The 144,179-nt window shown below is 40.9% G+C and overlaps 4 protein-coding genes across 7 annotated transcripts in view; 3 read left to right on the top strand and 1 right to left on the bottom strand.

Annotated features, from left to right (window-relative positions):
* Positions 1–1,688, bottom strand: part of toe1 (target of EGR1, exonuclease) — a 6,552-nt gene extending 4,864 nt beyond the window's left edge. The window contains exon 1 of the mRNA XM_007232113.4: positions 892–1,688. Coding sequence (XP_007232175.2) covers positions 892–1,005 — 114 coding nt within the window. The 5' untranslated portion in view covers positions 1,006–1,688. The remainder of the gene's footprint in view (positions 1–891) is intronic.
* si:ch73-382f3.1 (THAP and Tnp_P_element domain-containing protein) lies at positions 1,618–6,766 on the top strand. Of its 3 annotated transcripts, none has more exons than XM_015600988.3 (5): positions 1,618–1,699; positions 3,085–3,237; positions 3,395–3,548; positions 4,563–4,735; positions 5,610–6,766. In XM_015600988.3, the coding sequence occupies exons 2-5, from the start codon at positions 3,088–3,090 to the stop codon at positions 5,982–5,984; spliced, it is 852 nt and encodes a 283-aa protein (XP_015456474.1). In that variant the 5' UTR covers positions 1,618–1,699; positions 3,085–3,087; the 3' UTR covers positions 5,985–6,766. The 3 variants fall into 3 exon arrangements, with proteins under 3 accessions (XP_015456474.1, XP_007232178.1, XP_022534873.1); XM_022679152.2 differs by lacking the exon at positions 1,618–1,699 and adding an exon at positions 2,611–2,827; XM_007232116.4 differs by lacking the exon at positions 1,618–1,699 and having other exon boundaries at positions 2,609–3,237; positions 4,566–4,735.
* A 3,131-nt stretch (positions 6,767–9,897) lies between these two features.
* On the top strand, positions 9,898–15,909 carry selenop2 (selenoprotein P2). The gene is made up of 5 exons (XM_022679150.2): positions 9,898–10,007; positions 12,196–12,434; positions 13,467–13,679; positions 14,127–14,235; positions 14,664–15,909. Exons 2-5 carry the CDS (start codon positions 12,217–12,219, stop codon positions 14,928–14,930), a joined length of 807 nt encoding a protein of 268 aa, XP_022534871.2. The 5' UTR covers positions 9,898–10,007; positions 12,196–12,216; the 3' UTR covers positions 14,931–15,909.
* Positions 15,910–74,693: 58,784 nt separating this feature from the next.
* Positions 74,694–133,178, top strand: zswim5 (zinc finger, SWIM-type containing 5). Of its 2 annotated transcripts, none has more exons than XM_022679146.2 (14): positions 74,694–75,244; positions 113,507–113,863; positions 116,207–116,355; positions 117,151–117,301; positions 120,089–120,214; positions 120,783–120,959; positions 121,435–121,581; positions 123,193–123,330; positions 125,023–125,280; positions 126,385–126,520; positions 128,178–128,335; positions 128,498–128,661; positions 128,761–128,842; positions 128,955–133,178. In XM_022679146.2, the coding sequence occupies exons 1-14, from the start codon at positions 74,737–74,739 to the stop codon at positions 129,815–129,817; spliced, it is 3,414 nt and encodes a 1,137-aa protein (XP_022534867.2). In that variant the 5' UTR covers positions 74,694–74,736; the 3' UTR covers positions 129,818–133,178. The 2 variants fall into 2 exon arrangements, with proteins under 2 accessions (XP_022534867.2, XP_022534866.2); XM_022679145.2 differs by having other exon boundaries at positions 74,696–75,244; positions 120,089–120,265.
* The last annotated feature ends 11,001 nt before the right edge of the window (positions 133,179–144,179 follow it).

Below are 144,179 nucleotides of genomic sequence, written 5' to 3'. Positions count from 1 at the left end.
CCAGACAAAAGGCTTTGTAAATTGACAGTTTTTAAAATCTATTTTCAAACACCAGTGTATTTTCATTGCTAATTACTTTTTACCATATAGTGACAAAGCCGTCCAAAAGCAGTGTGAAAGACAGCTGGTGGAGAACATGCCAAGATGCATGACAACTGTGATATAAAAGCCTTATTCCACCAAATATTGATTTCTGAACTCTTAAAACATTATGATTATGAACTTGTTTTCTTAGCATTATTTGAGGTCTGAAGGTTTTTTTTTTGATATTTCAATATTTTTATTTGCAATTTGTGAGAAATGTTGTCCTTAGTAGTGATGGGTCTGACGACCCTGAAAATTCGGCACATGCGCCGAGCTGTCAAGGCGAAACCCCGTGTCGGTGCGCGTATCAAGTTAAGGAAAACCACGTGACCGATACACTTCCTGTATCGTTTGGTAGCGATGGGTCTGACGACACTGAAACATCGGCGCATGTACCGAGCAAACAAGGCGAAACCCCGTGTCGGACCGCGTCTCATTTTAAGGAAAACCAAGTGATCGAAGCAGTTCCTCGCACAGTTGCTTGCAATGACTTTTTAAGTCCAGCAGATGTCGCCACTAAGTGATACAGCAACACAGTGTCGATACAGTTTGGGAAATGTGCCATACACCCAATGAGGCTTCATCTGCCCATCACTAGTCCTTAGTGTGTAGAATAAAACAGCAATGTTAATTTTACTCAGACATATACCGATAAATAGCAAAATCAGAGAAACTGATTCAGAAACTTAAATGGCCTTACAAAGTGCTGTAAGAAACTTTACACAGCTTTTAAAGAGTCTATGGCACACACATACATTACTATGGTCTCTTATGGGTTATAACTAGTAAAACAAAGTTAATCCTCACCGTGTCCAAAGCAGTGAAAGTGGCTGTTTTAAAGGCGAGCACCATCGACGGCCACAGCTCCTTAAAATTGTCATTTTGCACGTCTATAACGGGTACAACCATGGACGAGCTCATCCTTACTCTTATCTCTCCTGCTTCAAAATAATTTTAAAAAATCTAATTATCCTACCCTTTCTAACCTGACCTACAGTATTTACTCAGTGTACACATTAAGACTCTGCTATGTTAGTAGTTAACGGCGCTCATAAACAAAGAAATGAGCTGATAGAAGTATAAATACCTATCTACATATACTAAACAGTTAACGTTATACAGAAATGCCGTGTTTTTACACTATTTCTGTTTAAAAATAACTCAAATATCATCCACCTTCCACTTAAACACAAACAGCCAGCCGCCTGATTCTCCATGTGTGAGATTATGAACTTCCTGTGAGAACGCCTGAACAGAAAACTCCCTTATTCTGAGTTTACAAATCGAAATAAACTGTGCAGAAATTCTCAAGCTTGTATTTTAGGCAGATTTGGAGACTTTAAATGTTATAGCTAGTTCTGGTAAGTTTATAATGCGTTTAAACTCATTTATTGCATTATTTAAAAGTATTTATATATCCACACAGGCAGTGCCGCCGCTTCACCACGCTCGCTTATGTAGAGGCCACAGAGCCGGGTTACGGGAGCCCGCCCACTTTCTATTCCCTCGTTATATCAGAAAATAACCTCACCGCTAAAGGGAGCCAGCGAATGATTCCTCAGTGAATGGGTGTGAATGGAGCTAAAACGCTACATGCTCAAATTAACAATAGCAGGTAAGTACTTAACCATGAGATTCCTTAAATTTTAAAAACTATAATGAATATTTCGTTTAATAAAGTAAAGACCAATTACCAGTACATTACCATTTTTCTACAACAAACCTTTTATGCAGTAAAGACGTGAGTATTGCTGCTACTTTGTTCAATTTAGTCGAGTTGCAAACGGTGGATGTCGTATAATCTACTTGTAGTATGACTTCATTCACTAAATAAATAAAACAGAGCTTATTTACCCCTCCACTTAATGCAGTGAATGTATTTTGCTAAAAGTATTGCTACTTTTATGTCATCAGAGAAAGCTAAACTTAAAGTTGTACGCATTAAATGCAATGACATCAACATCCATAAAAGAAATGCTCCAGGGATTCATCTTCTGACTTTCAGAAAGCACATAAACGTTAGGGGGTTTCTTGTAAGAATCTTTATATTCATAGTGAATCTTTTGTCTCATATCATCATAAATAATATTATTACACTACGAGTCAATAAAGGATCGCTTTGCATTCCTTCTTTAAATCTTTATGATAACTAATTTTTTTAAATGGTGCGACATATAAAAGATCTCTGTGACAATCTAAAAAGTCCTTAACAGAAATCATACATTTTTTCATTTCAAAATATTGACTTCTTATTGATTCAAGATTCAATATATTTACTTTGTTATATATATATATATATATATATATATATATATATATATATATATATATATATATATATATATATATATATATAGAGCACGGTTAAAGGCTTATAATTGGAGTTTAGAAGCTTTAAATGTGTGTATGTGGTACTGAAACACTTAGAATTGTTCTGTGCTGAGATCATGACACGTTTTTCAGTATAAAAATATTTAAAAACATTGAATAATTTTCTCAGTTTCTCCATATAAACCAGATTTCCCTATATGATCAATAAGGTATCTGTCTGTCTGATATGAACCCATTCATTTTTTTGAGCGCCCCCTGCTGGTGTGGTAACTCCACCACATGTAGTTAAGTGGGGGTTCTCCGCTCTGGAGATTCTCTGATGGTGTGGAGACAGAGAAGCGCCATTTTGGCTCAAACAACTCGGAGTTGCACTTCTTTTTAAGCTGATTTTTTTAACAGTTTTGAGGAGCTGGTGAGTTACCAGCCTCGCCGGGGTGGATGTTAGATATTGGAAACATTTCTACGTGTTTTTTTATTGGAGCTGAAAGCTGCTGTTAGACCTGCAGCTTGTTTGTTTGTTACTTAGCTTGAAGGCTAGCTAGCGTTAGCTACGTGTCTGCGGTAGCGCCAGGCTACCGTTACTTTGGTAACTAGCTTAGCTAACCATAGCTTGTTAGTTAGCCTAGCTTAGCTAGCGTTAACTAGTTAATAAACTAGTGTGTTTTAAAGGTCATGGGCGGCTGCTCGGCTCCAAACTGCTCCAACTCCACCACCATAGGGAAGCAGCTGTTTCGCTTTCCGAAAGACCCCGTGCGGATGAGAAAGTGGCTGGTAAACTGTCGCCGGGACTTCGCGCCGACCCCCTGCTCCAGACTGTGCCAGGCGAGTGTAGCTCTCGCGCTCCTGCTGTTATGTATCTGATACTATCTGTTAATAAAGAGACTGAAACACAGCTTCACACAGCCCTGCTGCTCTGAGTGTGGAAATACCTCTAGCCCCTGTGTACTAGATTATAAATCTGTGTTTCTATGTCTTGCAGGATCACTTCGAGGAGAGTCAGTTTGAGGAAATCGCCCGCTCGCCAGCAGGGGGAAGAAAACTGAAGCCTAATGCGATTCCCACACTGTTTAATGTACCAGACCCACCCTCACCCATCACTCCTCATGTAGTGCTGCCCCTCAAACCTGAACCAGGTAACCTAGAGTTCTAATGGCATGACATTTCCACGTCCAGTACAATGAGGCATGCGATAGGATAAGTAAAAATATGTACTAGTGCATCATGTACAAAAAAAGTTACTATATTTTAGTAAGTTAATTCAGTTAAAAATATGACACGCTTATATTATATAGCTGTATTTGACACAGAGTGATCTATTTTAAGTGTTTATTTATTTTATTGTTGATGATTATGGCTTACAGCCAATTTTAGGATGGTTTTGTTATTATTTTAATATTTTTTACAATTATTTTTTTATTATGTCATTATTAATGACAGAAAATGTTTAATTACATTTCTCAGTTTGCCAGATAACTTAATCCCACACCAGATTCTTTTTCCCCTGACCTTTCTCTATTACTGGAGATGACTATTTGGTACTTTTGGCACTGTGGGCAGTGTGCCAAGTCCTGCTAGAAAAAGAAATCTGCATCTTCATAAAAGTTGTCAGCAGTGAATTTTACATTACATCACCAGAGTCTGGAGAAAGAGTGGAGAGAGACACACAGTCCTAACTGCTTGAGGTCTAGTGTGAAGTTTTCACAATTAGTGATGGTTTGGAGAGACATTTCATCTGCTGGTGTTGGTCCACTGCATTATATATCAAGTCCAAAGTCAGTGCAGTGTTTTCCCAGAAAATCTTACATCACTTCATGCTTCCCTCTGCTGACAACTTTTATGGAGATGTGAAGGAGGACTTGGCACACTGCCCACACTGTAAAAAGTACCAATTGGTCATCTCCAGTAATAGAGAAAGGTCAGAGGGGGAAAAAAATATGACGTGGGATTAAATTACTTTATAATGCTCTGAAAAATGTAACTACTTTTTTAATAATGACATAATAACAAAATAATAATAAATTAATAACAAAACCATCCTAAGTTAAAGTGAGTCCACAGCAATGTAAGCCCAGGAGCAGAACTGTGAAATCTGGAACTATTTGGGCTAAAAATATATCAATTTTTTTTATTTATTTTTTTTGTTTTAGCAGAGAAGGATTTGAACGTTGGGGACCATGGTTATGCCCGCCGGCAGCCACGAGTGGACCCTGAGGAAGAAGAGCGACAGAGAGCGGAAGAGGAGCAGCCCTGCTCGCTCTGCCAGCACTACAAAAGCCAGCTGGAGCAGCAGCAGCAGCACACAGCCCGGCTCCAGAGAGAGGCCAGTACTTCATCCCCCATTAGAACAAACAGGACAGGGCCGAGTGAACGTAGAAAGAGAGCCAGTGCCAGATTGCGTCTGGGAGTTGGAGCATAATAAAGAGTAAAAATAGAAGTGGCTTAGCTGAGCTCTGTCCCTTTGGTTATTATTTTTGTGTCTCTGTGCTGGCACAGATTCTGTATCGCTTGGAAGGCAGCACATTACCAGAAACTCATCTCAGTTACATTATTTTATGCTTTCCACTTGAGCAGATGTTTCTCTTACAGGATGGTAAATTTGATTTGATTTTATGCCTTAAATTAGGCCTGAAATGAACTATATGTCTTATGTAACCTTGAAGATAAGAAAGTTTGTATTACTGAATTATGTTAAGGTTTAAGGGAAGTATATAATGGATAAATAACCAGTTTTCTTCTGTTATTTAAATAAAAGTGTTATTTAGTGTGCAGTTCTGGTTAATAAATGATTTTAAAAACTTATTATGAATGACAACAGTCTGATTGTGCAGGTTAATTGTGGTATATAATGGACTAAACTAGAGACTTTCTTCATGTTTACATGGAACATGAAATACTTAAAACAAATCTATTTAACAGTGCAATTAATAATATATTTCTACATGTAAATTGTTTGAAATGGATCCATATAAAATAATATTTAGCATCTGTGTCAGAGGGTGCAGCTTAAAGTAGCTGAATGACTTCATCATTAGAAGGAGTGTCTACAAACATTTAGACATGTAGTATATCAGTCTTAAATGTGCAGAACCAAAACGAGAGAAAAGGTTGTTAAACATTCGTGTGCAAGATCATGCTCAGCATATGGTCACTATGCAACTTTGACAATCAATTCTGCTCCTTGTTTTACCGTTCAGGCAGAGGAGATGAAGAAACGTCTGCACAAGCTGAGCAAGATGGAAAAAGGACTGCAAATGTTTCTGTACGAGGACCAAATCCGGGCTCTGACCTTGGCCAAGCGCTCGCGGCGGGCCGTGTGGTCTCACGACACAGTGCTGACCGCCCGCAAGATCCGCTGTGCAGTCGGAGTCAAAGGGTACGAGTTTCTCCGAGAACTGGGCTACCCTCTTCCCTCCTACAGGACGCTGTGTAACCGCCTGGAGCCTAAAATGATGATGACCACCAGCATGCAGGAGGACCTAGCAGATTTAGGCCTGGGTATCATAACAGCATGTAATAGCCCTGAGGGCAATGGCACGGGTGATGAAGGACTGATTGGAATTATGACCTAAGACTGTGTGTGTGTGTGTGTGCGTGTGTGTGTGTGTGTGTGTGTGTGTGTGTGTGTGATAGAGAAAAAGAAAGAAAGAGATGTCTATTTTTGATGAAAAAGAATAATGTAAATTGCCACATTAGCTGAACTCCAAGCAAGGAGCAACTGAGGGATGTCTTAATTTATGTCACACTTATGTCCCATTATATAAACTGGTTAGAGAAAACCAGTCATTTTACTTTAGAATGAAGAAATCCAGTTTTACACTGTTTGCCCCTGATCCCAATTACACTGTGCATCATGCAATGTCAAAATGTTAATCTGTAGCTGTACACTTTGTTGTTGTTTGTCTACATTAGCCATAAAGCTGCAAGACTAAACTAAAAAAGCAGATTTCATACACCAAACATGGCTTGACTGATTAGATCATGTTTGGAACAGAAAGGAATATGTGTACTTTCAAACAAACCATTACTTTAATTATGTTTAAGTATCAAACTTTAGCTTCTGATTTATTCAGATTTAAAGTGGGATTTCGAAATATCTGCATTATGAAAACATTATGATGTTTCATGATTAAACTATAAGGAAATGTAAAAAATGCTTGAATTCCCCTTTAAGCATGATGGTACTCCATGCAGTTGATATTGTTTGTTAAGTATGAGATCAGGCTGTTTGATTAACATTGTTTTTTTTAATGTTCATAGTTTAAGATCATTGACCAAGCAAATAGCACACAAGCTACTCCTGGCAAAGCAAAGGTGTTCTTCAGAACAATAAAACGAGTTTAGGGAAATTGAATCACTTCCTTTTTTTTCCTTTGTATTGACTTTTTGTCTGGTTTTAGGACAGTGAAATCAATGGATAATCTGAAGGTCCTTTAAAGCCTTTTATCATTCACACTTAAACATATTTCTCCCCCAAACACAGATTTTTATATGATCAATAGTATTTGGTTTGTTGCATTCCTCAATGCCCTTTTTAAAAAGTATGAGCTCTCTGAGGCTCTCTGGTTTGAATCACTTGCCATCAGCAGCCCACGTTGCAGTGATGTTGCTAAAACTATATATTGTGCATCCATAGTTATGGATATTTAAAGTGTCCCCTCTGGCATCCTCAAGGTGGCATTCAGAAACATTATTCTCAACCTGTAGCATTGAGTTTTCTCAGAAGGTAACAGAACCGTTTAGAGTTCGTATTGTGAAACTATACATTTTTTCAGTTTGAGTTCTCTGAGGATTGCAGGTTCAAATCCAGGATCCAGGATGCTGTTTGTGAAGTTATTGGCCTTCCTCTCTCTGGATGGGTAGATGGTCAGCACAGGCATTTGTTAGCTGATGTATCAGTGCTGTGTAGCTGCACTTTCCAAGCATGCTGGATACTCAGTAAATCTGCATTAGTGGCAGTTGGAAAAGAGGCTGTGGCTGACTTCACATGTATCGGAAGAGGGAAATTCTAATGAGTGGGTGGGGTAATTGGACTTCTAAATTGGAAAGAAAATTTGATAAAATAAGAAACAAAGAACTCCAGTATGGTAGTCTTAATTAGACTTAATTCTTTCATTTTAATTTCATTTTAGATAAATTGGCCTTAAATAATGCATAAAGGCATGAGAGTGATCGGCTTAAGTATATTCATTTTTTTTCTATCAAAAAATAATGCAGTATTAGTGACACAGTGATTCATTTGCTTCGCTGAAGTAGGCTGCTTTCTCTACATTAGGCCTACTGCCAGGGTGTTCCAGAATCATTGTTTTGTTGAGAGTATAAATAATGCACTCCTGGGCCTTAGAATTAGTGTTGGTTACTGTACAGTTGTTATTGATGTCCATGACGTATTGAACCGTCCACGGGTAAAGGGTTATCACATAGAGTGACGCACTAGTGGTTGTGTTCACATGTCCAGACCTAGCAGTTTATATTTTTGTAAACACAGTTTGACTAAAATATTAAAGTTATTGGGTTCTAATGGCTGTATTAGGTAAATAATATTGAAATGTATAGTTTTATATGTCTCACTCGACTATAAATAGTAATATATACAATAGATTAAAAATTTTGAAATTATATTAAGCTCATCTAATTTTTTGGTGCATCAATTACTAATATCTATACAGGTAGATAGATGTGTATAAAACCCAACACTGCTTTATGGAGCAGAGGAACTTCTACAAAGTGTTGGAGCTTCGTCTTAAATCTCTGGAATAGGTTTGAGGGTCTTTATTGATTTACAACTATATCAGTACGTGAGCTCACTAAAGGTCTCGTGGCAGAATGCCATCAAATCCTCACAGCAGTGTTCCAAAATCTAGCGTTTTTAGTTTTTCGCAGATTAGTAAAGGCCCAAATCTCTTTTTTAAAATGAGAATTTATAACTCTGGAGGAGCAGGTGTTGTCAAACTGTTGGGCATATAATGTAACTGACTAACTCTTCTTTGTTTTCGTACATTCTAGAAATTCTAAAAACTAGGCAGCACAAACAAAAGTTCAATGTGTGATTCTAAAGTTGCCATTTTTTGTCCGTTTTCTAAGTTCTTTGTCTCTCAATATGAAGACCAAAAACATGCATGTTGCTATAGCTTGTAAACCATGAAAATGTCAATCCATCACATGGGATGACTATCTTATAAAGGGTGTTTATTATCAAACTACAAAAAAAACAGGTTTAATCCCAAATTACACACTACTCACTAAGTAGTGTACAAAAAAATGACATTACATATTCTAAGTTTAAGTACTGCATTATATATAAGGAACAGTGCAGTATTTACATTTATCAATGTGTAAAAATTTTTAATTTATTGTACTGTGTATACACATTGTAGTTCCAAGACATGTATAGTTCATTAGATAGATAATAAGGAGGTGTTTGAGATTCAGTCACAAAAACCTGCATGTGTTTGAAAATTATTTTTTTTTAAATGTGCTACTTATTATTATTATTTTTAGTTATGTTTTCAGTGTTGTATGGAGGGGGCAAACAAAGCTTTTCAAAAATATCCTTAAAAAAACCCTTTAAAAAGCTCCATTTTATTGATCAAAAACTGCAATTATGCATCAATAGGAGGCCAAAATGCAAAAAAGAAAACCTAACCTTTGTTTAAAACATCTGGAAATGTGTATTAACAATTTAATTAGCTGTAAAATTTCACTTCAAGGGCCTCACAAAGTATGTCAACAGAGTTGGACAGCTGACACACTGTCTCTAGTAGTGTGTAGGATCAGAATTATCTTGCTTAAAAATTACTTTTGTTTTGTAATTTTCTGTAAATGGTTTCTCAGTAGTGGAAAGCAGGACATTCTCTGTCATTCTTATAGAAACAGTCCCATCGGATTGGAGTCTGTTTTCATGGCCTTCCGTATGTCGTAATTGCCAAATGTTTAGCTCAAACAAACAGCAACAAATGGTCAACAGCCTGTGCCAGCGAGTGGGAAGCTCAAATACGGCTAAGCAAACATTTGAGCCACATTTTTACTTTCATCTGTTTCTCGCATTAGTGCTCATAGGGCCAGTTTACAATACAGAAGGTGGTACACATTAATTTTCATGGATTTATTTTTCATTTGTAAGATCTTGTTACTCATCTGTCTCAATTCTAACCAATATTACGGTTTAGTTTAATATTGTGATTCAGAAATGTGATTTCCATCTGTTTCCCTTTTTTTCTTCTCTATTGTTCTTCCAATTTATTCTCTAATTTTGAGCTCATCAGTTCAGAACATTAGCTGGGAATGGTCTGTGCTTTTGTAATGCACTTTCCATGCTTGACCTACTTGCAGATGATGTCATTCTGCCCTTCCAGCCAGATCAACAGCATGGAGGGTAATGGATTACTGCAAATAGATTTTGAGGTTTGCTTTGGATGAGAAAATCAATTGCTTTGGATGTAGTAGAAGCACAAGGCCCTGAACTCTGCCTGCATTGGTTGTGTGTGTTTGTGCAGGGGGGACGGCCTAGGCTGGACAAGCCTTTAAAAACTGCTGCGTAAACAGACACCACTTGTGTTTTTGGGTTTGTAAACAGGCCAAGCAAGATAACAGAGGTAGGTCCATCAACTGAGCTTCTACTTCTGTTTGTGTTGAGTGTTTTCTGCTAGCAAAAATAACTTATTAATGTTGCCATTTAAGGGATTCTCATAAAGGTGGTTAATTATTGAGATTATACTAGTTTTTAATGGTGTTTGTGTGTGATTTTAGCTTTTTGTGGTGATTAAATATGCTAAGGTGATTAAAACATGAACATTTTGGTATTCTGGGGTGTTTGGCTGCTTCACACTATTAAAACTGCAGGTAGGAAACTGAAAAGTAAAGATTAAATGTTAAAGGACAATGGCATTTGGCCAAAAGTACCCCATTTACCCTAAAATTTAGTCACTCAGCCTAAACACCCTTGCTTTTTTAGTTAATTAGCACTAACCTAGCTATGAGGCTAAAGCAGCTAACCTGATTAACCAAGCTAAGTTCTGACAAAATGGCAGCTTTAAAATGACTGGAACTAATATTTTTAGCTGTGACATACACACTATTACCACTGTCTAATGAAAAACCTGTATTTATGTTAACTTTCAGTGGAAGTCAATGAAAAAACTGTTTATTTCAGGTAATTTTGGATCATTTCTTTTGGTCCATTCATCAAGATATTTTAAGAAAGTGTAAGGGACCGTTTGTGTGTTCACAATATCTAGTAAATGAAAAATATCCAAAAATGGAGATTCTTATGTTTTATTGGTTAGAGCGTTTACCCCTCTTTTGTTGAAACTAATTGTCTCTACTGTCGAGGGAAGGCTTTCTACTGAGTACTGGAACCTTTCTATGAGGATTTGATTGATTTCAGCAACACAAGAGCATTACCCTTACGAAAAAAGTATACTTACAGTTTATTTTTAATAAGTAAACATAAGTAAAGTTGAAGTATATTTCCCAAGTATATGTAGTAAGTATAATAGGATCATTGTACTTGTAGTAGATTTGTAAGTGTACTAGTTCAATACTACTTGGGACTAAATTGGCGACAGAGCTAGCCCTTAGCATGGTTAGCGGCTAATGCTAATACTGCTCCAGCCACGGTGCTGGAGAACGAATAACTCTGTACTTCAGCGGAGTGGCTTTACTGCTTCTTATAAGCTCATTGGTAAAATTTCTGCATATTACAAGGCGCACTGACGATTTTTGGGGAGATTAAAGGGTTTTTAGTGTGCCTTATAGTACAAAAAAATATAACAATGTTTAGTATGTCACTGATATACACAAAAAAGTAAACTGAAAGCATACATGCTTAATTTTAGTTTAAAAGAAGTATGCTAATAGTACACTCGAATAAACTCATTTTTTGTAAGGGTAGTGACGTCACAATGTTGGATAATCACCACCTCATTTCATCCTAAACTCGAGCAAAATCATTCCAGAGAACACAGTTTCACTGCTCCTAAGATGGGTCCTCAATTTGTAGTCACCCTGTGTCTTACCTAAATTCCCAATGTCAGAACTATATGTTTTGGTTCATTATCGCACACTGCAAAAAATCCATTGGCAAAAACTAGATACAATTTATTTAAATTGAGACATAAATGCGTAAATTAAGCAAAAAAAATCTGCCAATGGGGTAAGCTAAATTTTCTTATAAAGTATTCTTAAAATAAGCAATGACAAAGCCTCAAAATGAGTGATGTAAGACTCAAATCAAGCAAAAATATTTTATTTTCTAGCTTAAATTTTGTATCAGAATAACTTGACTGGTGACGTTTTGTGTTTATTTTGAGTTCAAATTACTTAAAATAACGTGAAAAGTGAAAAGTAAGACTGAATAAGATAATTATTTCTAAAATATGTAAAACAATCTTACATTTACAATGCTTAGTATGCCTAAAACTCTTATCAGAGTAAGAAATAACATTTATTGCTTTCAAACTAGATTATTTCACTTGCTAAGATTTAATTTTTTGCAGTGCATTCTGTGGTGAAAAAAATATGTTTAAAATTCTATATGTTCCTCTGAATTATGAGGTTGTTTAAGAGTCATAATACTACTGTGCATTAGTTAGACATCAGTAAAAATCCGTATGTAAACACATGTAGTAATATCTAAATTGTGACTCTTAAATGATCTTGTGATCTCGAGTGATAAGAACAGATATAATAATTTGATATATTTTTCCTTTACTGCATAGCAAGACTTCACAATCCAATCATCAGAATGATGTGGAAATAAAGGTGTATGTATTTTGTATTCAGCTCTAGGTTCGGGTCAGGACGATGCAGGGTCTGCTGGCTCTGTGTTTGTCCGCTCTGCCTGCACTGCTCTGGGCGACCCCGCTGTTCGTGGAGGGGGACAATGATGGGTCACTGATCTGTAAACCTGCCCCACACTGGGACATCAATGGCCAGGTCCCTATGAAGGATCTGCTGGGAAAAGTAGGTGTTGTGGCTCTGCTGAAGGCCAGCTGACAGTTCTGCCTCACGCAGGCCGCCAGGTAAGAATGGGTGATGTAGACAACATATTAGGATGTGGTCACTTCACTGGGAGGACTTGGGTCATTATAAATCAAGTTGATTCATCAAAAAAAATTGAATTTTGACCAATGTTTTTTCCAGTTTTTTAATCATTCATGACAGTGGTATGATGTAGAACATCAGTTGACTGTAACACCAGTGACATACTGGTAAAAAAAAAAAAATAATAATAATTTGTGCACCTACTTAAAATCAATTATACAAAAAATTGTGGCAATATTTTGACATAAATTCAACTATCTAACAATTAAATCAAGTATTAAAAGTATTTTAAAGGTAAAATCCTGAAGTAACCTAAATGACACAACTTGTATTTAAAAATTTTGTTCTATAAATCAGGTCAGAAGTAGTTATATAGAAAGTATACATTTCATTAAATTATCTAAATTGCTAAAATGATCAGAACAAGCCTGTAGAAGCAAATAATATATATTTTTTAATGAGCTAATTTTAACTTCAGAACTAATTCAGCACTCTTACATTTTGTAAATGAGGTAAGATCATCCATCACACTTTCATAAACTGTCCTGTGATGCTCTCAGGTGTTAAGTCACTTGGCTACTTCATGAGATTAAATGACGGAAAGAGTGCTATAAGGAAGTTTCCACAGCTTTTAAAGAGTGACACATGGCCTCTTTTGGGTTAAACCTTTGTTTACTCAAATGATGAAAACTATTTATTTGGTGCCGGATCCATATTATCCATATGTAATGCAGCTATAAAACATGATTTTAAAAAAATACAATTTGAAGAAATATTAAAATAAATGCATCTTTAATTCTAGGTTAGCTGTGTGAATGGGTATACACTAGTATTTTATAAGTGTCTTTTTTAATCCCTGCATCCTTTCTTACATGGTTTCCTCACTCCTAATTGAGAATGACCCACCTACAAAATACACTGTGTTTGTTTTTTTAAAAAAAAGTAGATTTTATTTGAGTGTTGAGTGAGTCTAGGACAAATCTAAAATTCAGTTCTTGTGTTTTGTGCAGGCTGGGTGGACTGCGTGATAAGCTGGCCCGGAGCAACTTGACTGATGTGGGCTTCTTGGTGGTAAACGAGCAGGACGCCCACTCTAGAGCCATGTACTGGGAGCTGAAGAGAAGGACGGCTGAGGGCATCCCAGTCTTTCAGCAGAGTCCACTGCAGCCGGACGTTTGGGAGGCCCTGCGTGGAGACAAGGACGACTTTTTAGTTTACGATCGGTACTTCATTACACAAATACACTATATCATGATGTTTGTGGACAGCCCTTTTTAACAAATGCATTTACCTACTTATTTGTAGTCCTTGTAAAGCAATATTACAAATAGAATAAGCCATTAAGAAGTTCCATTAGGAACCTCTACAGCTCCATGCTGAGATGTCTGTCATGTTGGGTTACATATGTGTTAACACTACTTATGTAGTGTATATATAGCTCAATAAATATAAACAAATGTCGCCTAATCATTTATCATTCCTGGGACCTTTATCTTCCTTCCTAACAACATGGCACACTTTATTGACACTTTCATTTGGGCGCAACTATAACGTTGGTATTATAACTTTTTTTTTTTATCTGTGTATATAAAGCACAGGAAGCTGACATATTAAGCTGTCTTTATCTATTCTGATGACTCTATTTTGTCTCTCTTTCTCTTTTGTGCTAGCTGTGGCCAGCTAACCTTTCACATCGTCCTGCCATACAGTTACCTTCACCACCCCTACGTGGAGGCCGCCATAAGAGCCACGTACCACCGAGACATCTGCAACTGCACAGTGAGCATATATCTCTTAATATCTCTGAAAATGAAGTGTTCAATGCAAAAAAAAATCAAACATCACACCGATATTTGATTGTCTCTCTGCACATGTCAACCTGTGAAAAAACATAGTGCATCCAACAAGACTAAAGTGCCCATCTATCTTTTATACAGTAATAAAAACTTAGCTTGATAGCTTGATAGTGAACATGTTTGCACCAAAACATTTTTGGAGACGCACTTTTACATCAGTAAAAACCCACTTCAACCGTTTTTTTTTTTTTCCTTTCTGCAGCAGAATTTCAGGTGGCTGCTATGTTGTTGCTGGTATTTCAGGTGTTTCCAGCTGTTGTTGCTAGGAAGTTTCTGTGATGGCCAAGTTAGTTGCTGTGGTTTACATTAAAGCACAACCATTATTAATCATGCCTTTGTTTTATGTTTTAGGTGGACTCCAACTCTACTCTTTCAGACGAACAGCAAAACTCCACCACTGGAACCACGGGAACAAGCCCTTCACAAATCTCAGAAGAACCTCCAGCAGACCCTGCAAGACCTGTAAATGTTCATCACCATCATAGCCAAACCCATGGCCACTATCATCCCACCCACAGCCATCCAGTCATCACCAAAGCTGAAGACAGAAACATCGGAGTCAGTCACCATCACACACATGATGAAGGACAGGAGAGCCATGCCATTCACAAACATTAGCATCATCTTCCTAAATATAAATGTTTAGGGCTTTCACACAGTAGGGAAGTCGTAGTGGCACCTTGTTAAGCCTGAAACACATTCTCAAAAAAGTTGGTATGGTAAAACATTTATAAGTTTTTAATGTGCGACGTTTGAACAGACGTTTGAACAGATGTTGAAAAGATGCTTTGGAACTAAAGATACCAGTCAATGAATTTTCAGGTGTCCCATTCCCATTCTTTCTGCAAACGTGCCTTAAAAGAGAACTCCCTAACATTTAAAACGAGGCATTAATAACTTTAAAAGTACACAAGAAGCTTATTAAAACCACTGTTTACAACCCATAGCGTAACCTAATCTCCTGAACCTGTGACTAGTACTGTATATTAATAAATATAAATTAACCATGACCAGACAAAACACTTACTCTCATAACTTTTTCTGATTTGGGGCTGTATTTAAGTGGCTTGACTCATTTGAAGAAGACAGTTGTATAGAAAGCTTCAGTCAACATTAACACACCTGTTTAAGTGAAGTCCAGTTCTGTGAACTTTTGTGTTTGGTTGCTCCCAGGTTTTTCTCATAGCTCTTAATGAAGTGTGCACTTCAAACCTGTCTCAGGTGTGTGCATGCGGATGTGGAGCTGGATCGAAATCATGGGAAGCACCATCACTTATGTTCTGTACTTGGTGAACAGGAATATCCATATTTTATGCTTTCTGTTTATCCACACCTGATCCAGGTAGTGGACGGGTAAACTGCTTCACTGAAACACTGAATACAGTATTAAAATATGAGTACATATTCCTATTTAAAACATTCAATTTAAGTAGTAGGGGGAATCTATTTATGCAACAGTTTTACAAAATTCAGGTACAAGTAGGAATGGCATAATGCTGACTGGAGCAATGTGATGCACAAAGAAATTGAGCAGTAATTAGCTGTGTTTTTGTAAATTAAAATGTTTTCATGTTTAATAAAAAAATAATGAAATGAACATGGTTGTCTTATTCAGTTGACTTCTGATTAGGTTTTGGACAAAAATCATTTTGGACTAACTAAGTTAGCTAAATAAAGCTAAGCTAAGGAAACAAAACTGTAATTTAAAAAAAATAAAAACTTGTTCAAGTCAAAAAAGCGCTGAATGTAAATCTACACAGATTTGTCTCTTGAAAACTGTTTATTTGGGTGATTTAAAGCAATTCTGTTTATTTACAGTAAGCTTAGATGTCCAGATTTCCACTAAGGCTTTGTGCAGCAGCATTAGCATTAGTGGCTAACCAGTAATAAGGCCAGACAGCGCTACACTGATGTCCCACGTAGCTTGTTTTAACATGGAAATCACGCAGGCTACAGGCTGGGGTTAGCAGCAGGATACAGGCCGATAACACTCACCTCTGAACAGCAAACGAGCTAGCACTTTGCAAGGTTAGCAGATAAAGCTAATACTGCTTCAGCCTCGGTGTTGGAGAACTAAACTGAAACTTCTGTATAAGCTGTACTTTAGTGGAGTGGCTTTACTGCTGTTTACAACCTGACTAATTAAATTCATACATAAGGCGCACTGGATTATAAAGGTGCACTAAAGATTTTTGGAAAAATTAAAGGATTATAAGTGCGCCTTATAGTGCCAAAAACACGGTAATTCAGATTAACCCACATTTCAAAAATATTCAGCTGACCTCACTCAGTCTAACCCAACACGAAAGTGTGGAAAATGTGGGCTGGCATGTTTTTCCAATTGAGGCCACTAGGTGGAGTTTTGCACTAAAAATCCACTACAGGACACACACTCCCACACTGTCCACATTATTAGAAACCCCTGCCATGTATGTTCATTTACTGGACATTTTATAAGAACCCCCCCACATTATACCTTTATTATATACACTATATGGACATGTGCAAAAATAGTTTTTAGTGTCCAGGAAGGCCTTCTTCTACATTTCAGAGCACTGGAGGTAAAGATTTTGAAAGATTACCACCACACCTCATTCCCAATGCAAAAACTTATCCCAAAAGTATTGGATTAAGCTCCATCATTCCATAAAACACAGTTAGTTCCACAGCTTAGTGCTTTGGAGGGGCTTTATATCACTTTATAGCCCTCAACTGGAATGAGGTAGGGATAATACAGCTCCTATTTGCACAACACTTAGTTGCACATCTGTTTTAGCAGCAATGGGGGCAAATTAAAGTAGCTGAGTGCATTATTTAGAAAGGTCTCCACAATCCTTTGAACATACTGTATATAGTGTCCCCCATCAGCAAGGCCAAGATGATGTGGCCACCACAGGAGAAGAGGGGCAAGACACACTTTACCATCATCATGATGACCCCTATTGGGAACATCTCTGCTCTCTTCAGATGCACAACCCTCAAACTGATGCAGCTCCCTTTTTAAATTGGATCTCTGGAAATCTATAAGGGTGTAAGAAAATATCAACATAATAATATAAACGCATTTAATTGATCATTTCCATGGAAATATTGGTGGCAGACAATGATTCATGATGGCTCCTTTTTCCACCGCAGGGCTGAACGGATCTGAGCATGGAAGGAAACCGTTCTGGGGGCTTTTTTTTTTACAGATCAGCATGGAGCATTAATTGTTCTTGGGGGCCACTGAACATAGCTCCTGGCTATGTGAACCTTGCTAGCACCACAGTAGACTGATAGTCAGCATGCTGACACCGTGGTAGTGATGTGGAATGAGGCTGGTTGCCAGTGTGCCAACACAGTGGTAGCGATGCTGGTATTAGTAACATTGAGCCAGGGGTATACTGTGTGAAGGAGTGCCTGAAGCATTTTCCACTCGCTGTGTGTATTTAGTGACTTGGATTTTGTCTGCTGGTTAATTAAATATCCAGTATCAGTATGAATTGGTCTAAGCAATCTATAGTACTGGTTTTCTTCTTTCATATTGTATTATAGGTCGTGACGTTAAGAAATTGGCTCTCGAGACTCCAGCTTACACTGTGAGACAAGCGATCAAAATTTATGGCATGTCAGAAATCCCTATTCGTGTCCGACTGCTCATTTGGGCAGTTAATCGGACATCGCATCTCCTCTCACACTGCACGACAAATAACGCACGATGAAGCTAAAATTCGTCCAGATCATGAAAATCAGTCACATCCGACCAAATTTGGCTTAAAATTGAGCTAAAATTGCAGTGTCCACCTGAATTTGGAGGAAGCTGGAAGAAGTTGGAACAGGCCTGTAGCTGTCATGAAAGGTCACAGGTCTTAATTTCATTTTTGTTTAGTTAGTGTAATTACACATCAAGCTAACTTGCTAACTCTATGGAATCAAAGACAAACAAAGACGGAATTTAAGACACATCCGATAACAGCAGCTATCTATTAATTATTATAAGATGTCATGCACTACTTGGTCCTTATTTAGCAAGACAGCAAATGGAAAAAGAAACCCTAATCAATCAATTTACAAAATAAATCACAATTTATCACCTCGCTTACAGTATCACAATATACTGCATTATTTTTATTCGTAACCCTCGCAGCTTGATGCGTATCATATTGCCAGCCTTGATATAATCTGAACAAATGTGTGGCCAGTAGGGCCTCATACTGGGTCTATTGTGGAGGGTGAATATCCTGACTCTGTTAAAACCTTTATCTCTGAACCGTGTCCGTGTGTAGAACACACACACACACTCACACACACTCACAAGTACTGTCACCCCCCTCGCCCCTTCCTCCTTTGCCCATCCCCCTCTGGTCATTAGGGATCCAGTCTGTAACGCTCTACTGATCTGGCCAAATTGAAATAAACCCGAGTGGACTTTACTTATCTAATCTCCCCCCACTGTGACACTTCATTTGTCTTACAACTCACTGGATCAAGACCGTCCAATCCCAGCCGGCCTGAGGGCGTGGCCTTTCCACATCTGTCCCTGCCCCTCTCCCTCGGCCCGCCCACATCACCAGTGCTTTGCAGACACAGCAGTTTGACTGTGAGCCAAGATAATGCAGTAAGAAAGAGGCTCAGTGATGCCAGTCTATTTTTGACTCACTGGCCACTTTATTAGAAACACACACCTACATACCTACCTTGTACTGTACCTCCACTTTCTGGCCACTTTATTAGAAACACACAACTAACTACCTACCTACCCTGTACTGTACCTTTACTTTCTGGCCACTTTATTGGAAACATACATCTACCTACCATGTACTGTACCTCTATTCTCTGGCCACTTTATTAGAAACACACACCTCCCTATCTTGTACGGTACCTTTACTTTCTGTCCACTTTATTAGAAACACACATCTATCTACCTACCTTGTACTGTACCTCCCCTCACTGGCCACTTTATTGGAAACACATACCTATTTACCTACCTTGTACTTTACCTCCACTCTCTGGCCACTTTATTAGAAACACACGCCTCCCTATCTTGCACTGTACCTTTATTTTCTGGCCACTTTATTAGAAACACACACCTACCTACCACGTACTGTACCTCCATTCTCTGGCCACTTTATTAGAAACACACACCTCCCTATCTTATACTGTACCTCCACCCTCTGGTCACTTAATTAGAAACACACTCCTACCTACATACCTTGTACTGTATCTCCACTCTCTGGCCACTTTATTAGAAACACCTACTTACCTACCTTCCTACCTACCTTGTACTGTACCTTTACTCTCTGGCCACTTTATTAGAAACCCAAACCTACCTACCTTGTACTTTACCTCCACTTTCTGGTTACTTTATTGGAAATATATTTTACTTAGACTGGCCACTTTATTAGAAACATTTATAGACCCACCCACTTTGTACTTCCACTCACTGTCCACTTTGTTAAAAACACCTGCCAAGCTTGTGCTTCCACTTGCTAGCCATTTCATTAGAAATATCTTGTACCTATCTTGTATTTCCACTGATTGGCCACTTTATTTGAAACACCTACCTTGCTGGCCACTTCTACAAACCTTGTGCTTCCACTCAAAGGCCACTTTATCAGAAACACAAACCTTGGTCTTTCCACACAAAGCTCTTTTTATAACTGTGTAATTAATCTTTAATCCAAAGCAAATGAATGATAGAGTGTGCTGTTGGTCTCTGTTAGTGTGTGTGTGTGTGTGTGCGCGCTATGTAAAAATAAGGCCAGCTACTTGTTATGTTGAAGAGCACTGCAGCTGTGCTGGAAAAACACACACCTCCACTATATCACCTGAGTGGCATGTGTCACAGCAGTGTTGAGCTCCCTTCCTGGCAGTGGAAGGTAATGGTATGGAATTGGTGTCTGGAGCGGCGCTGCCTGGAGGAAGGAGCTACACTGTGCTGGAACATTCCACACTGCGCTGTTCAGAGAAGTGAGACATTACTGCAAACTGTCCGAAACGACACAGGCTCTAAATGTCAGTGAAGCAGCGGGTGGACATCTGCAATATTGATAGATTCCCTGAAACCGTGTTTTTCCTGCAGTCACTCATTCAAACGGTAGACGTCGTGTATAATTATTAAACCTTAAATGTCAACTTGTTTACTTAATTATGTTTGCTGAGAGCTGCAGTGTTCTGCATTTTATTGATAAGGTAAGAGATGTATTCAAATCAACTGGGCTAGATTGTAAATATACCTCTACACTAGCCTTATTTAAAGGTACAATTAGAGTAAGGTTTTCAATCAATCTATCAATTAATAATTATTCAGTCTAATCAGTCCAGTCTAATGTTTCTAAGAAAAGGAGATTTCTGAGGAGCTCAGAAGAAGAGATGTTGATGTTCATCAGACTGGAAAAGACTACAAAAACATCTCTAAAGGGTTCGTTCTCCACACTCAATCCAGAGTCAAACAGACTGATTACAAATAGAGGCCAATTTATTCAAGACCATTGTTAAGGCCAATTCATGTCTCTACAATCCTATCCGGACAGGATTAGTTTCACAGGGGGTCCTGGGGTCATTTTCTCTTTTATGGGGGTCCTCTGAGATTTTATTCCCCTCTGGAACGACCATGTATGTTTTTTTCTCAGATGTCCTTTGAGAAAATTACAGGCTGAATTACCTACTGTTTTTTTCCGCTGAACTTTGTGGTCCTCTGGTAATTTTATTCCTGCACAGAGGCACATCTCTGATTTTCATCACCTTGTGTTTAATAAAATAGCTATTTGTCCACTGCCACGCACCATAATTGCACTTTGGGTGCACGTTTCCACGGAGATTCACGTAAGAAAAACAGCGAATGGAAATGGAGGAGCTACTGATGTCTTGTGAATGAGAAAGCCAAAAAACTGCAATCTGGATACAAGAGTTTTATCACTGAGTAGTGAAAGTGTGAAATATATTTTACAGACACCCCTCTGAGAAACAAATCTACACCAAAGCTTCCACACATGCCCTAGATGAAGCAGTGTAACCTACAGTTTATCCTGATTGCACACCTTTCCAGAAATTTTAAAATGTGTCACGGCAACGCAGACTGCAGCAGCTGTGATTGGTCCACCGTGTCTCATGTTCTCGTCTTCACGGTGTACCTGCATAGTGAGTTAAACCATTTTTACACAAGTAAAAACATCCACAAATGTTTTGTGGTAGACTTTTACATTGGCTAAATTAATGTTCACAAGTCCACCATCAGAAGAACACAGGCCAACATGGTGTGCATGTCAGGGTTATACTCTGAGTTCGCTCCCCCTCTTTTCTTCTTCTTTGCCCAGTCAAGGGCGTGGGTCAATACTAGCAAAGTGGCAACTGTGGGCCACCATGGGAGACAGGACAGTACCAATATCTGCTAAGATTAAGGAAAATTTACAAGAAAAAGTCTATATAATTGTTGAGTGCTAAGCTAAGCTAGGCAAGGCTATGTTATGCTATGCTATGTCATGCTACATGGCTATTGTGAGCTGTTACAGTGCCATCAACCATCCAAACTGGGAAGAATTCATTTTGGTGGCAGATGGCAGAATTGAATAGATATTTTTAAAAATTGCCTTTATTACATTGTGGTAAACATTCAAGTTCTGTTCTGTGTAAATTTTTCTCCTGTACATCAGTGGATCCTCTGAATTACGAGGTTGTACCAATACGGATTCAGTGGATTAAAGTGTTTGTGTATCAATAAATTTGAATCACAACATATTGACAGAACAATGGCAAAATTCATATTATCTAAAAAAAACAAAAATGATTAAAAAATGCTTCAATGTCTTGTTTTTTTCTGGTGATCATTTCTGGTATACGCCGTTATTTAGTCATGTGTCTCAACAAGCAATGCTGGGGTTTTGTTAATATTTGCATTCAAGCTTGACATCCCTTTTAACTTTTGTGAAGAATTCATGACTTCTGGTTGAATACTGCATAAAGCAGAATATCTGAAAGGCCAGGAGACCTGTGCTGTCTCTCAGTGTAATGAAAGAGACAGAAACCTCTCTCTGTCCTGTCACGCAGCTGACATAATGTGCCTGAGAAGAGTTTTTTTTCTCCACCTGCCTAAATGCGAAGCTCCCACAATGCCGTCAGCGTGGTTTACAATGGGCACTCGCCTGCATGCAGCCCATAGTGCAGTAAATAGCTGACAGTTCTCTGGGTGTGCCTCTAAATGTCACTTTCCTCCAGAGATGCCACATGAAGGCCATTCTTTAATGCTGCTGTCACTTTAAGTGCGAGCAATTCTTTCGGCAGGCACCCTTTGTTGGGGTGGATAGTGAAGGTCCTCCTTGAAGGATGACAAAGAATGTGCTTTCAGAGAAGAACAGCAGACAAGAAACGTCAGCCCACCTCCTTCCCTCCTCTAGACTACACATCCCAAAGTTTGTAGACACCTGCTCACCCAACAACATCTTTCCTGAAATCGAGGGTGTTAATTTAGAGTAGAGTTTAGATTCTCTGCCCGAGCCCGACGCGATGCCCGACCCAAACTCGGGCCGGGGTGGGCCAAGATTTCCCAGCACTTTCCTTGGACCGGGTCGAGTCGGGCTCAAGAAAATTGTCTGTGATGTAGGCGTCTGTTTTTATATTATTTTATGTTATATAAAGCTATGGTGTGATAATCACAATATCACCTCTACTCTTCTAAAAGGCTTTATATTATCCTTTTCCCTCTCTTGCCTTCTTGGGCCTGGTGAATTCAGGCTCATGTGACCAAGGATGCTGTTCCAGGGTGTCCTGTTTGGTTAGCATAGCTTTTCTGTGAATTATAAAGGCTGTGTTTGGTAGCTAAATAGTAAAGTAGCTTAATACACTAATTATAAGGAATGTCTGGATACTATTAGACAGTATATTTTGCCTCCAGAGCGTGTTTATGGCCTCACTATGAAGAGCATCAATAAAGCCGTTAGCATATATAGTTGTACCAATGAAAAGAATGACCCCTGTAAACTTACCTCAACGTGTCATACCTTTATTTGCCCACCATGGGCAATACAGACAGGGGCATTGATTTTTTTGTTCCCTGTGTTTGTTCTCTGTAACATGGAACCACATATTTAAACTGAATTGATGCACTATGAAAGAGAAAGGTTGAGTGTAAATCCCACCCACAGAGAAAAAGACAGACAAATTGGGATTTAAACACTTTACACTGAACATGCTAATATATGTACTTATATACTTAGCACAAGTAGAGACCAATCAGAATGGTCTTTGACACACTCTTGTGCTGCATTTCATTTACCTCGAAATACAGATGTCAAAACTGTCACACAAGATCCAGATAAACATTCCAATAATTGTACACTATTACAGCATTTTCAAATACCAGTTAGCTAAAGATTTTAAAGTTCAGCTGGTTTTAAAATCATTTATTAGTATTTTACTGGTATCATTAGGTTATTAAGATTTTACCAGGTTAGCAAGCATTGGTGGCAATATTAGTTGATAACATTGTGTGGAACTGAAATATTTTACACATCCATATAACATGAAAACATGTCCACAGATAGAAATGGACTGTATTGTGTGTATAAAACCATATGGAATATAGCATTACTATGTGTGTCTCTCTCATCTGTCGCCATTGATCACAAAGTCCCGATTTCCAGGAGGAGGTCCAGGATATTGACTGTGATATGTGGAAATCAGAGAGCTGCTGTGACTATGTGCGGAATTCTGCGAGTTGCTGAAGAGGTGGGATGTCTCATCACATGTAATCCTTAACTCAAATGTAGTTGATCAGTCAAGACAGGTTTGTTTAAAGCTGTCTGTAATTCCGTGTTTTGCTATGCTGATGATATAGGCATGTTTGGACATTACTTGCTAAGCTACATTAGCTTCATAGCTGTAGCTCAGGACTAAAGATGATTCGCTCTATGTGGGTCAAGAGGAGACTGTGTAGATCTAAATTTTTCACCCAACTTTCCCTTTAAACCTGATTGTCATTCATCCACTGCGCAGCGTCACCAGCAGGCTTATCTAAAGCACATCCGCACCCTGGTGATCCACATCAGTTGAAATCCTGGAGTTTCCAGTTATTTCCCCACCTTCCTCTGAGAATCCTCCGTCTGGGCTGTAATTAGTAATCACTCAGAGAGGGTCTGGGCCGCCCCCGCTGCAGCCGGCCAGTAATCACACACACTTGCTGAGTACCACCAGAATGAAGCCCTGATGACGGAATTTTAGGTTAGCTGTGGTTTTCAGACAAAGAGGGTTAACAAGGGGGTTAGGAACCTTGGCCATGATCACACACTTCAGCTTCTGCGCTGAGGAAGCAAGCTGGTGCCGAGGTCACGGGTCAGTCACGTGATGCAGGATGACCGGAGGATGTCGTGTCATGGAGGTGATGCTGCAAACATTTCATTCTGGACAGCAGGAAAATCTGTGGAGGATGGGGTGATGGTGTTAGAAAAACAGCAAAGGAAAGGGTCCCACACAAAAGGACCTATATACACAACACTCAAATGTCTTATAGTGTAGGATTAGTATTAAATATGTAGGCATCTACAGTATATGTAATATTAATAGCCTATATATATTAGCTTATATACTGTATGGAAGCACCTTCATGTAATAATATTATTATGCTATAAATGCAAGTATCTACATATAATAGTCAGATGTCTAGAATGTGTTACATATTTTTCCCCTATATGTTTTAGACTATATATGTAAGTATCTATATCAGGGGTGTCAAACTCATTTTGGCCGAGGGCCACATTGGCATATTGGCTGTCCTCTGAGGGCCAGATGTAACTTATAAATGTAATAAAATGTAACCAAATGTAATATAAAATGAATGTAATTACTCTTTAATGTTAAATAACTCTCAATGGAAAAAAATGTTTGCTTGTTGCTCTATTAACATAAATCCTTTTAATTTGTTATGTTATGAAATCCAAAAACTCCATCAATCAAGAACCAAACTATTCAAGTGAATAGAAATGACATCAAATACAAGTTATATTAACTTTGATCAAAACGTTTGATACTGAAATAAGGCTTAATAAATATAAAATCAAAAATTGTGAGCTGTTAAGAACATGCACTTTACTTTACACTGCATCTATCAGACTTTTCCATATTATACAGCATTCTGCCCCCTGCACTCCCCACTCAACTCATTCCTTACCTGCACTTACTCATAGCTATACTGTGACATACTGACTACTTCCACACTATCCATATCTACATCTGTGCATATCTGTTCTGTGCAATATTTGTCTATAGTGTAAGTTATCATGTTTATTGTAATTAAGTGTATTGTAAATAGTGTTTATACTGTAAGTTATCTGTATGTCCTATTTTTATATATTTTATATTATTTTATTACTCTCTTGTAAATATTATTCTTTGCGCATTGGTGGGAATCTGCACCCAAGTTTTTCACTCACATGTACACCTGTACTCTGTGACGTGACAATAAAAATCTTGAATCTTGAATCTTGAATCATGTGACAGATTTAGCATTTCCTCAGATTTAGCAGTTCCTCATCCAACCACTAGTGGGAGCTGCAGCAGCAGCACCACAAGTCCGCAGTCTTTGCTTAGTCAGAGCTACAGCCCAGCCACGGGCTACAGGGCTCAGCTCAGCCAGTCTGGAGCGTTTTTACAGTTTTTAAAGTTCTTCTGTATAGGAAATAAAGGTTTTAACCCCACTAACCGGATAATACAGCTCATCTTTCAGCCCAAGCAGCTAACAGCAGCAGTTTAGAGCAGCTGTCACGGAGTCACTGCTGGGATTACATTATAAACAGGTCAGTTAGCGCGCTGCTAACCTCAGGATGTTTATAACTACGGAGTTTAGTGGACACACCACGGCTGCAAGGTTAGACTGTTGAAGGCTACTGAAGACTATTAAAGGATATTGGAGGTTATTGAAAGGGTTATTGGGAGCAGAAATCAGTACAGGCTGGTTAGATAAGTGATTCACGTCCTCGTGCCTCTCTGCGGTAGCGCTGTCACAGTGATGTTTATTAACGTCATTAAAACAGATTTTGTCAGCTATTGTCTTATAAATATTTACACATAACTTATATCTATCCTAAAAAGCGTTTATTTTGGTCAGTAACACTCTTCGTAACACAAAAGGCATACCGTTCTTTCGCCTTGAAGCACAGCCGTCCGTCTGCATCAACTTCTCTTTTTCTGGACATTATGGGATAAACATTTATGTCTCAATTCCACCCGCGAAGTTACGCCTTCCCTCCGGCAGGGTTTCCACATCAATGACTACACTGCCATGTAGTGGCAGTAAGCCGTAACTTCGCGGGTAACACAATCGACAAGCATTGTGGGAAATGTAGTTTTTGGTCAAAGAACGCTTCTGACATATTTATTATAGACACTAAGATCTTACAAGCTCTCGCGGGCCACATAAAAGGACGTGGCGGGCCACATTTGGCCCGCGGGCCTTGTGTTTGACACATGTGATCTATATGTAACACACTCCTGATCAAAATCTTAAGACCAGTAAGGCTCAGGTGGGACAGTGGGCTAAGTGCTGCCACTATGATCAGGAGAGCGCCGGTTTGAATCCTGTCATTGTAGAGTAGCTTGCTATCGGCCTGCAGGAGCCCTGGAAGAGCACAATTGGCATTGCTCTCTCTGTGTGACTAGATGGCGCTCTTTCCCCACATAACTCCAAAGGGTGATGTCGATCAGCACAAGGCATCTGTGAGCTGATGTATCAGAACCGAGTCGCTGTGCTTTCCTTCAAGTGTGCTGTGATGCTACTCAGCAATGCTGCATCAGCAGCAGTTCGAAAAGAGGCGGTGGCAGAATTCAAATGTGTCGGAGGAGGCATGTTCTAGTCCTCACCCTCCTGGTGTTGGGGCATCACTGGTGATAGGGAGAATTGGGCAATTTTCTGTGTAACTATGCCATATGGAAAACATCACCTTGTCATGCCAGTAACGTTGGAAGCCATCAGGACCATCAAGGTTAGATTTTTTTACTCGTCAGAGAATAAAACTTTCTTCTACCTTTCAACATCACATGTTGGTGCTTCTTTGCAAAGTCCATACGATAATTTTTGTGGTGTTAAAGAAGACGTGGCCTTTGAAAGATGTTTTTTGTTTGTTGAAGCCCCTCCCTCACAGATGCTGTCTGATGGTTATTGAGCTACAGTCAACAGCAGTATTGGCCTTAATTTGGTTCGAGAATCGTTCAGTGTCTTGATGGGCAGCCAATCAGATCCTGCAGCTCAACGTCGGAGAAATATTTTTTTCTGAATTTTTTAATACATGCAAAATGTCTGTCTTACTGTGTCCAGCCTCAGCAATGATGGAATGATGACTCTGTAAGAGGTCTTGCTTATGCAGCTCAACAATCCTACCACGTTCAAAGCTTTTCTTTGTCATATCGGTAGCTCTTCACAGTACATATACTTGAAAGTAAATGACATGAAATTCAAATCTTTGTGCAGATCTTGGCATTTAAAGATTGTGGTCTTAAACTTTTGATCAGCTTAAAAAAACATGTTTGAATAGAAATGCAGTTGTCAAGAAATTGGCTGCTCAAAACAAAGAAAGGTGGTGGTGGCAGGCTGGAAGATGGCCTAGATGGCAGGCAATTTGTCAAAACGAACATCCATATTCTCCATTTCCAATGATGTGCCCCATCTCAAAGTCTGTCAGCTGGGCAGAATGTCTTCATGTGTGTCATAGAGGCATGTCTAGCAGACCACAGTTTCTCACCAAGAGGTACACTAGCCAAAAATAGCTTCTGAGAGCCTTTTTATGGGGCAATGTAAGACAGATTTGTTTGCCCTCTTGTGGCAATACTCAGCGTCTAATCAGACCTCACCTAAAATGGTTAACCTATCTGCCAGAGAAATAATTGCATGTTCAATTTGCAGCAATCTGGGATGGTATGTATACAGTCAATGTTTTATTATTATTTTTAATATAAATTACATTGCGAATGAATACTGAAGTCATCCAGACTATGAAGGAACACATAAAGAATCATGTAGTAACTTATAAAAGTGTTAAACAAACCAAAATACTCTCTGAAGCATTTAGATGGCTCTTATTTGACATTCTGTTAGGGCTTTGTGAGGCTGGTAACTCTGATGAACTTATCCTGTACAACAAAGGTAAAATCTTCCTTTCCTGGGGTGGTCCTGATGAGTGCCAGTTCCATCTTAATGTTCTGATGGTCTTTGGTCTTTCTTAAAGTGTTATTTTTTTTCTTTACTTAGTTGAGTAGTTCTTGCCATATAATATGGATTAGAACATTATTTAAATAGGGCTATTCACAGTATCTTACCAATTCTAACTCTTCACAACACAACTGATGCTCTCAAACACACCAAGAGGGCAAGAAATTCAAGTATTTCACGTAGTAAGATATGCAAAGCTGTCATCTAAACAAGATGATCTACTTTGAAGAATCTAAAATATAAAACATATTCTGGTTTATTTAACACTTTTTGTTAACTAAATAATTCCATCTGTTTTTTTTCTTCATAGTTTGGATGACTTTAGTATTAATCTACAATACAGAACACTGAATTTAAAATGTGCACAAACTTTTGACTGGCACTGTATGTAATATTAATATAATATAATAATATCTAATAATAGTGTTTATATATAAAAAAGCATATATAACTAACACATTTTTGTTCTTCCTCTCTCTCTCTCTCTCTATCTCTCTTACTCGCTCTCTCTCTCTCTATCTCTACCTCTCTCACTCTCTCTATCTCTATCTCTCTTACTCTCTCTATCTCTCTTACTCTATCTCTACCTCTACCTCTCTCACTCTCTCTCTCTCTCTTTCTTTCTCTCTCCCACACACACACACACACACACACACACACACACACAAACATACATGCTGTCCTGAGTCCCAGCAGGCAACAGTGACTCTGCCTTTTTCATCCAGCAAGACATACTGCAGCAGATATTTCACCTTCAGTGACACCATCTTTATTTATATCTTGTGAGATTTCATGATACTGAATACATTTCCTGAGCCATGCTCTCGAACTGAAACCGAAATCTCCTCAACACCTCACACACCTTGAATAATCAGAAACCCACAAAGATTTGCGATACATCTGCAGTTCTCAAATTTAGCTTTAATAGAACAATATAAATATCTTTGTATATTTACCAAAAAATATAAATACACTTGTTGAAAATACATGAATACATGAATAAAATACACTGAAACAGCACAGTTTGGTCCTCCTTCAGTCAAGCATTCAGAGCGTCATTATTTTCAGTGTGCTGATGGTAAATGAAAGCTCTAGGAGGCCTGCAGGTCTTTTCAGATGTGCTCATTTTGCTCATTGATTATATATCTCACTTGGGACATCTTCAAATGGGGTCGGGGTGGCCTTTTACTTCTGAAAGGGGAAGACCCATCTGTGTGAGGAGACCCCCATTTGAACGCTCAAAAAACAAACTGCTGTCTGCAGCACTGAGAGCTTTCCAATCACCCTGAGAGCTAGCACCTCCAGATTTATGTGTTGGACCAGCCAGTAGAAGAATCATGTGAATAGACAGGCATTTTGTCACGAACATTAGTTTACTCTCTGTGATTTTCCTGTGATGGGTAGCTGCACTACTGTATATGATGCTACCTGTTTAGATTTATATAGAACATCATATAGAACATCTACAGTTAAATTCATCCTCTAAGCCCATTTCTCAAAACATTTCATTTTTCCAAGAAATCATAAAAAAACGTAACATCACTAAATGGTCACAAGCTGTGTGCCAAAGCCTAGGTTGCAGCTGCTAGGTCATAAAAAGGCTATTTGTATACAGATGAGAAATGCAGACAATGTTTGGCGTGATTTGGAGGACGCAGCTGCTGTATCATTCCCAACCTTTGGTTACTCACAATTCTTTTCACATGTCCAACACGATGGAGTGCTCTAACTGCTCTAACTAGCATTTCTGGAGAGATGAATCTTAATGTGGTTGTATCTTAATGTGGTAAAAGTACCCCAATTAATAAGTCAGAGTAGTTCTCTGAATGAATAAGAACTAAAGTTTGACTCTCTGCTGTCCCATCCCCAGCTGAAGTAAAGATTCTGATTGGTTCAGCCTCTAAGCTTGACTCTTTGTTGTCCAATCTCAAGCTCCATCAGAGATTATGATTGGTTTTGCTTCTGTTTTTGATTGTGATTTGTCTCACCTCCTCCAGTGAAACAGAAGTTTTCATTGGTCCCGCTTCCAAATTTGACTCATTGTTGTCCCAACCCCTGCTGCATTAGATATTCTGATTGGTTCTGCTTCTGTTTTTGATTGTGTTTTTGTCTCATCCCCCCCCCCCCCCCCCCCCCCCCACTGAAACAAAAGTTTTCATTGGTTCCGCTTCCAACTGTGACTCTTTTTTGTCCCAATTCCTAGCTCCATCAGAGATTATGATTGGTTTTGCTTCTGTTTTTGATTGTGATTTGTCTCACCTCCTCCAGTGAAACAGAAGTTTTCATTGGTCCCGCTTCCAAATTTGACTCATAGTTGTCCCAACCCCTGCTGCATTAGATATTCTGATTGGTTCTGCTTATATGTTTCACTGTCTTTTGTCTTACCCCACACTGAAACAGAAATTCTGATTGGTTCTGCTTCTATATTTGACTCTTTTTGGTCCCACTCCCTGCTGCATTAGAGATTCTCATTGGTTCTGCTTCAGAATTGGACCCTCTTTTGTCTTAAAACTCATTTCAATAGAGATTCTAATTGGTTTTGCCTCTAAATTTTACTCTTTTTTGTCCCACCCCCTGCTGCATTAGAGATTCTGTTGGTTCTGATTGGTTCTGCCTCAGAGTTTGACCCTCTTTTGCCTTACCTCTCACTCAAATAGAGATTATCATTGGTTTTGCCTCTGAATTTGCCTTTTTTTTGTCCCAACCCACCACTCGTTGGTTTCAAGACTCTGATTGGTTCGTAAAACAAGTAAAAAGTGTATGGAGGCAAAAAACTATTTTTGTTACCTTTAAGAGTTCTTGTGACCTTTTTGTCCTCTGATGAACAGAACTTCCTTTGGCTTCAGTTAACTTGTAGTTCGTGAAGACGCGTGAGTGCTTGAGCGGAGGTTTCACATACAGTTTCACATACATTGCATCAGTGTGGGCTCATTCTGCCAGGCTCATGGCTGTCCCTTGGCCTCCACATCAGGGGATGAAATATCTGTCTGTGCAGTTTTTAGATTCATAGCACGCACCGGCAGGGACCACGCACTAGTTTTCACCAGGCCTACACACAAAGATGTAGTGACCAACAATCCCCACTCCTTGGGTCTCTAGTGGCATCTGCAATCAGTGCATATATCTTTTTACATTGGCTCTACTGCTCCATAGCCCATTAGCAATGGCTCCAATGGTTTTATATTTATCTATATATCTTCAGCTGGACATATTGTAGTGGGACTAGACAAGTTGTGTGTCTGTGTGCATTTGCACATCTGTATCAGCAATAGGTGCTTAACTAAAAGTAGCCAGATGAGTTAAAGGGGAGACCATTAGAGGGGATGTCCACAAACATTTTGGACATACAGTGTATATTATGTGGACAGTGTCTTTGGTGGATAGAAGAACATTTTACAGAGTCTAATATACTTGATCCTTATGTGGCATACAAACCTCAGACCTTAGATTTTACCAACCCCCGTACAGTTTATCGAGAGGTACGCTTATGTTGTTATTTCAACCTCACTGCACCCCAACAATACAGTAGTCTACACTACATATATAGAGTTCTAGCATGTTAGCCCTGGTTCACTGCCTTACCAAGGCCATTAAATCCTTCTATTGGGTGCTATTGTATATGTCGTATTCAACGCAGAGGCAAGGTTGTGTTTGCTTGTGCACTCTGGAGTGGCTTTTCTACACGCTAACCTCTCCGTGCTGGTCCACTTGCCTCTTTGTCCCCTTTCTTTGCATTATTCACCATGAAGTGGCCGAGGCAGAGCGTTCTACTCGCGGCCGCTCCATTCGAAAAACACCTTTCCTCCGTTCTGGACGAGAGCCTCTCCGACGCGCGTCGCAGCCGACTCTCTCCTGACACAAAGACAAAGGGCCTTGAACATGTGTGTATCTCCCAAGTCCCTGACAAGATTAAATATTAATGTTGGAATAATTTCTGAGGCTCCAAAGGAGCCCAGCCGAACAGACCCCCACAGTCATGCGTGAGTTATGTGTTTTTCCCAGTAGCAAGAAGATTGTCAGAATCAATTCTACGCTGGCTGGAGGAACAGCTCTGTGTTTAAGGCTGCGTTTAAGAGCTTATGACTTCATTAATACTGGAGAGGCCTCATATTCTGCCACTGAGTGGCTTATTACTCTCTCTTTCTCTGGCCTTCTGCATATGGAGATATCTTTTCAGCACAGTTCGTCTTCATTGTAAGCTTTGTGCTGGCTAGCTGGCGGTTTTGGTTCTGAGGCCTAAACATGAACTGAATATTTCTGCTTTTCCATGTCAAGGCCGAATGATTCTGAGCATGAAGTGTGAGTGTTCTGGTGGCTTTTCCACACGGATGTGGAATCACAATGTGGAATGGCCAGCGTGCTAATACTGTGGGAGTGATGCTAGATGATAACTCTAGCTGGCATGCTATAGCTGTGGTAGAATAGTTGGAAGAGGCCTGTAGATGTTAGGAAAGCTCATAGTTCTCAATTCTTTCGTTTAGCTATTATGCACAGCAAGTGGAAAAATAAACCAATGCAGGCTTAGTAACCAATTGACCCTGTAGTGGAAAAAAGGTCTTGAAGAATAAGGAGTGGAAGGAGTGTCTAGGCCATGGCCTGACCTATTTGTGTCATGCTTCCATTAGGTGCCTCTACTCTTTAGGAAAAGTCTTCTTCTAGATTTTGGAGCAGGGCCGAATGATTCTGAGCACGGCAGGTAACCATTCCAGTGGCACAGGATGCTTACAAACTGTTCTAATTTTGTGTTTTTAAAGGACAGTCAGTTATCTGTATTTGGGTGCCACAGAACCATTTGATGTGAGGGCTTACTGATAAAGGGGTCTGTTGATTAGATAGCTGCACTTTTCTAATGCAATGGTAAAGATGTTGGATAATGCAGGTTGTGAGGTTGGATGAGGCTGGTAGCCAGCAAGCTAACGCCACAACAGGAATGCAGGATTAAGCTGGTAACCAGCAAACTAGTGCTGTGGTAGTGTTGCTGGGTGACACCTGTAGCTAGCATGCTATCTGACACTGTGATAGTAATGCTGGACGAGGCCTCTAGCTGCCATGAAAGCTCATCACCCTACCTCATTCCAAAAGTATTGGATGGAGCTCCATCATTCCAAAGAACATAGCACCACTGCTCCCCAGACATGCCAATGCACACATAGAGCTGGTCAAGTCCCTGTTAAGAAATATTGTCAATATAATAGGCTTGCGGAATAGATATTGAAGATACTATTGACACCATGCCTAATGCTAGGTATAAGCTAAAGGGGTATACAGCCCCTAGCCTTTAGCTGTGGAACAGTGGAGAAGTGGAGCAGTGGAACTATGGGAAGATGTTCTCTAAAATGATGGTGAGCATGTGTCCCAACACTTTTGTACATATAGTGTATTTACATAGGTGCTGCATGGTATACAAGGGTCACAATGGTCTGACGCCAACTAGAAAACATAAGTTTTCACTTCATAGGCCCAACCACTGTACGACAAAGCCCTCTCAAGCCACTGTGGCTCCTGATTGGCTGCCTGGATCTCCTTTTAGACTGCTGTGTTTTTCATGTTCATCTCAGGCCCGTCCCACGGAGCATGGAGAGCCACTTTAACATCAAAGCCCCGTGCACATGGCTGCCTCGCCCGCATCCCGCAGGAGCATCCCCTTTTGATTCCCTCATTCTCTTTTGCTCTCTCTCGCTCGGCTCTCTCTGCCTGTCCTCGTCCCTGCCCCCGTGTCCCGGGTCACCTGACGCAGAGCAGGGTCTGCAGAGGGCCTCGTTGTGCGGCGTGCTGTGAATTACGGCGCTGTTCCGCGTTATTAGACGTGACACTTCAGCGAGATAATGGAGCCTTTCTTCATCCCCCATTTGAAATCCTAATCGCATTTCTTTGATTAATAGGCACTGATCTGCATATCAAGGGCTCTTGTTAATTTACTCCAGCACAAACCCTCCCCACCCTCGCCACCACCAGCACCCCCCCACCTTCTTTATGATGCGCCTGTAAAAGAGATGAAGGGGAGAATAAGAAAGATATACATATCTATCTTCCCCATCTCCTCCCTCCGCTGCCTCTTCCTCCTCCTCACGCGGCGGCCGTGCAGCTCTGGGCAGACGAGGGAGGTGGAGGAGGATCATGGGAGCAGATTTTCAGTGAAGCTCCGGTTTCTGATGTAGATTCGCTCTTCACTCTGCACCACTGCACCACACACCCTTCACAGTGTTAATGTGTAATAAGGCCTGCTGCACACAGATAACATTCTATATCATACTAAGCACCTTCTCTGAAGACATTTAAAGGAGATGTTGAGGGAAAGATCAAACCTCATTTTCCCAAACGCAGCCAATCAAAGAGAAAATTGTTTGTTAGCTGTCCAAACTTGGCCTCTACAGTTGTATGCCAAAGCTACAAGGTTTTAAGTGGCTAAAATTGTGTTGCTTAGCTACCAGTGACAATAAAAAGCATGGTATTACCTAGAAGGAATCAACCGACAAGAGTGACACTTGGTGGGTATTTGTTCCAGACTGTAATGAAATGAATGGTAGAAGGTCATCTTTAGTCCTGCTTTTGTATGAGTGGAGAAAAACAAAGAATCGATGTGCGGAGATCCAAGAAAACCAGGATACCTCATGGTGTTAATACTGTATATACCTCACAGTTTTGTTATAGTTTTGTTCATTTTTCAGATCATCTTAAGTCTTTATCACAGACACTTTGACGGTTAATTTTTACATCAATAACATTCTGTAAACCACTGGCCTAACCTTATCCAACAGGACAACGCTCGTCCATATACTGCTACCCCATTTAGAGGTTGCTTCCAAGACACAAATACTATGCCATGGCCATCAACATGTCAAGACCTATCCGTCTTTGAAAATGTGTGGGATGCTATTGAACATGCTATCAACACTCCATCCCTCCTACAAAATCTGCTGGGATAAATTATTGCAGGACCCCATTAGGAACCTCTACAACCTCTACATGTTGAGACATCTTGCATATTGTGTTATACTTCAGTATGTGTAGCTCAGTGAATATTTCCCATTTCAGTCTTCCTTTTGAATAGCATAGCAATCCAACACTTCCTTCTGGGTGCAATTATAATATTTAATCTGTATATCTCTATATATATATGACTGGATCTGTTAATGCCTTCAACATTGAATGTGCTGACTTGGTTCAGTTCAGTTCCGTTCTCCTTCCTCTCCTTCCCTGTAGGTGTAGCGCTCTAGTGCACTCCTCATTCCAGAACCAGGCCCTCTAAGTGACCTTTCCAGCTCAGTGGAGCCAGCCAGGCCCCAGGAAACCCACAGCTACTCTCCGGCTCCCCCCACAAGCACAGGCCCTGGTCCCAGGACTGAACACGGCTGAGGAGGGGGCGGCAGGCCTGCCCAGGTTCGATAACAACACTGCAACTATGGAGCACACTGGGTGGTGGTGTCAGAGCTGAGGGAAGTCCTCTCCCCCTTTATTTGCAGTTTCTATGCACTACGCTGATAACATGGCTGGAATGTCCAGCATGATTGGAAGGTCTGACCTTTAGGACAGCCGTCTGCATACCAGTCTGGAGAGATTAGTAGAGATGACCCAATCTGAAATCTGATCTAATATTTGTATTATCATGATCAATACTGCCATCTACAGGGAGATTTTCACCTAAAACCCCTAAAAAGTCATTGTGCAGAATATTGTAGCTCTGTACTATATGTACCAATATCACCAGTGTGATGAATGACTATAGTCAACATGGTCAGTGCAAGTTTCCCAAAAATAAGATCACCACAGTTCCAGTGCCTCTACTGGCTGGTTGCAGTATGACGTGAAGCTCCACCAATCCCCATATTTTGTACGAAGCGAGACCTTCTGGATGAGCTTTTCATGCCCTTTTGGAGTAATTTTGCCATGTGCTCTTCATTGGTGAATAATAGCTCTCTCTATGGTCTGCTGGAGTCCCAAAGCCTTATAAATGATGTAACATTTTCCAAACTGATACATGTCAATGACTTTGTTGCTTTCTTGTTTTAAATTGTTGGATTTCTTCAGATCATAATATGTGTTAGCTGCATAATGTGTTGCTTTTTGGTATATTTTATCCTGTTTTATTTAGTCATACAGGTTCTATTTAAGTGATTTCTTGGTTTTACAGGTCTGGCAATAATCAGGCCTGGGTGTAGCTAGTGAAATTTAACTCAGCTTAAAAAAAAAGTGGTAATCACAGTAAATTCATTTACATACAGTATTTACTCTTGTCATCTTTGTCTTATATTGGGTTTAACAAATAAGCAATAATATAAAAATAATAATATTTATGAGGCAAATACCTTTTCACGGCACTGTGTATTACAGGTGGCTGCTTGGCTTTTTTCATTTTCCTTAAATTATATTTACACATTAACTTCAGACTATCTTCACCGCCGCAAGCTGTGGATGAGGTCTGTTTACATAACCTTTAGTTAAAGGAATGCTTCAGTTAAAAAGACCATTTTCACGATTTTGCACTTAACCCAGATGTTTTTCATCAGTCAAGACATGTTTAAAGACCATTTGTTGTCCTTTTACCTATTTTTAAACCAAATCTTTGAGGCTAACAGCTAATATTGCTAAAAAAAAAAACAGTGGACCAAACTGTTAACCAAAAGTCCTCATTACAGTGGATTGATGTCATTATAGGTACAGAAAAGTCCAAAACGTAAGTGTTTAGCTAAATACTGAGGGAGATGCAAAGTTTTGCTAATTGCTTTTTATAGCTCACAGTAAGTCATACCACAGTTTTATGCCAATTAAAAGGAATACTGAGTTTTTTGCTCGTAGATTTGCAGATATTAATAAATTCTTTGTATTTGTATGTCTTTCATTTCCTATTCACTCACTCCAACCTTGCTAAGCTGTCTACTGTCTCTGTTAGCATCGTAGCTAACCTATGCAAACCTTGCCATGCTTGCTACTGTGTCTCAACATTGTGCATTGTGGTGCATTTTGGCTTCAACCTGCCAAGGCTGACTGTTACCATCATAGCTAACCCACTCTAAACCTTCCAAATCAAGTTGTAGTAACTGTCAGCATCACGGCTCTAACCCTGCTGAGACATGGCTGTTTGCATCATGGCTAACATATGCCAACCTTGCAGAACTGGCTCTTGTACCTGTTAGCATTGTGGCTAATCTGTGCCAAACTTGAGAAGCTGGCTACTGTGTCTGTTAGTATTATGGCTACTCCGCATCACTCTTGCTGAACTGGGTACTAAGTCTATTAGCATGCATTGTAGGTAAGCTTTGTCAGCTTTGCTGAGCTGGGTCCTTTGTCTGTTAGCATCATGGCTAACCTGTGCCATGCTTGCTGAGCTTGTTTCTGTGTCTGTTAGTATCTTGTTTCCAACCCACCAAGACTGATTGCTACCATTACAGCTAACCCTCTACAAACCTTCTAAGCCTATTTGCTGTTTCTGTTAGCATTCTCATTCAGTCTTTTCTCCCCTACATTGTTACATGGAAATTAGTGGTTTTCTGCTATAAAAAATTAAATTGTTGAACTCAATACATTTAATAAAGATCTGAATGCAGTACGATTGAGGTAAAGATATATGTGCTTGTTTGTTTGCAGAAAATACTTGTGTGACTTCTAGCTACATCTGGGGTAAGTGGAATATTTTCACCAAACTGTTTCTTTCAAAATATGCCAATGCCAAGCTTCAGACCACATAAGATTGGAACATGATAGCACAAGTGATTAGCCTGTTTCACGATGCACTATTACGCCTCTCGCTGCTTTAGTGATTCGATCATAAGAAATGCTGTAGTTTTGTTTAGTAGCTGGTGGATGCAGAGCGAGGGAATAATGACCGTGTCATCTCCTGTAGAGCCACAGAGAAGAGCTCTTGAGAGCTTGATGAGCTACATGTGACTGGAGGCACAAAAGATCCAGTTTGTGTTATAACGAGAGGTTTCTGGGTGTTTTACCCTGACACGGGGCCGTCATCACCGCACATTGTCTGCAGTGATAACGGACGAGCAGCGCCACTTTACGGGGCCTTTGTGGAAAAGCCATTGGCTGCGCTGAAGGATGAGCACTTTAGGGAGGGAATGGTTGACTGTGTGTTCGCCTTTGTGGTGAGAGATGGTAATATGCACTTACACACCAAACCACACCCTGCTTATTCTGTGCATTCAGGCTTAACTTTATGCAAATCACGGTCAGTCAGATGGTGAATGGTGATGTAAAAACTGGTAAACACTTGTTTTGTCACTGTCAACCAATCTCTGTAAATAAATGCCCAATTCTTGAAATCACAAATCTACTATACGTCACACATAAGGGATATACATACAGCTCTGGAAAAATATAAGAAACACCTTAATGACTTTTTTTGATTTTACCAAATGAATCAAGAGGAAGATGGATGATCACAAGCCATCAAACCAAGCTGAGCTGCTTGAATTTTTGTACCAGGAGTGGCATAAAGTTATCCAAAAGCAGTGTGTAAGACTGGTGGAGGAGAACATGCCAAAATGCATAAAAAAACTGTGATTAAAAACCAGGGTTATTCCATCCAATATTAATTTCTGAACTCTTAAACAAAGAAAACTCTTGTATTATTTTAAGGTCTGAAAGCTCTAAATTACTTTTTTATTTCAGCCTTTTCTCATTTTCAGTAAATAAATGCTCGAAATGACAATATTTTTATTTGGAACTTCGGAGCAATGTTGTCCGTAGTTTATAGTTTATAAGCAACTATGTTCGTTTAACTTTAAACATATACCTATAAATAGTAAAATCAGAGAAACTGATTCTGAAACTGAAGTGGTCTCTTAATTTTTTCCTGAGCTGTATAAAATTAAACATTCAGTAAAATAGCACAGACAGACCTATTTAAACATTTAGGCCAAAATAGGAACACAGGGAAGCTAATTTTTGAGTTTATAGACTAGTGTAAGCCAATGCCATATTGTGAACCACATAGATTTGTGTGGGCAAAATAAATGAAGATCTGGATGATGATTTTTGAGAAACAATTCTAGGAAAACCTGAGTGATGAGGTTGGTTACACTGTCTCACAAAAGTGAAGCCAACACAGGTCTAGCACCCCTGCTGGATGGTTACAGTATGATATGTAGCTCCATCAAACCCTATGACAAAAGAGCCCATTTTCGATTTATTTATTCCACTTCATCTCTGGTCCTAAAGTTGGGTCTCAGTCTAAAACACTTGGTCTGAGAGAAGGGGCTGATCTACCAGATGAGTCTTTATTGTGCAGACTGGTTGAAAATAGAAAGAATAGAATGGAGGGAAATGTAATGGAACCATAGCTTCTTTGTTTAGTAGCTTTCTAGTATTTTACATCAAATCCAGTCTGAATTATTTCAATAAATCACTAAAACTACCCTTTAATCTGTAATAAAACTCCTATCAGCACATCCACAAATGTAGAACAGGCCTTTAAACCAGAACGACCAAATGTTACTGTAAAGCAAATAACTTTCAATGATCTTTTTGTCTCTCTCTCCGACAGACATGGAGATAATACATGGCTCATAGCCAGAGGCACAGTAAGGTAATTAACCAGCTCATTTCCAGAACACCTCAGAGGAACTTATAAGCCGGCGCTGGCTAATTTATGGGTTAATTAATAAGATGGGGGAAAGGTAAACATCATAAGAATCAATTTACCAGCACCGACAGCGCTGGGGGACCCGGGAGCAGCGCTAGCCTGAAGATGAAGATGCTCCCCAGCAGGCGGAACGAGCAGAACCGCCGATAAAATGGAGGACCGTCTCGGCTGGCAGCAGCCTAGGCAATGCAATCACAGCTTTGTCTGCACATGCAATTAAAATCTTAAATAGGCAGCGCCTTTCAGTCAGGCAAAGTAGTCATCATCTCAGAAAAGAAGGAGAAAAGCTCTTGTCGGGACAGGTGCCAGGGTCCAGGTGTGACAGATTTGCCTTGACAATGCCGGGAGATGCCTGTCTGTCCGAGATTAGACCTTGAAGCCTGCAAAATTAGCTTGGAATTAGGCAACTAAATGTTTGAAATGATAAACAGACAGTCACTGCTGTATCAGAAATTGGGTCTTTGGCCTTTCAAATGGCAGTTACAGTACAATAATGTAAATTCTCTTTTACCCCAGAAGAAGTCAAAAAGTCAAATTATGTTTGGGACCCAAGGTTGCGTTTCTGTTGTAGTTCAGCACTACCTATAAGAAACACACAAAACTGTGTTTTATACCTAAAAATCTCTGTGCTTAAGTGTTTAGTAGAATACTCTGTTTACACCAGGTCACTTAATCTGTATTGAGTATCAGGATTATACCTGGATATGACCAAGCCAACATAAATGCAAGTGTAAACACAACAGAGAGGTATTTATTAAACCAGAAATATGGTCATTTAAATCACAAACCACAAAGCTACAGGTACCAACTTTAAACACTTTGAGCATGACTCACCTGAACTGTATTTGAAGTAAGAAGGAGGAAAAACAGTGTAAATGTAATGTTTGGCTGAATCCTCGCCTTAAGGATATGGAGCCTGGCCTTCCTGAAAAGACACAGAACCAATTTGCCAACAAACTGCAAAGCCCAGAGAATTGTGATTACAATCACACGGGCTAAATCACTTTGCAGTTGGAGAAAATAACCTGCCTACGATAATGAACGGTTGAATCTTCGGCTTGATTGGCACTCCGAGCATAAATAACCTGGAATTATTCGTAATAACCATGGTAACGGAGTGGTAATTGCCAGAAAGTTCTCTTGTCTCTGAGGCTGTGGTTGGAAAGGGGGGGTGGGAGGGTAAAAAGAGGAAGAAATTAGTCCTTGCTCACAGTTAAACCTCCATTAATTGTATGCATTGTGTGCGTTTATTTATGTCACAAAGGACAGCGCTGGCTCCGACTCTCAGGGGTTCTTTCTTTCGCCCGGAATGAAGGCAATTAGCATTTAGGCTCATGAAATGTTTTCCTCTTCTCTGAGAATAAGAGTCAGATCCAGACTAATCCACAGATAAGGGCTGTGGAAATTATGTAAAGTGTCGACATTTAAGCCGTGCCCATATGAAAGCCTCCTCTTTCCACAGAGCAAGAAACTCTTTCCTGGCCCAAAATAGGCGAATTCTAAAAATACCCCTTTTTTCATTGTCAGGAGCTCCTGTAATTTGCCATTTTTAATCAGATGTTGGCCACATAGTTAAAAAAAGAAAATCTCTGACCAAAAGGAAAATCTACAGGGTGGAATTAAAGATTTAGCCTATAAACAAAGACCTGCCGCAACAGGTTTGGTTCACTGTAAACGCAAAATTAGTTTGAACTTAAATAAATTAAATCACATGTTGCATGTAAAACTGGATAAACTGGACTGGACAAACATTACTCAAAACTCTTATAGGCACGTCAGTTCCCTTGGCAGCCATCTTTGCAATGCAGCTGGTTATCACCAGTCATGCAAGACAAGCCTTCCATCTGTTTGAATGGGTCGAGATCAATATACTGGAAACTAAAGGTCAATAATGCACAACAGGATTTTTTGCCCTCTTCTGATCCCTGCAACAAGAGGAGGCTTTCTCACTGTTCTTATCACAACCAGCAATCTTATTAGCTCTTTTTGTTAAAAGGTTGTACTAATCCATAAACAGAGGCTGTATTGAGGATTACAAGAACTCCCAGTCATATTTCAGTAAGCGGCTGGTCTCCTCTCTAATAACATTTCTGACTACTTTGAGTTAGGCTAACATTTGTCTGACACCCACCGTCAGTACGCAGTTATTTCCACCATGCTACCTTAGGTTACTGCAACTTGAAGTGCCTGGTCTTCATGATGTTGTGTCTGATTTGTTGAGTTGTTGACTCTTTTCTTTAGCATCTTCTAATATTTCTTTAAAGAATAAAACTACATTTAAGTTATGGTTCAGTCAGCAACATTCAGATTCTTGTGTTTACTTCTAAATTGCATAAATGTTATTTCTATGAAGATTTCAGATCAGGTTTTTAGATGAATGAATCTTTTTTTTTTCAAAGATCAATCAAGCAATTAATTACTAAAAAAACAAACATATAATTAAGGTATAATACATTTGTTACGTTTTAACTTAACTCATTTGTTTTCAGTACATTACTTAACATTTTTAGGCAAGTGTTTTCCTCAAATATTTGCAGAAACCCAACTCATCCAGGCCTACAGTGTAGTGGGGTAATAAGTTAGCCTTTTAAAGTCTCTAATACAAGGCCTTTTAGATTCAATTTCGATTTCAACTTTGGGAGGACTTCCCCTAAAAGCAGAAAAGTGTGCGCCTTCCCCCGACTGCATGCCGAGCTGGAAGGCCATAATAGAAGGAGGCACAGGAATCTTGTGATTAATAAAGATACTATGCAAATAGGCATTCTCTCTGCTCAGTATGGGCCTCGAGGCACTGGAGAATGGCAGGCACGTGCTGAGTGGGAGAAAAGGAACGATGGAAAGCTAGGTGGGGGGGTGCGACAGAGAGAGAGAGGGAGAGAGAGAGAGAGAGAGAGAGAGTGATTAAGCCTGTGGTGGTGCAAGTGCCGGAGATCTCAGAACCAAAATTCCAGAAAGTTCCTGCTAAGTTTTATGCCGAGTCGAGAGTTACGAATAAGTTTACTGAAATTCCAAAAATATACAGAATAGAGTATAGCACAATATATTGAAGATGAACTGAATAATGAAACACACAATACATGTGACCACCACACCAGTACACCAGTCTAAAGATAATACACCAAATTACACCCAGTACAAAGGGTTGGGTTGCATTTCCATTTGAAAGGAAAATAAAGGTTATAAGGGACAATAAATGCAAAAAATAGGAAATGGGTAATATGATATGGTCAATAATTATTAGGCTTCATATACAGAAGAAGTGTATAACACATATGTAATGCAACATATCTTGCTATTTTGGCATGGAGTTGTAGAGGTTCCTAAAGGTGTCCTGCAATAATCCATCCCAGATTCAGCTCATAGATTTTGTTGTAAGGGTGGACCGTTATGTATTGGATGCTATTGGAAATTGAGTCCAATATAATCCCACATATTTTTAATCAGGGGCAGATTTGTGATGCGGCTGGCTATGGCACCGCCTCTGTTTCTTCGAGTTAAGATCTTGAAATGGCAGCAGGCAGTTTGTGGGTGACTATTTGCCTGTTGAAATAGCACACCAGCTTATGCATTCAGAAAAAGTAGGCAAGTAGGCTGGTTGCAAGAACTTGTTATCATAAGATTGGGCTTTCAAAAGACTGTAATGAAGACCAAAGGCGATCTGGCATCTTGTGAAATTGCCCACCATACCATGACACCAGGCCTTCTGGACATCTTGGCACTCACCACACTACCTTTATATAGATTTGTCTATTGTGATTTAACTTCATAGTGAATTCTCTTTTAATTTTTTCTAAATGTATGCATTTTTGAATGTTAAGAGATAAACAAAGTAATTCAGATTGTTTTAGTGGAAAAGCCAGTCTAGGGTGGGTTTCCCTTAGAACTCAACCAAAGATTTGATCTTGGTCTACCTGGATGCATACCAAAAACATACACACATGCAAACCAATACAAACTACTGCAGTGAACTTTGGGACAGGTTATAAAGTTCCAGGTTTCTCAGGACTCCCACAAGACCATTGGCGTGTCCAATTCTGTAATCTATCCTGCAGTTTGGATAATGCAAACTGTGAATTTTTAAAGAGGTTGCTTGTGATGCAGACTTCGGTTTGGGTGTTACTCTAATTTCAAAGCATAATGCAACATAGAAAACAAAGAAGGTATGTGTACACACGTTACACATTACACATTGAACAGATTTTGGTGTCAAGATCAACCAAGCTGAAGTTAAAACACTTATTAAATGTCCACAGAACCCCGTTCCACAGTTCCGCACATGTTTATGATTGTTGTGGCTGTTAGACAAACTTTTACACTGTAAACTAGGAACACTTATTCAGTGTGAACAGAGGGACTTTTTGTTTCTGGCTGATGTGTTTCTGGCCTCTAAGCTCTAGCATGGCTAATAATCCTGATGTCGTGGATGGTGCTGGAAGCCAGGCCCAAGGGTTGCACTGGGGCACTGAGGCCCCAGCAGGGGCCCAGGCTCTCTCTAGGGGACAGTGCAGGGCTTTGTTCTCCCCTCATGCCTGGCATTCCCTACGCAGCCCAGCCTCTGAGGAAAGCTGGGTTCACGGGGAGGCGCGGCTGCCTTTTCTCCTCAGCCAAATCCAGCCTCTAGGCGAGGCCTATTCAGCGTAGAGCAGGGCCTGCACTCCCTTTAATTAAACACGACCGGTCCGAGACAATGGGAGCAGAGCAAGGTGGCTGTAAGGTGCTACCAGCATTGCTTGGAGGAGGAACCCGGAGATATGTGTTACAGCGAGGGAAGGGGGAAGGACTGTGCAGAGGGCGTGGGGTTCAAGAAGAGCCTCTCAGGCCCATAAATCAGCAGGTTGGGTGGAAAAACAGCCCCCGCAGAGAAATGATCTCGGTAATAAAAACACTGTGTATTGTAAACACTTACATGGGCGGAAAGCTCGGTCGAAGATATTAGTATCAAACTGTGCGAGCTAATATTATTGCTTTCAGGTTATAAAATATTCAGATATGACCAACAGAATGAGGACATCGACAAAGGCTGACTAGAGAAACAACATGGTCCTCAACGTGGCTCTGATGAACCCTTCTGTTGTCTTTGGTCGCTGACTCCAACCAATAGTGGCCTTGCTGCCTTGCTGCGATTGGCCACTTCTGTTTGACTGAGAGGAGAGTGGGGAGCAGCCCCCTCAGGCCCCCTCCTTTACCCCCCATCTGAAAAAATTGGAGCAGACATTTCAGGGATGGATGTGCGCTCCCTGCGGAGGATTTGTTTAATGGAAATTTGGTGTAGGGAACATCCCCCCGAGGGACACAGAGCTGGAGCAAATCACAAGGATGTGTGCAGAAATATGACATTTTACCCGCTGCTGGCACCACTAATCATTCACACCATGATGTAGCAGTGTACTCACACACACACACAGCCTCTCCACCCAAACTGCTTGTGACACAAACCACACACCCCACCCTGCACCATGCAACCCACCCTCGGTCTCCTCTCCCCTTGCCTGGTGTCCATTGTCTGCCCTGTTTGTTGACTTAAAATTAGTCAACCTTGTGTGTTTTCACTAAAAGGCTCTTTTACTGTAACGAGACATTGCTTGACATAGTGTTTGACATAGCTTCAGGTAAGAATGTGGCAAGCCCACATATAGCCTACAGTTGTAAAGGCAGGCATCAACTCTATACCCTGGCTTTCCAGAGGTAATCTAGTCGGGAGGCCTAAAAAAGAGGAGAACTAACATGGCTAGCAGTGACTGAAAGGAATCATCAAAGGAATCATTACCATGATCTCATTTTCATACAGCTATCCAGTTATGAGTGCTAGCTTTCATTCGTCACTGGCGACGCTTGCATTTTCGGGTGAAGCCTTCCTTTCAGCAGGGGAACAAAGCTTCTCCAGGGTGGGAGAGTTAAGAGGGGAGGAGGAGGAGAGGTGGGCGGGCGAACGCGTCCGATGTAGAAGGGAACAAGCTCCGACAGCTCGACTGAGGATGGAGGAAGGAGCTTATTTCATGGCTGATTTGTTTTAATATCTGGAGCAACAGCCGGAGAGTGAGCGTGGGGCCACAAGATGGAGAGGCGAGGGGACGGAAGGTGCAGGAGCCTTCCGGGTTTCCGAGGGCAAGAGAAGGGGCAAGATGAGTAGGGGGGATCACCAAAGAGTGTGAACAACTGAAGGGACAAGATAGCAAGAGGAGGGGGAGGCAAGAGAGTAGAGGAGGGAGGACGGAGGATTGTTGCCAGGTGGTCGAGTGAGACTTGAATCCAAGTGACACAAGGGAAGGAGACCAAGCGGAATGGAAAGGGGGCTTAAAAAGGGGAGAAGAAAGAAGGGACAGTTTTACTTTTAATGTCTTAGTAACGTCATCCTGAAAGAATGAAACACAAAGGCACGGAATTTGACAAAACACATGTCAGGGGCTTCAAAAGCACAGCTCACTTCTCTCTCCTCAAAAGAAGGCACAGCAGAGGAAATCAGATTTGACGGCGGCAGGAAACGTTTGTAGAAGCCTCTGAATGTATTTGAGGTGCTCAGATCCTTGAAGAGCAGGATGGGATCTAAGGTGTACAAAGAAATGATGAAACGGTGACAAGAAAGACCTTCACATACAACAAACTATCTGTCTTCTGCTTCATAAGTAAACTACAGTTTGTTAAGCAATATTTCTCATGTACTCCCATCCATACATACTGTGCATTCAATTGCATAAATATTCTGTCTTTTCCTTAATGGGGTGCACAGCTGTAGATCTTATTTAAATCTGACTTAAAACCTCTTCCAGAGTCCCAAGGTTTTAAGGGCCATTTCCCTTATCGAGGCAGTGCAAGCTCTTCCCTTTGTTTGCAGAGAGGTCCATGACCTACACAGTCTATAATAGAGGAAAACAATCTTCAGCTTGACCTTATACACAGTGCAGAGGAACCTAGATGAACTTACTACATTCACACTATTCGTGCTTGGATAATACAAGTGAGCACAGCCTGGTTTTCTGACGCATTCACAGTGAACATTCCAAATCTCCCACTTCTCAAGTATACATACAGTAGATTTTGAGCATTGTTCAAACCCACCAGACAAGGTTGCATTTGCCTTCATGCATAAGTGAACCTTTTGAAAGCCATTTGCAGAGCTGCAAGTGTCATCTTCCTTTATGTAAAGCTTAGCTGGCTCGAAACTTGGCATAAAGCATGTAGGCACAGAAAGCCAAAGTGTCGTCCTTGTTTGAAAAGAAGTCCTTGAACATACTCTAAAAACAAAGAGTATTTTTTTATCATAAGGCAATCCTTTGTCTGCCGATTCCAAACGCTGCCCATGTCATGGGCCCGCACACAAATTGATGGTGCTATTATCCATGCAGCGATGCCACTTATTTCTCTTGTCACCGTGACAGCTGGTCGTCATGGCACCTGCTGCGCCGCTCTGTGCCAAGTTATTGTTCAGGCTGATCGTGACATCACTCTTTCGGCTCGGCCCTCCGAGAGATACATTCGTGTGTAGTACCCCGCCATTTTATGGCGTCCCTGGTAAATTGCAAACTTACCATACAAGGGTTTCTCTCAAAATTGCTAAATTGGCATAAATACATAAAGTTGTACAAGAAACTGGTATTGTTCATCCATTACAATGGATGCATTCATATATTTTACAGATTCTCTCATCCAGACTGACTTATAAACTGTTTCTGGTCCACTCCAAAAATATTCCTAGCAAGTGTAAATAAGGCTTGAGTCAAAAGAGATACCCTTAAGTTACAAACATTTAAAGAAGTGAAAGATTATTGATCCTAAAACGGGTCTTCAGATGGTGTTTGAAGACAGCGAGGGGCTCAGGTGTTTGGGTACTCACAGCAAGTTCATTCCACCATCTGGGCTCCAGAAAGGAAAAACCTTGATGCCTGAAGGATAAAGGATGGCAGACCTTAAAGGATGACAGGTCAAGCCGAGCTGAGCCATCAGGCAAGGAGGGGCTGGTCCATCTTAGAATAAGCATATTATTCACATGATAGATTTGCCTGCTATCAGGGATCACCTGGACATAAACAGCTGGTGATTGCAATGTTTCAATGACTTGTGCAATGTGGCTTTTCAGACACTGGGTGAGCCACAGGCTCATGGCAGAAGTTGAATCACGAGTTTTGGATAAAAGCATGGAAATAGACTCAGGACAGCAATGAATTCAAAGGTGTCTTAGGCTAAGCACTGCTTAGCAGTGACTGGAGGCCAGTCTTAGAGTCACATTATAAAAGTCTTATGACAATTACGGTACAGTTGCTAGCTCTAGACATGCTGAAATTTCTGCTAGCTCAGGACGGAGGTGGAGATTCTTAGTTGTGCACAGTGGTAGGGTTGCTAATAATAGCTATAGTACACTTGTAGAGCTGCTGGCCATGTAAAGGACCTACTAGCCCAGGACTGTGGTGGATCTACCAGCTTTGGATGGTGTTAGAGTTGATTACTTTTGACAGTGGTGGAGCTCTTTGCTCAGAACAGTGGTAAAGCTGCTAGCTTGGGACAGTGGTGGAGCTCTTTGCTCAGAACAGTGGTGAAGCTGCTAGCTTGAGACAGTGGTGGAGCTGTTAGCAGAGTACAATGGTGGAGCTGCTAGTTTAAAACAATGATAGAGCTGCTACCTCAGGACAGTGTAGGAAATCCCATCTTGAGACAGTAGTGAAGCTTCTAGCATGGAACAATGCAAGATCTGCTACTTTTTGCTACTACCTCCACCTAGTGGTGGTGCTGCTAGCTTAGAACCAATGTGGATCTGCTAGCTCAAATTGTGATAGATAGCTTGGGACAGTAAAGATAGCTTGGGACAGTAAAGAAGCTGCTCTCTCTGGACAGTGGTTTAGCCACTGGCTAAGGACAGTGGTAGACTTTCTTGCTTAGGCTAGTTAAAGAGCTACAACCTCAGAACAAGTGTACAGCTGCTAGCTCAGAACAGTGGTGCAGTTAGTAGCTCTAGACAGTGGTGGTGCTGCTAGCTTGATTTGGCGGAGTTGATAGCCTGGGAGGGTGTTGTAGCTGCAAGCTCAGGACAGTGGTGGTCTGGCTGACTGTAAACAAAAGTCACCAGTATGAGACAGAAGGAGCCAGCGCCTGTTCAGAATGCTAGCCTCGTCCAGTCCCATATCATCATAAGTGACAGCACAAAGACTGCCTGCACAAGCATGTACATGTATGTGTGTGTGTGTGTTTGTGTGTGTGTGTGAGAGAGAGAGATACCACGACAGAGACAGTTTCTTTGTGTGCGTGTGCCTCTGCACTGACCTCAGTTGGTCATGAACTCTGAGTCACTACTGAGCAAAGAGAGAGCTGCTTTGTACCCAAACTATTCCTCTAGTAAAGAGCATGGATATAATTGGCTCCTTTCAATGACGCCTTAAAGACTCAGTCAATAACTTTCCTGTGTTTCCTAAGGCGATGCATTGCGACGGCCCTCCGGATGTGTTGTGAAATGCAGAGTTTCATTTTAAAAAGGTTTTCGGAACCAATTACTGTTAAGCCCAATATATACTTCTGCGTCGAACCTACACTGTAGCCTACACGTATCCAGCGAGAGTGCGCTACGCTGCCGAGTGTGTTAATACTTCTGCTTGCGCATATCATTGGCTCTGTGTTGCTCTGCAGTTTAAACCACTAAGGCGGGAATGTGTGGGTAGGAACACGAGGCCCGATGGACCAATTACAGCTGCGACTGTCGCTGTCTGCATTTCCAGGGATAGGTGCGTCGAGCTATAGCATAGGCTATGGAGTAGGCTACAATGTAGGGTAGGCGGTGACGCGTAGGCTATGGCGTAGGTTCGCCACAGAAGTATAAATTGGGCTTTAGAAAGAAAGTTTTAGGGCACCAAAACTTTAGGGTCCGAAATTAAGGGTATTAGCAAGAGTTTTTCCTGCTTTTGTTAGAGTATCTGTCTCTTCTGCCCATGGAAGGCTTCTTACAAGGTTTTGCAGCGTTGCTGTAAAGATTAAATTGCATTCAGTAATGAGCACTGTCACATGTTTTCAGGATGTTGGATGATCATCACCCCACCTTTTCCCTAACTCCTTCAGCTCAACACTAGTTATTTTATACCACTCTAGCCCACATGTGAAATTAGGCATTCAAGATGGCAAAAATCACTCTGGCTACACAAAGTTACCTTAGCCTAACTCGGGTTTAAATCTAGACCCAATTGTTGCCCAAATTCTGCATGTGCTACAAGTGTCAATACCAAGATTGCTGAGTATAGTATGGTAATTGGCCCGAGCAGTATGTGTCAACACCTTGGTTGTCGAGCATAATATTGGAATCAGCCAAAACGACTTGTTCCAACACCCTGGATGCTGATTATAATATGACATTTGGGCTAATCCACTTGTTCCAACTCTCTAGTTGACTCTGCTCAGTATAAACGATATTCTGCCAAATTTTGCGTGGTACATCAGCCAAGATTGGGCTAATTCTTCATGCTGTCTGGGATGACACTGGTAGGTTAATGTATATCTTGTCCAGAGAGTCCAGTTGTATTCACAGTACATCTCTACATTGACTACACAAGCTTTTTCTGTACACATTTATTTGCACATCTGTGTCAGCATCAATGGGTAAATTTTAAAGTACACAATGCAGCGTCCACAAACATTTGGCCATATAGCGTATACACAGTGCCCATTTGTGTTTGTGGCTGTGTGTGTTGTGTGTTCCTATGTCTCTGAGAGTGTGTCTCAGTCCAGTTTCAGTGTTTGGGCTGCTCCAGTTAGCTAATGGTCCTTGCAGTCTGTTCCCTCCATGGTGTCATTATTCTGCATTCCACATGGCTGGCGCGCTAATAAACACACTGTGAAATGCATTATGAGCTGGAGAGAAATTCACAGGGGCCCAAAGCGTGCCCTCTTTTCTCAAGCAGCCCCCGATTCTTTCATTGTGACTTTTGAGCGGAGAGGGCTTTTTAATTGTCCGTGATTGGAAAGTCAGTGAGGCCAATCGCTTCTCCGCCTGCTTTGTAAACAGATCTGTTCAAAATCTCTTGAAAACCATGAAATGACTGCGGCATCTGTAAGTCCTTCTAAATGAGCGCAGCGCATCCCCACCTCCTGGTTGGAGGGATTGCCAGCCCTGTCTGCATACCCCCAACCACCCCCCCTCTTTCTTCTACTACTGGAGCAGACAGTCATTTCTCAGTCTGGTTTGAGGATTTAAAACTGACTCTGGAAGGCCTAAACCAAAAATGATGGTGTTGTGACATTGTGCCAAAACCAAGACCAGTTGAGATGATGCTCCACTATAGATGCTGTCTTGTGTTTACAACAGAAGCCGGATGTTGAAGCCAGGAATGATGTTACACAATAAAAAATGCATGCACACACATGCTTCCTGCACAAATAAGGAAGTGTCAGGTTGCAATGCTATTGGGAAGGAAGGTAAAGGTTATCGGGTACAATAAATGATTACAAATTTGTGTATCTAAAAAACATACTAGACATCTAGTCATGGAGTTGTAGTGCTTCCTTATGGTATGCTACGATAATCCATCCCATGCAGCTTGAATATTCTCAGGCAGTTCCTGCTGATTTCGCGGTAAGAGTGGAGTGTTGATAGCATGTCCAATAGCATCCCACACTTTTTCAGTCAGAGACAGATCTGATGATACAGCTGGCCATGACATAACATCTGTCTCTCCAAGGCAAGCTCTTGAGATGGCAGCAGTCGCAAGGATAAGAATGTGGATGAGAATTGTCCTGTTGGAATAGCGCACCAGTGTGTGCATTCAGAAAATGTTGCAGGACCTTATACATAATATTAGGCTGTCAAAGTGCCTGTAATGAAGACCCAAGATGATCTGGCTTCATAAGAAATTCAACCTAATACCATGTCACCAGGCCTTCTGAATGTGTGACATGTGAAAACAAACCAAAGATCTTGGAACTGACCACAGTGCCTTCATGTTGGTCTTCCCCACAAAGACAAAAGCAGGATGGCAGCAGGTCATCTTTTGTGATTAGTTCCATTTTGTTTCAGTGGAGGCGACCAAACTTATATAACCAGTCAAATTATTTCATAATTTATTGTTCTGGGTAACTTTTCTGTTCTTTTGAATAGCATTGCAATCTAATCATTATCTTTAACTGCAACTATTTTAGCGTACTATAAGTGTTCGCTCTACATTTTCTGCCCTAGGTTATCGTTGTTAGCATTGTCCAGGTTAGCATTGCTTGTTATGCCAATTAGTAACGAAGCATTTTATGTTCATTACACAATGGAAGCATGTCAACAGATAAAGGTTGGTCAGTGCTGTGTGTACAACTAATTCAAAGACACACAAATTGAAAAACTTGATAATAAACAGTATAATGCTTTCACTATTCTTGATATATGGAGCAGCCATCTTGGATTCTGAACTCTGGGTCTTCCTACTTGCAACTTGGAAAATCCAACATCCCAGTTCCAATGGAACTCAGCAAGACATTCCTTAATGCAAGGATAATTTTGCTACCCATTAGAAGTAGCCTTAACCGCTTCCTTTAGCTAGAATGCTATAAATCTTCACACACTTACTTCAGTCTGTGGTGAGTGGTTAGCTTATCTCAAACAGACTTGCTTACGGTGGTTTCTAACACTGCATGACTCAATGTTATCTATAAACATGACCAAAAATACTGATAAACACAGGCTATAAGATAACCGCTCCTACTGTTTTTAGCTACACTTGAACAGTTGAACAAAACTGAAACAAAGCTGCTCATCATTTTACCATAGTAAAAGGCATACAATCCTGGTTGAATATATGACTGACTAATTTATTGACTGTTACTCAATCAATCTAGTCTAGATTTTAGATCAATTTCATGTTAGTTTGTTTTTAAAAAAGCTTTAAGTCTGTTGAAGGTCTGCCTTTGCTTATTTCATTGCATATTATTAAAGTGCACAAATTTAAAGATATTCACCTCCCGCTTCACGCATGCACATTCCCTTGTCCAACAACTCAGGCCTTCCTGATGCTCCACAGCCATATCATCTAAACCATAACGGATGACCACTTGTTTTTCAAACAGCCACAAATGCAACTTCACTGGGCAGCTGAACATGCTTGGAGGAGAACACAGTAACTGCTCACAGATGCCTGCCCTGGTAAACATCACAATAAGCAATGGGTAGAAAGGCCTGTATGTAGGCCAGTTAAGTTCACTCAGACACCCAGAGAAAAATGGTTGTGGTATCACCAGGGATTGGGCCTCAAGCCTTGCTCTTAGAGACCTAGTTTTACTAGTTTTTAGATGTGAAGAGCCCTGATGAACATGGCTTGTGACTAATGCAGGGGTAGTGATGCTGGGCAAAGCTGGCAGCCGGCATGATTACTATGCTACCATCATGATAGTTATGATGGGCAAGGCTTAAGTTGTAATAGCGATGTTAATACAACAGTAGTGTTGCTTAGTAAGGCTGATGGCCGGCAAGGTAGAGATATTAATGCTGCCGATGCAAATAATGTGGTAGCAATACTAACAGTGTTAGTGCTAGTGTCATGGTAGCAAAGCTGTTGACATGGTAGCAATGCTAACAATGCAGTAGTTACACAGGCCAAGGACAAGATTTTTTTTTTTACTAAGGCAGCACAGTTTAAGAAATGTGTTCATACTGTAACACTTCTATCTTTACACTGCTTCCTTTTACAATAATATTTCAAGTTAAGACGCAAAATCTCATGAAATTAATGATAACAATACCTATTGTCACTTAAGCTCGGACAAATTTATTAATCACTTAGCCAGTACGCAACATTGCCTCCTCTAGGGCATCCTGCTTTGCAAATGTGCCAAAAATAGAGTCAGCACTTAGACAGCTACACCACTCTGGAGCCCTTTAACTCTAACTTTAAATCTCACCTCACTGCTGTAAGTAGTGGACAATGCTTGTTTACTCCATGACTCTACAAGCCTGAGGTTGAGTTCTCCCCGCCTGTAAAAACACATGGTAGGTAAATTGGTCCTAGTTATCAGTGTGTGATGAATGGGGATGTGTGCTAATCTGCCATTAACTGGCAACGCAACTACTCTGAACAGGAAGAATTGGATAAAAAGACAGATGGGTGGATGGATAAAGAGAGATGTTAGACATATTAAAAGTGCTGCTGTATCACTAAATTATGACACTGTTATGATGTTTTGGGGACCAACACAAAGAGTAAAAAGTGGACATCTGCGGTAAAATGAAAATACAACAGAAATAAAGGATATAGGCCCTATAATATAGCCGATATGCAATCCATTAGAATGTGCCTCAATGAATATTAGAAAATACAACAGAGCACTGGACTGAAGAGTGGCTACAGAGTGGCTAGAAGGAGGGGAGGCCCATATCACCCATGAATTATCCATTCCCTCTGCCCTCTTCCTCACTCACTTAATTAACCAGGGTCAGTGCGTTCTCGACCCCATGTCTGTATATGTGTGTATGCCCTGACATGATTCCCAGGTAGATAGGCATCAGTAATTCTGGAAAGCAGCCTGGGCGCAGGAGAGCAGCCGAGCTCTCTATGATAGAACGGGACGATTTAAGAGGGTGACAAATAGGCTAGTTACACCAAGGGGACATTCCAATGTCAATATACGGCATTTCCTGCACGCTCACTCATGAGGGAGTTAACAACAGCACACACAATGGACCTGTGTGTGTGTAGGTGGCAGTGTGGGCCTGACGGTGTTTGGTCGAGGAGGGGTGTGTGCTGGGGGACTATGAAAGATGTCCACCGAACTTTTAATTAGAAAGACTGATGGTTGCTGACACACCTTACCCACCTCAAGTTATCCATCATTAGCGAGAGTGGTCCACATTATATGAGCCGTGGCCCGAGCAGCTTTGAATAAACCGTCCTCTTTTCCTCTCCTTTATAGTCAGTCGCTCTCTTTCTTTATCTTTCTCAATATGGAAAGTAACCCCTTATTTTTGATGTTACTGATATGCATTTTACATTATATGCACAATAGTTTTGGGACACTTGCTTATGCATATTTGCTTCTGTGGGGTATTACTAAGAGTTTATCCTGCTTTTGTTGGAGTATCCACTATCCAGGAAATGTTTTATATTATATTCTGGATCAATGTTGTGAGGATTTGATTGTATTTAGGATTAGAGTTGGATTATTACCACTCCACAACTTCCCAAACTCCCCAGCTAATTGAAAAAATACCAAACATATTGGATGGAACACCTTCATCACTCCAGAGAACACATTTTCACTGCTCCACAGATCATTTCTGTGGGCTGATGCTTTATACCACTCTAGACCTTGTCTGGCATTAGGTATATGTAGTCGCAATAGCATCTTGTTCATTCATTAATAGCTCCATAAAGTCCTATTTTGTTGGCAATTCTCCCTACAGGGACTAGACAAGCCGAGTGTTCTATGCATGCATTTGGAAAGCTGTGTCAGCAGCATTGGGTGCAACTTAATGCAGTTTAACGCATTCATTAGAAGGGATGTCCATAAATATTTGGACATATACTGTAGTATATATGTAGTATGTGGAAGCCTTAATCAATGTGTCAAGAGTATACTCTTGCCTCTAAATATTACATACCAGCCTTTGAAACAGAATGGTCCCTTCATTAGTGGACCTTCATTGTGGGCACTGAAGCGCATTGTAACAGCCTTATGTAGAAGCTGTTGAATCTTCATGAAACAAAGAAGCAGGACTACGCCATCAGTTTCTCAATTGTAACCGAAGTTAATTGCAGTAGAGGATATCCCCCAGCGGTCACCCTGGTGTAAAACTGATACCTCAGCCGATCTGGTACAAACCATCTGGTGGCTTCCCCAGCAGACAATGGTCCAGGCTTGATGCGGAAAGGGGGGGGGAGGTGGGGGGAGTTGATGGAGACCATTTGGCCGTGCTCAGAGTATCAGCTTTTAAAGCAGCGGTCCAGAACACAACATTCACTGGAGATTGACGGAGCTGGGAGCTCCTGAGGTGTATGAAAGCTCACAGCCATTAGCAGGGGGAGGGAGACTGGCCAATGGTGGAGATCTGGATGGAGGAGCCTCTTATGAATAGTGTATGATTTATGATCTTTAATTTACAGCGCTTTTAGAGGACCCGACGCTTGGTGAACCGAAGGGCTCCAGATATATTGAATACAGGGCAAGGTAGCAAAACCAGTGTTGCCAAATTATGGAGGTAGAGGCACAGGAGCCGCTTTTACAGGTGCCAGACTTCCAGACATTCAGCGTATTTGCTTTGTCGGCCTGGGCTAAATCCTCAAAGAGCCAGAGACAGCGGGGAAGTAATTAAACGCAGTTTCACAGCACTGTCTGATTAAGGACTGTTGTGATTTTGTTTGTGGGGAACTCATTAAGCGCTCTTGGACAAGTGCACTTTCGCAGAGTGAGTGGCTGAGCGGCTGGATTTTCTCCTTGTCCGCCTTCTTAACCGCAATAAGCGCGGCAGAGGGCTCTGCAAAACAAGCGCTCGATAATTTGGACAAACTCAAACTCCAGCAAATTAAGGACTCTAAGAAGCCACTGTGATCAGGCTGACAAAATGGAATGAAGAAGGACTAAAGGATTCAGAAGAATTTAACCCTCATAGTGCATATTCATGGAGCGTCTGAGCTTGTCAGTTAGCAGCAACACAAAATGTGACCATGGCTGCCTCCACCTCTTACATCTTACATCTTACACAAAACACAACCAGAATAAATAAATAAAACTTGGTGGATAGTCATGCCAGACTGTTAGAATGGCAGTCCTGCATTTGTCTTGGTAGGAACAACTAATTTGTGTGTGGAGGAACCTTGGTCAGCACCAAGACCAATGGTTTGTTGTCTCTCATCATACGTTCAGAAGGTCTGGTGTCAAGGTGTGGGGTTCAACTATGACAGCCCAGTGTTTCATCAACGAGGTCCTGCAACCAGAGCCCTGACCCTTTCTGAATGACCATTTCTGAGTGCTATTCCAACAGGACAATGCTTGTCCACAACCTGCTGCTGTCGCAGTACCAGACCTATCCCCCATTGAAAATATGTGGGATATTATTAAATGCCGTATTAACATTCCATACCTCCATAAATACTATTATTGCAGAACACCATTGGGAACCTTTACTAACTTCATGCTGAAACATCTGGCACGTTGCATTATATATATATATATATATATATGTTTAAACTTCAGTAGTTCAACCACGAGTTTTCCATAACCTTTCTATTCTGTCCGAATAGCATTGCAATCAACCCTTCTTACTGGGTGCAGCTATTGCTTTGATGACGAGTGTATATACTAATCATTATCAGGGTAGTAATGGGTTCTAACCTATTTTGGCCCATTGGGAAGGAAGTGATGAAGCTTCGCTAAGCCAACACATTTCACTGCAACATACCTCATACAGTTCTCTTTGCACAGTTGATACTGCACTTGTGTCATTATCTGCCACTTTTTTGTAATGATGCTCCAGCATAGCACAGCAGCTTTGTAATTTACCCTTTCAGCACCATCCATCCCAGCTTGTCCCAGTGATGGTGAACATTGGGTGTGTTTTGTGGCTAGTTCTCCCTGCTATGATCAGGAAAAGCCTGAGGCGCCTATGCTTTCATGCTCACTGCTTCAACGGCTACAGTTCAGCTCTACACCTCTGCCAGCTCTAGTTTCAGCCATGCTGGGCTGAACAGCGGCCTGTCAGCAGAGAGAGCCAGAGAGAAAGAGAGAGAGAGCTGTGAGAGCTGGGAGGAGAGGGAAGCTGGGAAACATACAACCTGGCAGCAGGCTAGCAACCACTGCACCCAGCACATGGATAAAGGCCCATCGTCTATGTCAGTATGAATACACAAAGATGCCTAGCCACAACAATGGTGCCATGAACATCACGGGCACCACAGTGCCCACAATAAGCTGCCAGATCAAACAAAACACAGATTCCTGTCTCAGTGTGTGTGTGTGTGTGTTTTTCCCTCTGTGTGTTTTTAAAGAACGATTTCAAAGGATTTATCTCACACCCTAAAGCTAGTATTTATTCTATTGTCATTTCATACACATCTGAACACGTGAAAGAGGTGTGATGATGGAGGCCTTTGCTCAAATACACACTTCATGCCCTCCCCCCTTCCACCCACACAACATTCTCTAGCAGAGCGCCGTCCCATCAGCCACCCGGCCGCCATTCAGGCAAACGAAACACAGTGGCCTGCTGTGCGTGAAATCAGCCGCTAACGGCATTAGAGGCATCCAAGCAATCACACGCCCTGGGCCTGAAACGAACAACAGGGCAATCCACTGTCCACTCTGTCCACTCAGTCCATTTCTGAAGCTGGTCAGTTTACACTGACCATTTACATGATTCAGTTTTCTCTTTCTAATGGAGAAATGTGACTCCCTGTGTGGCAGTTTGCAAGATATCAGATGATACTGGGCAAAATATGGTTCAATAGTGGTGCAATAATACATGGTCATACCAAACTTCCATGGTACATGGGTCTCGATTCTGTGCATGTAGTGGCATCCCAGCAAAGAGAACATTATGAGAATATTACAGCAATAATGTTCCAGGAACGTGCTGAAAACATGTGATGTAATAATGGTTTGCATCACAACATTATTGGAGTGTTTCCCGCATAATGTTCCCACCTAGACAAATACAGTCTAACAATATGGAAACATTAAAAGTAACATTCCCAAAACTAAAAATTAAACATTGATACAAGTGGTGTTTCAGTGACGTCACTAGAATGTTCAAAAACATTAAGTAGAAATGTTCTAAGAACATTCAGAAAACTTGATAGATTGAACATTCTAAAAACGTGAACTGTAACATTTAGAAAACTTTCTACTAACCAAAAATGTGTTAGCTGGGATAGAGAATTCACAGTATCTCAGAATTTGAACGGCAGAGTTGGAAAAATAGTTTACTGCATTCCTGTTAAACATTCAGAAAAGAATACACAATTTCAAAACACTTCCACAAAAGACTTAGCTATAGACTTTGGAGCTGAATCGTCTAATCTAGTTTATCACTTACATGCTGATGTTTTATGGTGAATCTAACCAAAATATGTCCAACTTTGTAAGTACCATGTTATTATTGTTAACAATGTCTCAGGTTAGCAGTGTAAGTGTATCCAAACACCATGAAAGCAGGTTCACGTATACTTCTGTACAGCTATCTTGGATCCTGATCTCAGTGTTGGTGAGGCTCTTTCGACTTTTTGAGTTGGAATTGCAATTTGTGCAGACAGTCAAGTTGAATTCCATACATTTTAACATCTGAGTTTGTGGGCAATCCTTGGATTCAAATCCTTGGATTCCTTGGATTTCAAAACTTCATTACTGTCCCGAAAGACAAAACAAAGAAAAAGGATATTTTCTGTGAAAGAAATTCAATAATTAATTATAGCTTTGGGGTTCATTTTCCTTCCTATGTCCAAATATAACTCTCAGTGTGTTTTAGTGTCTCAGTGCATCAGTCTATCTGTTCAATGGTCTTAGCTTCTTCGTTTATTCCCCCCGCAGTGACAACCCCCTGGCCCCAGAGGACACTTCGGTGGCCCGCCAGTAAACACAGCTTCAACACGGCCAATAAAAGTCCTTCGTTCTTTGGAAAACATTCTTACGTCAACTGAGATCACTGACCGGTCACTACTTATGTTTGTGTCGGATTCTCCTGAGACCTGCTCCATCCCTGCACCTCTAAATGGCCCTGGGCCAGCTTAAAGAAAGAGAGAAACATAAAAAGAGGGGGATCAACTGAGTGGAGGAGGAAAGGGAGGGTGGAAGACGATGCATGAAGACTTGCTAAGAGCTTCTGTCACCTCTGGTGTGAACAGAGCTGAGCTAGCGGGTCTCTGCTAAAGGAACGAAGCCTCATCATAAATTAAAGGAATGTGTAAAATCAATTTACCTTCACTCAAATGTAGCAGATCAGGCAAGACGTGTTCGAAGTTCTAAAAAAGGCTTCTTTAGATTGCCACAGGTAGTTAGGGAGTCTCTGCTAAAAGAAAAAACAATCCTTCATCATACATTAAACCAATGTGTAAAATCAAATTACCGTCCCTCAAATGTAGCAGATCAGTCAAAGCATGTTCTTCAGATTTCCACTGGAATTATGAAGCTAACATAAACTTTGCCGCTGGTTGTACCATAAATGCTAATCTGATCTGTAGTTTAGTCACACACTTGGTTGAAACTGAGCTGAGTACTGAAAAAATCTCTATCTTGTCTTCTTCATGTACTTCCCAACACTCTGAGGAAAGTGACAGACAAATGTAGTAAAGCTTAAATCAAGAAACTTGATTTTGTCATTTTTCGTAGTTTTTTTTCCTTTATGTCTAATACTGGCTAAGTAGTGACTATCCAGTAACGTCTATTAATTGTTAGCTAACAGGATTAGCTTGCTAGCAGGTCTCTGCTAAAAAAAAAGGAAGTATTTTCATAAATGAAAGGAATGTGTAAAATTACCAATTACCTTACCTTAAATATAGCAGATCAGGCAAGAAGGATTATTTAGGTTCATGTTAAAGCTACGAGGCTAAAGCTACTCCCTTTAATGCGAATGCTAATCTGCAGCTTACACACTAGTAGTGAAAAAATCTCAAGTAGTGTTCCCTAAGTACTTCCTGACAATGTATGACAGAAGACAAATGTATGTATCAAAGCTTAAAACAGTAGTATCTTGATTTTTTTTCTGTTTTGACTTTTTCCATTAGATGTTAGCGAGCTAGATTAGCTTAACTGCAGATCACAGTTGAGGTGGTTCAAAAATCTCAAATATAACTACTTCTTTAAGAAGATTCTGACACTTTTATAACAATTAAACAGACAAACACTATATGTACAAAAAATATTATGACAACTGCTTATGATAAAAAAAAATTAAACAACTTTACAAACTAAAATTTATATTTCTGTTTAGAAACCATAATATATTGGGTTTGTAACATCTGAAATGAAATACAATTTAATTATTTTATTTTGTTTTGTTTTGTTTTGTTTTGTTTTGCATTCTTTATGATTTTGGGCTGTATGATTAAAATTGAATTTCCAATGTATGTGTGTTTAAATAAAATATATGTTTAAATATACACTGCCTGGCCAAAAAATAGTCGCCATCTGGATTTAACCAAGCAAATGATCTGGGGTTGCTGCAGTTGGTCAGTTCTAGGTTCAGCAACAGTATGTGCTGAAAGAATGAGGTCAGCTGACTACCTGAATATACTGAATATAGACCAGGTTATTCCATTAATGGATTTTTTCTTCCCTGATGACACGGACATATTCCAAGATGACAATGTCAGGACTCATGGGGCTGGAATTGTGAAAGAGTGATTCAGGGAGCATGAGATCATCATTTTTACACATGGATTGAGAGTTCACCACAAAGTCCAGACCTTAACCTCATTGAGAATCTTTGGGATGTGCTGGAGAAGCGCTGCTTTGTGCAGCGGTCAGACTCTACCATCATCAATGCTGCAAGACCTTGGAGAAAAATGAATGCAACACTGGATTGAAATAAATAAATAAATAAATATAAAATAAATAAAAAAATATATATAAATAAATCCACAAGGAATGCGTGCTGTAATCACAGCTAAAGGCGGTACAGTGAAATATCGCACTGTGTGACCTTGTTTTTGGTTCCGACTTTTTTTTTTTTTTGGCCAGACATTCTATAACTATTTAACATACACATGTTTCTGAACATTTTCCAAAAATCTAAAAAAAAAAAAAACATTTTCAATACAAAGTCATGAATACATATAGGTATAAAAACAGCAGTAGCCTTGATTTTGTAAATTTTATATATTAGCAATGTAACGCAGTGAGTATATGTTAGCAAATTCCAAACACCAACAAACTTTAAATGAGGCTGACGTTGCTTGCTAACAAGTTGTATAAGCTTATTGTCTTTAGCTACATGATGTTCATGTTTATGCTAAAGACTAGTGAGTGTGGAAAAAAAACACATGAATAAATCAATTACAAATTAGTAACAACCTCCATGTGGTTTGAGATGAGTGTATGATTATATATGAATGTAGTCTGTGCGATGCTAACTGGTGGCTAACAGCCATATTAGCCACAAAACTCCAGCCAAAAAGACTCCAAATAATAGTATTCAGCTACACTTATAGGCAAAGAGAAACTGTGTAGTTAAGAATCTTGTCCAAGCTAGCATTTCAATCTCCTCTCAGACGAGAAGTGTGGACAGAAGAGGTGTGAGCAGAGGAAGTTAGCAGGCACACTTGTGGGAAGAGCCTTGTGTTGTAAATTCACACGCTCTAAACACTTTAATAGCACCCCAATACACATACACACATCGTCCGCCTCAATAAACAACACATCAGTCTAGGCTGAGAGTGAAATTAAGCTTAAGTAAGGTGGTAATGATGTTTTTGGAGGAGTGTGTCTCAGAGTTGTTCAGAATTATAAGTAAACTGAATTATATACATTCAGACATATTTACAGTACTGTGCAGACGTCGTTCAAAGACATTTTATATTTTTCTCTAATTAAATTTAATCTCCTATCAATTTGGTAAAATCAGTTTCTTGACTACCTCTCGAATATAATCAAGAGGAAAATAGATGATCACAAGCCATCAAACCAAGCTGAACTAAATTTTTGCACCAGGAGTGGCATAAAGTTATTCAAAAGCAGTGTGTAAGACTAGTGGAGAAGAACATGCCAAGATACATGAAAACTGTGATTAAAAAACAGCGTCATTCCACCAAACACTGATTTCTGAACTCTTAAAACTGTATGAATGTGAACATGTTTTCTTTGCATTATTTGAGGTCTGAAATCTTTGCATCTTTGCAGCCATTTCTCATTTTCTGCAAATAAAATGTTGTCTGTAGCTTATAGAATAAAACAACAATGTACATTTTACTCAAGATATACCTATAAATAGCAAAATCAGATAAACTTGTTTAGAACCTGAAGTGGTCTCTTAATATTTTCCAGAGCTGTATATTTATATATAGCAGTATAAAAACACTAAATAATACACTTCATAAAAGCTATGACTTCACTCAATAGGAATTGGTTGAGAAGATCCTTTAAATATGCTATAGGCTACATTGTACACTGAGTTAAGCTGTGTGTTTGAGACACACAGAGAGAGACTTGTCACCACAGGCAACAAAGAGGGTAAGTTGTATAAGTTTTGCATGCCAAACTACATGCTATCTCTCTCCATTGTCTGCGGTGAAGGCTTTGTGGTGAGAGCAGCATGCCTGCTAGGCGTTAGCTGGGCCGGGCAGCAGGAGACAAAAGGTGGAGGTAATTCCCTTTTTTCGCACATGGACGAGTTTTTCCTTCTCTCTCTCTCTCTCTCTCTCTCTCTCTCTCTCTCTCTCTTTCTCTTGCTCAACACTGACTCACTTTAACGAGAGCGAGGGCAGGAGCCCCCAGGCAGGGAAGGTGTATATATGTGTGTATGTGTGTGGGAGGGGGGGCAGCAGGCCTCCGCGAGATAAAATCAAGCTCTACAGGTGTAGCTGGGTCCTTTATCAACACCACCATTGTTCACCTTGCCAACTGCTGCTCGGTGAAGAAAGGCCGCAACCTGCCTGAACTGTGCTAATGCTAACGTCACTCACACATGAGTCTCGAGTCTGCTTAGCTTAGCCTGATTGCTAGCTGCGGGCACGGCATTGTTCAACAGTAAACTCAACTAAAAACCTGTTAGCTTGGAAATGGCTTCAATTTCCAAAGCCTTTCATTAAAGAAAACCCTTCAGTCAGTTGAAAGGGCTGGTAATGTTGTTTGTACTGCAATTATGCTAGCTAGATGTGGATTTTGCCCTTCGCACAGCACTCACACTCCTAGAAGGCAAAGGCGCCTGTGTCAGAATGCTGTTCATCGACTACAGCTCAGCATTCAACACAGTCAGCCCATAGAAAAGCTCATTACCCTCGGATTGACACCCTCTCTGGGCAAAATGGGGGCGGGATTTCCTAACTAAGGGTGGGTTTATACTTGCGGTTCAGTTCTCTTTGTTAGGACCAAGCATTAAAATGACATATTGTTAGAATTAATACATATTAGTCCTGGTTTGCTTTGTGTTCATGTTGTGCACAAGTCTGCAAGAATACCTATTATCACATGCAGCATTTGAATGCCTTTTCTTCATATTGTGTTCATACAAAGAAAACAATTGTTTTCTTTGGTAAGTACCAGAATTCAATGGGCAGAATTCACAAGTATAAACACACCCTAAAGACCCTAGTTAATCATGGTTTCTAACCAAACATCACAACTATCACAAGAACTGTAAGCACACAGTAAGTAGACCTTCAAGACCTTCAAATTCTTCAGTGTTTCTCATTGAAGATCTAGTCTCTAGTCTACCAACACATAGCTGTCAGATCATCAAGAAGTCTCAGAAGCGTCTGTACTTCCTTTAAAGGCTGAGGAAATGTGACATTTTGCAGTTGGGGCAGTGTGTCACTCCACATCAAAGGCAAGATTGAAGCACTCACCATGAGGCCTCCATACCTGAACCTGACTGTCGCCAGACACTAAGCAGAACCTTGCTACGGTTCCAGTTCATAGCAGGCCCGGTTTCTTATTAATAATTTGTCAAAACATTCCTGCTTCTCTCAGGCCAACATGTTAGGCAACTGCTTAGAAGAGCCCAAATTAGTGTTGTCTGCTTGAGTAGCAAGAGCACCTCATCTATCTACCTCATCTGTAATTTTAGCATCTTATTTGTCCTCCTGGTTGTTCATAAGATCTACTTTTCAGACGTCTCTAGTCGTTGAGGTGCATAACTCGGACACTGTATTAGCTCACTCTCTCAAGTCCCTTTTTTAATTCAATAAAACCTATTTATGCCTTCAACAGACAAGGGTTAGTAACTCTCATAACTACAATTCTAACATATTCAATTGATAATGTTCTAAATTATAGTGAACACTAGGCCTAGGCCTCAGTGTCTATATATATTTATTAAGTATGTATGTACATATCAGTCTATGAAGTGTGTTCTCAAGGCTGGAGCAGGTAATCTGTGATGTGTGTCTGAGCTCTGAGCCTGAAGGTGAGTTTACATTCTTAGACATTGTGTCAGACAGGATGAGCAGGCCAAGACCCAACAGAGCCTGCAGGAGGCCACGTGAGGCAGAGAAAGAAGAGGAAGAGGAGTGGGCGTCGGCTTACGCAGACAAGTGAGGATGAGGTAGCAGCAGATTTTGAAACTGCGGCTGTGTCAACCAATGATGAACAATGTGTTATTTCTGAGTCAATGAACTAAGTGAACGAACTGAATTAAACTGACCTAGCATAAAACACTGCAACTGTTTTGCTAACAGCTAAAATCTGGTGATGTATCAATATTTTAATGTTTTTAAAACAAAAACCCAATTTGTTTGTTCTTTAAGAGGACAATAATCTAAAGGATAAGTTTACTTCCTACTATTATTTTTAAGTTTTTAAGTTTAAGGTTTTTTTTTAAGTTTACTTCCTACTATTATTTTAGGCAATTTTCTGCGACATATTGACCCAAAAAGCTCATTTTTAGGAGGGCTTAGCTAACTCACACACAGTTCAGTTTGTTTAGGTAATTCTTGGTCATTATTCTGTCTTATTCCACTTTTTTTTTTTTATACTTTCCAAAAAGATTCTTTGGCAAAACACATTTTGGACGGATGGCACTAAGGGCACTAAGAACATCCGTCCATCATGGTTAGGATGTTGAGCCTGGGGGTTAAACTAGCATTTTGTTGAGAGTTTACACTAACCTGACAAATATCAGATAAAAAATTGTGTCCCATGAAATTCGAAGCCCTTTGAAGGTAAATAACACTGCACTGACCTGTAGTATATGAGTGTGGGGCCTCCTGCATTGAAAGTGGGGGTGATTCGGTGCGCCTAGCCATTTGCTGTTGGTTGTAAAGGCGTGAGCCATATGCATAAATGTGGATATGATTTCTGCCAGCTTCATTGTTTATCTACATGGACAATTCTAGCCAGATGCCACCGGTCATGATATTTGCCACCCTCTTTGCTGTGCTTTTATGACATGTTCCCGGTATAGGTGTGACACTGTGAAATGGAAATGAAATGGAATGTCCCGTCCATCTGGCACCCGATATATCAGGCCTTGCTTAAGATATGAAGTTCAACTTATATAGCGCCTTTCTAGAAACCCAAGGACGCTTTACAATGAACACGCTTTCCACTCAAGCACATTACACATCAACACTTATCCACACACCGGTGAGAAGTGGCAGCCAATAGCGCACAGCGTACTCTCAACCGGAAACGACTGTCCACCTGGAGGATTGCATCAGGCACTACAGCAATTACCCAGGACAGAGTGCCAATCCACATCTGGGCACAGTCATACACGCATATTTACACACACACAAACTTATATACATACCAGATCAATTTAGAGTATTCAATTTTTTCTGGGCAATTTAGAGTATCCAATTTACCTGATCTTCATGTTTTTGGACTGTGGGAGGAAACCAGAGTCCCCGGAGGAAACCCACGCAGACGCGCAGAGAACATGGAAACTCCACGCAGATAGGGACTTGAACCCAAGAACCCCGTTGCTGGGCAGCGAACGTGCTAACCACCAAGCCACCGTGCCACCAATATATATTATTTTCATTAGAGATAATTCAAGTCACCTTGCCATGGGAACGCTAGTGAGTGTTCAGCCTCACTCACAAGATAACACCTTACGACTTGTACAGATGTGAGCATTCCCAAGCCAGTCATCGGTTTACCTGAGGTAAAATTTCAAGGTCAATTTACATACCAATGTTTCATGACATTTGGCATGTCATAATTGACATGTATATGCTAACAATAACTCACATCTTGGACATTTAATTTATCATATTTATTGAACAGCAACTTAATTAGAATGCAAATCTAAGCTGAAGAAGTGCTATTGGAGTTCTATATTTTGCTGATATGTAACTAAGTGGTTGAGGTTATTCATCATGTTAAGCATGGTGTAGCATTTCACTTCATACTGTTGCAGTACAGGCACTAGTCTCTGAAATGCAAAGCAAATTGCTGAATGATTCAGAAGGAACGACTCATTTCTGTGAATGATTCGCTGATGAAAGAATCTTTGAAAAGAACAGTCATCTCCTCCACCAGTTCCAGTGTGAAACAAATGGCTCTGACAGATCCGGCACAAATCATCGCAGATCCTTTATTTCTCTTACACTGTAGAGGGCCGGCGAAGGTGTCAGACGTGTCAAAGCCGGCGGATTGTGCCTTTATCTGAAATAGATGGACAGAGGGATCGTGACAGTTGAAAGAATGTGGGCTCCAATCGTTGTGTTATAGTTATTCCCAAAGAGACTTCCTTTGATGGGATTTTTTTTCCTCCCCACTCTCTTGTCCTCCCATCAATCTTTTTCCAATTACCTGTCTTGTCTCCCCCAAATCTATCATAATTGTTGCCTTGGAAACTGGTAGCATCCTCCATTAGGTTTTGGTCCATTGTTCGATTTGTGTGGACGCGGAGACGTGGGGTGGACATAAGACTCGCCCAGTAATGATCCGGCCTGCTTACTCAGAAATAAAGAAATGCTTTATTTAAATTTCATAAAGGATGATAAACTTTATTGATTATGCTAACTTTACGTATAAAGTTATATATTTTAATCAATCTGTCTATATACACACATGAGTAATGAATATGAAATGCACGTGTAAAACAACATGCCAGATGTCTCAGCATGGAGTTGTAGAGATTCCTAATGGTGTCCTGTGATAATCCATTCCTTGCAGCTTAAATATTCATGCAATTTCTGAGGATTTTGTTTAGGGGTGTGATGTTGATAGTGCATCAAATAACATCCCACACATTTTCAATTGAGAGATGTGGCGATGCAACGGGCCATGGCATTGCATTTATTGTATGTCTCCAAGGCAAGCTCTCGAAATGGCAGCAGAATGTGGACGATCTTTGTCTTGTTTGAATAGTGCAGCACAGTGTGCATTTTAAAAAAAGGTAGAGCCACTGGTTGCAGGACCTTATTAATGCAATGTTGAGCTGTGAAAGTGACTGTAATGAAGTAAAAAGGGGATCTGGCACCATACGAAATTGAACCTCACACCACAACACCAGGCCTTCTGGATGTGTGGCGCATGACAGCAAACTGTTGTCAGTCTTGAAATTCATTGGTCTCTTCATTAAGACAGAAGCAGAATGGCAGTGACAAGTTCCACTTTTGTCGTGTGATGCTTGGGTGTGGGACGCCGTCAAGGCATGGATGCCAGAAGACCTCTATATGGCACCAAGAAAACAGCAGCAGCCCCTTTTTTGGGTGTGTCACTAAGTGGTGGCTATGATATGCCAGGTGAATGCATTGATGTTGTTTGCTGGTGGCAATAATACTGCAAAGATGAACAAGATGAACAAACTGTTGCACACTGTTCTTTTCACAATGGAAAAAATCGTAAAAAAGAATCTGTTGCTACACATCAACCATGCGTCTAATCAGAAAGATTTATAGAACACAGAGTGCCACATTTACATCCAATAATCATGTTTTAGAATCGTGTCAATAGAAAATATCAGTCAGAAAAATAAGTAAGAAAAAATAAATTAGGAGTTAAGTAAATTACAGTAAACTGGATTACAATATAGTTGCTTGACATTGCACAACCATATTAAGTGCATGGTAAAATATAGTAGCAATGGTCAGACAATCAAACGTGTGTTTTTTTTTCTGGCTGCACATGAATAATAAGCGCTATGGTTAGCATATGGATATCCATGAGAGGCAGATGATGTCTCCAGTGCTCAAGGACATCCCCCTATACCAAGGTTTCGAGGCACTTTGAAAAGCACCAAAAGTGACAACACCCCCACTTCCAGACTGTCATGCATACACAAACACACACAGACACACACACACACACACAAGCATCCGCACACACAGACACAATGCCACGTATCTTGTGTGTGCTGCGCTGTCAGCTTGTCATCTTTCACTCGGTGCACTCGACTAGACAGCAGCGAGCATGCTGGGATACGACAGCCAGCAAAATGGAGTCTTCTCATTACCTCTCCACACACCTGCTGTTTCTGTCTCCTTAAGAGCCGCCAAAAAAACAAACAAACAAACAAACATAGCAGCAAGCAAGCTAACGCAGCCTCTAGAGCAGAATGCCTGGCCAAGGCCCTGAAATAACGGCCCCCGCTGAGGCGGACACACAAAGCTGCATATATTACCCCGGATTTAAATGACCTCCCGCCCCTGTCACTATACTGTCCTGGCTAGACATGAAAACTCACGGGCATTCAGCCTAAGAGAGAATGTTTGGTAACTGCTGGTATAATTATGTACTTGACTTTAATAATTGTGGATATTGAAGTCATGCCTAAAACCATCATTTGTGCTCTATGGGCTCCATAATGGCACACAGTGCTTGGACCACGATGATTGATGCTTGCAGTGAATGCAATTCCTAATTTATTTTTGTATTATTTTAATGTAAACATTTTGATCACCCCTGTAGACTGATTTAGTTATTTAGCAAATGGTGTACCATGATGATGTCACTTACAACATATGAAATATGTAGTGTAGAGTTATTGTGATTTTTAACTATGAATAAATGTTGTGGATCATTTAGTTCAGTGATCTCGACAATTATGCAAATTATGCAAAACTTTATTTCAGACTTCACCTCTATTATAAACAAGATTTGTTTCAAATTCTGCCTTTCAGTTGTGCTCCACTGGCTCTATGTAAAATACTAAATATAAAATATAATTCTGTGCTTGGACCCTGATGATGGCAATTTGTGATATAGTGTAATTTCTAGTGTATTAGTGATTTTAACATCAACATTTTCAAGTTCTGTTGAAAAATGTAGGTCTTTGACAAATATGGGAAAATCTCTATTGTGAACCCACTCCTACTATAAATAAAGGCAGTTTATTATATTATGCAATGATGTAATAATAATAAACAGGCCTTTCCCAATAATTACCTTATCAACTGATACTGTCTATTGTGTTTATTTGTAGGTTTGTTCACATATATAACACTGAACAGTATTTTAGCCAGGCATGGTATGGGGTATGGACTGCAGTAGGTAAAGAAAAAACAATATATTTCCCAAATTATGATTCATTAAAAATTGAATAGGGTGTAATTGCTTTGTTATGCCTTTTTATTATCATTATATCTGTGGCATTCAATGGTCTTAAAAAAAGTTGAAAAAAAATCGATTGAACAAGAACATACATAATAGTGGCCAATGCTCAGTGCCTGTTAGTGTGCAAATGTAAATATCACAACATCAAATTTAAAAAGAAAGCATGTTGTTTGGTAAAATAGAGAAACGAGTATTTGATTGAGCATCATCATTCCAGAGAACTCAATGCTGGGGAGACTGCTAAAGAGAGTCCTATTATTGTGGGAAAAAACTGGGACTGCATGTGCCTTTATTTGCACGGTGCCAGCAATATATCCAACTTAAAGTATCTAAATTTCCTTCATTAGAAGGAGTGTCAGCAAAGGTTTGACTTATAGTTTCAAAATATTTACTACATTGAAATTCGATTAGAACCTGTGGATGTAGCTGAAAGCTCACTTTATGCAAATGTTGCAGTGTAGATTGAACACAGTGAAGCTATCACTGATTGAGTTTTGCAGAGGGACAGTCATGACGGAGGCCACCCAGGGTGGTACTAGTGAGAGAGAAAGAGAGAGTCAGAAAAATAGATAGAGTGAGAGAGAGTCTTTTCACATCTCTCGCCTGTTCCCAGCTGGACTCCAAAGCTCAGATTCTTCAAAGGTCCTAAGGAAGCTTTAAACACCCCCCTCCCCTCTTTTTCGGGTGACAATGAGGTGAAACCATCTCAACAGGCTGAGAAAAAAGCAGCTCGCTGGCTGAGGGGCTGAGAGAGGACAGAGAAAAAAAGGCAGGACAACGACTGGCCTGCTAGAGGGTCTGTCACTGTCTGCCGGGGACCACAAGGTGAGAGACCCTCACACTCCTGTGCGTGTATCTATTGTGTGTGTATCTATTATGGGGCCCTAACCAAGAGAAAGAGAGAGAGAGATGCTGAAAAGAAGATGTAAGTGTATCTGAAACAGCTGAATACTGTGCTCCTAGGGGTGTCATCTCAAATCATACCGACTGGAATAAAAATTCCTTTCAGCATCTCTTAGATCACACACAAAGCTGAGGGAAACAGGTCACTCATGAAGAAGTCTCTTTAAGCCAGGTTTTCATTACAAAAGTTATGCAAAATGTGAATTAAGACATATTTCCATCCACTACAGTTGCTGCAAACTCAAAATACATAATTTACTGTTACTGGAGCTCTTCATCCAGCCTGTTTACTCCCCAGCCACTCTGGATTTTACAGGGGGTCAGTAATGTGGGTTATAGGGATTTGTTCATCTTATTAAGGTTCTGATAAAGTTTTTTTATGCAGTGAAATAAATTACAGATGTTTGGTGTTTCTGGCTCATTGGTGTAGTACATTAAGCCACATTAAGATTTGTCCTTATAACAATAGATTAGATAGATTTCAGTAAAAAGAAAACCCACATTAAGCATTTTTACGTTAAGTGTTTTAGACTCTGTGGTTCTTCAGTTAGCTGGGATAGCTCTTTGGTTCTGGCGTAACACTGTTTTTCCTGCTGCATCATTTAGCTCGCCTCAACCAGGGCAGATAGTTAGTTGAAAAGCTAGTTGTTAGCTGATTAATTGAATCAGGTGTGTTGTAATCAGTATAAACCAGTGACCATAAGTTACGTGACCATAAAGCCTAAAACAGGCACAGCACCTGGATTGGTTCTGTTCTCTCTGCAACTTGTGGATTAATAACATGTTCACAGCTTAATTTAATGCAACTCTCACATTACCTAACACAGCGGAGGTACTAAAATGTGCTGCGTGCAGTTTTGTCCGATCCTTCTGTCCAGAGGTACAACCCTTACCGTGAGATTCTGGACCAGGACTGGACAAACAAGCACCTGGTTGGACAATTTTGAAAATGAAGTAATTGTTGCGAATTACAGTTCCTGTTCATTTCAGCGTTTTTGAGTGGTATGGTGTTTTCTGTGTGGACGGAGATACTTTTGAAAACCCTCTTGTGGACGAAGATATTTTAAAAAACAGAGGCAAAAACCACCATTTTAAAAATTTCTGGATTTGTGTGGACAGGGTGTAATGACAATATTTTTATTTGAAATTTGGGAGAAATGTTCGTAGTTTATAGAACAAAACAACAATGTTCATTTTACTCAAACATATACCTATAAATAGCAAAATTAAAGAAACTGATTTAAAACTCTCTCTTAATTTTTTATAGAGCTGTATAGGGTAGAATGTAGAGTATAGGGTAGTGTAGGGTAGTATAAGGGTATTGTATTGTAGTATAAGGTACAGAATCGTATAGTGTAGAATATGGCGTATAGGGTAGTGTAGGGTAGTATAAGGTGTTTGTGTTCACAACATTGTAGTCCCTGGTTCCTTTCATCATCACTGTAAAGAAATCTGAATTTAAATGCTACACTACTAGCCTGGCTATGTTGTTTAAAATGTTACACTACTGAGCCTGGTTGTTATATAAAATTCTACACTACTAAGCCTGGCTATGTTGTTTAAAACACTGTGCCACTGCGCCGAGATATATCGATTAAAATGCTGCACTACTGAGCCTGGCTATGTAGCTTAAAATACTACACTACTGGCCCTTGTAATATAGCTGAAACAATCATTTTAAAAATTAACAGTCATTATAAAAACTATTGCATGAAGTTCTAAACCAACTTAATATAATAAAAAAATGGCAAAAACAGAGGAAATCAAGAGAAGGCAAGTTCTTTTTCATGGCCCTGTATGAACTGAATGAACTTTTCCCATGTTAATAGGGCCCCTACAGCTAGACAAAACACCAGACAGTTTAGAGTGACTGCTACTGGGGACATTAGAGAATGCTTATTTGACGTTTTGGCAAGATTTAAAGGATGAGAGTGTGAAATTCATTTGCAATTCATTAGCTTTAACTGCCTGTCTAGGATGGGGAAGCACCAAAGAGTTCAGGCATTATGGGCCATCAAGTAATGGGGACAAGTTAAGCAACTTGTTTATTCCAGATTCAACTTACTTTTACGTTATTGGTAAAGAGAGCACTGTAAAGACACTTGTTATAAACATTTTAGTAGAATAAAAAAATGAAAAGCAGGGCTTCATCAGTGCAAACGTACCCAGAAATCCCCTCTCTAATTCAGTTACTTTAAAACATAGCTTATCTAATCTATAGAAAACTATCCCTAACAGGAGATGCTCCTGGTCATATTTTGGCTGTGAAACATGGAACTGTGTTCTCTGATATGAGGGAGCTCCGTACAAAACCTTTAATATGAGTTGATGTTTAGAGAACTAACAGGTTTATGCTCACTTAAATGCTGAATGCAATGAAATCCTCACAGCGATGTGTAAAGAAGGACATGCACTTCTGGAAAGAGAAAGCAATTTATGTCAGGGGAAAAAACGTTCAATAAGCATGTGTCCACAAACTTATTGGTATAACTTTAATACAAACAAAGTTTTATACAAGACATTCAGTCAAATACGTTTAAAACAGTGATAATCCATGACTCGCTTTGTGTTTTATTTAAAAACAGATTCATTAAATTCGCTGTTCAGTTTGTTTACACTAGATTTTCTTTACCAGCACGGAGTTCCCACAGATTCTCGCGAGAAGTGTCCACCTTTCCGATCGCTCACTCGCTTGCTCTTTCTCGCTCTCTCTCTCGCACGCGCGTTTGCACGCGCGCGCATCACCTCGCGGATTGGCTCACGCGCGTTTGTTATTGGTGGTGACGTAGCAGCCGTAATGGGAACTTCTGCTCTGTTTACTGATCCGATTCTGTCGAAGTGTCCGTTTGAATGAATGACACGGACATACCATTCAATGATTCATTTGTTCATCACGAGTTTCATATATCTACTGAATAATGTTAAAGGGTTATTGGCTCCCGTTAAGATATAGTTTATTAAGTTTTGTAAGAAATTTTATCAAGGATGAGCTAAGTGATATTGTAACTAAATTAACATGCCCTTCATAAACACATACAGTGATATACAGTTCAGCAAATGTCTCATAAACACAATAATTCTAAGTTATTTGTATACTTAAATTTATATTACACAACACTGCGATTTATGTTCCCTGTTTTCTGTAGTGCTGTGTTTATTTATGTTAGATTTATTATTGTTTTTGCGTTGTGTTTTTTTATTGTTGAAATTGGGCTTAAGGCTAGGGACAACATTTGAAAAAAAATTGGTAAATTTAGGTAAACTAAAATAATGATCAGTGTGCACTGTCACTGAATAAAATAAATTATATATTTTTAAGGTGAGTCAGGTTTGAAATGTGCAAAATAGACAAACAAAAAACTAGAAAGCTGTTTTTTTCTATTATTGATAGTTCACGGAGATTATCATTATTTTTAGTTGTACAATTAGAGCTGTTTTAAAACGATCGTGTGTCTGTCTATCTCTGTTCTTTACATTGTGTGAATGCCCAATAGGATTCATTTGCATTTGTGAAGAGGATGAATCGGTTCCATTGATTCCTTAAAAAAAGAACCGACTCTAAAGAGCGATTCACCCCCCGCTCGTCGCGCAGTGTGTCTCTCCTCCTCTTCTGCTGCTTTCCTGGTCTTCGCTTCTTCGCGTCAGTGTTTATTCGCGTTGTCATGGCGGAGGGACGCGGAGATATGCCGCTTCAGCCGCCGCCGCTCCAGCTCCTCGCCTCGCCGCCGGCCAGCAAGCGACCGTGCTTGCGCCCGGCTCCTCGGGGCCCCGGTCCGGGGCCGGGTCCGGGCTTCCACAACTCGCGCACCCGCTGCCCGGAATCCTTGCTGGACTGCGCCGCCAAGGCCGTGGCGGAGAAGTGGGCCTTTGAGCGGGTGGAGGAGCGGTTTGAACGGATCCCGGAGCCCGTGCAGCGCCGTATCGTCTACTGGTCCTTCCCGCGGAACGAGAGGGAGATATGCATGTATTCGTCGTTCCAGTGCCGGGCGGCCGGAGAGGACGCTCCCGCTGTGGGCTCCAGTGCCACGAATGCTGGCTCCGGCACCGCTCCCGGAGGGGCGGCGGGCACGACGGGGAGCGCCGGGACTGGAGCCGCTGGAGACGGGCTCCCTTTCCGGCGTGGAATCCGACTTTTGGAAACGGGCTGTGTGGATAATGTGCTGCAAGTCGGTGAGTGAAAAATAATGGAGTTTTTAAAGCTAAAATTCAAAAATGGACTTTAACGGTCACTTTTAACGGCCGTTAACGTTAACAGCTAGCTAGTTCACTTTGGGCTTTAATTCGTTTCGTGTGGAAACGCTGGAAACACTTTCCCTCAGGTAACGTTAGCTAGCGTGCTAGCGTAGCTAAGAAACAGCAAAAATGGATTTAAGAGTTTGTGAGGGAAACAAAAAAAAAATAAGTCAGACGTTTAAACTTATAATAAAAAAAAAAAATTAAGTTTTTCTGCTCGACGGGTTGCTTCGTTCCGTGTCCGCTTGTTTGTTAGCTTGAGTGCTAACGCAGTTTCGTCAGAGGGGTTTTAAAGATTAAAAGGGGGTAGGAGAGGAGGTTAGCCAGCTAGCTAACCTACGTTTCCTCACTCGTGAGATATGCGAGAATGCTTGTTTATTCGAATTTAATCACTAAAAATGCCTGTAGACGACAAATGTGTAAGAAAAGGACAGATTTTAATGCTTTTTTTTAAGAGTATGAAACTCAACTCCGCTCCCCCTCATATGAACGCCTCACAATGGAGGCGCAACGTTCTCTCTCAGCTCGAAGGTGAAAAAAACAACCGTGGTGGTCAGAAAACCTCTATTATAAACCTTTGGCTTCAATGTTCGTCGATATATCATCGAAATTAAATCTTATTTTCTTAGGTTTATGTGTGTTTTTGCGCCTGGTCGCTTTTATTGGATCCCTTTATTGTAATGAAGCGCAGGCTTATGGCTAGCTAATCCGCTTCAGTTCAAATCTCATGGCTTTTGTTTATTTGCTTGCTTGCTCGGGACAAAGAACGTCTGTATATCTCAAGAAAGCCAGAAAAAACACATGTGCGGACACTTATTAATGTACGAGCTCGGTGTTGGGTCGAAATTCGACAGTATAAGCAGAAAAAAACAGCTTGGTTTTGCTTGAAATTGTCGTTGTGTGGCTCTTGGGTCGCACAATAGCTCTGGCTCCCTCCCCCTCTTCAGGATGATCAATCAGGACAGGAGGAGAAGAGGGGAAAAGCCTCTCCGTATAGATTAAAATCAGCATTTAAACAAAGGAACACCACGGAAAGTCAATTTCAATGCTTCTGGCCTTAACAATAAGACCTGCAGGTTGAAGATATGTATGTCCTGGGTGAGGTTTCAAACCTGTTCATTGTTTTTTTTTTTTTTTTTTTTTTTTTTAGCTACATGAGCATGAGGCTGTTTCATTTCGACATACTAGCGTAGATAGCAGGTCTATAGGCTTACCCATACATAGCATGCAAAAACTGAGCTGACTGGCGGAAGGAAAAAGACAAGGAAGACCTTTAAACATTGTGTACAATGTATAGATATGCTGTGAGAAGTAAAAATATTATATTACGTACTTAAATACATTTAGACGATACACAATATTTATTGTGATATTTTGACACAGGGCAATCTGCATCTGTAGGAGGAATTCTTACAGACTTCTTCCTTCAAAGTTACAGTGATTCTAAATAAAATGTGCCACACTTCCCCCAGTAAACAGGACTAATCACACACTCTGTTATAAAATGTGTTTGGTCAGTTCAGTCAGTGTTCTTTAGGCACTAAACATACCCATAATTTGCTCAGAAATTATACTGCCTGTCACAGTGTAACAAAATGGACCACAATACCATAAAATATTGTCATTATGCCTTCCCCCATTGAGAAGGCCTATGCGAATGTTTGCGTTTATGTCATTTTCTAGGCTTGGACAGAAGCCTTGGCATCAAGCACAATGTTCTCCATAGGGCATCAAGAAGCACCTTTGTAAGGAGACCAGTTTTAGTGCCTGTTTTCCTTTCTTGAAATAGCAGTTATGCGATCCTCCAATCCCTATTAAACTTAAGTGCTAGGAGGCTGGTGAAAGCGTGCAAATACCTAATTGAATAAAGAAGCCACGATTGGTTTATTCTTACAAAGATCTACTGTGTCCCTTTAAAGGCCTGCGTGCATGGAAATGTGATAACTGTGGGTGTAATGAAATAACACGGGCACTTATTTAGCAACCTTAAAAGGTTTCCTTCATGAAGGGAACCGAATCCTCTTTGCCTTCAACGGAAACTTTACATTCAGGTTCTATACATACTGGGCTTAGTTTCCACACATTAGAGTTGCGTTTTTGAAAGGACCGTGAGACGTTCTAGATTTCAGTCACTGTAAGATTAGCACATGGTAAGATTAGCACAGCTATTCTGGAGGATGCCATACTGTTTTTATCTTGTTCTCCTAGTAGTTGGTCCTAGTGTGTAATTGTAAAATTATTTTCTTTATACTTTTATTTACTTTATATTTATATATGTCACACGAAAACATATTTTTATGAGAAAACATACATCTATCCAAATTTTAAGTGAAAGTCATTGTAATCTTTTTTTTATTTGCAGCGTTTCTATTTGTCTATTTATTGCGGATGCAGCAAAATGAGTTCTTTTTTCGCTGAAACCATCAAACAAAATGAAGTATGTGGCTGAATACAGAATACTAGTTTTTACCAATGTTGCATTAACATTTAACATTACATAAATTAAATAGCCTACATGTATTTTTGTCTTGCTTTTTAAACCTACAAAATAGTATAAATGTATTTATAAAAAAAACATACCAACTAAGCAATTTATGTTTCTTTGTAAATTATTTAGATGTTTAGTTTTTTTTTGATTGCCAAAAATTTGGTGCATCTCAGCAAATTATCATAAAATTTGAACTGCCTTCAAAGACTTTTGATTGTAGATTGTAGATTGCATCTACTATTATTTAACATATACATAAAGGTAAACAGTAATTTTATAGTATACAAAAACTTCCTTCTTGGCTGTACAGTAAATTAACACAATGGTTTGAATCCAAGTCATCTTCCATTCGCCAGAGACACGGTGTGTGTGTGTTTCCTACCATTCTGTTAGCATTAGCCAAGCCAAACTTCAGCACCAGACCTTGTTTTTATCATTCTCTCACTGTGTCGTGTCTGGACTTCCTCTCTTTTGAACCTGGTAGTCACAAAGAAACTGCAAATGAGGTGCAGAAAGTTCTCACACTGATCTTAACGCCTTCACTGCTATGCAAGAAGCCCAGGGTTTCACACTCCACTCAGTTCAAGGAAGCCAACCTCACTTAGCTTCTCTGAGCCTCGCCAGCATGCCAATAGCTTCACAGCAAGCAGACAGTTTCTTTAAAACCCAGAGCTTAATCTGGGTGATTTCTTCCTTTAAATCAGCCTTTCTGTTTAAGAAGCAGCTTAATTAGATTCTGTATTACAAATGTATGTTATTGGCTGGGGGACTCAGATTGTTTTTATGACCCCAATATCGGTATTCCCATATTGGAGATATAAATATCGCCCAGGCCTGGGTGAGCATCCAGCTGACTGCATCTCTGTTGTCCATTGTCGGGGTTGGTGTCTTAATTAGAATAATTAATTCGAGTTTGTGTTTGCGTCCTTACCTTCCCCCATGCCTGGGTCTTATAAAGTCCTTGGAGAGGAGGTTCCAGCTTTGAGTTAGGCCTGAGGATTATTGGGTCATGCTTTGTTACCCAGCTGTAGAAACATCCTCCCCCTCAAACCCCATTCTCAATGAGGGGAGGAGGTATATCTGTGTGTGTTGGGTGGGTGGGGGTTGTTAAGTGCACAAAGCTGGGTTGGGGTGTTTTTATGGAGCCTCCAGTGGTGGCCAGAAGGCCAAAGTTCTACCAGGTTTGTTTTCTGGCCTGTGGCTGCTGAGATAAAACATCTGGCAAAAATGTGATTATTTGGCTTAGACATGCAGTTCTTTTATATCATTATGTAAATAATTTAAAAGATGTATTTAAAGTCCCAGATCAACTTTGTTTTTAAGAGTGGTTTGAGCTATAAATTAATGAAGAAAATGCAAGTAGAGGATTTGTTGCCTTTTTTTGCGCAAGTGGCCACCAGTATGGAAGAAGTAGATGAAAAAGATTTGAAGAGCTATGTTTTGTGTGCCGTTTGGTGTGGACAGCTTTCACCATGACTCAAATCCTTTCAGACTGCGCCACCACCTCACGCTCAAGCTTCTCGCCCTTGTAAAAATCTCTTTCTCAACCTTTGGATTTTGACAGACGTGCTTGGTGTCAGTGGTTACTTTAGGAATGAGCTGAGCTGTATTTCATCTGCAGTGGTTGCCACGTTTTGGGCGGGGGTGTGGTTGAGAGCAGTCAGTTTTCAGTCAGTACCCCCTTCATTTTGCCCTTATTTATTAGTTTTCATTTCAAAAGCATTCATTTGCAAATTAAACACGTAAAAGCCCCTTTCTTCTGAAGGCATCAGCAAAACCCCACTAAGTTTGTTATGGAAAGAAGCGGCTCTCAGACACTTGGACAGGAATGGCGAAAACTGAAAACAACTTAATCTAATGATTAGTTTGATCTTATATACCACAGAATGTACTTTTTTTACTCTTCTGGACAAACCACAGCTATTTCTGGGCTTCTGTTTGGAACAGTTTAGAAGGAGAGTGCCTTTTGCAAGAGACACAAGGGAACCTATTTAGGTGTGGGACTAGAAGGTCTGTGGTAGGTGTGTAACATTTGCGATTAAATATTACTGTAATGTATTTAATGCAGGGGTCACCAACCTTTTTGAACCTGAGAGCTACTTCTTGGGTACCAATTAATGCGAAGGGCTACCAGTTTGATACACACTCGTGAAATTACAAATTTTCTCAATTTACCTTTAATTATATGTTATTATTAATAATTAATGACATTCATCTATGTGAAGACACAGATATCAATAGGCAACACTATTATTATAAATCTCTGCAAGTGTTTACATTTTATATTATATTTTAATATAATATTACATATTATATTACATTATATTGTATAATAATATATAAACTATAGGCTATCTCTAAGCTAATATTAATGTAATATAATCTAAAATTACATCAATGCAACTGTGATTTAAAAAAAAAAAAGAATAGCAACAAAAATGCTATTTTTAGACCAGGCCTGCGGGCTACTCATAAGGTCCTTGCGGGCTACCTGGTGCCCGCGGGCACCATGTTGGTGACCCCTGATTTAATGTATAATTTGCATCATTTTTTGGTGTAACGAGAATCTGCTGTTGCATCAAATATATACGTTTTTTGTATTTGTATTTAACCACCCACTCATTCACTAGGACTGCCCCTTTCCGCTTGCACTGAGAGACTATGGATGAGCTTATCTCCTCCAGTACAAGTGAAGTCAACCCCTTTCAAACTGCAATAGACACTGCAGTTAATTAGTAGACACCAGTGCATGCTGAGATTCCTAGCTTTGATGCATCAGCCATCACAATGGGAGTAATAAGAGCAGAGTACATAATCTATCCATCCATGAAAAGCATGGCCAGTTGTGCCAATCCTGCACAACTTGTGCCTTGGCATATAATGGCATCATGTCCCGGGATTAGAGCATGCGATCCTTAGGCGATAGTGTGTCTGATTCCCAGCACATGCTGTGTAGCATGTCTTTTAAAAATGCATATTCATACACACACTGCTAGTTTGTGCATAGGCCTGCACTGTGACATCATTGTCTCTTTTTTTAGTAAAGGCTTCTCCGAGCATCAGCATCATTTTTGGTCTTTGCAATCGGGACACATCTCATCCAGCCCCATACAAGTTCAACAAGGGACTGCTAACTCCGCAGTCGTCTTTCAGCACCCACGCTGACAATGTTTAATCAAGGTAATTAATTCCTCGCCTTCAAGTCTCAAAGAAAATCAGTTAAACAAATCTTCTTTTTTGCACTTATTAGGAGTCCATTTTTGAAGGACACGGTCATTAAACACTTTGTCTTCCTCCAAGTCTTTTATCAAAGGAAGGAAATTAATTTGGAGACGGGGGTGGTGGTTGTAGGGGGCTAGTCAGGTACCTCATCAGCACAACAGCAGTGAAGAAAAGTGGAGGGAGGGAGGGTGGGGGAAGTATTCAGTGGCTGAAATATGAAGCTGCTGGAGACTTCAGAAGACTGTCCTTATTGAAATAATACATTGTGAAAGAAAATTAAGACATTGTGCTAATGTAGCAGCAATTGGCACCCTGCATACAGAATAGAATAGATTGTGAATTCTAAAAGCAATGCTATTTTTGTAGCTAGAGCTAAATGACTGAATGTTGCTGAGTTTTGTCTAAATGCTGGAAAATGGTTAAGACCTTGTCCAGAAGTTGGGTTGGGTGTTACATATTACAATATCTTTAGTAAAAGTTCACTGCATTAGAAATGGTGTACATTGTGGGAGTAAGTGGTTCATTATATAAAGTATTACCATAAAAGTGTAATTTATAGGATATCCAAAGCAAATAGCTGATTTTTGTATTGAGTCAACTGCTTTAGAATGTGCAGTGATATTGCTAATAGGATTCATATAGTATACATATCTATTAGTATAAGTGTGTACACGTTTGAAATGCAGGTCCTTTTTGTTATTGGTTGCATTGTTCGAAATCTTCCTATTATTCCATTCTACTAGTCGGTAGAACTGCAGGTCTTGCTTTCGTACAAGAGAAAATTGCATTTCAAGCCATTTAGATCATTGCTGTTGGCACATTTGTCTACAAATTTTAATCACAACCCTAATGACTTTTCAAGTCACGTCCAAAAATAAAAAAAAAGGAGATGGATTGTTGTATTTGACAGCAACACTAACCACATGCACATAACTTCACATTCTGTATCTATCATCCTTCACATGTTCTGGGTCAGCAGTCTCACCTGTAAAACTTCCCCCAGACTCCCCATTTCTCTTTGATCTGTGCGGCGTCAGTTGATGATTATGCCAGTATCTCCCCGTGACTGAGCCATAATGGAACTTTTATGTTTTTATGTAGCTGTGCAGGAAACTGTGCCCTCACAGTACACAACACCTTCACTGTCGCACACTTTTCACAGCTTTTTAACCCTTGGACATCTAGAATGATTGTATTATTACTAGGTTTTGGCTATGTTGTTTAAATGTAATTGTGCAATCATATGTTTAATTACATAATCACACAACCAATTATTCAATTTCAGTTTCAACTGTATCAGTTGTTTTTAGTCATGAGCAAACCATGTTAATGCTTGGTAGTGTTTCTTTTACATCAGAACTTACATAGTAACTAATTTAAATCAGAAACGAAGATCTCTACTTACAAACAAAAAATGTAGTTCATTTGAAAGACTGAGAAATTAGAATGTGTACTCTTATATTAAGAATAAGGCTATTGATACTCCTAAGGGTTAAACTACCACTTTCTACTTGTGCTCTCTCTTTTTGTTTCTTTTTTCCTTCCGCCTTCTGCATGGTTCCCCTCTGTTTGGGTGTCATTGTCAGGACTTGCGGCTACTCAGAGGCCTTCTTTCAAAGGGAGGGGGCCTCCAGGCAAGCCTAATAGGAGCACATTTGGCTGTAATTGCCTAACAAATGCAGGAGAATTCCGGGGGAAACAAAAAAGGGAAAAAATGAGAAGGCAAATAAGACAAACTGGAGCGAAGTAAGGGAGGGGGAGGTAGTACTGAGGAAACAAGAATCAAATTTTAGTTTAATTGATCACAGCATTTTTATATTGCGTTTTAGGATTGGTAACATTTAATGAACCAGTGCTTTCTGTGCTAAACCTGCCCCAGCATTTTATGGGGCTTTTCATTTAATTGAAGTAAAATATGACAATATCACTGTGTTAGTATTATGGTTGCTCACTTCAGGTTGAGTTTACAGTTGTAACATTTCGATCACTAATATAGTAAATAAACAAGTTCAGTTATAGTAATACAGTATGATCGGACAAAGGTGGATTTGGTAAGACCGGTCCAAGCTCTAGAGTTTTGGCCTGAGCATGCCAAAGGACCAGAAAAAGGAGAAAGGGCCCTCCATCTGCGTCTGTAACACTAAACTGAAGAGCGTAGGAAATTGAAGCAGCTCCAAAGCGCTGTCCTCCCCCACAGCAGCCCCTTTCATCCAGCTGAGATTTTGTGTGTAGGGTTTTTTTCTGCGGCCAGTTCACATGGAAACTTAATTTTCTCAGTCTGGACTGAGAGAGGAAGGATAATGCTTGCTGGAGATGGGGTCAAATATCCTGCCAGAAGGCAAAAGGGGGAGTAAAAGGGGAAGAAGGGCCCCAGTCAATGGCAGTTAGTGACGTGTAGACCTCTATGCAAATGCTACATGGCCGTTTTAGGCCTTTGGCATTTCTGTTTCTGTGCTACTGTATTAACAATTACTTACAGAAATGCTGCCACATGAAATACCTCTATGGTTGACCCATCCAATGGGACTGTGCTTCAGCTGTTGCCTATTGGGTTCCATTGTATGCAGTTCCCTTTGAATCTACTATTAATTAATTCAATATGGAAGAATATTTTTTTAAATGCATATTTTGTTCTTCCACTCTTGGTTGGATTGTACCAGGCTGTGCCGTTCACACACAGATGGCGGAAGGCTTCCCTTTCATGAATATTTAAAGAGCCGAGAAGAGGGTCCAGTTGGCCTGCTAACTGACGTGTAAAGGCAACTGATTAAGTGTGATGTAAGGGCACATGTGATTTTAATTAAGAGACTCCATTAATTGTGATAAGGCCTTTCTTCCCAACATGGAAACTCTGCAGAGGAAAGAATTATTAATATGGAGCAAGGTTACATATACATATACACACATGTATGTGCTTGGCAATACAGGTGGTAGCAAAAAAATATGAAACCCTCTTAATAGAATCCCCTTCAGCATTGTGCCGCGTTCATTACCTTGCTCTGGATTGTTTGTTTCAAGTGGACCTTACAATGTCTGGTACTTTGATGAGCCGCATTTGAGTGTTCGGTCTTTCAGAACCCTTCCAAGTTCTGTTCCTCTGATTCCTTCACAGCGCTAATTTAGGTACCTTTTGTCTGGGCTTGGGGAGCTCCTCCCCCTCCCCTACCTCCCTTGCCACCACTACCACCTTTAAAAGAGAATGGACCTAGTGCCCTTGGTTTCTCCCTGTGAAGCTACCTGCTCATGTTTGCGTGCGACAGCCAGTCTGGGCCTCGCTAAACGTAAACATGCATCTCCTCTGAGAGGTAAATGCACATTAGCCTTCCCTCAAAAGGCATCTCCCCACCTCCCCCCCTAAGATGAAGAGCACAAGGCCACATGGCACTGTTGAGCAGTGACAGGAAGATTGATTCATTTTATTTAACTTTTTTTTTCAGTAAATCAAATGTTCATAGATTCATTATGTTATTAATTCATTCAAGCCATTCATATGTTTACTTTCTTTTAAACTGAGCAAAGGCAAACCTATTGATGAGAAATTATTTGTTCATGAGTCAAACATCGCTGTTGTTCATTTGTTGACTTTTGATGTTTTTCTTTATCACCAATTCAGATTCCTAGCTAACCAACAGCCAGGCAATTTTGTTAAAACCCTTTATTGTAGACCTGAGTGAAATGCTTTTATGACTGTAGTAATGGTCTGTTCTGGTTGTTCCCATAATGTTTGGTGACTCCAAAGTACAGGCCTAACTCTAATTGATTTAAGAACTTGCAGCGTGAGTCTAGTAAGAGTTGCAGGTCTCTTGGTATCATTGATAATTTCAGTTTAGGTTGGTGACTCATGGAGACCATTGGAAAGTTTTCGTTTCCCTTTCCTTAAATGGCATCACCTCCACAAACGGTCACACTATATATTTCACAGGTTCCTAAGTGCCCCACCAAATTTAGCCTTCAAAGCAGTCTTCCAGTGTTTTTAACTCAATCTGCCAACACATTTTCCTGCACTTGGAAACCCACTGACTAAAATAAAGACAACTGTCGCTTTAATGACTAAAGGCATGCCTTAACCATAGATAGGGTTGGTGCTTTAAAAAACACTCTTTACTTTGTTTTTTTTTTTTGTTAGTTTTTTTATTGTCTGGAGCAGATGGAGATAAAATGATTGTCACCATGTCTACTGCCAGGTGTGTTCTAGGGAGATATGACCTGTTCAACTTTGTTCTGGTATGGTGGAGCCTAATCCAGCACTTTTGGTTTGGGTTGGGGATGAGGTGGAGTGATTGTCATCCAAATGTCCTGAACTCATAAGAGTAGAAAGCCTTTTCCTGACATTGCTTGTCAGTTGCTCCAACAAATGCAGAATATACTACTGGTAGAAACAATAAATGAGCAGGTGTACGTAAAGTGTATGCTATAGAAATGACAAAAGTACAAAATCTGTCAAACAATTTTAAGCTGTTTTACTTCTTTCCTATAAACAAAGCAGCTAATACCCTTGATTTCAGAAGACACAATGAATGAGCAGGTGTCCGAGTAATTTTGTCCATGTTTTGTATGTGTTGCAGATGGTGCAGGTTTAAATTAGGTTTAAGTAATTTAACTGACAATCCCCTTGTCAGTCATCACATGCTTATGAGAAAAGTAAAAACCACACGGCTCCTAAATAATGAAAAGCTTATTCATCTTCATCTTCCTACACCGAGAGGTCAGAACCCCCCCCCCCCCCCTTACCCACATACCAACCCCCACCACTCCTTCACATTAAAGAAAGATTTTGTATGAAATATTGATGGAGCTGTGGTTGGCATTAGCCCAGTTAGCATTGTAGCATGTTTTTTAATAAATATTCCCGAGGTATCGTTATAAATGCAGCTGTTTAGTGTTCTGAACAGGATGCCCACCAAAGTGTAAATTGATGTGACTGATCACGATAATGATAATGCATCATCACATTGCCTGCCTCTGTCTCTATACTCAATATAAATATGACTGACTTTTTATTTGTGTGCCTGCATCCCTCTTTCTTTATGCCAGCGGCTTTCTTTCTCCCCGTTCACCGTAGCCTAATGATGGGCCTGTGCTGATATGGCCCATTACTCCCCTCGTGTCTCTCCAGCAAACCCAGGGAACTGATGACTGCAGGGAAGGGAGTGGAGGAGACAGAGAGAGACTGAGAGAGAGGAATACAAAGAACAAGGGATGGAGAGGGTGACAAATGAACTGAAATATGGAAGGTGGAGTAAATAACCAGCCAAGGGAAAGAGTGATTGTGAGGGGGAAGAGAGTCTATGTGTGTGAGCAAGAGAGAAAGAGAAGAAGCGAGACACCTCATTAGTCTTCTAGGCCTCCACGAATGTTGGGGCTGATGGTCAACATGTCAGTGCAGCAGCAGACATGCAAACATGCAGGCAGGGGGGACTACCCCTGTTTCAAATTTATACACACACTTCCCAACCTCTCCACCCCTCACCCCCTGCTCTGCAGCTTGATTAATGTGGGCAACAGCCATGGGGGTCTTCTCTTCTACCAGCTTCTCTTCCGTGTCCTGCTCTTTTACACCCTTTCTTCTCTTTAATTACTTCTCTTTTTAACCTCCTCTCTTCTGCCATCTTGTTTTCCTATCTCCCCTCTTCTTTGGTATTATCCTCATTTATGTATCTTGTCTCTTAGACCAACTCTTCTTCCATATTCCTGTCTTTTCTACCATCTTCTTGTTTTGATGTACCATTGGTACTTTTGGATTCTTTGAAATCTTTTCTTCTTTTCTACCATTATTTACCATTTTCTCTTCTACCATCATCTCACCTTGACTCTATCATAGTCTGTCATCTTTTCATCTTATTTACTATGGTCTTTTCTAGCGTCCTTCTTGTCTCATCTCCTCGGCTTATCTCAAGCAGAGGGTCACTCACAGTATGAAAGCATAATAATGTCCTGCACAACCACTGCTGTGGGACCCCAACCTTTGTGCCATGTATTCTGGCAAAAAAAAGGGAAAGATAATGGCTTTAGTCACTTTTAACCCCCAGCTGAGTTGCACAAATACAATGCTCCAGCAGTCATTAGTTGTCTTGCTCTGTAAAATGTATCTTCATAATGTCCCTCTTATAGCTGGTAGTACAATTTTCCTGTATTAGCATTGCTCGCAACTACATGTGAAGTTTGGTGATTTCCAGGTCATGCTTTCGCAACCTAACTTTTCCCAAAACCCAGCACAGAAGTCACGTGTCAATTTGGAAACAATGTGCTGAATGCCCCTAGGTTTTGTTGGGTTGGGGGTTGTGGTGGCAGGGGGGATTGTACTCTGGTCATGGTGTAACAGGATTGGTTTGGGAAGGAAAGCACAGGGGGCAACCTTTTGTGAGTATGTAGAAAAGTAGGAGGCATGCAGAGTATGCAGGATCACCTGCTGCTGCTGTGAAGGATGGGGAAACAGCCTTGCCCTGCAACCATTGCAAGCTGTGGAATGTAGGTAACAGAACTGTAAGGCTAATGCCTTAACAAGTTATAGAAGCTCAGTCCAGTCTGATGCGTAAAAATAGGAACATGTGCATCAGAAAAAACAGCATCTGCAAAAAGTTATTTTCAAAGAACATCCATCACAAGGTTGGTTCTTAAAAGCCACTGCTCTAGAACCCCTTTCTGCTACTTTCTTTTATTGTAAGAGTGTGCCTGATTGTAGAAGCAGCACTACCTCCTCTGAGATTTGTTAGAAATAGGCCCCTGGACAGTTGGATTTAAGAATCTGACAGTGTCCTCTATCCTAAGGGAATGTCCTTTGGCTTCTCCAAGTACATGCTGGCTCCTTCTGCTGAGAAACACCCACCCTCCTTACCATCTCCAAGCTCGCTTTGACTTTGTGTTGCATCGTCTTCGAGATTTTAAATTCTAATTTTTGCCTGGTATAATTTCTCTTCAGATGGAGGGGAGCACTAAGCACTTTTTTCTGCTGCGGCAGCAGAAAAGAGGCAGCTACGGCGTCAAAGTGTAAATCAGTGTTGAAAGTGCACTGGCTTATCTTTAGGATAAACCCAGCCCGCTACAATGGCATTAAGGCGCAACCCATGAAAGCTGCAATTAAACACTATCTGATCTGATTCCTTCAGAAAGGCCCATCAGCCTTCTCTTTATGTAACAAAGGTCTTGAAGTTAGGTTTGAAAGACACGTGCTTTGCATTGTAATAGGCTAGTTTGCTTCCAGGTATGGCCAGCGATTAAAATGCTGCATCATTCGGGGTCTTTTGCATTTGATTAAGCAGTGCAGATATCATCTGGTAAGGAGTAGTCACGCTTGTCCATTTCTGTTTTGTTTGGCCAACAAATGTTACTTTTCAGAAACGTTACAAACAAGAAAATTGATTTCCCACTTTTAAAAAGATTAGCTAATAAAATGAGCTTGATTTAAATGACTCTGAATTGGTCCTCGAAAATCCTGATGCTACTTTTTCTATAAGTTTTCCGTGGAATAAAAACAAGCAACATAAGCACTTGTCCACTTAACTCTAAACCGGTCTTCAACCCTAATTGTCTGACCGCACACCCTAATGCTAACTGTAGATCTTGTGGCAGTGACTGCAGTTCAACATTTGCTTCCTTCAGAAAGTATTACCATTCTAAAGATATTCTGCAGTAATGGGCTTGTGGAGCCTCCACGCTCCAAGCCGGCCAATCTGCTGCTTGTATTGAAGCACCCGGCGCACAATTTGTTTTCATCAGCCGTAAATGGTGGATCATTGTGGCTGTGACGGGAAAGCACAAAGGCTGCCTAATGAAAGCCAGCGTTTTGTGGCCCCGGCTCATCACTGCAGCCTGGAAACAGGTGTCCATTTGCTTCCAAGGTTTCATTTAAATAGCAATTTTGACAGAATATTCATGACCACTATCTTTCATTGTGAGGTTTATTTTATTTTTTGTATTAATTTTTTTTTAAAGCTTCTTGTTTCAGGAAAGAGTGGGGCGGATATAAAGAGAAAAAGAGCGTGGGGGGAGGGCCAGAGAAAGGGAGAACACGTCAGCGCAGGCTAAATCAGCGAGTGATTGAAAAGGCCTTTCTGGGATAATTCAGTTTGATTGGAGTCTCGGTCTCTCATTACTATTCCAGGCCCAACAGGGAGAAAGAAAGGCCTTAAGCGCAGAGTGTCGATGCAGTGGTGAATGAGTTGCCCAGCCCTCGTATCGGACGCCGACAGCTTGGGTTTAGCCCCAGAATTGTATAGTCCTAGGTTTGATGACTCTTCAAGATGATCGTTAGGGGGCATCAAGGGGTTATCTGCAAGCTGAGTCATAGTTTGAGAAGCTCGTGCCCTCTGTACAGTTACAGTCATAAACATAGAACAGACCCCTGTCCTTTATGATTCCAGTGGAAGCTACATGAGCCACAGTGTTGAATCATATCATGATATCTCTCTCTCTTTTTTCTCTCTCACTCACTCACTCACTCACTCTGTGGTTTCCATGAAGAACTGACAACTGCACAGGAAGCCATTCTCAATTCTTTTTCTTATAGCAGCGACTGCTTCCTCTGCGGTTGTTTTGCGGCTCTTCACCTGTGTCATACTTTCAAATGATTCAGTTGCTTTTGTTATGTTCCATGGTCAGGTACTGTTGCGACTGTGGAGCGGGTACAGTGCAAAAGTATTCACCACCCGGAAAAGGTAGTCGCAGGTGAGAAACCAGAAGAGATTTTTATATCATGGTCTGTAAGACCCTTGGCCCCACCCAGTGCATGGAAAATCTCTAAAGATGATGTAAGTCTGGCAGCACCTGGCTTACCTACTCAGCACTGGAAAACCGGCTTAACTCTCCTGAACACTGGGGTCCATTGTATCCAGATCAGTCTGGTGTGTAAGTCGATGAGGCCGGCACTACACATGTTATCCCGAAAGTGCCGTGCTGGAAACTCCCGGAGGCTGTCCAGCCAGCCAGGAGACCAAGCCATCAGAACCCTTCAATTGTCCAGTCCCTCGCTCTTGACCCGAGGGGCCCCGTCCTGAGCCGAAACACTTTTGGCCTCTTGGCTCTCCTGAGCTGAATTCTTCTTGTACCGCTGTCAGGAAAGAAAAAAGCCCAGTGGCGCTGCAGCCAGTGGCGCACTCCCACTTCTTCTTACAAGCGTCTCTGTTACAGAATTGCTCACTCATGCCAAGAGACTGAAAACCTAAAAGATGAAATCAAAGCAAAAATGAGAGTGACGCACACGGAACGGTGCATACCTCTCTGTTTCATACTTTTTCTTTGCTGCATAATCCCCCTTACTTACATGGCAGTAGAGAGTGTGTTTGTGTGTGTACATACTGCTGGGGTTTTCCCCCTTTTCCCTCGGGTGCTCCTGTCTCACAAAGTTATGTCCAATTCAAACACGCTGCATGTGCCATGAACACACACCCCGACTTTGAAGTTGGCCAAACGGGCACAATAAGACGCCTGCCTCTCCATTCCCCACTGCTGAAAACCTAGAAGTCTCTTTGTGCTGCGGACTTTATGCTCATCTTCAAAGCACACCCTGCTTTCACTTTTTTTTTGGGGGGGGGGGGGGGAAAGAGATTGTGTTCCAGTCTGTTGGCCAAGTGCAGAACCGGTTCAGAACATAATCAGGGATAATTATCTTTGGTGCTTGTTTTGCCAGCAAGTCATGCTCGCCTGTAAACTGACTCATCATCTTGCCAGTTTTTGCAGTAAAGAAATAAAGAAAGACTATTTATACTTTTTTCCCTGAAGCTCTAGGATTTTTTGTGAATCAGATGAATGATGGGGCTAGACAAGGATGTTATTTGGGAATTGCAGTCATGGTACTCGCTCACTTTTGCAAAGCTGTTTTTACGGATGCTCCAGAAGTACTGCCAATAGAATATGGCTTTCTGGAACAGATAAACGTGAACCAACTGGCACTGCCAGGCATGGGTTAGCATGGTATAAACTAAGCTGTTGAGTAATGGAACTGTGAGTTGGGGATAAAGTGGAATGGTGACTATCCAACACCTTCCTTACAAACACACAAAACTTTGGTCGGTGAATGCTATCAAATGTTCACAGCAATGCTCCGAAATTTAGCAGAAAGACTTCCCTGAACATTAGAGACAGTTACTTCAACTTCAACTCTTTTTAGTATCCTTGATTTCAGGAAAAACAACGGATGAGCAGGTGTCCAAATACTTTTGAACATATGAATGTCTTTTTGCATGACAATATTTAAAGTAGCATTGACGACTAATTTGACTGCAAACGTCTGACTGAAAATCAGTGGGCAAAGACATTTATGTAATCAGTCACTGCTAGCAAAGTATTGTCATAAAGATATGGGTAGGCAAAATGTTATATCACCCACCCTTAGCCACAGAATACAGAATTCGCATCACAGTCCAAATATCATGCCACCCTGGTATAGGTGTCTTGCCAAGCCACAAGGACAGGCTGGGCCAGCACAGTCGGAGACAAAGGCTCGTCTTGTCTTCTCATTGACATGTTATTTGAGTTCTGCTCTGTCTGTGATGATAAGACAGAAAAGCATCCCCCCCCTTTGCTCCCCCCGATCCCTCTATTAATATCCCTTTCCCAAGCCTCTGTCCCTGCATTATTAACAAGGCCTCTCCCAATTAAGATGGATGAGACTGCTCTTCAGGGTATTTGTTCAGGTAAGATCTCTGATTAGCATATCTGATGGATCTGCCTTCACGCGCTGATTAAAACCTTCCCTTGTCCCGAGGCAACTTAAGGAAGAATCGTGCACATGTGGATCATCACCACACACGCACACACACACACGAAAATGTACACATGCGTTGCTCTTTAACACAGTGACACACATCCTCTCTTCTATCTCCACTATGGTTTGCCCTGTTCTTCCAAATCCTGTTTGTGGTCATACTGGGCTCTAACAGTGCTATTATTTATAATATGAGTCCAAGGCTTGGATGTTGTTCAGTCTTCTGAGTATACTCCAATGAAATCATATAGTACAGACTAAGAGAGAGTATGAAAATGTATTTAATGATTTAATATAAATTAATCTTCATTTAAATAATGCACTATCGATTCATATAAATAAGCCTAAATCTTCAACTCAGTAAACAGCATGCTGAATACTGACTCTGCATCATTACTGTTAGCATACCCTGCATTATTACTGTAACATGTTAGCATCACAATCACAGCTTTAGGCTCACCTAGCATATCTATAGTGGTGTTGGCCTCATTACCATGCAACCCATTGGCCACAGCGATAGCATCACTATTGCAGTGTTAGTGTTTTTACCATTCCAGCTGCCGGCCTAGTCTAGTATCTCCACCCCAGCATAAGTATCGGGTCATGAGGGCCCTGAAGCACAGGTCTTTAAATCTGGACCTGGAATTAAATTTTTGGTCGTAGAATTTTTGATCCTTGCTAGGTGACACTATAAGAAAAATCAGTTGCATCAGCTGTTCCCTTCTTTTTCAGTGATCTATAAAATCCAGAACCGTGAGGCTTCTCAGATCAGGCGATGCAAGGTTAGTGTTGTACAAGGTTATTCATGCTCTAATGCCCAACGCAAATTATTTAAAAGGTCACAGTATGGGCCGCCCTCTGAGATAACAGTAGAAAATCCATAGATACCCCATCTGTAACGCACACCGCCACCTTCAAGGACATGCAATCTGCGCCCCAGCGAAGATTGATGCCCATGTCCTGTTTGAGCAAAGCTCAGTGCTGTGTCTGTAACTCCGGTGCTGTCCACGTAATCGGAGAGCAGGCTGGAGCTAATGCTCTGTGTAGCACAACTTAGGCTTACCACCGGTGATCTGCCTTTAACTCGGTAAGTTAATTGATGTTAATTGTAGCACTTGGATTAGTGGTGTGCCATATCATATCGTATGCAATAATTTATCTTGAAATATCGTACCATATCACCTACCCTTAATTATCACATCAGCAGTGCTGTTTTTCACAAAATAAAAATTCACACAGTTCTCACTTCCTTTTATATAACTACTAGAGACTAGAGATTATATCTGTCCAGTATCATTTATTTTACTTCAGTTCTGGATATATATGGAGATATTTGGAGTGTAGTATTAGTATCACGACGTTCTGGATCATTGACTTCTGTTACAATCTGATGAATTCTTGTATTTTTTAATATCTTAGTTAGGGGTGTGCCATATCATATCGTATGCAATAATAAAATTGAATGTTTTGTCATATCGGCAAGAATATCGCTAACACACAAATACCATGAAATATGGTGATATTATTTTAAAGCCATATCGCCAGCCTCTAACCTGGATAGACACAATAATGGAAATGTATGTGTATATTGACGAGTTCTTGCAATAAAGCATTTGAAGCCCTTTCTGTTTTACACCTAGAACGTTTGATTTGCCCTTTAAACCTAGCCCAGTTCAAACCAGGGGCCCTGTTTAGGGGCCTGCAGCTTCCAACCTGACTGCTGTAGGCCTGCAGCAGTTGGGGGCTCTGGGGGGCTGCCCTGCTTTTGTCAGGTCAGCTGCCTGTGCGGCACAAGTCCAGCTAGCTCGGAGGCCATGCTAATGATGCCATGTTCAGCCAGGCTTAAGCAGATAGATAGATGGAGAGAGAGAGAGAGAGAGAGACAGACAGAAAAAGAGGGAGAGGGAGAAAGAGAGAGGAGCTGTGCAAGCTGCCCAGCAGCCTTTCCCAGCTGTGGGAGGCAATGTGCCCCAGTGTTGGATGAATCCGACCAGGCAGGATCATCTTTGAGCTGCTCCATTTTTGTCTCGTTCTGCAGACGCTATAGGAAACGATGGATGGAGATTATTATTACTGTACACCTGGAAGGGAAGGGGTGGGTGCTCGTTGTTCTCTGTTGAGAGTCGTATTCGTTTCTAGCTCATTTCTGTGGCAGAATTGTTTGTTCTTTTGCATTTGTGACTGCTTAGGCAATTTTATACATTTGCATCAAGGCTGCAAAGTATTCTGCACACATGGCTTACATCACTATAAGTGTTTATACTTGTGCCAGGGTGTATCAGTGTTGCTCCCCAATTATTCTTGCAAGATGGTAGGCATAGTTGGGAATAGGATGCTCAGCAGCCAAGCACAGTTGCTACAATGCAGACTATGGTATAGATTTGAAGCAGAGGCATCAACTATAGGCTAGTCACATATATTACCAACTTAGTGTCAATGCTGTTGGTCTTCCTTTTCCTCTTTCCTGTTTTTCCATCCTGTGTCCATGTTGACGTTCCGTGTGGTTCCCGTATTATTTGATGTCCGCTTTCGCCCCGTCCCCCCAGAGAGAATCGCTCGCACCTCCAGCTTTTCTTTTATAATTGAATTTCCCCTCACCCTCAGAGACACATGCTTGCTTGCCCCTCCCCCCTCCCTCCCTCTCTCTCTCCCTCTTTCTGTCCTGTTGTAAATGCTGGAAGTTTGGCACTGTGCCCAGTCTCCTCCATTGATGTCTTTCTCCTCCCTCCTCCTCTTCGCAGCACACACAGACACGCACACACTCATATGCATGCACACATCTCGGCAAAGTCTGCACACTCTTTTCTTCTTTGTTGCCGTGGTAAAGGAGGCAACGTGCCCGTGGAATTTGAGTAACGCATTCCATTGGACACCCTTACACACTTACTTGCGTGGTACACACACACACTCACACAGACAGAGGCAGGCCTCCTGCTGTCTCCCAGTGCCATGGCAGTGGTTTGTGGGCCATTATGTTTGGCGCGTGGCCGTTGGTAGGGGGGTTCTCCCTGGACCCCTCGCCCCCTGCCTGGATGGGGTGGGCTTTGGCAGAAACCTCATGCAGTCCCGGCACCCCTCTCAGCATGCTGGTGGACTAGAGGAGTGGGAAGTCTGAATGTTCTCTTTAACTCTTGGAAGTCGTGAAGAAGTCTCCCCTGTTCTAATATCTGTATAAACCAGAAATGGTACAGTATATGGATAAAAATATTAAGACATATGCTAATTTATTGTTTCTTCCGAAATCTAAATTCCGAAGAATTTGTTGGTGTTTGGAGAACTGAAAGAGATACGAGCTGCACAGGGCTAGGGTAGAAACCTTAACTTGGGTAGCTAACTTAGTTATAGCGTTGTCACGTGTTGATGTGTGGTGTTGGTGCCAGGGTTCTACGGGGCTTATGTTACGTTGGGATTTTTTAAATTATTATTATTATTATTTTTTTTTTTTTATTTATTATTTTTTTTTTTTTTGCTGTAAAACCTAGCAATCTAATTTAAGGTTTGCTAGTTTAAACTACCTGGACATCACATTGGAAATCTCCTCTTCTGACTTGGTACGTTCCAGCTTCATTTGTCATTAGACTACTGTGCTTTATGTGCCCTATGGAGCAGCTTTTTAAATGAATTGTATTGGGGTGTGTATGTGTGTGGAGCATTGCTGCATCAGTCTGCTTCGCTATACTGCTGTAACAGGAAACCCCAAAGCCCTGCCCTGCAGCACTTCAGCACTTTAGCGCATGTGTGTAGAATTCCAGCCTCCCTCACGGCACATGAGCTAATGGGCCAGACGTGTGTGTGTGTGTGTGTGTGTGTGTGTGTTGCTGGAGTGCCCACTGTTTGCCTAAAGGCCTGCCAGGCCCTGCTGTGTCCTCTAATCTCAGGCAGTGAAAAACACACACATACACACCACAACCCCACACACACAATTCACTTTTCATCCAAAGTGGCAGTATTGAAGTGGGCCAGCGAGAGGCCGCAGCCTCCTCCTTCCTGTTTATACCTCACCTTCACGACTGAGTGAAACAGCAAAACACTCTCCTTTCCCTTTTGCCTTTGTCTCTGGAGTCCAGGCTTTAGCTGAGTTCCACACTACTTTCCCCCAAAGCTCCACCTCCACCTGGTGCTTGGGGCTTTTTTCATCCGCCTGACGCGGTGGCGGGGGCCGGACGAAGCCAGCACGCCAGGCTTCACCACAACCAGCTGGCAAGTCTAAAGCCTTTGTTTTCCAGTGCTGTGCTGAGCTTTGAGATGCCGACACCTTTTGATGTTGAACTTGAAGTGCTTTGAGCTGGCTACTGTAGTAACTCTTGCTTGCCTAAAGCTCTAACTTAAGTTTATGGCAACAGTTTGGATGAGGTTAGAGATTGTGGAGAAATGAAACTATTAAACCTAGAAAACGCCTATGCAGTAATACTAATATCTGCTAGATTAACTACAGGATTCTTGTACTTTGTCTGCGAGAATCTGAAAATGTTGAACGGTCTAAGACTTCTCCAGATTTTTGTTATTTAATTTAAACATGGTTGTGCAAAATCCAATAACTTGAGATGCTTAAATCGGGTACTTTACAGTGTATTACTAATTTCAAATCAAAGCTGTTTTTTATATGTGTGAAAGGTCACATTCTGAACTGCACTTTGAAAGTAGTTTCATTCCATGTAATCAAGCTAAAGTTAGCCTTGTGGCAGACCTTTTCTTGTCAGTTCAGATATGCCTGGTTTTGATTACGGTAAAACTGTATATTTTAGTGGTGTGACGTTGTTAAACTGAAACAGTGATTCCGAATAGCAACATTGAGCTTTGGATTCTCATTCTCCTATTTTGTTCTAGCATGTTATTGAGTGTTTTTTTGCAGTGGGTATTTTTTGTGTGTGGGAGGTTGCGTGATACTATAGCTTACCCATAGCCAGTTATTCATAGTTTATTCAGTCAGCTAATCAAACAGCACAAATTTTACACCATTACACAGCCTGCTCAGATCTTATCTAGTAGAATCCAGCCTTAATGTTTACTGCTTTAGTGCTACTCCAACTGTTAGTGTAAGCATCTGCATTGTTGCAGCATTTAATATTTTTTTGACCCCCACTACTTTTACTGCTTATCCTGACTATCCTCTGTCTTTCATTTACTGCCTGCAAGATACTGGATTGTTCTGTTCAGAGGTACTTTCAGGTTCACTGGCCACCACTTGCACCTCTTCCTTGGCCCTCCCCAGCTGTGCTCAGGGTTGAGAGAGGATGAATATTCATGCCGCTGTTCCTGCTTACTAAAAGCAGTGCTTAAATCTGCATAATTTGTGTTTAAGTGACTTTCGGGCGGCCTTTTCCTTTTGACACTCTAAGGAGCCCGAGCCGTACTTGGTAATCAAGCCACCATTGTGAAACAGGGCCCTAGCCATCCAAACGGTCTTTAAATGCAGAGGCCAGAAGCAGTCGAAGGCTGGGTTTTAAAGCTCTCCTATCAGTGTCCGGGCACTTAAAGCAGCTGCGCCCCTTATAAACCTCAAATGAGGTGTAATTTGTGCATTGTTGAGGCTTTGCTTGCACTGAATTGTATGCTGTTGCTTTGTTTTTTTCTTTTTTTTTCTTTCTTCAATCTGCTGCATTAAATGTGACCCATGTAGTCATTTTAATTGATCCACTGGATCCACTTATGTCAGCTGTATGTATTTATATTGATCTAGGGCTGGGGCGACGCGTCGACATAATCGACGTCATCGATTACAAAAATACATCGATTTGCATAACGTGCGTCGGCGCGTCGTAAACATGGCGGCGCCTGTGGAGAGCATTAGAGGTTAGATCGGGCCCAAAAATTCCAACTGGCTGTTTTCGGGCTGTTTTAATGAGCGTTTTAATGAGCGAGCGCGAGCGCTTACAACTGACACCGCGGACCGCGAGGTGCCGCCGCGTTTGTGCCGAATCCGACTCTCTGCTGAATCTGACTCCCGCTTCGCGGACAGAATCGGCACAACACCCCCGCTGTAGAACTGCGGTAGTGAAAACAGCGCTTATAAATAAATTAGTTTAGTTTCACTTTCAGTTTTCGTTATTTTTTTTTAAATAAAAATATAATTAAAAAACAGACGCCTACATCTCGGACTATTTTCTGGAGCCCGGGTCGGATTTACGGGCGGGCCTCGGGTCATGTCGGGTTCGGGCAGAGAATCTAAGCTCTAGAGAGCTTGGACTCCGGAGAGCAATCTCCAGCTACAAAAAAACGCCAGCGGGCATCTAAAGTTTGGGAGCATTTCACGCAAAAGGGCAACAATGTGGTCCTCTGCCATACGTGCAAAAGGAGCACTTGAAGCGCAAACATCCAGGAGCACTATGTCAACAGGGTCACACAGTAAGTTACCGTTTACATCAGGGTCTCCGCGGGTGTCCTTAAAAAGACTTAAGGCTGTCTACCAAAGGTTTTAAACCTGCCACAGGCAGAAATTATACAGTTTTGGTTTATATTTGTGCATGGCATTTCGCAGTTTCCAGAAACAGTAGCATTATTCATAGGTTCAGGTGTTTAGCTAAGCTAGCTGCCTTAAGTTATTTTAGCTAGCGCCATCGGCGCTGCGGTGTCACACCGTTTTCTGTCACCGTCGGAATTTTGTGACCAGTGCTCACGGTTATGAGCGTTCATTGGCAAAACGGAAGCTTTCTATACCTACACCTTACCCTCAGCCCTAAACTGAACCGTTTTGGCCAGTCGGGGTAAACATTAGAAACGAACACGTTTCGAATCGGCCAGTGCACCGGTCTGCTGAGAACTACTTGCCAGTGGTCACAAAATCTAGCGGTCACAGAAAACAGTGCAACACACGGTTGTGGTGTATGGGAGCTTATCCATTTTTAGCGTTATAGATCTAAACAACGTGCTGTACATGTAAGTGATTATAAGTGTGGGGTTTGGTTTAGTAGGCTTGTGTTGTTGTTGTTGTTGTTATTATATATAAATATAGTAATTTATCGTTTGCTTTAAAACGTAAAATAATTATTTAAATATGTTTCTCAATGAATAGATTAGTCGACTAATCGAAAAAAATAATCGTTAGAATAATCGTTTAAAAAATAATCGTTAGGGACAGCCCTATATTGATCAGACGTAGTACTAGGTGGCAGTTTGATGATGTATAATGGTTCCGTTCTTCGTGTTTCAGTGATCTGCAGTTTGCACAGTTCATGCAAGCGCTGGCCCACTTAAAGCTGTAACCTTGCTTGTCCCTCGCGGCCTGCCGTAGAGTGAAAGAGAGAGAGAGATGGTGAGAGAGAGAGAAGGGCTGTTATTGGTGAGGGTGAGACACTCTTTGGAGCGCTCCAGGGCCGTTTGGATGAATGGCTGTCTGGCAACAGGCCTTTCTTTGTATACAGAGCCCAGCAAAGGTGCATTGTGTCGCATTGTTTACAAAGCATTTCCCATTATTCTGTATGCATGCACATGTGTGGGTGTGAATGGGAGACTTTAAGCCTTAAAGTCTTTAAAAATACGAAGAAGCTCTAAAACTAGTTTGGGAAAACGAACCATACAGGAGTCTGCAGGTTTTACTGTGGTATCTTAAGACAGTTGTACATTTGACTGGCAGCAGCAAAAGGATGACAATGAATGAAGCCCCCAGATGAATATATTCCCTCCTTCACTGCACTGACAGAGAGATGACCTCAGCCATTATGCACAGTGCACGGAGACCATCTGCACACAGGCGTTTGGGTGTTCTGAAGCAGCTTTGTTTTGCTCTGCTGACTTTATTAGATAAGAGAGGCTGCCCAATTATGACGCTTTGGGGCAAATTTTAGGATTTATTAGCACTTTTGAGGGAGGGGTGGTGGTGAAGCAGTGATAAATGGAGGGTATGGATACTCATCAAATGGCACATCCATCATAACTTTCATAACAGTCAGACGATGACTACTTCTGTTATGTTTTTCACTGCTTCACTGTTATTAGAAATGGTATTTCAGAAGTGGCTTTTGAGAGGCAGCTTATGGGAAGATCTAAAATAGGGCTGATTTGCAATGGAGTTCTAAGTATTGATGGCTGTTATCCCAAGCAATGCAAAGGAAAGTTTCATATCTTTGGGAATTCCCAAGGATTTCCTTAAAAATCTTTCTTTGCATTCAAAATCATCATTATTACTAAAACTTTCTAGATTAAGTTAGAGCTTCATACACTTTTGACATCAATGAGGCATAGTCAAGGTAGGCTGGTCCTCAGTAGGACTATCTAATGCAGACTCCTCTTCAGTAGCATGTGATATGTTTCCGCCTCTTAAAAGATATTAAAATGATCAAAATTAACATAATAGAACTGACTATGCTCAGGAGTTTTCTGTTTTCCGCTCAGTTTTCTTGGTGTTGTTTTTGAAATTTTTTTGTTAATCAAGGGCAAGATTGTATGCATCAGTTACATCTCCAGAATCACTCTGGACATCTACATTTTATAACTATGAAGGAAGGGTCTTTCACACTAACATATCAGTCAAAGAAATGTAGTCTAGGCTTTGGTAAAAGTGCATGTCCCATCCCAGTGTAGAGCACTATCCAGGTCATGAAGGGCACGGGGCTTCATATAGATGGTTTAATGCATTATTTATGTTAGAAAGTTTGCATGACTGAGGTACTAGTGGCTTATTTGGGGAGATTGGAATGAATTGAATTGATCAGTGGATATCTACATTTCAATGCAGTATGCTTTATTTAGTCTACTTTATTATTTTCTTTGACTTGTTTTGCGTTGTTCTCTCATTTTACCCCAGCAGTAGATAGATGCCTGTGGGTGATGGGTGTCCTTGCCATCCCTCTCCTCTTCTCTCCTCTCTTCTCTTTCCCTCAGTAAAGGCAGCGGTCCAGGCCCCTGCCTCCAAGCTGACGCCTGCTCTCTGCTGCTGGCTCTTTGTGGCCCACAATAGCAGGCCAGGCCCCTGCCCCAGGCCTAGACAAGCCCTGTGGAGAACAAAAGGGGGGCATGGAGGGTGGGAACCCGGGGCCCAGCGGGCAGCCGGGCTGGGTGGGGTGGGTTTTGATTGGGGGGTAAATAAAGCAGGTCAGGACCAGATTAAGAAGGGGGAGCACATGCTAGGCTAGAATGATAATTGTAATAATGCCTGTGATGATATTAAATTTGTAGATGGATAATGTATGCAAATAAGAGGTATATTATAATTTTTTGTCATGCCTCTTGAATGATTTTAGGTTCCAGATGAGTCTCTGGAAATGAGCTTTTATTAGTATGTATTTTATCATTAAAGGAGTGCAAGCTTCTGATTTGCTAACATTGGCTATAGAACTAGAGTATTGCATAGCAGTGTTTTTGTTACAGCCTACTGCAATATAGTATTGTGCAAGCATGTGTAGGGATGTAGCCTGATTTGCAAAATATAAATTAATATAGCCCTCTTCACCAGGGTAAATTGATTGTAAGCCAAACACTCGCTACTGACATTTTAGACTATCAGTATTATCGCTTCTTCTCAGATTCTTTACAAACTGTTTGCTTTTTTAACAGGGCAAGTTACCTTAGCTAAATTTAGTTTTACCATTTGTTGGTTGTCCAGAAGTCTGCATGTGTGTCCTTGTGCACATTTCTTGTGTAGCATACCTGAGGTAAATGTATGACTATAATAGCACTACTAACATAAAATTGCACTGCCGAGGTAGCTAGCTAGCTAGCGAAACGTGATTAAAATAGCCCTGCTGAGGTAAGTGTTGTGCTTTGTTGGTGTGTTGGCTGGGATATTTAAAAGCATAGCAATATATGTTTCCTATGCAGTATAGGAAATATAATCACAATGTGCTAGTCATGCTAGCTGAGAATTGTAGCGTAGCTGAATTAGGAGAGACTGCACACACAGACAATAGAGAAAAGTTGGAGGGATGGAGGGTGGGGGTTGAGAGTTAGTAATTAGAGATTGTGGCCAGTGCAGTCGATTGTGTGGGCGACACGCACATGCACACACACCTTCAGGGTCTCATCAGGGTAATTCAACCAAGCTTAGCTGAGCTGTGAGTGCTTACTGAGCTTTAACGCTTTGTGTGTGTGCACGAGTGCATGTGTGCGTGCATGCTCTCTGCCCCTCCTTTCCTGCAATTTTTTTCTTTCTTTTTTGTCGTCCTCCATATGCTTAGCTTGGGTTGATGAGCATTTTATGCACTGAAACACACAACACACAGGAGGGCCTGATTGGCTATGCTGGTGTAGTAGCTTTTTAATGGATGTGGCAAGGATAGTCTACAGCTTGATGAGCTCTCGTGTGTGTGTGTGTGTGTGTGTGTGTGTGTGTGTGTGTGTGTGTGTGTGTGTGTGTGTGTGTGTGTGTGTCAGAAAGGGGAGGGCCTAAAAGAGCAGGAGACAGCAGTTAACTTTTTCACATAGTCATAAGGAAATGCTTGGACAAGCCTTGGGCATATATTGACTTTCTTTCTCTTTCTTCTAACCTTGTAGATGTAAACTTGCAGTACATACAAACTTTGTAGGCTGCTAGGTGTTTTTATTTAATGCTCTGATGCCGGTTTTAAGGCTGCAGGGCAAATCTGTAGTCCAAACTGCTCATAGGAAACAGTTATTGATGGAATGTAGTGGGAGTGGAGCAGCTTAAAGGCACATGTGCTCGCTAGCTTTGTAAGAAATGGAGCCAGGCCTAGGTCTGCTGTACGAAGCGATGTGTGACTGCTTCCTGAACTATGTGTACTATGTACTGCTTTTTGTCTTTTGTATCGATTGTGGGGGATGTGTTTTTTTTTTTTTTTGGCGGTATAAAGAGTACGCTGCCTGTCAAAAAGCCTGGCTTTCTGAACTGTTCAGTTGAAATTTACATGTTTTAGGTGTAGATAGGGAGAAGGATTTAGGTCTCTTTGTACTCTTAAAAGTTTAAATAATCCAAAAAAGTTTAACCATTGAGCATTTAATATAAAAACTGTGAATACAGTGTGTGTGTGTGTGTGTGTGTGTGTGAGATAGTTAACTATCTTAGTATTTGCTAATAATACCAAAGCCTATCCCCTACTTAAGCAGTAAACACTCAAGCTCTTCAAGCATTTAAACCACATTTTGTGTCAAAATGTGTAGAGTTTAGTAATGAACAAGGTCCTAAAGCTTATCATGCTAAGTTAAAAGGCTGGTTGGCAAAAATGCTTGTTTCAGACAGCACCAGAGTGTACCAACTCCTGATAAGATAGAACTAATTATGTTGAAGTGCTTGTAGGGCTGCTAGATGCAACATATATGCCTTAAAGTTATTGTGGCTTCGAAGGTCCATTGTGTCCTGCCTGCTGCAGCTTGTCCAATTGAAGACGAGCAGATAGTTTGTACATGTTCTCATATTGATCTAAGCATGGTTTTGAAGGGAACAGGCAACAAAATGCCAGTATGATGTTGATGATGCAGATTCAATAGTACTATGTTGGACATGCAAATGGCCAAAGACAAACGGAGGGACAGATAGCAGATCCACACTTTCTGATTGCGATCGTCTTCTCCTGTGATTAGGATGTAAGCACAAGCCAATGACCTTTTATAGCTGTCAGGTTCTCTTATGCTAGCTGTAGCATCAGAAGCCATGGGGAATTAGCATTGTGCTGACTGAATGTCTAAATCATCAAACATTTGACTGAGACTGCAGCATTTAATTGGATCTATAAGTAATTTTTAATAGACAATTTTTAAAATTTTTATAAAATGTGCAGTACATTTCTTATATTTCTGAACAATGTGGCATACCGCGTCACCTTGATTTCTTGTCTGGCTTTGGGAAATTCCCCTATGCCCCCCCCCCCCATGTTTCCTATGTGCTTCTTGCATGTTTGTCTGCAAACACAGTGGTATATTTGCGCTTTCATTGCATCTGTACAGGAGGAAATAGGCCTGCATCTCAAGGATCCATGCTTTGGAGAGGTGTCATTGAGCAGGAACTCCATTACCTCCCGCTCTACAAAAAAAGCGCTGAGCATCCTCCTTCAGAGAGCCAATCCCAGCACAGCATGGAAAGAGCTTGTATGCATATTCAATGTCCTTTTAGAGCGAACACAAGAAGACCTTGAGACAGAAATAACAATGAAAGGATATCCCCCTTTTTCCATTCTGCATGGTTTCACTTCAAGTGCATGCGCTTTTATCTGGAGCGGGACATCTGGTGCTGCTTATGGGCCGTCCGAATGCGCGATTCATCTCTTTCTCCAGCAGCCCCCTCCTCCTTTTCTTTCTCTCTTTCTTTCTCTCTTTCACTCTCTATCTCATTCTTTTTCTCTTTCCTTTTCTCAATCCACCCTGCAATATTCAGACGGCCCTTCTCTATCTCTCATCTCAAGGCTCTTTGAATGAATTGGTGCCTGAAAATAAACATTTATCAGCTAGGATTGGTTTTAGCATTCAGTGCTAAATTATAGCTTTTGGTTTTGGTCCTGACCACTTCCGGTAGGGGGGTAGATGCGTTTTAAAATCATCAGCGTCCTGTCATTACTTTCCCACCTCGCTCCGCAAATTTATTTGTGGCTTTGATTTGGCGCCCCCTCTAGTGCAGCGCCCCTATGCGTCGCATACGCTGCATACCCCCTTTTTGCGCCACTGACTGGGTGCCCATAAACGTTATGACAGTTAATGTATGACTTAAGAAATATTTACCTAGTTGTACAAACAGTACCTCAAGCTTTGGATGTGAATGTGTACTCTTGTACTAAATAGTTCCACAATGGCAGCATGTTTCACAATGGACAGCATATGTACCCTTCCCTTAAAACAAAACAAAACAAACAAAAAAAACTGCTTTTTTCCAATGAAGACAGGCAGTTGTCCATAATGCTGCAACCACGCTTGGACATTTGGGCCTTATCTGATATTTCCATACGTGGCATCCTCCTCCTCCGCTCGACTGAAAGAAGGCTGATTGAGCCCCACGCGCGGCCCTCTCTCTCTTTGCGCCACACAATTCGGCAGATCAGGAATCAATTGCGGGCGATCATGACAAATGAGGGGCGCACGGGAGCCGTCCCGAATGAATCAATCAGCCTTTTATTATCCCAGCAGCCATCGGGGCCCTGGGCTTGGGCCTCAATGTGTGGCTTTGTGCATATGCATGTCTGTTGTGTGGAGATAGATGATGGTGGTTTGGGGAGGGTGTGGTGTTAACCGTATTGCTGCCGGGACAGATGGAAGGTGGGGCGGATGGGAGGGGCATGGAGGGGGATGTTGCGTGGCCTGTTTTGGTTAGAATGCGTCCGTTTTACACCTTTTAAACCCTTTAAATTGAAACTATATGTAAGAAACCTCACTTTGGTAATTAATTCATTCCATATTACTGTAGTAGTAGTAGGTCACAATGTGAATTAGCAGAATATTAGCATTGTGCTACTCATTGGCTACTTCTGTTGTATGCTTTTGTGTCTTTTTAGTCAGTGGGTTGCCTGTTCTGTTTTTCTGCATTGGTGGGGATGCATGTACAATAGCATCTAGCTAACAAGTATAGGGCTGGGGCGACGCGTCGACATAATCGACGTCATCGATTACAAAAATACATCGATTTGCATAACGTGCGTCGGCGCGTCGTAAACATGGCGGCGCCTGTGGAGAGCATTAGAGGTTAGATCGGGCCCAAAAATTCCAACTGGCTGTTTTCGGGCTGTTTTAATGAGCGAAATATGATCAGAATTATGTTAATTAACACGGTAACATAGAAGCATAGAACTATTATTTAATTAAAATGATTTTTAAGAACAGCTAAACACAGTTCTGCAGGTCAAACGCGGAGGAGTTCACGTGCGAGAGACACAGAGAGAGAGAGAGAGAGAGAGAGAGAGCTACTCACAGGTGAAGGTTCTCTTTGATCTCCTCGTGCTCATATTCTAGTCCCATTCATAATTCTGCAGCTCCCTCAGTGTTTTCTGCCGTATTTTGCGGCTAGCGCGAGCGCTTACAACTGACACCGCGGACCGCGAGGTGCCGCCGCGTTTGTGCCGAATCCGACTCTCTGCTGAATCTGACTCCCGCTTCGCGGACAGAATCGACACAACACCCCCGCTGTAGAACTGCGGTAGTGAAAACAGCGCTTATAAATAAATTAGTTTAGTTTCACTTTCAGTTTTCGTTATTTTTTTTTTTAATAAAAATATAATTAAAAAACAGACGCCTACATCTCGGACTATTTTCTGGAGCCCGGGTCGGATTTACGGGCGGGCCTCGGGTCATGTCGGGTTCGGGCAGAGAATCTAAGCTCTAGAGAGCTTGGACTCCGGAGAGCAATCTCCAGCTACAAAAAAACGCCAGCGGGCATCTAAAGTTTGGGAGCATTTCACGCAAAAGGGCAACAATGTGGTCCTCTGCCATACGTGCAAAAGGAGCACTTGAAGCGCAAACATCCAGGAGCACTATGTCAACAGGGTCACACAGTAAGTTACCGTTTACATCAGGGTCTCCGCGGGTGTCCTTAAAAAGACTTAAGGCTGTCTACCAAAGGTTTTAAACCTGCCACAGGCAGAAATTATACAGTTTTGGTTTATATTTGTGCATGGCATTTCGCAGTTTCCAGAAACAGTAGCATTATTCATAAGTTCAGGTGTTTAGCTAAGCTAGCTGCCTTAAGTTATTTTAGCTAGCGCCGTCGGCGCTGCGGTGTCACACCGTTTTCTGTCACCGTCGGAATTTTGTGACCAGTGCTCACGGTTATGAGCGTTCATTGGCAAAACGGAAGCTTTCTATACCTACACCTTACCCTCAGCCCTAAACTGAACCGTTTTGGCCAGTCGGGGTAAACATTAGAAACGAACACGTTTCGAATCGGCCAGTGCACCGGTCTGCTGAGAACTACTTGCCAGTGGTCACAAAATCTAGCGGTCACAGAAAACAGTGCAACACACGGTTGTGGTGTATGGGAGCTTATCCATTTTTAGCGTTATAGATCTAAACAACGTGCTGTACATGTAAGTGATTATAAGTGTGGGGTTTGGTTTAGTAGGCTTGTGTTGTTGTTGTTGTTGTTATTATATATAAATATAGTAATTTATCGTTTGCTTTAAAACGTAAAATAATTATTTAAATATGTTTCTCAATGAATAGATTAGTCGACTAATCGAAAAAAATAATCGTTAGAATAATCGTTTAAAAAATAATCGTTAGGGACAGCCCTAAACAAGTATGCTCCGGATGCAGCTAATAATCATATGAGAGATCATATATAAATAGCATGAGTATTTCTTTAATATTGTGCATGTAGTGCATAATACAAACCTGGTATTTGCAACATTAATTATCTACTTAGTGGGCAGGGTCTTGCATGCTATTGGCTCACTGGCTTTTGTGTGGGTGTGCCCAAGGGATGGCAGATGGTGCCAAGTGAGGGACAAGGAGTACATGAATGAATGAATGAATGAATGAATGAATGAATGAATGAACGAGTGAATAAGAGAGGACCTCTCCTCCTTTATCACTCCCCTCTCTCCTCTTATTTCCTTTCTTGCCATTCCCTGATCAGCAATACTAGTTTATGGTACAGAAAGGCTACCACCAGTGCCTGCAGTGCTATCAGCTTCCCTCCCCCATCCCCTCTCACACACACACACACACATGATCACTGTCTCCCTTACACACACAAACACACACACTTGCGCTCGCACACAAACAGATGGCCGGTAGAGCAGCCTGCTCAAAATGACTCTGGAAGCACAAGCTAGGCAAGCACGAATTAGCCGGCATTGCCAGCGGATTAATTATAACTGTTACAATCACACACTGGCCACGCCGGTCACAGACGCCATGCAATGCCAGAGCATTCCAGGCCACGACTCGTGGAGATTGGCGTGTGTGTTATTGTGATGTTAGCTTAGTGCTGTAGCGTGGTGTGGAGATTAGCGCTGTGAGAAAAACGCCTTAGTTCTCATATGGACTTGGATAAAGGCAGTGCCTATACCCACTTTTTCCCCAGATAAGTCCTGCTTCTGGGCCAGAACTGTTTGAAAATGAGCTATTATTTTTCTGGCTTTTTAGCTTGTTGCTTAACTGTCCAGTGTTAAAATGCATTTGGTAAACAGGCCCAGTCCTGATTTCTGATTGGCTGAATGGCTGGATGGCTAGTGGATTGGCTGGCTTCTCGTTTGAAGCCAGAAATACTTGGTGCATCCTTGAATTCACTTTCAGGCTCTCTCACTCTTGTCTCTCTCTGTTTCTCCTTCTCTCTCTTTCTCTTTTTGTTTTGTTTTTGGGTTCACTTATTGTGTGAGAATGTGTGATGAATGTGATTTTAGATCTTACGAACTATGCAAAACATGTTGCAAGTTGTGAGCCACAGGGTGCAGCTAGAGTTCAGTTCATTCCTGTCATTTCCTCTGATTTCGCTTGTGTGTGTTGCATTTTTTCCTTTCTCCGTCTTTGCTGTTAGTTCCATGTAAACACTGGCGTCATCTTTTCTGGCATCAGCCTGTGTGTCTTAAACAAGCCAGTCAAGCAGGCTGAATGCCCGCACAAGAACTTTTGTGTGTGTGTGTGTGTGTGTATATGTGTACAATGACCCACATTAACTGGCGCAGTGTCATTATTTCTCCAGGCTGACACTGCATGGCTCATTGTGATCGACACTGCCTCTCCATCTGCTTACGACATCCTCTCTCGCTCGGTCTCTCTTGCACACTCGTTCTCTGTCCTGCTCTCTTTCTTGTGCATTCAGTCATTCTTGTGCATTCAGGCTATCTCACTCTTGCGCACAGTTTGTATCATTCTCACATTCATACTATCGCTTGTGCTGGACATGCTCATTTGTGTTTAGTTTGTCTCTCACACATTCTGAGTTTAACAAGTGAGCCATTCTGAAGAGGTTTAATTTAATGCATTGAATTGATTCCTAAATAATTTATTCCTATTTGAAGCATTTTGAATTTGCTCATTGTGTGAAAATGTCTCTCTCGCACATTGTGTCTCTCACTTGATCTCATTTGTGCTCTCATTTGTGAATGTCTGTTTCTTTCACTTTCCCCCCCAATCCCCCACCCCCTAGATTTACAAAAGCTGCTCTATCAGCATCTCTGCCAGGTACTGAATGATCAAAAATACAGTGTAGAGAAAGCAACACTCTCTCTCTCTCTCTCTCTCTCTCTCTCTCTCTCACACACAAACACACACACACACAGTCTCTCACAGACAGCCAGGGACGGCCTCAAAGGCCAGCTTGAAAAGAGCAGCCATGGAGAGAGTGGTGGAGGAGCATTCAGTGCTCTAGCAGAGCAACAAAAGTGTGTGTAGAAGGGGTCGGGGGGTAGGGTGTGGGCTTGGAGGAGAGGAGCAAGGGGTAATGAAAGAATAGAAGGACCCTTCACATCCATCTGCGGCAGATGCCTCTCTTCTCTCTCGTCCGTCATATGAGCTGATGGGTTTATGGTTAAGCACCTGTGAGCTCGCAGTGGATGCAGATTAATATAAATATCAGTGTTGCATTGTATCCATATAATTGACCAGAACATTAAAAACCACTGCCTCTTATTGCTTAGGTCCCTTTTGTCTAACCAAACCAGTTCTAATCCCTTGAGCAATGGACAAGACCTTTTTAAGGAATCCTGTGATATCTGGCACCATTACTGAAAGGCCAATAGGCCTCCATGAACATCAGTAAGCTCTTTCTTTTGTTCCTCTTTTTTCCCTCTACTCCTCAAGCTGAGAATTCCTGAGTCATCCCTCAGCACATCTGATAAACAGCGGTTTAGAGGAGCAGCATCAGCAAGAGTAGCATCAGCACAGTCCAAGCAGGATTGGTGGCAGCAGACTGGTGGGGAGTGGTGGGATGGAAGGGGAGGTGGGTGCTTTTTCTTAAAGCACTTTTCTCTTTTATAACCTTTACATTAATGCCATTTCCATGACTGCTAATGCAGAAAGTGCAGTTGTAGTGGGCAGTGCAGTGCAGTGTGGCACTTTTTAGAGTTATATTCAAATGGTTGCTGTGTGGGTGTTCTTTCACTTAACTAAAAGGAAAGAAAGGCTAAGCACAAACTGCACCTTTCTTTTTTTATAGTAATAATAATGGTGGTTCTATATGTACTATATGTCCAAGTGTTTGTGGACACCTCTTCTAATGAATATATTCCATATTCATACTACATTTTGCACATACTGCTGACACTTGCAGGCTTTCTAGTCTCTATAGAGAAGTATTGCCAATAAAACGAACCTCTCTAAAGTATTGGCACCGTGCCTAATGCCAGGCGTTGGCTAGAGGGATATAAAGCACTCAGCATTTAGCTATGGAGCAGTGGAACTGTGTTCTCTGGGACAGTCGAGACAGTTACTCCAACAAAAGCAGGCAGGATAAACCATTTGTATGTATCCTTGATTCTGAAAGAAATAACAAATGAGCAGGTGTCCAATATTTTTGATCATTTGTTTGTTGGTTATTCACATTCAGTACTACTACTGTGAATGCACTGTCAATACACGTTTTTCAGTTTGTTGAATTATAGTCAATATATAGCCATAAAACTCAAACCACCTGCCTTATATTGTGTAGGTCCCCCAAAAAGTTGTGCTGCCAAAGCAGTTGGACTCCACAAGGTCACTGAAGATGGTATCTAGCAGCAGATCCTGTAAGGAGTCTCATGAGCATAATTTTTTTTCCTGCTTAGAAGAACTGCCTGTTCACTTGCTCACTCGTCTAATGTCTAGGTCTGTATAGATCCCACCATTTTGCCAGATGCTGTTGGACGAGATAATCTGTCATTCAATTTACCTGACCATGGTTTCAATGTTAAGGCTGATTTGGTGTAGCTTATTTACATAATACGGTATCAGAATCACAAAGGCCACTCTCACAATATCGATAAACAAAGGCTATATTGTGCAGCCCTGCAATGCAGACACACACTGTGTTCCAGGCCTTGTTTTGCAGTCCAGTCACCATGATCTCATAGCGCAGACTTGAATTCCGAGTCCACGCCGAATGCCAAAGGCACTTTGAAATGTAAAACACTCCAGAAGTTTGCATAAACTGCAGTAGGCCAAGCATTTCGATGTTGGCCTTGCAAATGTGCCACGGCCTCTGCATTCAACCCCCGTCCCTCCGAGAAGAAAAGCTGTCTCACTGCTGCTGAGCGCTGCTACAAGAAGGAATCCTGCCATTATGCAGCATTTCCATTAGCGAGCGCATTATTACAGGCTTGATCTTTCAGACAATTCAGAGGAGGCATCTTAGCACTTCACAGTATGACACATTGACTGAGTGTGCCTGGCTATATTGCTAATAGATTATCCTTCAAGGCAACAGTGGCCTGCACGGATGCCGTCGTCCCTGGCTTGCCCTGCGCTTTGTTTCTACCCAAATCGTTTTTTTGTTTTTGTTTTTTTTTTGTTTTTTTTTAAAACTCACTCGCTATTGTGGCTGGAATCATTTGCAACACATAGGGGTAGTATCCCTCTCTCCCCCTTTTTTTTTTACCCTTTTTTTATCAAAATGGAAACAGACATCGCCATAAACTCGCCCTTAATCAGGCTGCTCTGTGCTGCTGGCTCCGCCTGAAAGGGTTTGGCAGTAAATTGGACGTCGGATTTCTTTTCTGAAAAAAGATCTCGGGGAGGGGTTTGTGGGGTCCGCCTTTCTCAGAAGAACTCATCTGGAAAAGCCTTTTGTGGGATTTGGCACGGCAACAGCCTGCTTTCGTGCGTGCTTATTAGACAGCCCAGTCGTGCCGGCCCAAACAGAGAATGGCTGGCGGTGGCTCTCTGCGAGTACGCATGCGCAAACATATACAATGTTAATGGGACAGACTGGGAACAATTATTTCATTCAATGATAAATGATATGTTGACGAGAAAAAAAAATGGAAATGGATAGAAATTTGAAATGTTTAATATAACTTTTCACATATTCTGATAACAGCAAGAATTGCGTTTATGCCCAACATGTAAGTATGTATATGGACACATAGTCTTCTGTACATAAAAGGAGCATAAATGAGCCTGGAAGCTCAGACACAGTGGGTGCATGCATTGTAAGCGCAGCTTCAGTTTGCACTCTGCGCAAAGCTGTGGTCTTTCAAGCTCTGTGCCCCCCTACTCTCGGCGTGCGAGTGAGTATTGGGATGTTTATAAGAGTCCAGATGCTTTAGATGTGAAACATGTCTCCTGGCCGTCTCAGTGTTGCAGTAATCCAACTCCTGTGTGTTGTTAGCAGTGTGGGTTGCCATGGTTTAGTGATACAGTAATCCCATTCCCCACCACCCAGCCCCCATTCTCCAGGCCTCAATCATTAATATTTTACCACTCAAGAGTAAGGAAGAAGCTTTCCTATTGGCTGTCAGTGTTATACATTGTTGAAACAAAGGGAATACATATAGCTGCCTAAATATTTGTGTAGCCTTAAGCTTAAAGAAACATTTGCAAGAATTTTACACTATTAGGGGCATTAGATATAGATATTCTTACTTTCTGAGTTTTGTCCAAAGATAAAATACAGTATGTTTCGGCTGAATTTGCCTGCAATTGCAATTGTACAAACCCCTCACCCCCCTTTTGCACTCAAGGAACAAGCCTTACCATCTCTTAACCTGCCCCCTCACCCTATTTGCCTCAGGCCTTAACCCCCTGTCGTCCTTTGGGACTTGTTTCAGGGCAAGATTTCACAGCACACCCTCCGCCATCAGGCCCACTACTACAGCCCCTCAGTGTCTATGGGACACATGGGGAACTCCAATAGACTTTCCCCAAGGACAGATTCACAGCCGCCACCCTCAGGGAGAATGAGGTCAAAGATCAGTAAGTGCAGGCAGTCTGCTTTCCAGGGTATCACCAGAGAGCATTGTGATGTAGAAGGCTTTGGATGCAGCGCGTATTTTGATGGGATGCATAGAACAGGATTGGATGACCATTCATTCCTTCAAGCTGTCAGTCATCCTTTTAGTTTAATTGTCCCTTAGATTTGCATAGCATCTAAAGTTTCACTGAGAAGCTTAAAGAGCAGCAATGCCACCACCTCCTATGTTTTGGCACCAGAAAAGAAATGTAGAAAAAGCTATTTTGTTTGTCTTGAAAATGCCCGCATTTTATTTTTTTTCTCTCTCATAACCTCATCACTTAAGCTCATTATACAATGCATAATACATACGCAATTTAATAAACTCTTAAACAGAACCCCTTGGGTCTCCATAGAATGTGCAATGTACTGTTACCCAGTAAATCATAGTATTTTCTAAATTAGTAACAGGATTAATAACAGGCGCAGTTTTTAAAATGGCCTTGTTCAAGCGCCCAAGAGTGGCAGCTTATCAGACCCGCAACTCTGACCTCAGTAACCCAGTGCTGAAACCACTGAGCCACCACTGCCCTAAGCCAGTGGTTGCAGAAACTAAAGATGCTGGTCCAGCAGGTTCCTACCAGAAAAAAAACATGGTCCTTATTCCAGCAGCTCAAATTTAGATGGTGTTTGCTTTCTTGGCCTTATTCTCAATGAGTGCCGGAGCTCCACATGGCTTGAGTGTTAGTATGGTAGCTGCTGTATGTTTTTACTATCTGGCCATCAGTGTGTTCTGGTAGCCACTTGTCTCAGATTGCAGGCTTCCCTGGTCCCTCTCAGCTTGACTTTCAATGTGGCTGCTCAGTTTACTGTCGCACTGTGTGCACTAGAGTAACGTTTACTTACAGAACCTCTCCTTTTGTCTGTACTGTATAGTATTTTGGTGTATTGCGACATGCAGTGTCACTTTTTTGTCCATATGTGAATGGTCTGCCAAATGCAGTATCCACACTTGTTTTAAGCTGCTTTTTAACCTGTACTATTTCTGAACTCAACACAAGTTGGATTGTACATTTATATTTTCTCTCTCTTTTTCCTCTTTCTCTTCAGGTTTCCACCTCAGCGGGACAGTCACTGAACCAGCCACACAGTCAGAGCCAGAAACAACGCACCGGGTGGCCATCAGCTTTGACCGCTGCAAAATCACATCTGTAACATGCGGCTGTGGCAACCGTGACATCTTCTACTGCGCCCATGTGGTGGCGCTATCACTATACCGCATTCGCAAGCCCGAGCAGGTCAAGCTGCGGCTGCCCATCTCCGAGACGCTCTTCCAGATGAACAGGGACCAGCTGCAGAAGCTGGTGCAGTACCTCATCACGGCTCACCACACGGAGGTGCTGCCCACCGCCCAGAAACTGGCTGACGAAATCTTGTCCTCCAATTCAGAGATCAACCAAGTGCATGGTGAGCAATGGCATATCCAACAGTGATATGAAACATCATATTCAAACTCTGTGTAAATATGTGTCGGTTCAAATGTCCCTTTTTGCCCAAATAAATAGATGATTTAGGATATCAATAGCCTAATGTAGTCCAATATAGCTATACATCACAGCTGTTTCTGAGCATCTTCTGCTGAGCTAAAGTTCTCCTCGAAAGAAGAAGAAATTCTTCCTGCTGTTCACATTTTGAACTATTAGAAGTGATATTCAGGCTGGTATATCATGATGATCTCCGTTTTTAAGACCCTACTGGGGAAGTGCATTGCTTTTTAACTGCACTAAGTAAAGCTCTTTGCTCTGAAATACGCCCAAATGGTTTATGTTAGTGTTCCGAAGCTTTAGAAGTCCCCGAATTAGACTGAAAGTGGATAGGTGAGGGAAAGCAGATGTCTCTTCTCTCTTCCTTCCCTCTCCCCTCCTCCAGTGGAACATTTAAAACCTCTCTCGGTGCATGGGGCAGAATACACATCTACCCAGCCAGGCAATGCACTGATCTAGAGAGGGAGGGAGATGATTATGTTTTCACAAAGCAGAATTTCTTGATTATTCTGGATGATTTAAGCCAACTGTATATAGTGTCCAAGAGAAGGGGCTCCTCTTCTTGTGTTCTGATTCCTAACCATTTCACCTGTGACTAAAGTAATAGTACTATGCCGACAAAAAAGGCAAGGACAGCAGCTCGTATTGTGTCCCATGACACATCATATTTAGCTAGTTTTACACAAGAAGCATGGCATGCATGGTGTTTCAGAACCATTCTGCAATGATTACTTAATAATAGTCGCATTAATCATATTACCTATTTCTGTGAGACTTCTATTAATCAGGAATAAGCAAGGTTTGAACCTAACCTGACATTTATAAATTGTCAACAGTAGTTTTTTTTATACACCAAATGCAAAGAACAATGCTAACAAAGCACCACATTCCTTCTTCACTTCATCCTTCCACACCAGGTATACATGCTTAAAGCTTCCAAATCCCACCCTAATGCTTATGATTGCAGCGAGGTTAATCCACAAGTTGTTATTGCTCCTGTAAGTCCAGCCAAGCCTATTAAGATATAATCTCCATTTCAGCACAGATCCTCTTATCATACACAAAAACAAGCACCAAGGACAGTCAGCAGTCTGCAAGGAGTAAAGAATTACGCACAGCCATTCCTTATAGAGTACAAGACCGTGTGTGTGCGTATTTGTTTGTGTTAAATGCTGATAGCATGTGGCTATAAAGAGTCACTGTTGGAGTTCAGTGTGATTCAGTGCGTGGGCGTGTTTGTTGCTTTGTGTGCACTTTGAATACAGAGGAAAAGAAGGTCTATACGTTTATGTACATTTATGAATTATACATATGCAAGTACCTGTATGAAACCTGTATAATACATATGAGATGTTATTATGCTGTGTAGGTATATAAAGAACTACTGTCACATTATGCCACAATGTAGTGAACACATTAAGATACAAAAGGTTTTCTTTAACATCAATGATGGGTGTTATGTAGGCATTTAACATTCCTTGATCCACAGTGTCATATGTACTAGGAATATGTTATGTCATTATCTTATCACCCACTGCACTTCCAACTATGGGTGGTATTACCTTTACATTCATTGCCTTTACTTTTCATATCCTGCTATGCTTAGCTACAACAAGCAAGAAGTGGCAGAAATCACATGCACATTTAATTTCCCTCAGCTCATTGTTGTGTTCTTTAGCTTTCATGGGATACCACAAAGTGTTGGGACACAAAACCTGTTCCCATGTGGTATGACTGTAAGCTGTCTTATAAAAACAGATGAGGAATAAGTCTAAAGAGGATTGATGTATTAGAAATGGAGTGACCTTTGCCAGACAATAAAGTGATGATTTCTGTGTTCTATTTCTCCTTTTAGTCCCAAATCGGTGTGTGCTTTTTACTAAAACTGTGGTTTTACCTGGAGTGTGTGTTGCGTGTGTGGGTTGTCAATAGCTTTCATTTCCGAGAACTCTGCTTAACATTGTTCTTCCCGCAAAAATAATTGTAATCTATCAGGTTAAAATCTAGTGTTTTAAGTCATTCTATATAAATAGTAGCATTAATGTCTGAATTACTGGGTGTGATTTTAAAATTGTGATCTTATGCTTTGTCTCAACACACACATACACACACTCCACTGTTACACACGCAGTTACTGCCAAAACTTCTAGAGCATCCAGTGTGAAAATGCAGATATTTTTGTTTGCATCTTAATTTTCATATATATATATGTTTATGTATATTTTACCTAATTCTCTCTCTCTCTCTCTTTCTTTGTTTGTATTAGGAGCCCCAGATCCCACAGCAGGAGCCAGTATAGACGACGATAACTGTTGGCACCTGGATGAGGAGCAGGTCCGAGAGCAGGTCAAACAGTTTCTCTCACAGGGAGGGTACTACGGTTCAGGCAAACAGCTTAACTCCATGTTCGCTAAGGTAAGATTTGTGCTTCTGTATGCGCACACACACACACACACACACACACACACCCAACATCTGTAAACACAAAAATATACAAATATAAACACACAAATACACATTGATGCAGCACTTATATATGTGATATATGTATGTCCTGACTGTGTGTATGTGTGTGAGTGTGTGGAAAGGATGCTCAATACTAAAGATGCCATTGTGATAAATTATGGGGGCTATGAAATCCTGGGAGGCCCATTTAAATCAATGCACTTTAATTAAATGTCAAGTAGCCTCCTCTTTTCAATCGCCAGTATGGCTGTGCTGTTCACTGCTTTACGGATGTCCACCTCACTGTTCCACTGCAGTATATTCTGACCCCCTCTGTTCACATGAATGCACTGTGCTCTGAGACTGTAGTTTTTAGATACTGCTTATTCCTGCTTTCTGCGGTAGCTTTTGTTTCAGTACCACACCACACAGGCTCGCACCAGACTGGATTATTGTACTTGTAGATCATGGTGTTGATTCAGTTTGTATTCTTGGTGTAAAAATGGAGATTTATTTGCATCTTCTTTGTATGCCTGTTGGGAGTATCAGCTAAAAGTGCTGTATTTGGAATGCTGGAGATGTGGAGGTGGGCTATTCTACAAAACTTCATACTTGAGAATGTGTGTAAACGAGTAGATAAGGTAGTTGATTGACTATGACTGTGAATTAGTGCAGACATTTCATTGTGTGTGTGTTTGTGTAAATAAGTGAGTGTATGTGTGTCTAACTCCTGTTCTCTATGTGTGTGTGTGTTCTCTGTGGCAGGTGCGGGAGATGCTGCGCATGCGAGACTCTAACGGAGCGCGCATGCTCACCCTCATCACTGAACAGTTCATGGCTGACCCGCGCCTGTCGCTATGGCGACAGCAGGGTACCGGCATGACGGACAAGTGCCGGCAGCTGTGGGACGAGCTGGGTAAGTTCTGGCCTCTGTTATCTGCTATCTGTGCTAAATATGCTCTCATATTTTAGAACATACAGTATCGTTGTAGTCACTTTTGCCTGTCTGGTTTAGCTTTTGATACAATTATTAAACTTTTATACATTAATACATTATTTTTGTGTACTAAGAGCCAAAGCACCTTAATCAAATCACTTTAAGCAAAGATACCTTAATTAGATACACTGACTTGGAATAGAAAGAATGTAAGATAAGAAGGAACCATATTATCAGCATTTACACATCTCACTGACTTCAAACGGACCCCTGAGGTTTTATTGTTTCTGGCCTTGATGGGCACCATTTTGTGTGTGTTTTTCCCGTAAGACCTTTTTGTTACTAGATACAAAGATAGATCTAATAAGATGAAGCAGAACAGAGCTAGGTAAAGCTGGATACTTTTAGCATTTAGTATTAGCACCACCATCCTATTGCTTTATCGCTTTGTTCTCAGGACTCAACCATTAGTGAAATTCAGGGTAGTAAAAAGAATGCATCCTGCTTTTGTTGTAGTTTACCATCCAGAATAGGCTTTCTTTTGGGCTTTGGAGCTTTGCTGTGAGGATTTGATTGCATTCAGTGAGGTCACTAGTTATCTTAGATGTTCACCACCCCATCTCAATGTTTGGGCTAGGGTGCTTAATACCCATTGGTTCCATGATTGGAATTTAACATAGAGGCTTCTTCCAGATTGTCCTATTGTATGGGCAGTACTTCTTTCTCTACAGGAACTAAAAAAAGATTCATCTTAAAGTCGCTGAATGCCTTTATTACAAGGGGTGTCCACAAATATTTGGACATATAATGTATATCCGAGCGGAGCATGCAGATGTGACATGCATCAGTGCTGCATCAGCGACGACGCATTCTGCAAGTCAATGCACAGGTCTGACCACTCACCTCTATAAGGAGGCCATGAGCGGCAGAGGATCAATGGCTTTCAGACTGCCGTCTATTGATCAGGCCATTTAAGGTGGTCGATAGGAGTGCTTCCTGAGCTTGCTTGTTTGAGCCGCTACTAGGCTTTCTCCTCTGAGACCCTGGCAGCAGTAGGACACACACACCCACATACACTCACTAACATGCGCGCACACACAAACACATACACACACTCGCTCAAATAGGCCTAGAAGTTCTGATTTATTGTGTACTTAATGATTGCAGCCACGCTGAGTAGCATCATAGTGGCAACTTTAGACAAAATTCCTATTTGAAATGTTGAAAAGGAGCCAACAACGGGATTAGATTAGTTCAATTTGATTAGTTCCTTTTTTAATCAATATATTCATTGATGATGTAGAAATAATCATTAGTTGCAGGCCTACCAGGCTGACAATGCCTCCAATAAAGGAGCCAGCATGTGAGCATTTCAGTAAGGCCTCCAATTGGCTGGCGCTCTGGGCATTATTAGCGCTTCAGCCAATCAGCACCGTTTGATGAGGGTGTAAATGACAGCGGTGGAAAGAGCCGCAGCCCCAGCCATCTGTTCGCTGCAGAAAGGCAGTGTGTGTGATGCTGACAGTTGTAAAAGAGCGGAGGCAGAGCAGGCTGCCCTGCACCTGCCACATCTCCTGCTCTCCACAGGCCAGTGTTTGACACATGCTGACAGTGATGCACTAGCACCTACTCCATTACACGCCAGCCGCTCATTTTTCCGTTTCACCTTTAAGACCCATTAAAAGCTGCAGGAAGCGGAGGGCTCTGCTCCGGGATCTGCTCCGGGATCGCTGTTGTTCTCTCTTTTTTGATGCGCTGTCTCTTTTCTTGCTATTACTTGGTTGTATTCTTTTTCAAACCAACTCACTGCCTCTCCATTTATTATGGCAGTAAGAATGTAATTTATGCTGCAGTCACATTATGTAGGCCCGATTCCATCATTTCTGATTTTGTGCTCATTCATAAATGTATGTGGCCTGTGTCTGTCAATAATCTAATCAAACCTGAATCCTAAAAAATCAGAATGCGCACACAGACTCAAAGATGAGTTAGTAGTATTAATTAGTACACATTTTGTAATTTGACTATTGAAATTAAGAATTTCAATATTAAGACCTTGATCCTTTGACTTGATCTCTCAAGTCAAAGCTTGTTCTTGTTCAGATGGAAATGAAAAGATGGCCTTCGAATGAACAGGCTTGGCTAAAAGTGAGTGCTTTGGCATCCATTGCCAAAAGCTACAAGGGTATAGGTACTGAAGATATGTGCACAAGATCCATCCATCCAAGTCGCATGACCGCTAATCACCTATGAAAGAGACTCAAATCAGATTTAAAAAATATATATGTATTTGATAGGTTCACACAAGCCAGACCCTATCTATAAAATGAATCTATATTTGGCATTACCATGTGTTGTTGGTGATCACAGCGTTCGTTTGGATCCGTAGTGAAAGTAACGTATAGTAAAATCAGATCTTACATGGGCACAGTCGCTCCAGCCTGGTTATGTGAACGTAGCCATAGTTAGTAACAATGTAATTGTAATTGAAAATACTGGACATACTAAGTTAAAAGCCAATGCGCCCCATAATGTTCATATTAGACACATTGCCATTCCTACAGATTAACCAGTAGAATATAGGTTAGAATTTCAAAGTGCTCCAAAATTCCTTTTTGTGTAAGGTTACCAATGTTTCTCTCTCACTCTTTCATTTCTGCTTTCTCCTTTTCTCCTACATTTTCCACGACACTCCTTAAAATGTTTTAGCAGTCTATTCCCCCATAGACTCATCTTCATTCTGTGTTATGTTCTGTTGTGTTGCAGGTGCTCTGTGGGTCTGCATTGTGTTGAACCCACACTGCAAAAGCGAGGAGAAGACTGCATGGCTGAAGCAGCTGAAGAAGTGGGGAGACATGGACATCTGCCCCCTGGAGGATGGCAACTACGGCAGTGAGTTACCCAACATCACCAACGCCCTGCCCCAGAGCAACCTGGCACAAGGTCAGCCTTTAGACCTCACCCCAGTAGATTTAGACTTGGTGCTTAAACATAAACACAGTGTTTAGATCCCTTACAGAAATACGTTTCCATATTGAAAAGAAACAGAAAGCATGTTGATTTAAAACATATTTGTAATAGAAGCCAGTGGACACATTGACCTATCCGGCTTATGCTCTTAAATATAATATATGTGTATATATATATATATATATATATATATATATATATATATATATGTTAGGTCAGCAGACTTTCTGTTTATTACTGTTTATTACTAAATACCTGGTTACTGTAATAGTATCATTGCTAGTTCCTTACTCTCATAGTAGTTTACTCTTCTAATTTATTATCTGAAGAGAAATAACTGGATAAAAAAAAAACACTTCAAGGGATTAAACCAAAAATCTAATTTACAGGGTGTTGTCCTTTCTTCCATACAGTGCAATTCTTCAGTACATTATGCTCTGCGCTCATTCTGTAACTAACTCTAACTCCATTTTGTGTTTGTTTGTCTCAGACTCATTAGCCAGGCCTAGACGGACGGTGTTCACTCGAGCTATGGAAGCCTGTGACTTGCACTGGCAGGACAGCCACCTGCAGCGAATCATCAGCAGCGATTTCTACATGTCCCCTGCTTATCAGAGAGAGGGAGAGAGCTTGCTGTTTAACCCCCAGGGCCTGCCTTTGTGGCTGGGTAAGAATGAAAGACTTGCTAAGGGGTCTTTTATAGTGTTTTATAGTGTTTTATAGTGTGGACACCTGCTCATCCAATGTTTATTAGAATGTTTTAAAAGGAGTTAGACCTCCCTTTGCTGCAGTATTCAGAATGGGCTTTCCATGAAAAGCAGTCTATTAATGAAACTGATGTGGGGAATCTCAGTTAAGAATTTCACAACAAACAAACAACACTACACAACTCCTAGTAATTTTCCCATAATATGTATCTGCTCGTGTATGAGTGCAAGGATTCCACTGCTTTTGCTTTAAGCTCTCTAATTCCACTTGTGCGTTCAAGATTGAGGAGCTAAAATAAGCAGCTTCTGAAAAGATTTGCTCCAATTTTACGACTTAAGCCCAATCCAGCAGTTATATATCAGGGTATATCCAGGAAAAAAAAAAACAACAGGGCAAAACTGATTGTGTTCCATGTGACTTGTTTTGTTTTATAGATCATGTGCCTACTGCCTGTGCCAGAGTGGATGCCCTGCGTTCTCACGGTTATCCTAGGGAGGCCCTGCGTCTGGCCGTAGCCATCATCAACACGCTTCGGCTTCAGCAACAGCGGCAACTGGACATTTACAAACACCAGAAGAAAGGTAAGACTTTGCACATGCACAAGCACACGGTTGGCTTAAAACATGACCTAACAACAGTCTTTATCTGCTTGGCAAGATACGAGGGCTGTAGTGGCCAAGAGCATATAACAAAAGCTCCATTGTGCTCCATTGAAAGACTGAGGAGGGTTTCTTTATCTTTATCTGAAACCTTTGCAACCTGCCAATATTCAGTTAGGCTCTCAGCTTATTCTTCAAAATGTAACTCTTAACTGTACGCTGGAGAGTAATTTAATAACTACGCTAGGTGTTAGACACTGAAAATAGCATTGCATTCTGCAACTTTTTTCTCGTTTCTACGCATTCCTGGTTTATTCTGAGTGCTATTCATTCGCCAAGGCTGGGGTAGTGCATGAACACTTGCAGTAAGATTGCAGCGCTTCTACAGTACACTATTTCAATGGATCTGCTTAAACAGAAATAGGAGTCCACTTCTTTCTTTTTTTCTTTTGATACAGTGAATAAAATAACATTCTTTCTCTACACAAAAAAATTTAATGAAGTTTGTTTGAAAAATATGACCAATGAAAAAATCCATATTTTTCATGCTTTCCCTGCTTTTACACACCAAATTTAACCTCAGGAAGGGCTTGAATATGAGCTAATGAGCTAGTTTAGTCTGTTTAAAAAATATATATATATTTTAAAAGTAGGGAAGTCACTATGGTATATGCGGAAACAGCATTTGGAAAACACTAGCTACATTTAAACATCCACCCAGATGTCATACATCTGCTCTTACTACTTAATTGAGGGGAAAACAACTTCATAACCATAGCAGAGAAATGTCTGTTTTATAGGTATCTTAGGTAAGACGTTATCTAGTTAAAGCATCCATCTTACCCAAGTTTCATAACAGAGTTTGCTCTACACAGACAAATAAAAGCTTGTAAAAGTTAGAGTTAAGAATAAGAGTTTTGTCCACCATGGTTGTGCTTTGCTAAATAGCTCTAAATAAGGTTAAATTGCCTGTTGGAATGTTGGGTTAGCGTTGCTAGCTAGCTGCTTTATAAATAGTATACCATTTCAGGACACTGCTGCTTGATCTTTATTGTATTATAATATCTCAGGGTCATTTTTGATGCTGTTTCAAAATAGAATATTGTAATGAGCTACTGCTTGAGCTACTGAGGTTTAATAGAGAAAATATACGCTAGTGTAGTATGTGTGTGCATTACCATGTGTAGGTGTTGGAGAGAGAGAGCATAAACTTCAGCATAAATAAAAAGTAATCTATTTTTGAACTTAACAGTGAGGGTTTGCTGTGTTATATTGCTAAATAAAACTGCTACATGTGTCTACAGCCTCTGTTAATTTTGTCATGTCATGATTTTATGCAAAAAAAAGAACGCCTTACCGTTTTCAGATCATTTGCGTGCGTTAACATGTTAAGTTGTCAGCCCTAGTTTTAATTTGATACTACCATAAACGTAAATTTGATTTGAAATGACCTGAAATTCTAAAATGAGTGGGCGTGGCTAAATCCAAATAAGGTGTATACTTTCTTACGGAACAGTCATTAATCAGCCATTATTCTGTTTCTTATTATTGTTATTACATAAATACTCATACTATATATGTTTGTGTTTCTAGAGTTGCTGCAGAGGGGAATGACCAGCACTACCAATCTGGAGGGCTGGGTGGGCCACCCCCTCGACCCCATCGGCTGCCTTTTCGCCACCCTCACCGAGACGTGTCGAGTGGAAGATGACAACGCCATGGATACCGGAGGTAGACTACTATTATTGGCCCACAGTGTGTTTGAGACCTACAGGGGGTAGGAATGTGTGTGTGCATAGTGGGGTGAGGGGTGTTAGGTTAGGCCTCTGTGTCCTTTTGTACCTCTTAAGACAGACACCCATGCCATTATTCAGGCTCTTCCACACTGCCTGGCCTGTGTGTGGGGATTCATTCAGTTTGCTTAGTCTTCACTACAAGGGTGGTGGTAGTGGTGGTTGTGGGGGGGATGCTATTGTAGCTGAGAGGTCATTCTGACCACACAGCTAAGTAAAACGTATAAAATCAATCAGCACTTGCATTCTATACATCCCTCCCCAGTCCTAGCCAAAATAGAAGAGTGTTGGCTATTGTGTTTCTATTGTGCGACACCAACAGGGCGCCATTGTGCTGAGGAATAATGCAACCAAGTGGTACGGTGATTGGGTCTGTTTATATAGATTGGCTGTGTATGCGAATGCTGCTTTTGCTCTCTTTGGGCCAGAGTGCTTGAGCGATAGTGTGTGTGATGGTGTGCGATAGTGCGCATGGGTGTTGGAGAGCCCTTTGTTTGACTCCGTCACACAGTTGGAAACATCTGGCATTTGCAGCAGTTTGGGAGGGCTCTCAGCCTCGTCCAATCAGAGCATCGGGAGGTCATAGTTTTAGCTGAGCAGGACCAACAACAACAGCTGGAGCATATAGTCTCTCACACCCTGATTCTCTGTCTCTGGGTTCTCTCTCCTGATGGCCCTGGTTCTTTCTTGTATAGTAAGAAAAAAGTGACTTGCCTTACAAGAGCTTCATGGTCTTCTTGCTGACATCTCATCTCCTCTATTGTCTTTTGTGCTTTGTTTTTCTTCTATTCATTTAAGCAGTGAGATTTACAGTGAATTTACAGTATCCAAAGCAATGTTTTTTTTTGTCTTTTTGGCCAGAAGAGCACTTAGGTTCAGTATTAAGTCACCTACTCTTACTGAAATAGGCTCCTCCCTCTGCTGCTCTTTCAAGGCTTTTAACGCTAAGAAAAAAAACTCTCCAGAGATACAAAGGCATGCAAGGCAACTGCATCATCACTGTGGTCGGTCATCAGCTCAGGCCCCCAGCTGTGGACAGTGTGTGTATGTGTTTTTTGGCGTGGGGGAGCGTGATCTCCAGAGGCTCTGGTGTCTTCTTGTATATTTTTTCCCTGTGTCAGTTGGGGGCATGGGGCAGTGGGTTCATTAGCCAGGAGGATTTAAGGGCTAGTACTGAGGCTCTTATCAGACAGATGGTGTTTACACACACGCGCACGCACACACACATATACATTAACACAAACGTCCAACCTACAGATCAGTGTGACGTGGGTACATGGCAGTTAAGGACATAAGGGTCGTTATTAGTCAATGGTATAGTATACAGTGACTGCAATTGAGCTCACTGCAAGCCTTTAATATGTACTGCTGATGGCTAAACACTGTAATCTCCAGCACACACAGTATATTACTAATGAAGGGTCCAGACTAAGAGGTAATTTCAAGGTATGGTTTGTCAAAAAAGGTCAAATTTAAACTGGATAGGATGTCTATGTAGGCAAGATATGCTTTTGAGACTAGACTTATAAGGCTAATGTAGCTAATGTAACATTAGATGAGATTTGTTTATATCAAATTAGCATCCAAGACTGATCACTAAACACTGTTCTGTTCTTTTATATCATTACAGATTCAGGTGAGCCCAAACCCCCGGTGTATCAGCATGTGCCCATATGGGGCTGCCCAGACGGCGGGGAGTCGTATCTGGCCCTGGCTCTGGAGGTGGCACTGATGGGCATGGGGCAGCAGCGGCTCATGCCGGAGGGACTTTACGCACAGGACAAAGTTTGCCGCAACGAGGAGCAGATAGTAGCCAAGCTGCAGGAGCTGGAGCTGGACGAGCTGCTGGTACAGACCCTCCGAAAACAAGCTGTCCTGCTGCTGGAAGGTACAAACATGTGCACACACACACTTCTCAGCTAGATGATACAAACCCACTCTCCTTTTCTCCTTATCTCATTTTTTTTTTTATTTTAATTTAATTTATCTCCCTCTCTTTAACACACACACACACACACACACAACCCTCTGTCCTTTATTCGGGCTGTGTACTGGCAAGAACATAACAGGGGTTATGTTGCAATATATTGTTATAAATTGCTATAATGTACGCAAGATGATGTATATTGCAAGATTTTAGATTTAATAAAAAAAATAATTGGGATAGGTCAGAAAAAAACAAACTGACAGTTTGTTTACACAGAACAGGGGGATCGGAAGCTTAACACAACATGACCCACTGTCTGACACCAATTTAAACATTAGTTAAACATTTATACTGTCATTTTGAAAATGATACAGTATTTAAAACCGTGCTATTTCAGTGTTTCAATATTTTTGTGCATCCATAATCCTTTTACTCACATATTTGCCTTCGCACTCTTTCTTTCACTACTTTCCGCACATCATACTGATCTACTTCCTGCTCTTTCTTTCATCCCTTCATCCCTCTCTCTCTCTTTCTCTCTCTCTCTTTCTGTTTTTCTATTGCCTTTCCCACACTCCTCCCCTGGGCGTGCAGATCCTCTCTCTCTCTCTTTCCCATGCCACCCTCCTCATTCCTTCTGGCCTACACACACTTCCACACATTTTCTGCAAATCGCCCACTCTGTGACTCTTGCCATTGGCATCATTCACTGATGCTCACATAATGTCCTTCTAAACTGTGTCTGCGTGTGTTAATATTAATGCAGCTTACCCTGACTGTTTGCAGCTGATCAGAAAGACATAGAGAATTGTTCTGAGACAGTCTTACTGGTTTTGGACGGCCAGTAGATTTCCTCTTTTTCTTTACTGCTATCTCTACTGACTTGGCACTAACAGATATCACATATGGCACTGTGCATTGTAGCTATTCCATGTCTGCAAGGGTGCATTATAAATGCTACTTGAATCAGACAATTTTTTCACATCATCACACTTCATCGTGTCAAAGACAAAAAGATGTGGACTAAGATGATGGAATAACATAGATGTGTGTTTTTGCTTGTAGGCGGTCCCTTTAGTGGCCTTGGTGAGGTCATCCACAGAGAGAGCATACCCATGCACACATTCGCCAAGTACCTCTTCACAGCACTCCTTCCCCACGACACCGACCTGGCCTACAAGATCGGCCTGAGGGCCATGAGGTGAGACACATAATAACCTGTTATGTTATGCCATAATATTGGTCTATGATTGATATGATGTGTATAAATTGTGTTCAGTAATATCAAAACAGTTTTAAATATGTACAATAATATTTTGCAAGTAATATGATTCCTAGTGATTCCCAACTTTTGAACAGCAGTGTCATTTCATTCCATTTTCATTTCATTTTCATTCAACACTTCATTCCTTTAGAACGGCTCTGTCCAGCACACAGCTGTTTAAACTCATCTCAGCTAATTATCACACCTGCGATGAGTTGAATCAGGTGTGTTATAGCATGAAAAACACTTAACTGTGTAATCCTGTGACTTGCCAGGAGTGTAAGTGGAGAGCACTTGTGAATCGTGGCTAAAAAAGAGAGCTTAACTGAACAGTGCGGATAGAAATTATCCAAAGAGGCTGATTTTTATTTATTTACTTAATAAAAACAACACAGACTGTACTCTGCAAAAGTCTTAGAACAACTGAGAGCATTTTTTAACCATCTAGCCCACATTTTTTAACTTTCACAATTATATATATTTACTATGTCATCATTAACATCAGTTTCATAGGCCCGTCAAAACTGAAAGGGACTCCACAAGATATGGTGAACGGTAACAAATAAATAATCACAATTATTTGGCCTAACGATCGTGAATTACCCAAGGGTCTGGGCAGGTAGATGTTTCTCTTTCCCTTTACTCTCTGTGATGCTGGCTGGTGCAGGCATCTGTTGGCTGATGTATCAGAGCTGGGCATCTGGTGCTTCCTCCAAATGTATTGACTTGTTCGCAGCTGATTTCCCATGTATTATAGGAGGCATACGCTTGTCCTGACCCTCCTGGTGTCAAAAGCAAACTGGATCAGCTAAACTGAGGAGAATATGGGGTTGAAAAGAATGATCACAAAAATTCTACATAAGGAATAATACAATTTAAAGGGGTTAAAGCTAAACTGGTTAGTATTTGCTTCTAAAACGCTTTATATCATATCTGTAATGCAAAAACATTCACAACTGATTTGCTTTCATCAGGAATTGATCCCTTGAAAAAACAAATTATTTAGTATTAAAATTATTATTTCATCATTTGTTGTATGTTTAGGATTTGGACTGTTTTTTTAGGTGGCCTACTGTACATTACACACACAAACGCACATGCACACGTTATCAGGCTTTTATACAGGACAGTGCCGGACTGTGCTTGCTCTGGCTTTTGCTCTGTACTGGGTCCCTATGGCCCTTTATTACTATGCAATCATTAATCCAGGCCAGATCCTCAGGGTCCTCACTGATACACAATCAATAATGCAGTCCCCACTGCACGCTCACCCAGACATGAGCAGCAGAGCACAGATCGGCAGGGCTGCTGCCTCAGCACACAGACAAACCTAATGAAATACAGGGCACTGGAATTGTCTGGATGTTTTTTTTTTTTTTAAGAGACATGGCTAGCCCATTTTTACTGATTTAACTCCAAAAATGCATTATATCATGTCATAACGAGAGAAATCAAAGAGGGGCATTGTTGATATGCTTGCTATAAAATGATATGATAAATGCATGTACTAATTCATGTTACTGTTATAGTAGTAGTAGTGATAATGCTAATAGTGATAATTGTAATGATTATGTGCTGTGTGTGTGTGTTTTAGGCTGCCTGTATTGGAGTCCACGGCCCCCTCAGGCGATGTGGGTCACCCCCACCACGGCATCTCTATTGTGCCCAGCAGATACCCCCGCTGGTTCACCCTCGGACACCTGGAGTCCCAGCAGTGCGAGCTGGCTTCAACCATGCTAACAGCAGCAAAGGGTGAGTAATCCATAAAATCATAAAATGCATTGAGACAGACATATACAGCGGACATATACAAAAAATACAAACACATATTTATAAATCTGTTAGATACAACAAAGTCTTGTTTTTTTATTGTATTGTATTTATTTAAGTGTTTGTGTGCTTTGTGTTGAATAGGGGACATGCTGAGACTGCGTACAGTTCTGGAGGCCATCCAGAAGAACATTCACTCCTCCTCACTCATCTTCAAATTGGCCCAGGATGCCTTTAAAATCGCCACTCCTGCAGACAACCCGCCTGACATCACACTGCTCAATGTTGCCTTGGAGCTTGGCCTTCAGGTGTGTGTCTGTGGCTGTCTGTGGCTGTCTGTGGCTGTCTCTGTCTGTCTGTTATACCTTGTTTAATGCATTTGTGTTTGGTGTGGTGTTTCTCTGTAGGTTATGAGGATGACTCTGTCTACGCTAAACTGGAGACGCAGGGAGATGGTGCGCTGGCTGGTTACTTGTGCTACTGAAGTTGGTCAGTATAAAAAAAACCCAAAACGCATCAATATTATATATATATATATATATAAATAACTTCAGTTCCTGTACTTAAGTTCTCTATTTTTATCCTTTCTTTCTTACCATAGGCCTGCGAGCCCTGGTCAGCATCCTGCAGTCCTGGTACACCCTCTTCACCCCAACGGAAGCCACAAGCATCGTTGCCGCCACGGTCATGTCCCACAACACTGTCCTGCGGCTGAGTCTGGACTATCCTCAGCGGGAGGAGCTGGCCGGCTGCGCCCGCACCCTGGCCCTGCAGTGCGCGATGAAGGATCCTCAGAACTGCGCTCTCTCTGCCCTCACGCTGTGCGAGAAGGACCACATCGCCTTCGAGACGGCCTACCAGATCGTCATTGACGCCGCCTCCACGGGTATGAGCTACTCGCAGCTGTTCACCATCGCGCGGTACATGGAGCACCGCGGTTACCCTCTAAGGGCGTTCAAACTGGCCTCTCTGGCCATGGCCCACCTCAACCTGGCCTACAACCAGGACACGCACCCGGCCATCAACGACGTCCTGTGGGCCTGCGCTCTGAGCCACTCGCTAGGCAAGAACGAGCTTGCCGCCCTCATCCCTCTCGTGGTCAAAAGCGTGCACTGCGCCACCGTACTCTCGGACATCCTGCGCCGCTGCACCATGACCGCCCCAGGCCTGGCCGGCATCCCCGGCCGCCGCAACTCGGGCAAGCTCATGAGCACGGACAAAGCGCCCCTCAGGCAACTGCTGGACGCCACCATCAGCGCCTACATCAACACCACGCACTCGCGGCTGACCCACATCAGCCCACGCCACTACGGCGAGTTCATAGAGTTCCTCAGCAAGGCACGAGAAACCTTTCTCTTGGCCCAGGACGGCCACATCCAGTTTGCCCAGTTTATAGACAACCTCAAGCAGATCTACAAGGGCAAGAAGAAACTGATGATGTTGGTGCGAGAACGTTTTGGTTGACCACAGACAACGGGGGGTGGGGGGGACTCGTTTCCTTTTAATTTAAATTTAAGGCATTATTTCGTCCCATTCTCTTGTTTTTGTAATCCTTTGTGAATTTCTACATATGTTGTTTTCTTTTGTTTGATTTGTTTGTTTTTAAATTGTGAACAACCACTGTTCACTAACTTATTCTACCAGGTAGAAACCTGTGGATGGGGAGAACAAGCTTAATAATGCTTTGTTTTTTTGTTTTTTTGGCTTATGCTCGCTTTAGTTTATTACGGATATCAAATTTGCGATTACACGAAATGTAGACGTGGCACATAAAGAGAAACCAAATGACAGGCGGCATATATTTTGAGCCTGGAAAGCTTTTCCATCGTTGCGATTGGTGTGGTTTTTTTTTTTTCTATTTTTGTTTTTGAAGGAGCTTAAACACTCGGATAAAAAAACAAAAAAAAAAACAACGGTCATTCCTAAACACTCGCACACAGTGTTACTGTCATACCTCGATCGTATTTAAGGAACAGCTTTAACAAACGGTCTTGAAGAGGCCTCGTGTTTTAAAGCAGCTGAGCAAAGAGAGAGAGAAGTGTTCATCATTGTAACCCAGGAATTCTCCAGTGCACACCTACTTACCCTTCCTCACCAGGGCTCGAGTACTACCCCTCTCGCCTCTGTCCATTCCTCTTGGTTTCTCATCTTTTTTCATCTCATCTCTTTTTCAAAAAAATCAAACATAAATGTAGCGAGGGGGATCTTTGAGAAAGAGATGAAGACTTGAAGTTTTGAGGTGCTGAATCAGCCATCAATCAGCCATGATCTAAATGAGAGGAACACTCATATTATTTTACAGTATCTTTCATAATCTGCTGCATCTGTGTGTTATGGTACAGTACTGCTATCTTACAACTGAGGCACCCCTATTGCTTTCTATGTAACTTGTGTTGTGTGTACTTTTTTTTTTTTAAACAAAATTTTAGCAATTGTTCAATGACAATACAGATGCAGCAGATAAGAATAAGAAACTGTATGGGAAATTGCTGGAGTGTTCCTAAAATATTTTTTCTTCCCCAGAAGGCGGACAGAGATTAGCATTAGCAGCAAAGATTTTCTCAATTGATTCTTAAAAGGGTAGGGGAAAAAATCACAAAAAAACGGTGTGAATTTATAGTAGTAGTTGTAGTTATTAAAAGTTATACAAGCACTTCATTAACACCCACTTCACAATCACATCACATTTTGTCTTGATTAGCAAGTTTCCAGTGTGAACACTAAATTCAATTAATCGCTCACATGTTTATACCGTTTAGGATAAAAAAAGAACGATTCAAATTGTAAATGCCAAGAGAAAGGGGAAAAATTGTTTGGGGAAAAAAAATCACGATTTCTTCCACATTCCGAAAACCGCACCACCCCTCCCCCCGCAAAGCGCCCTCTAGGGTCCCAACACTTAGAAATGCACTCTGCGGCTTTGAACAGAAGGAAACGAGAAAGAAAGAAAGAAAGGATAGAATGAGAAAAGAGATGCTCAACTCAGTTCTCAGGGAATCACTTAAAAGAAACAAAACGAGAAAAAAAATAGTAGCATAAGCATTTAAGATATTGTAAATATGAAAGTGTCAATTCAAAAAATTGTAAAGTTATAATTATTTATGATAACTGTATGTTTTTGTTTTTGGTTATTTTTTCGGTTTCTTTTCAGATACTTGAATTTGTTGCGGGCTGGGAATGTGACAGCAGTTAAAGAGGAAGACTTTAAAAGAAAAACATTTCTCAGGTGCTCCTGTGAACAGTTTTTTTTGTATTTACGGTTATGTTTGTATCCTCTTTCTTTTTCTACGTAGTTTTTTGTCACAAGAAAAAGCATGGCATGTACATACTGAATGAAAAAGAAAAGAAAGAAAGAAAAGGGGAAGACAAACGTTTATGAACAGAAACGAACTGACTATGCAGAACCACTTCCCTCCTGGCTCCGCCTCATTCCTCGTTCGGCTTCGGCTCGTTCGGATTGGACGGTTCGATCAGTTGTCTGCATGTCGCTGCAAACTGGGACGGACCCTTTTTTGCCTTTTTGACTGACCTATGTACATCTTTTTCTTTTAAAATTTCTTTTGTTTTTACTTTCGAAGCCTTACAGTCCTCTCTCAAAGCGGCCGGCGCGGTGTTGAGTTTCAGGAGGTCTTGTTGCCAACGTCAGCCGAGTACAGTAGAACGAAGGAAAGAGAGAGAGAGAACAAGACCCAAGACGCCTTCCACTGTCCAGAACTGTCCAGGGTCGGGTGGTCGAGTCTGCCAGCTGGGTCATCGCACAAAGTGGCACATGTTTTGTTTGGTTTTCTGCCTACACCAAGCGTCAGTTGACACACTCTGTGTATTTGGGCTGAGGGAGGGCTAATGTCTGAGCGGCGGTTTGGATAGTTGTACGTAGACCTCCACCGGCTCGCCAACACTTGGACAGATGCCGGTTTTGGATGGTTTTGTATGAGGAGACTTTTTTGGTTTGTTAATAGTTTTAAGTGTTTTTTGTTTGTTTGTTTTTACCCAGTTTTGGTTCCCTTAACTTCTTCCAAATGATCAGCCACAAAATTCACACAAAAAAGAAGGACCTGTTAGTTATAAAGCTGGGACCACCTGGTGTTAATGACCTCCTTCTGCGGCCTTCCTGTTCTCCTGGTCTTCGTCTGGATCTCAAATTTAACAGCCAGTGCTGTTGCTGTCCTTCAAGTACTTCAACAGAAGAACTGAAGACCATTTAGCAGATTAGACAGGAAATTGCCTTTTTGTCTTTTTCTTTTTGTCTTTGAACCAACGTCTGCAGGATGATCATAGCGCTCTAGCCTGCTCTATAAAACAAACAAAAAAAATTCAATAACCAAGCAAGCATTTTCTGTAGCTCGACTTTAGCTGGTCTGACGGCATCGCAAAAAAAAAGAGAATAAACTTCTGTGGCTTTGATTCTTCTTTTTTTAACCTCCTCTCCCCATACTCTTTAAGTGTCTGTGTTGACTGTACCAGTGTTCTGATCTGTCCCTAGATTTTAGAAGGAAAAAAATAATCGCTGGTAGAGATTGTTCACTAGTTCATCTACTGTTTGATTTTTTTTTTCCCTTTTTTTTTTCTTTTTTAATTTAAGGGAAAGTGTTTGTCGCCTCTCTGTGCTACTGAATTATGAAAAGGTATCCAGTATTTGTTGCCACAAAAGTATAGTTCAACAACGTTTTTTTTTTTTGTTTGTTTTTTTTTTTTTTTTTTTTGTGCAACCTCTTGAGCTAATGTCTATAAACAAAAATTTATTACTATTTATGTAATGCTACTACCATTTTATATGATTTGTGTTGAATTTCAGTGCTTTTCTATGAATAAAGTGTGAAACACGTCATTGTCTGTCATTGAGCGGGTCCGATAGGGGAGGAAGGCTGAGCTTTTAAAAGCAGCAGTAATGAGGAAGGGACACCATGTGCTCTATTTTAGCGATCTTTAGGCAAGCCGTCAACCATGCAGCTTTCATACCACTACGCCCAGCAGTGTAGATACATTTACAAGCGCCTTTGCTTATTAAATGATGCAGGCAGAAGGCTAGAAAATAGACTGTTGGCGGGGAGTAAAATAGCAATGAGCATAGCAATGAACTTTTTACAGGGTTTAACATAGCCTGTAAAAAATATACCGTACTGATAAATGGCATCAGTGTGCTTCTGCGAACATCCCTGGAACATCGCAGAACGACAAGCTCATATCTTTGTCTGCCATTTGCACATTGTTAAACCAAAAAAACACAGAATTAGAACTGAAAAAAGGATGGTGACAGAATCCTTGCAAAAATTAGCAGATTCATATACTCAGAAAAGCGACTGCACCACAAAACACGTTATGCGCATAACTGTGTAAAGTGATTGAACTATTCCACAGAGGTCCCGGCAGTTGGTGCTAGTAGTCTTAAAGTTAGTGAAATGGTGATCAGATATATTAGCTGTTGCAGGGATGTTCATTCCAGGACACCAATACTTAATTAAAATAGTTTGTCCTTTCCCAACTTTGAGATTTGAGAGACGTGTTGCGCTGTCTTTTTTCTATAGTCATGGAACAACAGCAAAAAAACCTCTCTAATAGCTGCTCAGCCAACTGCCTTCTGCAGTACAGACGGCTCCACAGCCCTGTTAGCCAGGCTGGTGGGGGTAGACATGGCATTTCCTCCTTGGCCCACTTATTTAGCACCACGGATGTGCCGGGAAAAGGGAGAGAGGAGTAAATTGCTTTTCCCACCTTGTGCGGAGTTGTCAGTGTGGGCTGGAGCCGTCAGGCTGTGATGTGGGGGAGGTGTTAGGGGTGTCGAGGCCAGAAGGCTTTAGGCCCTGATGAGGAATATGAGCAAAACACTCTAAAAAGAACAATAAACACACAGTTCTGGAGTTTAACCTTTTCTAGTTTAAGGAGTGTGTTTGTGTGTAAGGTGTGATTGTAATGTAACAACAGTGCTAAAATGAGCTCCTCAACACTTCTATAGGGTTCAGAAAAAGCCCACAAATCATAACAGAATCATCTTATCCTCACAATGCTGTGAATTATTAAATGCCAGTTTAACATTTTTATCTGAAAATTTGTTCAAAACACTAGATTTACCTGTTAGCTTTGTCGCTAGTATTCTGGCTATCAGCTTCAGTTACAAGGTATTTGTGGCAGAAATTTTATAAAATGAAATAATGTGAGATATTCTCATAATACATTCTGTAACATTTACTGTAGAGCACTGTTAATAAGGCCACATGACACCTACAGTTGACAAGCATATCTAAACATTTATAAATGCTAATTCCAAAAGATGTCAACTGTCAAAAGGCTGTTCATGGCGACTTTGATGACATACTGCCCAATAAATTATTTGGTAAATCATGAAAATTGTTAATATCTAATGGCAACAATAAATCTAGTTAATGTAAATTGGTGAATAATATTTATATTTAAAAAGGGCCAAAATAGTTTACAACCGTAGTGAGTAAAAGTAGAGATGAAAACATTTTTTTTTTAGTAGTACAATTTCAGAGAAATATACACACATACGTATATGCAAATAGTTTGAAACACACACTAGGGAGAATCTCCTGTGTGAAATGACTAATCTAGCACTGCACACATCTCACATTATACAGACCTGTAGTTTCTCTTGCTAAACTTGCTAAAGTTGTTAGCACAAGCTAGCCTGCCAGCCACAAAAGGCCCTATCATGTGTACTGCCAGCAAATAAAACACTAACATAATATTATAACAATATCTCCATGAATGCATCTAAAGTCTGTGAATGGGCAGAAGGCTGTGACTGGTCAGAAGCCTATGAATGGGCAGAAACCTGTGAGTGGGCAGAAGCCTGTAAATGGACGGAAGCCTGTGAATGGGCAGAAGCCTGTGACTGGGCGAAAGCCTGCAAATGGGCGGAAGCCTGTGACTGGGCGGAAGCCTGCGAATGGGCAGAAGCCTGTAAATGGGTGGAAGCCTATGACTGGGCAGAAGCCTGCGAATGGGCAGAAGCCTGTAAATAGACGGAAGCCTGTAAATGGCCAAAAGCCTGTAAATGGGCGAAAGCCTGCAACTGGGCAGAAGCCTGCAAATGGGTGGAAGCCTGTGACTGGGCCAAAGCCTGCGAATGGGCAGAAGCCTGTAAATGGACGGAAGCCTGTAAATGGACGGAAGCCTGTAAATGGCCGAAAGCCTGCAACTGGGCAGAAGCCTGCGAATGGGTGGAAGCCTGTGACTGGGCAGAAGCCTGTGAATGGGCGGAAGCCTGTGACTGGGCAGAAGCCTGCGAATGGGCGAAAGCCTGCGAATAGGAAAAAGCCTATGCCTGGGCAAAGCCTATGAATGTGCAAAAGCCTGCGAATGGGCGGACACCTGTAAATGAGCAGAAGCCTGTGTCTGGGCAGAAGCTTATGAATGGGCAGCTGCCAGTAAATAGGAAGAGGCCTATGCCTGGGCAGAAGCCTGTGTATGGGTTAAAAGCTTTAAAAGCTTTAAATTACATTAGCATGGTTCTTTAAGTTGCTATGGTTCTGTATACAGTATTACTGCTGCCTTTTTAAAGAACCAATGAAGAACCATTGTGTAAGGAAGTGGCTAGATCTTCATAAGACAACATGAGGGCAGAGTAAACAACAGAGGGAAGAGAAGTTTTATGGCTGCTAAAGGAGAGTATTCCTTTAATAAATCCTCCAAACCCGAGTAGGGTAAAGCTGCAGACCCGGAGACTGCAGTTTTAGGACCGCTGCAGATTCAGGACCGCTGCAGTTCTAGGACCCTACTCTGCCGCCTAGCGACATGAGTGATTATTACACAGTAGGCGGGACCAGCGAGAGAGGGAGTGAGTGGGGTGCAGGTGTATGCTAAAGGCTTTTCTCCTCATAGCTGTTGTCGTCGTCGAATTGTGTGGCACAGTTTGGTGCACGATGGAGTACAGTCGGAATGTGAGTTCGGAATTTGAATCAAGTTTTATAGCCTAAATGTATTAAAATATTCCGATGTTTTGAATTAGATATCAATGTAATCTACACAGGATGTGAGTGTATATGTAGCCTAAATCAATTACAAGCACCTAACACTACTAACACCTTTTGTATCTCTTTCTCTATCTCTTCTTTCTTTCTCTCTCTTACAGAAGTCGTTGCGATCCAAGTCCCTGGATAAAAAAAAAACAACGTTAATGTGTGAATTTTAATATTTGAATTTTGTTATTATTTCAAATACATTTTATAACCCCAAGTCTTCCTTGTGTCTCTGATATGTGGTTGGGAGTTCTAGGACACATTCTAAGACAAAGTAATATTTAGGTGATGATATTTGGGTGAAATAAACATTGAAATAAGCCTTTAAGTCATTCATTTCGCTTATGTCGCTAGGCGGCAGAGTAGGGTCCTAGAACTGCAGCGGTCCTGAATCTGCAGCGGTCCTAAAACTGCAGTCTCCGGGTCTGCAGCTTTATACTATTGCCAAACCCTGCCCACCCAGCAGGCCCGACATGTCCGAGACGCTGCTCTGCTTTTTTACTCAGTTAGCGAGTGCGCTCTCCTTGGCTGCTGAGGGTCTGCACAGTCCCGCATGGCGCTCTTGAGGGAGCTGATTTGCGGAGCTTTGTTCTGCCGCTGTGGTTTTTTCCCAGCATGCTTCAGTAATTGGGGTGTCAGAGAGGAGTGGGTGGGTGGGGAAGAGCCCTGGATTACAAAGGCCGTGACACATTTCTAGCTGCGATTTACGACATCTGAGGATTACGCCTCGGCCTGAGGTGATCTGTTATGGCAGTTCATCCAAAACAAAACAAAACAACAATCCAGCTACCAGCAGCGGCTGAAGATCGCTAAAGATCGCTGTTCGTCTGTGACAAAAACAAACAAATCGGTTCAGACTATCAGTATTGCTTTTAGCAATGTAGTATCTATCTGGCAGAGCATTTAAATAAGATTTTTAAAACCCAGTTCATCATTTTGGTGTGTTTTTATATTTTTATATGTAAAACAATAACACATGTCACGTGGAAGCTTTACAGATGTCTGGTAGCAGGACAAAGAATCAAACACAAACACATAGAACTTCTAGTGAACAACAGTGGCAAGGAAAAAACTCCCTCAGAGCTGGAGGAGGAAGAAACCTTGGGAGGAACCAAGGCTCAGAAGGGAGGTTCCATTCTCCTCTGGTTGCTCATCGAAAACGATACATCCATTTGGTGTGTCATTTGATTCTATTGATAGTGAATGAAATTAGATAACTAAAGGCCAATTCATGCTTTTGCATCAAACCTCCTATTATGACCGTAATATTCCTTAGTTTGTCATAATATTCCTCAGTTTGTGTCTGCTGCTTTTGTGTTCGTATGTCTATTTTGCAGTGTGCAGTACTGAAATTGGCCAACAGGGGAGCTCTCACTATAAAAGTGACTGGAAATGTCCAAAAACAACCGGCTCAGGCCAACCTGGCACATCCACTACACACTCTGTCTGTAAGTTTTGTTACAATTTCTCATTTGTCTTTGGGAAAAATCGGGGATGAGTGCCATTTTGCTCTGTCTCCTGTTTCCTTTTCTTTCTGTCTTGGTGGCAGGGAACTAGGGTAGTTTTTGTTGTGTTTTGTTTTCTTTGATTCAGGTTTAGATAGTGTGTGTGTGTAGTAGTTTCTAGTTGTTTTGTTTGTTATTTTGGTCTATGCTCATCCCTAAAGCCACTTTTTCCTTTCTTTGAAAAAAAAAAAAAACATCTAGGGTGCACTAAGAAGGTAACAGACACAGCAGCTGGCCGCTGCAGTTTTTAAGATGATTTGTCGCAGTGGTAACAGCCTCAACAAGATTGGAGCATGTTAGCAGTGATGCTAACTGTTTATTCAAGCTACATTACTAGCTAATGGATGTAGACAGTGTTAAACCCTGCATTAATTTAATGGGTATCTAGAGTAAGCCCACACTGCTGATTTTAGATTTATTTTTGTAGGGGAGGTGCAATGGGTAAAGTCAGTTTTGCTTCTTTTTGAAGTTTTTATCTCTACTGTGTGTGTGTTTTAAGTGTGGTCCCAATTGCTGAGTTGCCGAGTTTATAGTGACACATCAACACATTTTTAAATTTTCACAACAGCATAGAATCTGAACAGAGCAATATATATATATATATATATATATATATATATATATATATATATATATATATATATATATATATATATATATATACGTATTAAAACAATAATAATTTCATTCATTTTAATTCAAGAGTTAAAATCTGAAATCTGTAGCTCTTTTTGCATGTAGATGCGGTATTTGTATGCATAATGTAGTTCAATGCACAGTATAGGGTGTAAGTAGTCATCAATTTACAAAAGCACCTTCATGATATTTTCAATAAGCTTAGTTTTTAGTGTCAGGAGGCAAAATGTTTCATATTTTAAATATATTTTTTACAAAGTGTAATATTAACATATATCTCCCGATGCCCAGGATACCAGGCTCCTGTTTTACCAAAGCTCTGAGATTAGATTTTGGTCTTAAAAATATTTTTAAAAATTCATTTTTTTTCTTCCATTCTTGGTGGAAGGATACATGTAGGGTGTTATACAAAAAAAAAACTGTGACAAACATTTGATTTTCTAATATTTGCCAATATATTACAAACATATAATCAGAATTGCATCTAAAACTCAGGTCAGAAGAAATATGCAGGTTCAAAGATTTGTAGATAGAAAATATTTTTTTAAATACTGAGTGAAAGAAACTAAATATTTAATAATCTTAATTTGTATAGTGAATAATTTCACACATTATTTTGATTTACTTCAACTTTGGCTTTTTGACTGAAGATTGAAGTATTTTGCTAAAAATGAAAGGAAACTACCCTATCTACTCATTTGTTTGTATAATAAACAGATTTTAAGCTGTAAGGGTTGTAGCATGTACTGCTAATAACTAGAGATTTGAGAAAATGAACACATTTTTCAGTATGAAAATAATCACACATTTATAATAACTAGAGATTTGAAAAAAATTAACACATTTTTTAGTATGGAAATTATCAAACATATATAAACTATAATACTGCTTACACACTCCATACAAACCCATTCATTTTAGACACTCTTTGTTCCCTGAGATATGTAGGTAACCAGTGTCTGGGAAGGATACATCAGCTGCGTCCTTAAAAATCGGCACATCACATACATTTCACAGCCATACATGAAGGCTCTTTCTCTATGATGTAGAGGCCGTAATATCTAGCCCACCTCAGCTGCAGCTTAGCTGCTAATGCGCTTTCCCCTATGTTAAGGGAACTATCCCTTTAAGGGCGTTGTCAGTGTCTTCTTAAAGCACTGTTTGGCCAGACCGTCCACAGGGGGATAGATGTGGACTAGGCCGAAGTCCCAAGTCCCCCCTTACTGTTACTGTCCGCATGCCCTATTTCAAATCAATCACAGGCCGAGCCCTCCTAAACCCCGGCGTCTGATGAAGCGCTGATAGTGCCAGGGCCTGACAAATGATGTACAGCCTGCTGTCTCCAAGAGCAGATTGGATTTTCAGGCCCGCTGATTCACTGAGAGATTGCGACTGAACCCCCACAGCAGCCTCCTACCCCCCACCACCACCTCACTCCTCCCTCTCTCCCTCATCCCTCTTGTGGTTCCTTAAAGGAGACCTTGGGGAGTTTAGCTTTTTTTTGTGCGGATTCATTGTTGCAATTAAAAATAATGTCTGAAGCCCCTTGAGGTAGCTCTCCTCCATGCACGGATGTGTGTGTGTGTGTGTGTGTGTTTCTCTCTCTCTTTCTCATTCTAAGAAGCATGAGGTACGCCCAACCCCCAAATCACAGCTGTGCTCTATGGATACAAACAAGCATGGAGTGACAGGGGCTTAAAATGCTACAGCGCTAATCAGCAAATTGATTGCAGCATTTTTTTCCCCACCTCCACCCCCACACACACACTTTCTCCCTCACACACACTCACTCTCTCACATCCTCACACCGACACACACACACACACACACACAGAGGCTTACAACACCTAACACAGCACAATCAAGGCCAGACTTATCCTGTATTGTGACAACAGCATGCAGTGTGGACAAATGAGAGAAAAAGAAAAGTAGAGAAAAAGAAAGAGAGAGAGAGAGAGAGAGAGAGAGAGGGCTGCAGCTGCTACGATTTCATACACAATGCCTGTATGCAGTCTGTATAGTTTATTTACTGAGCCATTGGCTGGGAGACAATGGACACCCAAAGGCAACGTGTCCGCAACGTTTGATGAGCTGTATTAAGCAAAAAAAAAAAAAAAAAACATCCAAGCCTGTCCAAAGCTAGCTTAAATATTTTAATATAAGAAGTGTATAAGATACATATAAGAATATAAGAAGTTTCAGAAAGAGTAACATACTATTTTTTTTTGTCATTTTTGTAAGCACATCACCATTTTCAATTCAGTTTTAATTAAAATTTATTTCTACAGCGCTTTTTACAACAAATGTCACAAAGAAGCTTTATAGAGATACGGGTTCAAGAATCTTATTAGTAAGCACCACATTGATTGTGCCAACAGTAGCAAGGAAAAACTCCCTCACACTAAGAAGAAGAAACTTGGGAGGAATCTAGACTCTTCTAATCGACCCGAACAGCACAAACAAATAACAGAACAAAAACAACTGTACAGAGAAATAACGGGGAGCTTTACCATTTATTCAGAAACCGGTTCTGAGTTATGAGTGTGAGCAGATGATGGGCACATGCTCAGTGTTAATGTTAAAGTCCAGACAGCTTTTCTGTCACGCTGTAGTGCAGCCCATCTCAAATCACCCATCTCAGTTTGGTTCAGGTCAGGGGATTGTGGAGGCAAAACACTATTTTTAATACTACATAATTCCATATGTGTCTCTTAATGGTTTCCATGCCTTTAGTATTAATCTACAATGTAGAAATACATCAAATATATAAAAACATTGAATGGGATATTGTGTCTAAACTTTTGACTGGGCCTGTATATTTAAAAAAAAAGAGACTGTTTTACCAAGGAGCAATCTATTAACTTACTTTCTGCTCTCCCAAAAACAGAAGCTAAAGAATTTCACCACATACAATTTTCTCCTCAGATTTGAAAAGCTTAAAAAACAAACAGAACAAATACAAAAAGAAAAGCAATTAAATATATGATTCAATTTATCAGAACGGAAAAAAAAAGTTCTAATCCCTGCGAGAAAATCTACACACAAATCCCGTACATGATTGAAATGTGTTGGGGATCACAGAAGCCATTAATTCAAATAAAACCTTGTTTTTGTGGATCAGCAGGGCCCTCAAAAACATCTCTTCATTGAGGGTCACATGATGTGTGTTGGAATTTCATTGCCACCATCAATCCTAAACAAAAACAACTGGATTTTGAGGATTTGCCTTTGCTGGGTGCTTACGTGCCTTTCGTCACTGGGATTATTTGATCTACTAGGCATGTAGGCCTGTAATCTAATGATTATCACCATTCATCTATAACTAATGACTCCCTCCCCTCAAATGCAACAACTTAAAGACTTAGCATAACAAATTAGACTAGCAGTTAATTAGAAGTAGCTTTGTTTGGCTAAATAAAAAATATATTTACTACAAATAACAGGCTAATGTGTCAAATGAACAGGCTAGTGTACAGAAGTGTACTGTAGGTACCACTGAATAAAATCATGTTTTTGTTTGAGTCTGTTAGCTGATACAGTTCTTGTTTTTATCTTGGTATGTGTTATTTTAAATCAGACAATGCCTCTAAATTGTCCAGCATGTGTCAGGATCCATATTTAACTGAATACATCTTAAAAGTGTATATCACATATATGAATACATTTGTAACAACACAATGTTGGATTATACTGTTGACGCCTCTTCTCTCGGAGCACGTTGGCTAGTGTTTAGCCTCAAGATACCTCTTAACAACTTACATTACATTATAAAATTTATAGAACACACCTATTTTTCAGGTGTCCAGTAGCAGTGCTGTAAGTCTCAGACAAGTTAATTCTTTATTTCCTCATTTTATGCCCTATCCGGACGTGATTAGTTTCTCAGGGGAACGCCTGTCTGTGAAAATTCTTTCATACTTCAAACAGAAGGACCAAGTAGTTTTCTGGTTTTCTCGGTCACATGACATCATGTTCAGCTGTTGTGTTTATGTGGATCTCCATGAAAATGTGCGCCCAAAGTGCAATTACAGAGCGTGGCAGTGAACAAAAAGCTATTTTATTAAACGTGAGGAGATGAAACTCAGAAATGTACGTCTAGACGGGAATAAAATTACTGGAGGACCGCAGAGTTTTCTCAGAGGATGTCTGAGATACCCGACACTTCCTGTTCCAGGTTTCTCCAGTTTCCAAGAGTCTTTTGAAGGTGTAGGAAACGGGTCTCACCACTCTCTGACTTTATCTTTAAATTTTCTGAAAAAAAAAAAAAAAGAGTTACACTTTTAATAGTTAAAGTTGGGTAAAGTGCAGTAATACAATCTGTTCCAGCACTGCTTTACTACAGACAAAGGCTTTGGTAAAATAAAATTTTAAAATCCATTTCCAAAAGCTCAGTTTATATCCTTTGCTATTTACCAGCTGTAAGCTGTTAACAAATGAGATCACACCTTTTATAAACATATATGATTTTTTTTTTCAGTTTTTGTTACAGTTTACCTGCTTTTTTTTTTTTTAACAATACTAAAATTACCGTTTCATGTTGTTATGTTTTCCTAAGATGTCCTGGCATTTTACCACAAAATTTTGTACCATTTCTGGTTATTGACTGGACATTAAGAGCCTAAATGGCAAAAATAAAGGCAAACAAATAGGGGTGGTCTAACACTTTTGTCTAACTGCTAAGCTAGAGATTGTTAGAGAGAGTTGTTTGTGAGAACCAGCCTACAGGACCATGAACAATCCTGACTAAAACTAAGCACAAGCAGAACATTTAATAGTAACATTATTAGAAAAAATAATAGAAAAAACTGACATTTACTTTTTTCTCTCTTTTGTCCTCTTTAACATGTTTTTTCATCAACTTCTGACTTCATTTCATCAACTTCTGGTTTCATTTAGATTTCTCTCTTTCTCTCTCTCTCAAACCAGCCCAATTTGGTGGGAAAACCGCGAACCTGGCAACTCTGAACACAAACAAACTAAACAAAAGCACAAGAAGGCTAATACTCACGCTAGGCTAAAGACAGCGCTTTTATATATCGGTCCTCTTCTCCTTACCTATTAAATAACAATGAACTAACCATTGAACTATTACATTTTATCTAACTTTTTTACTGACACATACCTAACTCAATATAGCTAACTGTACTGTGTTAGTTAACTTGTCTGTGCTTATTTTTTTACAAAAAGATTACACTGCAAAAAACTATTGGCTAAAACTAGACATTTTTTCTTACTTAGATGTCTTAAAATAAGTATTATGTTGAGTGCAAATGAATTAAACTAAAGAAAAAGTAAAACAAAATAAAAGACACTGACTGAAAATTGGATAATTTCACTTGCAAAGAGTGTTTTCTTTTCCAATGCTACATATCCAATCAAATGATGCAATTTGAGAATATTTACATCCTTACAATTTACTTACATTAAGAAGATTATGCTGCTTTCTATTTACTGGGAGTTTTGTCAAACTAAACATTTAGATAGCTGTATACTTTTCCAAACATAAAAAACCCCAAAAAAATGTTAACTATAGGAGTTTACTACAACTGGCTTCAGACTTATTTATCAGTGTTTTTGACCAATCCAACCAAAACATCCCAATTTATTTCCCAGGTTAGCATTGTTAGGACTATACATTTTTTTGTACATCCAAATAATATGGTAACATGCAGACAGATAGAAATTAGACAGTAATGTGTTTACAAC

This window comes from Astyanax mexicanus, chromosome 4 (assembly GCF_023375975.1).
Source record: "Astyanax mexicanus isolate ESR-SI-001 chromosome 4, AstMex3_surface, whole genome shotgun sequence".
In the NCBI taxonomy this organism is placed as follows: Eukaryota; Metazoa; Chordata; class Actinopteri; order Characiformes; family Acestrorhamphidae; genus Astyanax; species Astyanax mexicanus.
The sequence above is the reverse complement of the archived record's forward strand: the minus strand, read 5'-3'. Positions and strand labels throughout refer to the sequence as shown.

Excerpts from the sequence above, each read along its gene's own strand:
- si:ch73-382f3.1 (XM_015600988.3), top strand. The coding sequence starts at position 3,088 with ATGGGCGGCTGCTCGGCTCCAAACTGCTCCAACTCCACCACCATAGGG. Across the intron at positions 3,549-4,562 it reads GCCCCTCAAACCTGAACCAG|CAGAGAAGGATTTGAACGTT; the intron begins GTAACCTAGAGT and ends TTTTTGTTTTAG. Across the intron at positions 4,736-5,609 it reads CAGCCCGGCTCCAGAGAGAG|GCAGAGGAGATGAAGAAACG; the intron begins GCCAGTACTTCA and ends TTTACCGTTCAG.
- zswim5 (XM_022679145.2), top strand. The coding sequence starts at position 74,737 with ATGGCGGAGGGACGCGGAGATATGCCGCTTCAGCCGCCGCCGCTCCAG. Across the intron at positions 75,245-113,506 it reads GGATAATGTGCTGCAAGTCG|GTTTCCACCTCAGCGGGACA; the intron begins GTGAGTGAAAAA and ends CTTTCTCTTCAG. Across the intron at positions 123,331-125,022 it reads CAACGCCATGGATACCGGAG|ATTCAGGTGAGCCCAAACCC; the intron begins GTAGACTACTAT and ends ATATCATTACAG.